This window comes from Amphiura filiformis, chromosome 20 (genome assembly GCF_039555335.1).
Source record: "Amphiura filiformis chromosome 20, Afil_fr2py, whole genome shotgun sequence".
Classification (NCBI taxonomy): Eukaryota; Metazoa; Echinodermata; class Ophiuroidea; order Amphilepidida; family Amphiuridae; genus Amphiura; species Amphiura filiformis.
Genome location: NC_092647.1, coordinates 60119213 through 60254534, shown reverse-complemented (window position 1 = coordinate 60254534; position 135322 = coordinate 60119213). Strand labels below are relative to the sequence as shown.

Genomic DNA, 135322 nt, shown 5'->3' with positions numbered 1-135322 from the left:
ACCAACCTAGTTACACCACTGTTTGAAATCATAACTGCTTATAAAGTGGCCACCAGTTTCAACACCTATGCAAGTTACGGACAATGATAAAACATCCTATATGTTCACTATGGATTCAAATTTATTAAACCAAGGTGTGGATTCTTATAGAAGAGACTTGGCTGAAGCTAAATATTATATCAGAATGTCTACCTTGCAATAAGATTTTGGCTCTAAACAGTTTTGGTATTATAAACATCTAATTGTGCACCTAGGCAGTTCTGAAACTGGGCTATTTCAGTTGAAATCCATACACCCCTGTATGGGAAGACATGATCTTAATCTTCCACACAGGAGATTAAGGTCATCTCTTCCATAGGGGGTATGGTTTTCAACCGGAATAGCCCAAGCACATAGGAGATTTTCCCCTGCCCAGCAATGAATTGTTGTGATGCGTCTGTCTTCAAAGCTGAAATCATTCTCTTGGAATCATTTTGTTCTCTTCATTCTGATTCAATTTATGATTTAGTTTAAGATATAGAGCAGCGGTTCCTAAACTGTGGGTTGTGTCACGGGACTTGCCGGAAAAAAATAAAAAAATCATCTCTGTGTATTAAATTACAGAGTACCATCCTATTGATCATGTAACCCCATTTTGACCCATTTTAGCATTGGTCCCGATAAAGTCATTCTGGCAGCCAGTCAGCGGAATGACTTGGAAATGTACCCCCATTGGAAATTAACAGCATTTGTATTATGCTGTGGGTCGCGCCAAATTTGGGTCAGAAGAAAAAAGTTTAGGAAACCCTGATATAAAGAATGTGCTCAGGATCAAAGATAATTCTTTTTGCTGTTCTTGTAGCAGAATTTAATCCCTCAATATTTCTTTATTTAAAAACTTGGTTCCCTTTGAGTTTTGGTCAAGAGTACAAGATCTATTTGTAGGTCCCTATAATTTCTATATACATATCAGGTTTTATAATTAATTTCCAGTTGCTTTCTAAAATCATAACAACATCTTGACATCTTTAAAAGAAATGTAAAAAAGTAATGTCAAAATTGAATTCAAGTGGTGCTTGTTTTTAGATATATAAATTGTAGCTTGTGTACATCAAAGAGGTTCAGTGTAGATTTAAATTATTTTGTTTGCAAATTGTTTTGTTCAGAATTCAGAATGAAGATTAAACATGTGATTTTCACAAAGTGTATGCATGGCTAGATTAAGTTCTTCGTTTAATGAAGCACGAAGGTTTTTTCTTTCTCAAATTTGAATAGCAGATGGTAGAATTTTGTGGGTTTAAATCTACAATCTTGGTGTGAAAATCGTTGTGACACTTGATGTTTTGAAGATCAAATTCCTGTGAATTGAACATGAGGTTGAAAATACATGATACGTTTCATAGCTCATGTTATATACTTGATAACTCCCCCTCCCTCCCTCCCCTGGAAACGATGTTGGAGCAAACATTAAGCGCAACCACCTTTCACTATTTTTCAGCATTCAACATTGATTAAGTGGAGCGGGGATGCGCAAAATAAACAAAGTATCCCAACATTTTCTCTCAAGATTGTAGCTTCAGACAACACTTTCTTTGCACATTTTGGTTATTGCATTTTTTCAGTACTGCATTTGTCATGTAATTTTCATTTCATAACAAATGTAAAGTGCCAATAGCATGTAAGAAAAAAAACGTACTATAACTTATAAAATGTAAATAAATATGTTATAGTGCAGTCTGTATTCCTATTACAGGGACCAAAACTTTCTTACAGCGATTTCAGATATGCATTGAAGGTGTATGCAGTTATTTTGCCAGCAAAATGGATTTTAATTTTGACATCCTTAAATGAAATCCACACCTTACATCTTTGCACGGGGAAGATGGGTTACTGTAGTGGTCTCTTCACATGCTTCTCACCACTGCAGCCAGGTTCAATTCCCTGTGTTTTCTACTGAGGAATGGGGTGCAGAGTGATGTGTAGTGTTATGGGAGTACTGTTTCAGCTAAACCTATGGTGCAGATCTGGTGCAAATTTATGACAATTTGACGCAAGCATATTTCTCTGGTAAGAGTGTACCAGTTCCACCTAAGAAACAACAACAATGGTTGATCGACCCACTGTTTTGCACCGGGGGTACTCAGATTTGGTTTGGGTAGGGGTGTGCCACTAAGAATTTGAAAGTAGACCCATCAATATACCAATTGTTAAAAAAATTTGGATCCATCAGCAAAATTAAACACAACTTTCTTAGTTTTTACAATTTTCCATCCAAATTTCAGGGAAAATTCAAACATTTTGGCTACAGTGAGTCAAAATTGGGCTATTATCAGGGGAAAATTTAGAACATTTTGAAAAAAGGACCCACCCATATACCAAAATTGGGCTAGAAAAGGGGTCATTGATTTACCAAAAGGCTGAAAATTCTACCCATGTTTGCGGCACGTCCCTGTTTGGTCATTTTTACCGACTACCCTCCCCCCTGCCCAGAACACGCCCAGAACCAGTGCTACATGCTGCCATAGACTCAGTAGAAACACATCCCTGGGAAAAACAAGTGGGTTGCAACCTGCTTGCCCTGCACTAACAGATAACTTCAAAGAAGGATGGTCCAATAGCCTCACTTTTTGCCCATAAAAACTGACAGTTTGGATATGTTTTATTTAAGTTTTGCAGACAAAAATATGTCCAATTGGGTTTGCTTTTGGATGACCATTTTAAATATTTACACAACATATTACAGGACTTTTCAGTCAAAATTGGAAAATTAGTATTGATCTTTGCACTTGGGAACAAGCAGTCTAAAGTCTTTTAATCAAAGTAATCATGGCAAGTGATGTTATCGGACCTTCCTCCTTTTAACAGATATCTTGTAGCTAGGAAATGATGAATAATAGGTACAAAATAATTGTGTGCTGAGTAAAAAATTACAGATTATTGTTAGGCAGAATCAGTTTGTCATATGTGTTAGTAAACATACAATTTCAGTTTCCTATGCCTTCTTGTAATAAGTGATTTATGTTTAGGAGTTTGTATTTGGAATTCAAAATGGTAAAAAATTCATTATGGTATTAATTCAATGCAGTGCGATTCATAAATGTGATGTGATCAAGCTAAAAGAGTCTGTCAAACAAAATCAAAATTTGATTTTCAATTCCATTACATGAGCCATTCTCAGAGCTATATTTTGCTTAAAACCCCATCATAGTCAGACTTCGGTTCCAGAGATATGGCCATTTTAGTGTTGCTCAGAACAATGAAAATAGTACAAATGAAATACAAATGAAATTAAATACTATTTTTGGCAACATCTCAAAATCAATATTCCCGACATCCAACTCATTTTGCTTGATCACTTCACAAATGTTCACAAATACATTTATAATTGCTCCCTCTATTATGTGCCTTATGCAGTTTATGAGACTGGGTTAAACAAAAGGAACAGTTGCAGGTTGTTAATTGTTTACTAATTAATGTTACTTAGGATTTCATTTATAAAACAATTGAGTGTAATGCAAGCATCCTAATGAGGGTGAATAGTGATACATGTATGAGTCGTGTCAAATTATCAACAACAAAAAAGTTATCAAGTTTAATTTATTCTTTGTAGCAAAATGGTGTAATACCGTAAACGTTCGCCTAACGGCGCACATGGGGTCCTTTGCCTTGGGATAAATTTCATGTACAAATAGAGCGCTTCCTCCCCTAAAAATCCCAACAAGTATTAAGGGCATGTGCCCTATTTGCTGGTGGGATTTTCATGGGAGGGCATTTCTAGTTTGTGTCTAAAATTGCAGTTATGTCAAGGGAGCCCATAGCGCCATTAGGCGAACGTTTACGGTAGTGCATCCTAATGAAGCAATAACACTTCACTGTGCCCAAGACAAAAAAATGATACAGTGGAAGCGATAACCGAATAGGGTGCAACTCTACTAGTCTTTTTACAAGACTGCCATACCCCAACCGTAAACCCTAACCCGAAACTCCATAAACGAGGACTGGACTTAAGTCTGGCAAGTTGCACCCTATTCGGTTATTGTACCCAGTAGAACGTCATTAACACAAAATTATCAGAGCCTCACATTTTTGTTCGTGTTAACTGGATTTTGTGTTATCAGGTCTTTACAATGTATAAAATATATGCTTGGGACTTGCAACAATATTGTATTGCACAGAAAAATTGATTTTGAATTATTTTGTTTTGAATTACATCCAAGGATTAGCATCTCGGGGGTACTCAAGTTAAGTTTTGGTAGGGGTGTGCCACTGTGAATTTAAAAGTGGACCCATCAATATACCAATTATTCAAGAAATTTGGACCCATCGATATACCAAAAGTTTGGCAGAATTTTACCCACATTATTGTCTTAGTTTTTACTAATTTTTCCTGAAATTTTGGTGAAATTTCAAAAAATTTGGCAAAATTGGGCTCATTGTGAAAAAAGGACCCATCCATATCCAAAATTGGCCTAGAAAAAGGGGTCATTGATATACCAAAAATCTTAAATTGCTACCCATGTTTGGGGCACATCCCTGTATGGTCATTTGACTCATTTGTACTAAGTACCCCCCTGAGGTAAGTTAGCATACATTTATTTGATTTGTGTCAAATATGTGACCTTTTTTCCATAAGGCCCAGATCATGTCAAAATTTTAGTTCTTGAGATTTAGCAATAGAAAATAACCTTAAATATGATGCCATGTTTTTGAATTTGTCTGAATGAGGATTAACAAAGAATATAAACAAGCAATAATTATTATTAAACAATCCTTCATTTCTTACATGCTTGTGTGATTTGGTGCTTAAATACTAGTAGTACTAGTAGCAAGCATATCATGGTGTCACAACCAAAAAGAATCAAAGCTGAATTTGACTGAAACTTGACAAATTTGTATGGTTTGTAAGGCATTTATCTCAAAATTATATCAAAAGAAGGTATTCTAATGTGTTACTGGTTTTGTAGGATAGGGTCACATAATTGTGTATATATTTCCCAATCTCACATTCCTGTAAATGGTTTGTTTCAACTATTATCCATTTCAAAACCTGTTATCTCCATCATTTACAAAAAGGTTAAACCTTATTGATGAGACAGGTGCTCTGTTCAATTCTGAGTGATTCTAATGCATCTACTTCTCTGCAATGGAATGGGTCCAATTAGTCTCCATTGCCGCCAGTTTGTCATTCCGCTCACTCCACACAAACAGTCCGCCAATGATGATGAACGACAAGCCCTTTTTGATTGGCCAAATCATTCCTACAACGTCATCGGTCAACTTTAAATCAGGCTTTCAATATCGGCTACTTAATTTTCATGAGTCGAGATCATCAGTGATGATAATCACATAGAGTGATTATATACCATAGAGCCTCCTATTCATGCGATTTTTAGCATCAAGTTTCCGGATCAAACTGATCTAGTCAAACGGAAAGTAATCATAAATGCCGTTATATGTTACAATTGACAGATGATTGGTGCAGGATAGTGAGTGGAATCTAATCTGAGGAAACTAGGGTCCAATATGGTATCATCATTAATTTCCAGTCAGGTTGTCAACTCTTACATCACAGTGGACACATTCCCTTCACTGGCTGAAGAGGATTACAAGTGAAGCAATGCAGCAAATAAAACTGAAATCTTTAGAGCTTATAGTCACTAAGGATTGAACATGTCACCTGTCTGAGGCTGTCTCATCAAACTAGTTCAATATCTCTTCAAACATAATAGAGGTGACATCTTAAAGAAGATAATAGATGAAACCCACGATAGATATAAATTTACTTTTCATTCTTCCAACTCTTATTATTATATTTTCCTCTTACTAAGTGCAGGGCATGATTTCTGATTATAATCATGGTTTGATATTTGTATATGCAAATGTATAGTACACCTCCTCACCTCATTGTACCCAAAATGAAAAATATTGTAAATTGCTGTAAACCTTTGAGGAGAGTTTACTTCCACGATGTTGATAAGGTGCAACTCACAATGTGTACGATGCGTACAGTGGTCAACTTAAGAATGCATGCGATAAGTACACATGCTACGCGTCACAGGTACTGTGTAAACATCAAGGAAGTTTTGTTTTTGTTTGGTTGTTGAAACAGACTGATTTTAGATATGCAGAATTTGGTATTTGGTATTAAGAAATTTAAAAACATATGTATTAGAATTATTGTCTTCAGTTTTTGCTTTCTTTTCTTTTTTGTCTTTACATAATGTTGTTACCTTATTTTGCTCTTTAATGAAATGTGCAATTGTAATGTATAAAATGTGTTAATGCTTAAAATGAAATAGTTTGCCTAATATGGCTACCTAATCCGACGAGTAGGACCTTTTTTTCTAACTATACACATTTCACACTATGATCACTATCTCACATGGCGCAAGAAAGACGAATCGCGAAAGTCCAGTGACCGCGCCGCCAAAAAAAAAAGGCGGTTAGTGGATTTTTGTGGTTAATCTTTCTTGAGCGATCAGAGTTATATAGTTGGTAACTAAGAAAAAAACAGGTCCTACTTGTCGGACTATGGCTACCTGCATACACCTATGTATCCAGATAACATAATTGATCAAAATGTTTTCTTTGTTGTTTTGTATGCGACCTGAAGGTTGTGTTGGTCCTTCCAGTCAAACTAAATTTGTTTCATCTTGGTATAGACCATTGGTATTATATGTGACCCATCTTTGTATGCTTAGATTGCATTAGACATGTTATCTGGAATGATTCAGTCAATGTAGGTAGCTTAATAGCTGACCATGGTAGGGATGGCGTGAGTGCAAGATCTCTCTGCTTAAAATGCCAGGAAAATACAAATGAAGAAGTGGAAAATGAGCCATGTTTTACCAAAACCAAGTGTTCAATAGCTCTACTTTGGTTCATCTCAAATTCAGTATTGATGATAAACATATATTTTGCTGGTCGCAATATCTAATCATGCAGGTAAAGATAATTGCGCAGAATGTACAGGCACGGGTACAAGGGTGGTTTGTCCGCATGCTTGTGGTGCACCCGGGGAAAAGCATTGATGTCACTACCAAACTTGAGGTGAAGTAAAGTATATCAATTTTCTGTGTTTGTTGCCATTCCCACCTCACCACACTATTTGGCTTCAGTATAGCCTAGATTAGAGTAGCCAAACATATGCTGTCATTCCATAAATTTGTATTAGGATGTAATCATTTGTTGTAATTGTAGAACTGCTCCTTCCTTTAGTTATCCTTCAACATATTTGAGGTATATTTCCTATAGTGCCTTTACTCTAGTACAGTCCGTGACATCCGTGAATATTTCATTGGCTGTAGCTTCAAATTGGGAACATTCGTCCCCCCCCCCCCCCTTGTATGAACCACAAGTGTGGAGTTTGTCTGAGTTTCCAACCATGAAGTTTCACACATACATCTTCTAACCGTGGTGTTTTTTACACACACACTCCTAGTACACAATCGACTTACTGTGGAGGTATTCATGTCACAAAGTGGAAGGTGTTATACCATACCCCATGGCTCAAAGACGCTGTTTTTTGAAGCATTATGGTTTCAATAAGGCTCCACAGTTGGTATGTATATAATATGCACACCTCCACAATTTGAATGCGGATGCAAACACACACACATTTTTAAAGATGTCGCATAAATATAGGGCACGGTGGCTCAGTGGTTACGGCCTTGGACTCATAATCTGAGAGCTTGCTTGATGTGCATGGGTTCGAGTCCCCGTCCCACCAGCGTGTTGTGCCCTTGGGCAAGGTGCTTTGCCTCGCTTGCCTCACCCCACCCAGGTGCAATGGGAAGCGGTTAGTGGTTGTCACAGTCGTTGTACTGATGAACCCTGCGCCAATTGTAGGCTGCAAACGTGATTCCAACATATTCTAATGACGGCGGAATAAATGTAAAGCGCGTTGAGGCTGTTTACGGCATTTTTTTTTTTATAAATGTGTACTGTGAAAACACTGCATCAGCACGTTAACATAACTGACTGCACTAGGGTAAAGTATTATAATAATGAAACATTTGTTTTTTCTTGATGCATATTGTAATATGAGTACAATAAGCTTGCATGTACACAGCAAAAATCAACAGCTCAGTGCCAGAAGTGGATAAGTGCAATATACTGAGTGTAAATGGCCAAATGTTCACAGGGCAGCTATTGCACTTACCCACTTCTGGCACTGAGCAGTCGAAATGTGTTTTTTGTACCCGGCACATTCAAAAGTCATGCAATAAATGTACAAACGTACTGAGGTTATTGGACTGTGTTCTGACAGATGTTAGAGATCCTAGGAGGATGGATATCTTCAGTAGATATGACCGTGTTGCACTCAAGTTTGTTTGGCGTACAATTGGCGAAAAAATAAGACTCGTAACATTTGTGTATTGATTATGAATGGTGTACGTGCAGTTAGACGCAGCATATATTGCTAGTTGCGTGATTGGTGCCCACATATGAATTTAAGCCAGCGTGTGTTGGGACTTTACTGATGTGCACAGTCAGTGTGAGTCATCCTATGGCACCGACCATGATGGGTGGGTGATGGGGGGCACAAGCCACTTGGCACTTTTTGGCAACTTTTCTATGGAATTTTCCAATCGATTGGCAGGGCACATGCCTCCTATGCCCCTATGATGCTACACCACTGCGTGCAGTAATAAATACCAAATAATTTTTGCCAATTATAAGCTGAATAAACTTCAACAATGATACAGGGTTGGCAATTGACGGGAAATACTAGTGGGTGTTATCATTTTAGAACACTCCCTGGCAGTAGTTGAGTGACTAAGATGTTTGAAGTCAGTTTTTAGTCAGTGGTATGTCCTTTGTGAATAGGGACATAATATGCTGTATTCAATAGAGGTTGGGCTTATAAATATGGCGGACTACTCAAATGCATTCCAACAAAAGCATGATTGCAATCTACCATGACAGTTCATCTCACACATATAACAAATGCACTACGATCAAATAAGTGCAAATAGGTTGATGACAACATTTGATTGAATGAATGGACTGCACTGCACCATGATTATGGTGAAGGACATCGGTTCAATCCTTTGTTTGGAGCCAATCAATAAAAGCATGCAGAGCCTCTATTCTGTCCCCCATTCACAAATGACATACCACTGCCAACACAGGTGTCTTCAAACAAAGATCAACTCAACATTTAGAACGTCTCAAAACTCCCAAGTTGCGACTTTACGCTGATTTTGTGGGAGCAGGTCACAAAATGTGATTTGAAATAGTTAACCCAATATATGTTGTAGATATACCAACTCCTGAAAAGTCAAGTGAGAAATATTTTGGTAAATTTGATGGATCATTTAATAGTTTTTTTCTATTTGTCAGTGCTATAATTGTATGTGAATCAAAAGTGGTGTTTATCAAAATGTTATAGAGATTTTATATTGTTATTAATCTTATTGATATGCAAAATAGGTATCTAGTTTTAACAAATATTGTGAAATATATTTGTACATAATTATTTATTGGGAGTTTTTGAAATTTCATGAAAGGTGTTAGTAAAGGTATTAAATACTAATAACTTAACAGATTGTATATATATATTTGTGTATTATTGATTTGTTTAAAGCCATATTGTAACATTTGCTGATGGAGAACGCCCTCAATATTTTAAAATTCTGTTTTTTACACGATTGTAATGTACTTCAGTAAACTAAGATACCCTGCAAAAATCAAGACTTTAGCTACTGTAGTTTTGTCAAAATCCGAAATTTTGAATAAACTGTCTTATCTTAATGAGACGGTTTATTATTACGATGGAAATGTTAGTTGAACGCGTATGCGATGCTCATAACACAGTATGTACCCCAGTATGTACATTACGTGCAGGGTGATCATACACACACATCAAAGGATCGTACTGTAGCACGACCAATGGAGTAACACAGCGACGGAGTAACACGCATTGGCGCTGGTACATGTAGTAAATTCTAATTTTCTTTGCGTGACCTCAGTTGTTTGGCTCAAAATTAAAAGTGGACATATCTGACAGAAATACCAATCTATTTTTATGGAAATGTTACAATATGGCTTTAAAGAGGAAGCCCCACCAGAGTAGTTCTTCTGGAGTGAACCAAACCTGCCTGGTAATCAAATTAATCAGTGACAAGGGTATCTCTGAATTTGACAGGTGCTAATTGAGGTTTTAATTTAATGTTATTGCATCAATTAGCACCTGTTAAATTCAGAGATAACCATGTCACTGATTAATTTGATAACCAGGCTGGTTTGGTTCACCCCAGAAGAACTGTTCTGATGGGGCTTCCACTTTAAGAGAAAATACATCTTATACTGCACGTCTGAGGTGGGCTACTATAATCATCTATCAGATATGCTATTTTCCTAACCAGCAGCCAATCTAATGGACACCTTGTAATGATGCCACTATTACTAGCAGTGGTACCAATCGCCAACATACCGGGGCAAAATTGGCCAAATTTGTGTGTTCATCTTCCTGTTTTAGGCCAAAATTATTCTTATTGTGGCACATTTCAGCATTAGTATTGCAAATTTATCTAGGTAAGTATCTTAGGTACATGTAGCGGGTCAGTTGGATGATTTTGCAATTTTACCCACCATGGACATTTTGTCTGGCTCACCAATGATAACTACAGACGAAGACAGTGCCCAAGCACCGATACATCAAGTTTAGACTAGTTGCATTTTTGCTGAATGGACTCCCATAGTAATATACAAATATTGACTGCTATGAGGGGCATGGTTAAAATTAATAGGCCCAAGGTGATCTCAAAATCCGCCTCGGGCATAGTCATGGTTTTGAGATCACCGCGGGCCTATAATTTTAACCATGTCCCGAATAAAAAGCAGTCAATATTTATTTTATATACGAAATCTTAAGATTCTTGTCATCTGTTTGGTTAAAAGCATCGATTTTGGGAAGAGAAATTAATAATTTCAATGCAAACGGCACAGATTTCAATCTGCGATTTCTGCATAATTATAGCGCGCGAAAACATTAACACATGCGTATGCCCGGGGAGTAGTTACTTTTGCGGGCATAGTCAAAACTATGCCTGTGCTTTTAATCAATCAGATGGCTGGAATCTTCAGGTGAGAGAATCATATGACAGTATTGACATCGATATAACATAACAGATACTTGTTTTTACTTGGAAGGTATTTTCTGAATCAAACTGGTCTCTAAGTCAACTCAAAGGATAAACTAAGAGAAGTCATAAGAATTCTGTGATGCATCTAGCGATTGATATTGTCAATGTTGGTAGTTTATGTATGCAGACATCTAAAGCAACCCACTCAGGCCTCTAGCAGGATTTATTTTGGGGTGTTCTGGGAATTAAAAAGTGTACCTTGAATTTCTTCTTCTTAAAAAAAAAGGCTGATTCCATTGTTCCCCCCCCCCCCCCCAAAGGGAACCGTTTGGTCAATTTTTCCTTCATAAATGAGCTGATTTTCAACATTGTTACAGAAAAAGTGGCTTTATTTTTGGATTTGCTGTGGCTTATCCTTCACCTTTTTAGCTATTTTAAATATTTTGTATGATTTGTGGGTATAACAGATAGTGGCTGTAAATATGATATCAAATATTACACATTCTACCTATCTAAATAAGTGGCCCACCCTGCCCTATGGCTCACATATAATCCAGAATCAAAGTGCATACACTTTTGCAATGTGACTGACAGTGACTCCCATTTTATGAAATTTATACCACAGGCAACCTCATATCAAAATTTTTATCATGCTGGTATGTCCCATCTTCTTTCAATATAGGTCACAGTAGTCTTGTGACCCCACGTTTTGAGCTCAAATGGGTTGTGACTCTGGTTTATTACCCTTAGTTGAGAACCTCTGGTGTCCACATTGGTTGTCAAAAGCAGGGATGTGATTTTTTCTGGACTTTTTGTAGCCAAAATTTACATGATTTTATTGATTTTCAGCCTGTTTTAGGGTATTATTTTGTAAATTAAATCTGATACTGGAACTAAAATTTGCAACTCACTTTGCTACGTTGCGTCCGAAAGCATCGGACTTCATCAGGCATCTGATTGATGATGTTGTGATGACGTCAGATGTTGTGTTTTAGGGTAGTTTTGCCCAATTTCACACGATTTTTCTGGATTTTTTTACTATTTTCAAGATATTTGACAAGCTTTGAATCACACTCCTGAAAAAGTCAAGCACCAAGAACTTCCAAAGATATTTCTTTTAGTGGGCAAAATTGTGAAAGAACTAGTTTTGATATAGACCAAAATTGGTGACAACATTTAAGGTAAATTTGTTCAGTTGATTAAACTTTCAAAACTGCACAAGTAACTCTCAAACTTCTATTATACTATGGTGGACATTCAAAACATACTGTAGTGTAAAACACTTCACAGCGAATTGGGAAGAAGTCATCTTTTTATGGCAATTTGAATGAACAAATTTGTATCATCTTGCTATGTAGACTAGGACCGTTTATATAAATGAACTATTTAGTGACAGTTTAGTGATTAAATGCGCTGCCGAATTTAGCGAAATTAAGTTGTTTTACAATATGTTAACATGGTTATTGCAGCAGGCAACACCATGATTCCATGCCTCATTGTGATAAATCCCCATGCAAAGTTTGTGCTCACCTTCTAGCTGTTAACCTGTGCTCAACTTTGCCCTGTTTCTCATGTGTAATTTAAAACCTGGTGACGTCAGGTGAAATGTAACTTTATGCTAGTGTATGCTTGGTTATGTGGAGTTGTGTTGAAAAGAGTTGTGAATTGGTGAGTTATAATATGTGATGTGATTTGTGACATTTATAATTTTTGAGTAAATGTTCATTTTGTAGTTGTGACTTCAACATTAAAAGTAGTGGGCAAAGAAAGATTATTATCTTTATAATGAAACACATTAGGTTTCACTACCTGGAGAAAATTGATCAAAAATTGAATTCCCTGCTGAGGTTTGTATCTGTCAATGAGTTGACCAGATCACAAGGATGTCATTATAGCTAGAGGCAGTATATAACACAAATTGGTCAATGAGTTACATAAAAATGACCTTGTGTGGTATTTGGTTTGCAGGAAGTGAGTTTTGCCTGAGGCAATTTGTTGTTAAATGTTGATCCCTCACTACAAGAGTTAACCATCGATTTGGTTGAAAAAGGAGGTGAGACATGATCAAAGCTCTCCAGGTAACAAAACGTAATGAAAAGAAGATAATGGGACATGTGAAGTGTTTTCACAGAATGCATCACAAAAATTAATCTTGTTGTCACCCTTAGCCCTTTAAGTTTGTTACATGTGTTTTGAACTCACCGTGTACATACTCATGTGTCTTGATTTTCAATTGCCTATCACATCAGGCTACCAGATAAACTGCAATAACCCCATTTGAAAAGCTGTTGATAAATATGGAGTTTCATTAGATTAGGGACTGACAAAAAATATTGTATTTGTTTTGGAAACAAATTTATTATTTTTAATTTCTACATGGCCTTTTACATTCTCTCTTTGGGGCCTATTATGTGATAGAGTGTGTGTGAGGGACCGGGGTGAGGGAGTGATTGAATGAACGGACTTAAAAATCTGTATGCTTGGACTTAGGTGCCTTACATTTCTATGTCATATAGAACCCGGGGGGGGGGGGGTCTTCAGAAAAAAAATTACGGGGATGAGCCACACAGACTTTCGGATGCTGACTTTCTCTATTCTTACTTTTTCCTGTTTTTGCCACCCATCAGTACACCAATTTTTCACAAAAAACACCCAAAAAGCACCCAAATTTGACATAATTGGTCACTTTTGTCCAAATGCACCTAATTGGGCGCATTGGTCTCCACTGAAAACCCACCCATCGATATACCAAAATTGCTGAAAAGGTACCCCAAAACCGTGGCACATCCCCGTATACCTTCAACAAGGGAGAACCCCCTCCGGGATATAGAATAACTCAAAAACATAGAGGTATTCAATTACATTGCACTATGAACTCCACAATATTTGTTGCAATACTAGTTTCAAAGTAGTAATAACTTTAAGTAAATGTCTGATACATTTCTTTTTTAAATTTGCATCTTTTGTGCTTCAAATTCTTGTATAAAACAGTATTGTACAGTGGGATAACTAGGACTGTTTTTTGGGAGGCAACTTTCAAGGGAGAAAATCAGTGGTAAAAAAATGGGCTAAAAATTACAAAAAAGGCCTAAAAATCTTAAATATCTGGGTGACCAGCATCTAACAGTGGTAAACTAGTGGTAGCAAGACTTCTCACAGGAGGCAGCACCCCCCTAGCTACACCCCTGATTGTGTCTTGTGTAAAGTAAATGTTCAGACATAAATTGTTTTGCCAGTATGATTGGAAAATGTCATGAAGTTATCCGGAAACAAATGCCAATTAAAAAGAAAAAGGAAAACTTATTAAAGCAAGTGCAAAAATAACCACATTTTACCACCAATGCCATCATTGTTTCCCGGTGTTAACTATTATGAATTGGTATAAAAATATAGCAACCAAAATAAACTCAGTTGATGAAATACTTTGTACCAGAATAAAATATGTATCTCAAACAGGAAGCGCTTGTTTATATAAAATCACAAAGTATTCATAACATTTCAATGGAATTGTTTTCTTTCCGATTGATCATTTCCATCCGGTAATTTGATATGTTTATGCAAATTTGGAAGTACATGATAAACAAGGCTAGCTAGGCATGATGGTATATCATATCAGGTATAGGAGCACTCAACCTTTATTTTATAGGTATAGGCCTGTATCTGGGGGGACTCACCTGCCCCCCCCCCCTCGAACAACTTTTGTTTGCTTGTTTGTTTGTTGTCTGTTTGACAACCAAAAATCTGCATGCACAATTTCAAAGGTAACATAAAATACACATTTCACAGTTGTGATACAAACTATGAATAACTTGTCTTGTTATTTATTAATTAAAAGGGCATTTCGTGATCCACAGCATCATCCCCCCACTTTTCTAAAAAAAAAGTTGAGATTTTTATATCATTGGAAACCTCTGGCTACATAATGTTTATGTACCAAACATTTCTTGCAGATTAATTCGTTTAGCAAAGATATCGTGAAATTTGAATTTTGTTCTGGTATACCAGAACGAAATTACAACACATTGTCTATGGAGCAGTGTAATACACACAATCTGTGCATCATTCGCAAACCCAAAATCAGAATCAACTGAAATTTTAGGAATAAGCTTTTTTCGTTGATATCTACTGAATAATTTCATAAAATGAGGATGCTAGGATCACGAAATACTCCTTTAACCATGTTAACAAGACAAGTAAGACAACAATTTTTAACTTCCTTATGGAGCTCAAAACCACATTTGTATGAAGTATTTAAAGCAACAAAATATTTCAAAATGCTAAAATATCGTTATCACTATATGGTATGCTAACGAGATCACAATAGATTGGAATATAGTAATATTATTCCATTTATAAACAACAGGGACCGGCACAGTGCCAGGTTCTTCCCCAATGTACGTAGACGGCTATGTAAATAAACAAAATATGGTCATTGAAATGTTCATCAATTATTGTATCTGTGGTTATTGGCAAATTATCAAGAGATGTATGTGATAGTGAATCAAATTAGTCTCCTACACAGCCAGTTTGTGTCGGTCTTAACGCTCGTCGTTCCTAACCAAACATGTATGTTTGTGATAGCCACATAAGACTGGCCCGAGACTAGAATCAAATGAACTTGTTTGTTGGGGTGTACCTTCCTGTGTATTCAGTGCTGAATCCTGGTATAATTAAAGACAGAGATAAATGTCTGATGTCACTGTCAATTACGATCCTTGATTGGTTTACACAGGTTAATAGCGCAGAAAAGGAATAGCAGCAAATGGCGAAAAATTACTTCTGTCATTGTTGACATGGTGCCTTCGCGAAAGAAAGTTTCCTACTATAAAGACCTAACTTTTGAGATGGTTTGCATGTTTGAAGGTGCAAAATTAACAACAAGGCGCCTTTGTATACCGCTGCGTTCAGCAAGTCATCATCACGACACTTGTAAACAAACCGTGTTTTCGAATTTGATTGACAGATGGCGCCAGGCGCGATAAAATCTTTTATCTCTGTCTTTAATTATATGATTTTTGGGAATTAGCCCAATTTTGTGAATTGTGTAATGTTGTAATGTGCTGCAACTTTTTTTTCAATTTTCAAGGTATGGTGTATAAGCACCGGCATGTCCGGATCCAGACTCCAGGATCTGTTCCTGGGGGGGCTCAAGAGTTATCGCGGGGCTTAATGGCTAATTGGGAGCACGGTGGCCGAGCGGAACGGGCTTCAACTCATAATCGGAAGGTTGCGGGTTCGAGCCCCAGCGACGCCATCGTGTTGTGCCCTTGAGTAAGGCACGCTATTTCGATTACTCCACTCCACCCAGGTGTATAAATGGGTACTGGCATTCTTAAAAGCTGGGAAGGTAACAGACTCGCTGTGGAGGAGGTGTAGCGATCCCCCTATAGCAACATTACATGGAGGAGTCTGGCCCAGTCGCCAATGAAAGAGAGATGGGCACTCCGATCACTGTTATACAGGATTGTCTCCTTTACCTTTACCTTTTAATGATTTTACATGATTTTTAACAAAGTGCGGGGGGGGGGGATTCAGCCAAAGCACCCCCTGGAATCACTGTGGTAATCTAGGGAGTTTGTCCCTCAAAATCTCGCATTAAAAAAAAATGGTATTCTTTCCTTTAATACTGTTGGAAAAGACCGAACTTAAACTACTAACATACAATACTAATTTTACATTGCAAGTAAAAAAAACCCTCATTCATGAAAATCCGCGGGTGAGAACCAAAACATTAATTTTATGTGGCCTATTAAGTTCAGCGGTATAGCCAGGATTTATTTTGGGGCGGATTTTGGAAAAGTGGACTTATTTTATCAAGAAAGCATAGAGAACCTAATTTTTCCATCAACACCGCTCGCAAAATGGACATTTGAGCTACGCCCCTGCCTGAGTGTGATTTTAGTTTTCATCTAATTAAACCTGAGAGCATATGATCTCTGTTAACCTGGGAGCAGGTCACTTAGATTAGGACCAAAGATTTCTTACCTTTCCCAGAATCCTTTGCAACATGATATGTAACCTTATTTCATCAAATGACACTCCTATTACTTCATACAGGTTCCCTTTGTTTTCATTTTGAGAATAGACTGGCTAAACATGTAATGATAGTCAAGAAATAAAACATATTCTGCAAGATCTGGATGTGCTCTGTTCATTGTGACATTTTGTGACCCATGTTCCTGGGCCCATGTTGCAATAGATAGCAAATCAGCACAGAAAATTGAAATGGGAGATATGCATTATGGGAATTATAATATATCTTCATTGGATTAGGACTTGGCCACCAGCAGACCTGGCCAGTCTACTTATAAAGAAAGTACAAAAATAGGATTATTTTCTTCAAGGAGCAGACCAACTTGGTGCCAAAATAATTTCTAGTATTGAAGTAATTACGATAACTGAATGTTTATCAGTTTAATACATCTGTGAGGGTACGTAATAAATAAAAGCGTAAACAATCCTAGGGGTACTACTAATGCTATAGTTATTGGGTAGGCAACCCTAAGCTTTTATTAAAATAATATAGGGCCTACAAAGTAGTAGACGCAAGCAGTGAATCATTATGGCAGGGACAGAGGATGATTTAAGCACTTCCCAGCAAGTCTTGCAGTTAGCACAGCTGTGTGAGTGAACATGACACCACTGCCCGCCCACTGCATACACACGTGCATGGTGAAATTTGAATTTTGACAGATATATTTACAATAAAAACACCTTCTAACGGTTGGTCGATTTCACATTTTATGTTATCTACAGAAGGTGTGAATTATCCTTCATGCATACATCACTTTAGATCTGAAATCGACCAAGTAATAATGACACACGGGCAATTCTAAAACAACATCTTTTGCACAGAGTTCAATGGGATTTGAAAAGTAAAGTGGGAGTTGAAACTCTTGTGATAACAGTTTTTCAGTGCATGATGGGGCTTCCTTAAATCATCCTCTGTGGCAGGGGCATGACCACAAGCCTGTAGCAAGAGCAGCCGAGGCAAAGCCTGTATAGTAGTGATAGTTTATGCCACAGATCATCAAAGTGGTAAAAAATCAAGTTTGTCCTCTCTTCAACCCCCCCGCAAAAAAAACTGCCACCCTTGATCCCCCTGTGCATTCCAATTTTTCAAAGTGCTAAACAACATAGGATGCATCAAGATTGATTTGATACCTGCAGACAATATTAACCTGATTAGATTGAGCTAGAAATATGTGACTCAAGTTTGCCACTCATATTTATTATTCATTTATATAAAGTGCTACTTCTGGTAATGAATATTTTAGATGCACAGTGTGTAAATGGTCTAGATTTCATCCTGATGCTTAGGGCAACTTATATATTATTTTATGTTTGTTAAAGTGTTTAAAAAATGTTTTTGGAAGGGGTGAGAAAAAGTTGTATAATCCTCTCCTCCTTGCCCCCTCCATGGCATGGCACAGATTATGGTAGGAGCACGGTGGCAGAGCGGAACGGGCTAGGACTCATAATCTGAAGGTTGCGGGTTCGAGCCCCGGCGGCGCCATCGTGTTGTGCCCTTGAGTAAGGCACTTTATCTCGATTACTCCTCTCCACCCAGGTGTGAAATGGGGAGCTGTTATGAATACTGTCCATTGAGCGCCGCCTAAAGGTATGAGCATGCCTTGGGCATTGTATGGCAGCTGACATATTCTAATGACGGCGGAATAAATGTAAAGCGCTTTGGTACATGTTCACATGTGAAAGGCGCTGTATAAATACCAACATTTTTAACATTTTAACATTTATGGTATTGGCAGCAGTTTCAAGCCATTGGAAAACTATTGCGACCAGCATGAGCTTGCATGCATGTAAGTACCGCCAACATGTGAGCAGTAGCGTAGCCAGGATTTTGGTGTGAGGAGGCAAAGTCAAATGGTCGTCCCCATTTGTCAATTTCTAGTGTCCCATATATAGTCATTTTAGACACTTTGCTCTTTGCCATTCCCATTTTATCCCCCGGTTTTATCCCTGAATAATTTCTGCACCCCGGCTATGCCACTGCATAGGAGAGGGGTAACAGCGTCCATGCCCCTTGGGCCTGGGCCTCATTAAATGAAAAATAAGGGCCTGAAATTTCATCTACTTCTGGGTCCAGACCATGTACCAGAGGAAGCAAAATTTCCACTTAACTAAATTAATTTACTGGGACAAATGCAAATTCATGGGCCAAAATTGTGACCAGGGCATAGGAAGGTGCATTGCAACTTTGGGAAAATTGTGTCCACACTGTGCACAGTACACAAGTAGTAAGTAAGTATCCTCTAATTAAATTTTGTGGTGTTCTGTGGGAATGGTAATGATGAGACTAATTATTACCTGCCTAATGTGTGTAACTTTGTTCTTATGAAAAACTATCAGTTTAACCAGACATATTACTATGCACAGTCTAGAACAACCACGAATGGTAATCCAAAATTAATTGAGATGACAATCCCGATGACAATGTTTTTATGTGAAATTACGATCACTTCATTTGGAATGAATGAGCATATGTGACTCCCGGGACGTGACTTCGGTCTTGCAATATTTAAATTGGAAGAATATACATAGCAACTGTGCTGTAATGTGATGTTTGTATCAACCCAGGGTTTCAAGTCTTAAAGCTATAATGTACAATCTTATCAAACCTGATTTTTTGGCATATTTCTAATGTTTATGCATGTCCCAACTTACACCTAAATGGAATTGGCCAAATTTGTTGTTTGTATATTATAGGTCCACAGAACAATTCTGACATAAAGTCATAATTATGACTTTATGTCTTGTATATATTGCCTTGTATAGCGCTATAGAACTCCATGTAAAACAACCAATTAAATAGCATGTGGGGTTTCTTTCACTTTCCCTTTTTAAAAGCTTAAAATGGACAGAAAGCCTTCCCGGCAGTTATTACTAATATTAATTCAGCATTTTGAGTAAAGAATAACAAAATTAAAATTTGACGGAAATCATACATTGTGACTTTACTTGTGGCACATCAAACCGTTTTTCTGTTGACATGTTATCATCTTATTTATTGGTCAAATATGAGTAGATTATGCAAAATTGAGGTGTGGGTGCAGTCATAACTTATTAAAACACTTCACTATTTTTTCGCTCTCCTGGAATGTTTTTGCTAGGACGACTAGCATCCTCAGCAGACAGTAATGGTGAAAACATTCCAGGTGAGCGAAAAAATAAGTGAAGTGTTGAAGTGAACTATTAATTATCATGAGAATGATTTTTCTCAATCTTTTCTTCTATCAGAATTTATTTTACCAAAGGTCTTCCAAAGGAGCTGGTCATCAAGGTCGCAACAACATCTCTTTTCTAGGGACTGGACAAATACCATCTAAGGGATATAAATAGAGGGTCCACAACTTATAAATTCCCCCCTAATACTTTTTAGAATAAGTCAAAAATATTTTCTGAAATGTAAAAGATATGTATAGCCCTATTTGTTTTTTACATGTGGACCAATTTATAGCGTCACACGTCATTGCGTTCAGTCACAATGGTTAATTGTGTAAGAAAAGAGACCGTTTTAAAAGTGGCACCTGAGTCCATAGCCTACTGTATTGTTTGAGACCTGACTCCTATGGACTCAGTTTAAAACGGTCCCTTTTTTTTTACATAATGAACCATTGTGATTTAATACAATGACGTGTGACGCTATAAATTGGCCCATATGTGTAAAACAAATACGGCTACCCATACCTTTTTACACAGTTGCATTTTGTCAAATATTTTTCGATTTATTTTAAAAAGTATTTAGGGGGAACTTATAAGTTGTGGACCCTATATCACAAACACAATAAAGACACATGCTACCAATTATTTTCATTTTGATTTCTTCTGATACATGTTTTATTTCATCATTCATTTTGGTGATCAATAAAGTAAGGGTGCTTTGGTCTACGCATTGGTCCTGCAACAAAAATTTAAATAAACATAACAGCAGTGTTTCTAGACCATAAACATAGCAGTGTTTCTAGACCATTACATAAATATAAGTGTTTCTATACCAAATGCTTGGTAATTTTTGTCAGTATCCGCACTCTGCATGCTACAAAATTGTATGTTATTATATAACACATTTGCATGCTGGGTAATCATGATTCACTTTTAAAGTTCTCATATGTGATGCGATCAAGCAAAATCAGTTGGAACTCGGAAATATTAAATTTTCAGTTTCTTATAGGATAGTGAAAAACATTTACAAAGCTGCATTTTGCAGAAAACCACATTGAAATTGAACAACCAGTTCCAAAGATATGAACAATTAAAGAGTTTCCAAAACAACAGGAAACTAAAGGAAATACTCCCTTTGTTTGGCTATATCTCAAAATCAATATTTCCGAGTTCCGACTGATTTTGCTTGATCGCATCACATATGATATAATAACCTCAAAGTATTGCTTTCAAAGTACAACTCAAAAGCAAAATTGTTGTGTTGTCATTTGTAAAGGGATGTACACAAATTTTAACGTACTAAATTGCAAAACATTTGTTTCGCATCATGATACAACACATTAATAAAAATGGTTAATTTCTATATTATCTGTATAAAACAGAAGTCAGATATACTATGAATACAAAATGCTTATTTTATTTGATCTTAAAAATACAAATATATTGCAGGCTCAATTTAACTTTAATAGTAGTCTGCATTAAAATCTTAAACTCACTCCTCTTTCAAGACAAAGTTCCTTTAACCTTGACATTTGAAGTTGAAGTTAACGTACATGTAGGTCATTGAACTGTGGCATTGTGAGTGAGACATTTTGTTTCATGGGGCTGAGTACAGAGATGATTTTTGCATGAAAATTTCCAGCAAAATCCTCTTTCAGGTTTCTTCAGTTTTCCATGTTTACAAAGAATTCACTGTTCAGGCCAGAGGTGGGTAAGTGCAATAGCTGCCATGTGTAGATGAGTACGATATAATATGTGTAAATTGCCCAATGTTCGCAGGGCAGCTATTGCACTTACCCGCTTCTCGTACTGAGCAGTCAAGATGAAAAACTTATTGACACAAAATAGACCATGTGTTCACATTCCATTGCTGCTCTATGTCATTTGTGTTCAAATTCCATTGCTGCTGTCATTTTTTATTAGAATCCTCCTCTTTGTGTATAACATTTGCCAAATTAGATCAAAATTGATTATTATTTCAGTTTATCTCAATGTCAGTTAAGTTTTGTGCTGAGGTTCTTTTGTGACAATATTTCGTATCAATAAGTTATATGAATGAGTGAAAATGACATGAAGCAGCTATGAATATGAGCACCTCTACTGCAACAGTGTTCAACTGCATGATACATCATGCAAGCAATCCCTGGCCCACTCAACACTTGAACCAGTAGTGGTTTTAAAATGACATCAAGCAGCTATGAATGAGAGCACCTCTACACAATGGTGTTCAACTGCATGATACATCATGCAAGCAATCCCAGGCCCACTCAACACTTGAACCAGTAGTGGTTTTAAAATGACATCAAGCAGCTATGAATGTGAGCACCTCTACTGCAACAGTGTTCAATTGCATGATATATCATGCAAGCAATCCCCCGACTCAACACTCACACCAGCAGTCATTCCACATGACCCGCTCCCATAACTTCTAGGGGAAACCCCCGATTTGTCCCTTTTGTAAGCATGGCCTAATTAAATGAGCTATTTTTATTCCAATGGGTTAATAATACATACATGTAGGCGAAATACCGGTACTTGTCCAACATAAATAAATAATAAAAACTTCTGCAGCATAACAAAATTTACTAAATAATGAAGGTAGTGAGTGGCTTAAACTGGGATATTGTCAAAAGGCCAAAATCTAAATTCAAATATTTTGTTTTTAAATAATTTTTGGCTAAATTGCTGAATTCGAGTGGCATCATCCATCCATCTTTTAAATCAAATTAAATCTACTTAATTTCCAGTCACATCCACAAAAAAGTGAAATGGAAGTGAGAAGGCCAATACGGTCCATCAGTTATTACACATGTACAGTTATTACAGTATACGTCACTTGTGGAACTTAATGGAAGACACAGCCTTGATCTTCCGCACAGTGTAGATTTCAAATGGAGTCACCCATTCAGGTAACCCTATTTGAAATTCACTCTCTTTGTGGAAGATAGAAAGGTCATGTCTTCCACAGGGGTTGTTAGGATTTCAACCAGAATAGCCCAATACCTCACCTTCTTAGACATTCAAAATTACAATATTTGTAATTTTTAATTGATGTTAATATGGAAATTAACTAGATTATTTTCCGCCCCCTTAGGGATGAAACCAAAACTTGACCGGCGGTTGACCACAGGTTCCGTCCGGTTTCCATACTATAGAACAATAAAAACCGGACAGAACTGGTGGTCAACCTCTGGTCGAGTTTTAATTTCATCCCTTAGATATTTCATTCTCAAAATCATAACCAATCCCCGGAACCAATCACATGCTCAAAACAATGGATGAATGCAAAAAGGTTGTTAATACTTTGCTATATTGTTATGCATAAATCTACAACATTCTTGCGTTCATAACTGTCAAAGTACTGTACTATAAGTAGCCATTTTCATGAGTAATTTTTTTGCACTTTGCTGAATTACTTTGAAAGTTTTTTAATTCACAATTTTAAGCATTTTCATAATTTTTGCATTTCTACTTTTCCTGCAGCTGTATTAAGTGCAAAAAAACAACATGAAAATGAATGTTCTGTGCAATTCCTACTTTTGCAGTAGTAGGACAGGGATGCACCTGGAATTCAACAATAACACAACTGGGCATGGTTATAACTGTTCAACTGTTCTACTCTGACTGAGCCTTAGACAAAGTCCAGAATGTACATGTATACTGAATCATACAAATGTAGCAACATAAACTTATTTACCTAGCAAGTGTTGCTTGGTATTAGCTAAGCTTCCAATTGATAAGGATGACACTTCTGAGAACATTAGCATAATTTGTATCACTATTATACAACCAGCACAGTAACATCAGGACACAAAATATTCTTGCATTCTAACTTATTACACACTCATGTTAGAATATTTACTGCACAAGTGAAGAGTCTTACAAAACTGCCAAAACCCTAACTGATATTTTTAATTTTTAGTTATTTATGCAATAATGCATTACTTTAAGTACAATGTAATAATTTACTTATTCCTGCTTTTGTCAGTATAACATTAAGTGCTCTTTTAGCATGTATTATTAATATTAGTTTGCGAAAAGTGAGTCTAGAATTCCAAAGGTCCTGGGTTCAAACAGTGCTCAAGAAATTTTACCATTCATTGGCTAATTCAAGGAAAAACTTGAAATCAGTTTTGATCATTTTGGTGAGGCAAACCCCATTTATGTCATCCCTTGCAAACCATAATTATTTATTTATGATCAAAATATTAAACAATTTCAGGCTGGTTGAGCTGAATAGTTGAATTCACTGCAATCTGCATGAAGATTAAATTTATGACTGCCTAGAAGCTGAATGGTCAGCTTATTGCTACATCATAACCACTGTCATTTCTGATTAAAATATATAATCAAAATTTAATTATATGCAATGCAAGGATGTTAATTAGAGCCCAAGGTTGGGCACTAATTAATTAAGCCTCAATCATTGTCTGCCAAATCATTTTTAGATTAGATGAGTAATGCAATAATAATATTTGCCCAATTTTATCATTTATATGATTATTTGTTTCACCCTGGGATACCAAATGAGACTATTTTCCCTAACCAAAATGACTCAATTTTGGCAGAAGTTTACAATAAATTGTTCAATGAGACCATACTAAAATTGTGCCATATCGTGTCGGAGTGAACACTGCTGGTAACATAAATACATTTTGGTAATAAAAATTAAATGCAAAAATATTTTGTGATAATTCTTTTCAGCTAGAACAATTCAAGCAAAATGTACTTAACAATTTAGAATAGATCACCATGATTTGTTTTCAATTTCAAATATGAAGATGACTGAGTTGAAAAATGTTTGGACACATCTTACAGATATCATTTACTATTTTCACATAATAAAAATAATCCTGAATTGATGACTCACTTCAGGTACTTGTATATCAATTCAGCAAAAAGAATCGCTAAAAAGTTAAAAAATTTATATCACAATACAAGTATGGCACCACCAATATCCACACTTCCAGGGGCTGAGTTCACTGATCTCCAAATGTAGATCACAACTGTAATTGCATTTGTATAACTTAGCCCTGGGAGATGAGGCTATGATGGCGCCATCTTGATTTAATAAGAACATATTGTATAAGTTAAATCAATTTCATATAGAAAGTACATTGTTATGTCAACTGTGTTAAACTATCATTTGTTATATATTTTCATATACACTTTATGTGATTCTTTCTTCTAAAATCACATTAAAAAATAAAATCACAGGCTTTGTGTTTGAACACATAATTTTCAAAAATAAGTACATTTTTTGTATAAAAATGTCACAAGCATATACACTTACATATAGTGTGAGTTGACAAAGTATGGTGACACTGGTAGTAAAGTAATTACAAAGATTTGTTTCAAATGGTACTTTATTCAGCTTTTTATTTAGTTTTAATGTCATTCAAAATTTAACCTGTATTGCTTGTGTCATTTTTGAGTTATAGAAAGAACCAATTCTAGCCTTATCATAATAAAAATTATTAACAATGAAATAGTAATGTAAGTTTTATCTTGGTGATAAAATTCTTTAGGTTTTAAACTCCAATCACTGATGCCACAGAAACTTTGTAATAAATTTCAGAGTCTAAGTGATACCAGTGTTATAATTAACAATGCATTGTGGGACAATTTTAATACAGTTGAACTCTGACCTATTAGGAAAATTGAATTTGTTTGTGCTCACAAAATATTATTTTAAATTGTTTACAGAACTACTAAAATTTAACAAAACCAAAAATATTGTAAGCCTAATTTTACAAATTAGCTATCTAAAATATTTGTAATGATAACATTATTACAATAGTTAATGAATAATTAATAACTAAAACAATTTTCCCAATAGGTCAGAGATCAACTGTACCGAATATCCCATGATGCATTTCGAATTTGAAATGCTGTTATCACTTAATTATAGATCAAATTCACAAAGATGCCTAAAACCACTTGAAGTCTCTGAATCCTTCATGTTGGAATATTCTACATAGAGATTTGACCCACAGAGTACTAACTATGCCATGTTTGGTGGATTCATCATAGTGTTATGCATAGTGCAATTCTGAGTTGGTATTCTTTGAGTTTAATCTCTTTGAAATTTTGAGACTTGTAATGATGAATATGAGCGTCTTTGTGAAAGCTGATTGATTTGATAGTCTTTCTCACAGTTTGATAAGATAATACAGTATTCAAAGTAAACTTAACCTATGGAAGCACAAGAGACTAGTGTACATTTGTATCGATTAAAAAAATGGATCAAGTAACATACATTTTCATGTTAAATTGATGACTCTGTGATACGCACCAATACATGACAATTAATATATATTGTATCATAATTGTGAATGAGTTGTATCAATGACGACATTTTACTACTACATATACAATGTATAATCAGTAGATGATTTCTTAGTTTTAAGTGCACAATCATTTTAATCAAAATAAACATTTATCACACAGGTTATAGATAGTTTTATAGTTTAAAACATTTGTCTTATTTTTACTTTATTTTAGATTTACCATCTACTGCATAGGCACAGGTTACCATGGTTACAACCAAAAATAAGACAGGATAATCAAGTGATCTGATAACAAGTGACCCACAAATCAACATTTTTCTTATCAAAAATATGTGTCACCAGTCTGGTCTTCAACCCCCCCCCCCCCAATTTTGAGGCCATTGACATTTATACACATAGGGTCCAAATAGAAAAGCGATTTATCATTAATTTTCATTCTTTTTGTTCCAATTTTACCCAAAAATAATATTGTGATGTGACATTCCCTTGCAACACCTGTTGCTATAACATTGGCTCAGTTGGTACAACTTCAGACTTTAAAACCTTTATATAGGTTCAATTCTGCCATGATTTTGACTCCTCGTGCTAGGGTGACACTTATTTTATCTAAATTTGGCTATAGTATTGTAGACCTACATTGTATATTACTGAAAGAAACCAACAAAAATATTTTGGGGTGATTTTTCTTCAAAATCCTCTAACAAACCAAATGAAGACTTTTAATGGCCAAGATCCTGAAAATAATTTCGTTTGTTCCGATCATTTTAACCTTTTTTGAAGAAAGACACTTGCTGGACATTGCTCTAAATAAGAATTCCAACGAATATTTAACACATAGGTCACTTACGCTATTATCGAATCCATACTGTATGACCTTAATACAAATGATATGAACTTTGACACTAAGGTTACGGTGCAGGCCACTGAAAGTACAAATGTGCCACGATCAAGGGAAATGAGTCGGATGTCGCTAATATTGATTTTGAGATATTGGCAAAGAAAGCGTTAAAATTCCTTTGTTTTATATTGTTTTCAGGGATTGATAAATTGATGTAACTTCGCAAAGAAAAGTCATATCAACATGGGGTTTTGAGTTTCTGAAAGCTCTACATGTCCTCTTTAGAAACACATGTAAAACTCATTTTCGACCAGGGTCGACATGTGACTCATTCCCCTTGATCATGTCACAAATATATACGATTGAGTGAGATAACATTTTGAATGTCAAAGTTAAAACTGGCAGTGCATGGAAGTTGATACATCATGTAACCATAGACCGTGAAGAGATAGACGGTCGTCATAGCTTCAAAGGATATGCTGCAGATGACCGTCCATATCTTCACGGTCTATGATGTAACATGTACACGGATAAAATAAATAATGTCATATTTTTTCTTAGAAAAGACTGTCCCATTTTATTATAAAAATGTTGATACTTTGTTTCAATTTCTACATTAGAACAAATATATTCAGTACGATGTTTATATTTGACTAAAATTGTAATAATTACTTTTCAGTCTTGTCCATACTATTAATTAAAAGGTATATATATAAATTATCAAATAATTCATTAGCTGATGCGATTGAACACCTCCAATATTCATCAGATACCTTTTATGATCGAACAGATAACTTGGCAGACAACTGCCCAGTCACTTGTGACAAGTTTATCACTTTTACCACCCATTTGTTCTTTAAAATCCTTCCCATCATTCCATTTTACCCAATTTGACATACCAGTCTTTGACTACAAATATCAACCTTTGATCATGCTTACAAATCAAATCATTTGGATTTACTCAAATCACTTTAATGCACTTAATGGATAAATATTGCAATAAATTCTACTAATCTCTTCAAGTTGTAATCACATTACATTTTTATAACAACTAGCAAATTCACTCTTGTTTTCATTGCCAATCAACGGTGTTGAATTTGGCAACCTTCTGCAAAAACAAGTCAAACTGTTAACTGCACAACATTCTTCACGCTAACCAACATTAACATTCTACCCGATAACATCAGCTTTTTTATTTCAGCTTGTATACAACATTTTATTCTCAAACTTGGTTTTCAAGCAAGAGATTCTTTTATGATAGCTTATTCCATAGTTTTACTTTGACATATGGTTTTGTGATGACTTAAATGACACATTGAAATATGCAAAAGACTGCGAATGTTCTGTCAGAGTTAAATATGAAAGAGGGCGCTATTATAAATGAACCTGTTACCTTTATCACCACAGCTGCTTCTTGCCCTGGTTCCCCTCAATGTGGAGGAACTGGTGGCGGACCCGTTGTGCTTTCTGATAATCGCAAGTATGTGGCCATAGGATCATAATCACCATGAATATGTGTGAAGTCTACGCTGGGTTTGGGCTGTTTATTCGTCAGCTTACTCCCCAAATTTGATGGAACAGTTCTGTGTCGCCTTGGTGGCGTCTTCATATTTTGAAGTTTGACATTTTCATATTTATCAAGCGTTCTTGCTTTTGGTAATTCTGAACTTACACTGGATGCATTCTGGTAATATTTGGGTTTGAGATCTCTCCGACAGTCTGGAGGGAATTCATAGTGAGTTTGTTCCTCCTCCTCCTCCTCATCATCATCCTCATCAACTTGTGATACATGTCTCTGTCTCGGTTTCCTATTGTGAACTCTTTCATCTAAAATTCTTTGCATAAGTTGTAATCTCATATGTTCTTTGTGTCTGAGATATGAAGCTATGTATTCTGTTGGGACATAGATTGTATCTTGGCTCAATTCATCTAATGATGAGTCAGCTTTCCTACCTAATTCCTTTGCGTTACATGTAATACTGTTTGTTAGATTTGAATTCAAGTCCCTATCACCATCTGTAAAATCTTTACAACTGTCTGATTGATTATTCACTCTTCTTTCATTCCAGCTGCTCTGCTGTTGCGATAATTCATCTTCTCGACTTTCAACAAAAACATCGTCGAAATCAGGACAAACCGGATTCCAAAATGCCCCCGAATGTTTATGCCAATCTTTCAAATTGCAAACCAGAGCGGCCGGGATGTAACCTAGTTCTTGTCTATTGTTGTATGCATACCACCAATTCTTGCTCTCTTTTTGTAACACTGTCAGGATGTCTCCCTTGTGAAAAGAGACAGCTTGGAGATCATCCTTAGCAACAAAATCTTCCATAGCGATGTACTCTCTGTCGTCGATGTGCAATGGAATGTAGTTATGGTTGACTTTTGATTTGGTAACAGCGGTTAACGGTGCAGTGGCCTTCACTGGTGTCTTGCGGAGAAGCGGTTCTTGGAGTGTGAGCCCTGAAATGAAGATGAAAGAAAACATAAGTCTACTGAACTTTAAAAAGTTTTTAGGACACAAAATGTTCTATCATTTTGACTAAGATTTATTTTAAGTGCTCTATTGATTAGGTAACTGGCATCCATCTTTGGTTCCTTGCTGTTCAGTTGGAAGTATCTTTCCGTTTTTCGCTGCTCTTTTTCAAGGCTTTTAATCCAATATTATTTCCGGTGTAATTTGAACAAACAAACAAACAAACAAACAATCAATCAATCAAAATTCTTACCTGACTCATCCAAAGGTGCTTGCCTATAACAATGTATCAAACTACACAAATCTCGTGCCTGAATATCACGTCCACGCTCCGCACTTCGATCTCGCCTTACATAAAACATAGATTCTACAGTTTCAATCAAGTAATGGTTGACATGCTTGCCAGTTGACACAGAGATTACAAAACAACCTGTGTTAAGAGAACAAATAGAAAAAATATGAATATTAATAAATGTAAATACAGATCTTTCATTTCAAAGACATTCTTTATTTAGCTATGTTTGGTTTGTGCATTGTGAAGAGTTTTCAATTGTTAGCAATAATATCCGGTTGGTCTTTGATTTTGAAATTGTCACGTACCTGGGCACTTAGATGTATTGATAACAAGCACATATTGTTGATTACTACTGCTAATTTTTGTGTGCTCAAAATTTCAAGTTTTGAAGACTCATACCAATTGTTTTAAATTCACTATTGGAATTCTGTTTAGAAGCACCGCTAAATATTGTTATCCTTTTTGAGACATAAGTACATGTATAAAAATGTGTACAACTGATATTTTTAAGCAGTTTTAGACACACAAAAATTGCAAGGAAAAATGAAAGCATTTTTGAACATTTTACATGCCCATTAAGACCGAAATCACACCACAAAAGTTGAATACCATGTCTAGGTTTATAGATCATAACATTCATAATGACATTATGATGACACAAAATAATCACCGCAAAAATTATCCATCAAATCAACAATGTTTCTTTTTAATAGATCTATCTACTCAGGCTACTATATAGACCATCAATGGTCTATGATATAATTAGTGTGTGTTAATTTTGAAGGTCAAAATACCTTGATGACCAATTAATTCGATGAAGCGTTGCCATTTCATCACGTTCACATCCCTGATCTTACACAACTTAGTGACACAGATTTGGACAAAAGTGCATGCATGCTGCATAGTGATGGTGTACCCGATAATGATAGGACTGGGAGGGACTGATCAAGGCTACTATATAATAATTATGTACATGCCTCAAAATTATCTGTGTAACTTATGTTGCAAAAGTGCTCTTCTGATCATTTTAAAACTTTTGAAAGGGAAAATATCAGAAGTGCAAAAAAAAACTTGATTTAAGACTAGGTGGTTTTGGAGCGCATCCAAATTTCACTGCTCAAGTTTTAAAAACTACACCAAGAATTTGGCACTTTGCATTGCAAGCATGCCAGTTCTATTGGTTGAAGTACTCGACCTCAATCATTTGAGCATTCAAAGTATTCACTTTGTGATTCAGTTCTGTACGTTCAAATTTTCATTATGATATCAAATTATGTGCCAAATGACTTTACAGAAGCAACAAGCTAGTTAACATTTACATGTAACTTACAATAGGCCTATAGCCTATTCTACAGGCCCGTCTGTACCAGATTTTGCATTTTGAGAGAATATTTTTTTAACTTTTTGCTAACATCATTTAAAATCTGCTATTATTGGATCAAAAAATTTTGATTTTGACTAGAAATTTCTGAAAAAAATTCGGAACAGATCTGCAAAAAAAAATCATTAAATTTTTGCCAAATTTTCAAGCTTTTGTTGATATTTAGGGTCATGTTAGCCTCCAGAAAAAAAAACGGACTGTAAAACAGGGTGTGTGTTTTTTGTCACCTTAGCAAATTGTATTTTCGGATAATCTTTGACACTCACCTCCCCTATTGCTACTTTGTCTAACTAGAAACAGCCCTTCTTTAGCTTGTGGCCCTTTGAGTAGTAAATCTTCTGCAACATTCCTCACCAGCAAACCATGGAACCATAGCGGGGTTTTGTCTTGGTGAGACGGTGATCTTCTTTGATTGTTGTCCTTGTTGTTGGGACTACTTGCTCCGTTTTGTCTTGTTCTGGAGCTGAACATTTTAGCTCTGAAAAATATAAAAAAACAAAGATGCTGTTAACATTTAAAGTGAAGAAAATGTTCAAATTATATATGAAAATAATGGTCACAAGTACAACAGATGAAATGCCGTCATGCTAGATGTACATAAGTTTGGTACAAATTCAAATAAAAGTTTAAATAAAGCTGCTTCAGCAGGCCCGTAACCAGGATTTTTTTCTTGGGGGGGGGGGTCTGATTTTGAAAAAGGGGACCTTTTTTTGAAAATTTGGACCTTTTCGGACTAGGGGGCAGATTTTGAAAAAGTGGACCTTTTTTGACCAAAAAGGCATAAAACCTTAACGCCCTATTTTGTAGCTCGCTATGCTCACAAATGGGACTTTTTGGGTAAAAGAAGGGGACGTTTTGGGCATTTTGGGATGGGGGGGCATCTTCCCCCAGCCCCCCTGGTTACGGGCCTGTGCTTCAGGAAATAGTCAAATCAGTTTTGAGCACAACTACAAGACTTTGTGAATACAGACTGTATCAAAATGATTGGTACAATGTCAGTTTTCAGTGATTATGGACAAAACTGCTTCATCAACATGCAACATGTTAGATGTGATCATAAAAGGTTATTAACTATAGATTCTGGCCATTGCAAAGGGACCCTACATGTATGTTACAAAATCATTTATTGTTCAATCAAATCCACATTAAATAATTTTTGATGCAAGTTCAAAAGTTCATCACTTCCGGACCAAATCAAAACTATCAGTTGTATTATGTAACTCAAGTATATAATCACTCCAGTATCTTGTTGATGATTGATCCACCGAATCACACCATAATAATGTCAACAAAACTGGTGAATTCAGCAGTCATAGGTGACAGTATCATAGTGTGTCATTGTAAATAAACGTCAGTGATAATCAACTCGTTAGGTCTATATACTGACTCTGATAACAAACTTATCACATTTAACTAAAATCAATAGTCAACAGCACGTCCCATACATTTGTACACACTTTTTAAGAGATGAGTATAATTAGTCATTGAAAAATGTTGAAAGTTGGTACCAGGTACGTTGCAACACTACTGGTATATATTACATGAATTTTATAACAAAATCCTTCTACAAATTCCATAATCACAATTTGAACTGATTGTGTCAGCCCAGACCCGTAACCAGGATTTATTGGGGGCTGACTTTGAAAAAGTTTGGACTTTTTGGACTGGGGCTGGATTTTGATAAAGTGGGTTTTTTCCAAAATTTGGACCTCTTTTGACCAAAAAGGCATAAAAAACCCGTATTTTTTCCCTCGCTACACTCACATATGGGACTTTTTGGGCCTTTGGTGATTTTTTTTTGGGGGGGGGGACAGGGCGTTCCACCGGTTACAGGCCTGTGTCAGCCAATTCTGACTACATAGGCCTTAACATCACAGACACATTACATGTACATAACTTCATACATCCATCTGCTCTCTCTTTCAATAATTAGTATGTGGTCATGTGGCAATTGGACAACTTCCTCTATATAGGCCTATTTATTGAAATTATCACACTTTGGTTTCAAAGTATAGGCCCTATCCCTTTGATGTTGCCTGTATTACCAGAGAACTCAGCAAATGCATTTTACTGGAAGTAAGCTGGCACATTTGGACTTAATCCTTTTTGCTTTTATTTTGCCGACACCTTTTATGTGCTTGCCAGCAACTGAAAGAAAACATATTCCACAATATTTTCTTTCAAATTATTTGTACAATTTTCATCTTAAATGTGCCTTTGTACCAGCATGCCATTTATCATGTGCATGACTGCCTCTAGGTTAGAACTTTCAGTTTTGAATACACATTTCAAAAGAAGTACATTTTGTAACTCCCCTGCAATATTTCTCAGTAAATAAATATTCTAATTCCCATTAAATTTCACAACAATAACCACAAAGAAATGGATACAATCCCACAGTTTAGAGAATTAGTAATACATCCTCAAATCTTTTCATAATTTCCCTTCTTCCTTTCCTACTTACAAAGCCACACAGAAGTTCCTGAGCATGTGATTGCAGATAATCATGATAAATAGAAAATTCTGATACCAAATTGCCCACATGGTCCAACCACACAAAAGCAGTTCCCATAGGATGGACAAAACAAATAAAGATTTATTCCACATCAGACAGATAATTGTGAGAAAATTATATCCACAAGAATAGCTAATTCTGCTGATTATAAGGTCAAACCATGGAAAGAGTACTTTCCATCTTCAAACTTCATACATGGTTTTTGTCAGGTATTACCACCGACCGCTATATCATATGTCCCCTTGGAAAACAATCCTTAAGAATTTAATATGCAAACCTATATTCAGAATAAAATAATTCTGCTCCAACAACCCCCCCCCCACATAATTTCCTAACAATAGTAACCGAAATGGTAACCTGATCTTTATTCCTTTTTATTTGAAACCAATCCTCTTACATCCCATGCAGTATGATTTTACACCTCTCTCACCGTAATAGACATGCTTTACATTTCCTAATCATTCTTTACGTACTATGCTAATGTTACATTATTGTTTTATAGAAGAAAATTGTACCCAAACGGTTCAGCACATCGCATCAAAGCTCCCATTGGGCGCCCTATTCCTTTTTTAAAGGAATTTTTATTAATACATGAGCTGTAAATAAAGTTAGACTGTGCTATGTCATTGGGGTGAGATGGGTGGGGTTATATGGGACCAAATAATCATGCCCCTCCTTGTACTTTTTTTTTAAATATTAAAGCTTGCCAAATTATTCATGAATTTCCCAATTTTCTGTCATATTTTTGTTAAATTGATTTACCACAAATATGGCATGGTTATATGGATATATTGAAGTGTGGATTCAAGCCACTAATATGCAATAACAAACATGGCATTATTCAGAGTTAATCCAGCATGAAATATGGTTCCCCTCATGAGAGGAAATGCAACCGACATTTGAATCAAAATTGTTTAATTGTAAATGAATAACTGATGAATTATTGCTTTTTTCTCTATTTTGAAACAACAAAAACTGTTGCCTGATCCCTGTCTGACCAATGGATTTGGTACATACATGTAGATCAAATTTTGCACAAAATCCTGCCATTTTCTTTTTTTTTGCCAGATTTAAGCCATATTTTGTTTTAAAAAAATGGCTTTACATCAATCATCATTGTACAATATATTAAACACGGACGTCAGACAACTGTTGTTTTTGCTGTTTTCTGCCAGAAAACTCTGTATCACTGTAAAATAAAGTACTGTACAATATTGTAGTCTTATATACTAAAAGTTTGAATAATGCCCCCATCCCATATATTTATTGTGGTAAAACCACACTGGTTACAACAATACCCAACAATCAGTATGGTGAAGTGACATTTCCAGGAAAGTACCATACACATTCATGCAAACATTTAAAAAGTTCATTCAAACATTTTAAAAGTTCATACAAACATACAGCAACGCTGTCTGTGACAAAAGCAACAATCTGACAAATCTGACTTTGTATTCCAAAAAATTTTGCAGTTGGTTTTCACAGTTCTCAAAATTTGCATAATATCGTGTTTCCTACAGGCTACAGTTCATGGTCCATCATGTCAAATCAAACAGACAATGACTGTCAGGAACTAATTGTGACAAATCATTAATTGTAGACCAAAAGGAACCAACAATTGCCATTCAATTCCAATCATGCATGTAATCACAACTGAATCTTCTGTTTTTCTAGGCCGGTCTATCTGGTGACAAAAAAGATCCCTGGATGTTGTCAACCATGAATCCTTGGGACCAGGTAAGGTTGAGTTCATGCCAAGGTGCAGCACCTGCAGCTAAAATAGAGCCCAATTTGTTACTTTAACCATTGCTAAATTTCTTGTGAATACTTTGATAGATTCTCCCCTACCAATACCAATTAGAGCCCACAAATACAGAAACAGATCTTTAACTTATGTGTCAGGGGCAGGTCCATGTTTTTTAAAGGGGCCCACTCATGAAAACATTTCTGGAGCTTTCAGCAAATGTAACTCTATTGGTTATTCTACATGTAGGTGAGCCTAAACCTTTCAATTTTTTGTTAGAAGAAGGGACAACCTTAACCCCTCCCCCAGATCTGCCCTTTATACATTGTGCACAAAGGAGCATTCAATGACAAACCTTTTTGACATAAATTTTGCAAAACAATTTTCAGTTTTAGATACTGGTACTTGTGTTTTTTGTATCCTGACACAGAAAGACACATTTTTAAGCCTTTTTTAATTTCACTTTTCCAGATTGATTTTTGTACTTCAAATCCCAACAGCTTCAGGGAGCTTTGCCCCTGAATACCTACCTTCCCCCCCCCCCCACCTCCAGGTAGCAATATTTATTCACTCCGGCACCAACCCTGTGGAACCAATAAACACCCAAAACCTATATTGTACCACAAAACATTTGAAAATCATCCCAATTGTGCTGAAAAACAACTTAATGGCAACCTTCCCTATTAGATCTGGCAACAACCTGTCAGTAAAGTTATTTCCTGTGTGCCAATTTAAACAATAGGGAAGGTTCTGACAGAAAAAAAGGTACCATAAGTCCAGTCCATCCTACATGAGTGAATTTCATTGCAGAACTTAAACCTGATACCGTTCAATAGTTCACAATAGATGCAGAGGAAATTGCATTGAAATTGTTACAACTATGGGGTGATTTGAACCTTTTGTGTGCTGCTGATTATTAGGAGCTTTATGTGTACACCTTCAGTAGCTACAATGTACTGTGCCCCACACCGTCACCCACCCAGTGCAGTCAATGCACCTTACCCCTCCCCAGTCAATTCAAAAATACAAGCATTCATTCATAGTTATGAATTCTAGGTGCTTTTCCCTTCCTTTAAGATCAAAATGACACTGCATGGAAATCTTTTTCCATTTTTTTGGCACAAATTTGCAGCATTTTGAATCACAGTACTTAGGAACTTGAAGAGAGTGCCATACATAAGCTACCAGTGTCCCATAAATCACACTTGGTGCCCATACATTACCCATCTCTGTCCACACAGAGGGCCAATATGAACACCTAAAACCTAAAACTCCCTTGAATTGTTTTTAACTTTCAAGATTAAATTTGTCTAAATGTTGATTGTTGTATACTGTACAGTGTAGTTGCCACACCTGGATTTGATTCTATTGAGGCCAGCGGCATGCATTGGGTAAAAATTGATTACACCAGGGCTGTACACTCATGCCTGAATAGAAGCTTTCAGGCTTGTCTTAACCTACAATATACCTTTGGCACGAGTACAAAAGTTACACAATAAGAAAGGGTTACTTTGACTTAAAATAGTAAAAAAACCAAAGATTTCAATAGTTTTCAGCCATTTGTGTAACTTTCAAAGGGAGAGATTGAACTTGAAGCCAATTTGACATAAGTATATAATACAACTGACAAGCTTATTGTCGGCTGAAAAGAAACAGCTCGGAACCGATGTATAACAGAAACAAAATCAGATGTGGAAAAGTTCAAAAGTTCCCACGTTTGGATCACCGAAATTGACATGTTTGAAAACAGGGAAACGTTCATTTATCATGCTCAATAGAAACAAGAGGGGAGAAATTTGGCGCGTTGATAATCTCGCTAGATTAGGAAGGTAAATGAAATGTATTTATAGATGGTCAGAGAACTTTAATAACTTTTCAATACGGCACTACTAATGATTTTGATTTTATGGAAAGTGATGAATAGGTTATATAAGTAATAAATTTTCAAGTCAAAATTGTCTTTTTCAAATTAGGAATAGTTCGGAAACTCTAATTGAAAATCAGCGAAACCGAGCAGCAAGGCCGAAGGTTCTTCGCCTCACTATATATAGATAGACTCAGCTGATAGTCATTCTCCTTGAGACCAGATAATGACCCATTTTTGGTTCTTTTCAGCCACTTTTTGGCAATTCAGGCATGAGATTGTTGTTTGTTGGATTTGGGAAAAAACAGAGTAAAAAAATGGAATTTACTCAATCCAGCGCAATAATGTGCAAAAAGCGGAAGATTTTAGTAACGTGCATGGGGGCTTTGAATTTTGTTACCCAACACTTTCATCAAAGGTCATTCTATACATGTACAAGCATATTGGAGTTAACAAACTGTGCCCTGACAGATGAGCATGTCCTAAGCTTTACATTTAACTAACTTGGCAGTATTTTCCTTTTTTTCTGGCTTTTATACCTCTTTTCTTTCCATTCTTTCACTAAAAGTTACAAATCTCACTCACACTCAAAAAGTAATTTTCTTATCACAAATGACATTTGGACTTCAACCAGGTGGCTAAGTTGCTTTCCTTTCTAACCATTTTTCTCACTTTTTCAAAAAGATACAATTTATTTTCAGATCCGATTTACCATGCTACAGGTTTGCTACTGATAAGCTATAGCCCGAAAGGCATGTCTGGCCAGAAACAATTCCTTCACAAAGCACCGAATCAATTAATTGGTAAAATTTGGTTGCGACACATTTTGAGGTCTAGTTTGAGGTCTAGTTCCATTTAAATTTACATTGTTTTGCTTTTTTTTTGTAAGAAAAGATTTAGTTTTTATTTTCCTGGTGAAGAATTGCCAATTTTTTATACACATGCAGGACAATTTGCAGGGGTGACTTTTTCAGGTGTAGCAGAGCCTGTGTAGTGGCAATTGCCCATGGGTGCGTGGGATATGCGGAATGGTTCAATGCTTTGAAAATTAGCGGGGGAAAATAAATTAGATCATGAAATTTTAGATTACAAAACAAGATATGTTGTGGTACCATTAAGTTGAAGTAACAAACACCTACATATTTTCTGCCAAAATATGTTCAAAATATTCATGGTGAATACATATTTTGTAGGTTTGCTGCATACTGTGGGGTATGTTTTTTGCACTTTTAAAATTACAAAACTTTTCTTATAATTTACGAAAGTTCTGGTGTACAAATCCAACAGTATTTCGGTATAATTTTTGATGTAATAAATGTCATGTAATAAATCATAAAATGCCATGCTGACAGCCATAATCACATGTCTGAATAAAACACATTTCCCATTTACTTTAAATTAATTAATTACCCAAAAGAGATTGATAAGTTTGTTTAAAATATATTTTCACCATTGTCTTTTTAAGTTTAGTGATTGATGATTTGTTGAAGTTTAATCAGGAATTTGATTGTTTTCTCAATACCTTTTGACCCAAGTTAGTAAATCACTCCGAGATCACAACAATCTCAACCCTGATACATTTGTACATTGATGTTCATATCACCTTTGAATATGCTGGGTACAAAAACTCATACTCCATAAGCTGAGGTCAAATTTTGAGACATGGTTGTGAATTGGAGGTTGATGAACTGTGCCATAGCAATGATGCCATTTTGGCTCATAATGGTAGGCTATCATTCCATCAAAATCAGATCTACGTACAGGGTCAGCTTGAGCTTGTTCAAACTCTGATTAACTATGATTATATTTTCCCAATTGTTAAAACTATTGAAACTAAAACTATTGTCCAAAACTTATGGTTTGAATAATTTTACATGCTACGTTCTATTCAACGCTTCAAGTCGGTACTCGGCAAACCGCTTTAGTTTTTCAACTTTTTTATCATGCACTTGTGCCTTTGGCATAGAATCAACTAAACCTCTCAGTCAGTTCATCTTGAATAGAGGTTCAATGGAGCTCACTGACCTGTGCTATTATTTCAGCAGAATATAAAGGTTACCAAATTTTACCAGGTCAATTTTTGCCACCATTTTGGAACAATTATTACTTAATTTGTTGGAATCTAGAAAAAATAATTGTATTAGTGACATGAGACTAAAAAGGTAGCCAAATTTTGCCAGGTCAATTTTACCACCAATTTGGAGAAATTTGAAATAAATACTTAATTTGTTGGAATTTAGCAAAATAATTGTTTCATTTAGGATATACATATATAGGAAAACAGGGGATTTTGCCAATTTTGCCAGATCAATTTTGCCATTCAGTTTCAAAATTTTTCAAAATTTTATAAATGTGTTGGAATCCAGAAAAAAAGCTAAATCGAGTACAAATAGTAATGAAAATAAAATGGTTGCCTAATTTTGTTGGCGATGCTTTTAAAAACTGAAATCTGAGCCAGGTTTTTACGAGCTTGGCGGTGAAAATTCTCATCGTGGATGTAGAAATTTTGTCCGCGGTTAGAGTTGAATTTTGTTCAACTTTTTCGCATATCGCAGCAGTGCATACTTGTGATTGGCTGCTGGAAGGTCGGCAGAATGACCATAAAAGGAGATGCTGACCCCAAATGTCTTTAAAACATCGCATCATCATGTGATGAAATTGAAATGTACATTTTAATTTCATCACACGATACTGCGATGTTTTAAAAGCATTGAATCGCGCTGTGATGTGGAGTCTGAATGGGACTTAAGATGGGAAATCTACACACTTACGTGGTCTGACTAAGTCTCTGTGTTACATTTGGCCTACAAGTGCACACATGTTCTACACTTGTTTTACATTCAATATCGTAATGTTACATGTCTCCCTATTGATCCAAGAGTTTAACCTGTTCATGTATCTAGGCCTCTAGCCCATTATTCTGCTCATATGCTATGTCAATAGGAATGCTCTTTTATAGAAAAAGCATATAGAATTTTCTCTTAAGTTCAAATAAAAACTTTTGTTGACTTGAATAACACAGATCTTTGAAAAGTTTAAAAGCTCTGTACACATGTGAGGTACTTGATGTTACCAAGAAAAATCAATCTTTTGAAAAACTACAAAATGATGCATGCATGGGGTGATTAGGATCATGGAAATAGTATGAGATCTATCAACTATTTCCATGTTGGGATCTAAAGGACAGTATTTCAATGTTTGGAAACCATGACAGATACGTAATTGAAAAACATAAATTTCATCAATTGCATTGTTCAATTCGTTCATGCTACTTTATGCACATACATGTACAGTAATACCAAAGATACTAAAAAATATTATATTTTTTTAGTATCTTTGGTCATACATACACATGAGAATATTAATTATTTTCCCCTCTGAAGTACATACATGTATCTCCACAACAATTTTTTTTTTTTTGTCATTTGATGTAGAATATTCATTCTGGAAACAAATCTCAGCAATCTTATAAATCCAAAATTTAATTTTATTATAATATTATCTTAAACAATACAATCTACTTCATTACTATTACATACATGTATGTTAACTTCATATCGCCACAGAAAGAGAAAAATACACCAAAATAATTTTGATAAGAAAATATTGTGTGTATACTCCTGTGTAAGTCTTTATCAGTGCCAAAACACATTGTTATGATGAATTAGGATGTAATCTGGTTATGACATCACAACACCACTCAAGTGAAGATCCTCTTCCTTCTTGATATCATTAATTAAAGCATCATTCAGTATCGGTAATTAAAGGAGGATTTTGTGATCCTAGCATCCTCTTTTTATGACATTTTTCAGTAGATATCCACGAAAAAAGCTAATTCACAAAATTTCAGTTGATTCCGATTTTGCGTTTGCGAGTTATGCATGATTATGTGTATTACACTGCTTCATAGGCCACTGTTGTAATTTCGTTCTGGTATACCAGAACGAAATTCAAATTTGGCAATATTTTTGCTAAACAAATTAATCTGCAAGAAATATTTGGTACATGTAGCCAGAGGTATCCAGTGGTATAAAAATCTCAACTTTTTTTGAGAAAAGTGGGGAATGAGGCTGTGGATCACGAAATGCCCTTTTATTTTATTTTTAAGACTAAGAATACATTGTATGTCTCTGGTGTCAGAAAAGCTTTTACACCAGGTTTTTCTTTTAAAGAGAATGATGAAAGGTACATGTATACTTAAAAATGTTTAAATGCCACATGCACATCATAGTTGAAAGCACAATCATTGCCAACCAATATGAATGACCAAAACATATTTCAAATTTATCTTAAATCTGTGATATTCATACACGTACAATGTATATGTATGAACTCATTTTGTTGTTGGATGTTGTACATTTTGTATAGTTCACTGCAGAGTAGATATTTAAATTTGGTTTCAAATGAAAGTTTGATTTGATGTACATAAAAACATTATGATAAAGTGCCTTTAGTTGTACAATGTAACAAGGCAAACTATATGTGTATAAATTATAGCCTACATGTACATGTATGTCACATAAAGGAAAGGCACAAAACAGTACATGTAGGCCTAAACCACAAACTTTACTCCTCTACTATGGATTTACAGAATCAACATTTATGGTAAAAGACCACCAAAATGGTATGTCTCTATGAAACAAGTTGGCATGGAATATACATGGCAACCCTAGGGGTCAAGTACATCTCTGTAAAAGTCAACCACAAACTGACATCATATTTATTCATTTATTGAAGCTCTCACCTAGTCCTCCAATTCCAAGCGCTGATTCTGGCTATTGACCAAGGAAAACCAAAACCTGGAGTGAAGTTGACAGTTTGGCAACCAACATGCTCACCAACTTTAAATTGTGTTTTGTTAACTACATGCACAGTAAATAAAATGTCATGGAGTTGTCAAATCCAACCACATATACTTTACCACCCCTATATCATCTATAATTGCATGCTTCACTCTTTGATGCCACCCCACTTTTTGAGAAATTTCTTATGTTTTTCCTTTCATCCAATGTTGCCGTGTATGTATTTTGAACACCCCGCAACCCATGTTGATGGCTGCCCCACATTTTTCAACTTTGCTACACTACAGCCCTGAAAACTGCAGTATAAAACTGCATTTAGCAAAACAAAATTATGGTAGGTCTACACCGGAAATAATTTAAACAAATAAGATGGCACAGATTATGTCAAGAAAATTTTGTCAACCACAGACCCCTACAAATGTATATCATCATCCATTGGTGATTATTATCAATGCATCAATTTACATCTAAAACAGCAGTGTAAAACTTGCTAATGTTATGATACTTGATAGCAGGTTTTAGACATACAACCCGTACATGGTACAAATGTATGGACCACTGAAGAAAAAGATGACAAAAAGATCCAAAACTTCATGTATAGAACAATAAATATTATGAATATACTTGTATCTAGATCACTTGACACATATTTCAATGGCAGCCCACAACAAAATATCTCAGTAGGAGGGAGAGTTGTTCAAGTTGTAGTGCATCATTTTACCTTGCTGAAGGGGACATCATGATACCACCATTACCACCACCACCTCTGCTGGGTTGACCTGCCCTAACAACACCATGATACTGTCTTGGTATTCGGCATAAACTACACGGACAAGCCATGGTCCAAAAACTTGCTTCTGACTTCACAATCAGTCAGTACTGTTATATTTCCTACTGTTATATTCCACTGGTATACATCCAAAATGTTGTAACATATCCAGCTCACATGATAAAGTGTGTAATGGAATGGAGCTACATCCTGCCTCTGTGATATTTCCAGCTTTATTATCATCCCAGCCACAGTTTTGAAGTTCCATGTGGTAAAATTACCAACTTATACCAGCAAGTTCTCTCTCAGCACATGTACACACAAACTTGGAAGTCTCATTAAAAAATCACGTCAGCTGGCTGCAGCTAGTCTAGTTGGATTTACTCTGTGTTTTGCTCGATCTTTCGCAAACTTTACAATACTGGCTTACAAACTCTTTTCTGGTTGGTTCGGTTTCAGTGCCCACTTTGCCCTACTGTTGGTGTTGGTATAGGTAGATAACACTATTGAATGCCCATGCACAGAAAACAGTACCAGAGTGGCCTTTACCCTGCTGTGACTGGATGTCAATCAAATCTAAGCTCCACCCACTGCTATATTGCAAATACTAGACACCAATTGACTGCTGAAATTGTTGATCATCAAAATGGAAAGTCGACCCCAGATTTGATCAATTTTTGAATTAATTTTTCTGATAAAAAATTGAAAAATAAGAAATTCACTGATATGTGATTGTATATCATATGATAAAAAATATGAAATTGTAAAATGTGGCAAAAATAGTAGTGTCTATAGTTTGTTTCCATTGAATTCATCTGGTTTAAGGTTAATAATACATCTTTGCCCTTGAGGTAAATGCACAATAAAGCATGCAAATATGCCACACTGTGTGACCTTATACAAGGACTATTTGCAGCATGATGAGGGCCATGATGGGTTAGCCTGTACTATGTTGTTTTTAACCTAACCTTAACCTTAAGACTTGCCTTAGACCTTAACCCTCTTACTAGTTTACTTTTAAACAAATATTCAATGTCAAAAATGATTTACTTAATCACAAAATCCACCAGGAAGTGTTTGGTCTCAGACATGACAGCAAATAGATAATAACTTCCACTTGTACCACATCAGTGAACATGTACATGTACTCCATGTAGGCTGCTCACCAACTGTACCCACAAGAGATTGGCACAATTTGATCACAGGAGGGCCTTCTAAAGACGTCAATCGTGCACTGCAATACTACTTTGTGAATTTATCAACTATAGTGTGTGACATAAGTTGGAAGGAAACCCCCGTAAGGTCAGATAGTAAATCGTCGGTACGTGTGTGCAGCAATTTGGCTTTGGTTTGTGCAAGACAGTGATTGGTCGAGTACTTGACGTAATAGAATACTTCCGACGAGCCTTGAAGCAAAGTTGCACGTCATACGTAATGAATGAGCAGACCGTTGGCTTACTTCCATGGCTAGCATGATAGCATCTTCCTTGATGTAGTACCAATAGTTTGATCATCCCTTTCTATATGCCAGTACTTCCTATGGCTCTTACATAACAACCATGATAACAATTAACAAAGGATGAGGCATAGATAGGGTCAGTTGTAATTTGAAAGAGGTGCTTTCAAGGAATTAGTCAAATCAACATGAAAGAAATAATGTTACTTGCTAAAAATTGGTCATCATGTATATAAATAAGATCATTTTCATCTTTATTTGGGGATGCACGTTTGTGTAAAACCGATGGAAATTGCATGTAATTGCAAACTATACAAAGCTATGAAATGCACTTCATAATTCTAATAAGTTAGTTGATATATTTTACAAATAACTGTGAAATTCAAAGTTCAGTGATTTATGTGAAGCTGTGGCTCCCAAAGACAGATTATGTCACAAATAAGAAATGGATAAGAAACATAATCTAAAGTTTAACTTCTGTATTCTAATAGCTTCTAATCAATGAAAGTATGATGCTAGTTTTAATGTGCTAATCAATGGAAAGCACGGCACTAGTTCTCTTGGTTCAAGAACACTTTGTGTACAAATTAATAGGGCATGCATTGGAGCAAACTGCAACTTTTGAATTTGCATATTCCTTGAGTTTCTGGATCATTATGTCTTTAATTCTTGAACGATTTCAAAGAATGAGGTCTTAAATTTGAGGTAAAAATGTGCAGCTATTGGCTGCTGGTTCCAATTATGACATATGTCTTTGTTTAGGATATACAGGGGGTGAACGTAACTGGTACCTTAATTCTTTTGCACACTGTATTTATATGTTAACCACCTTTCCACTGACAACCCATGTACCCCCATTAGCCTTTTTGAAGTATGGCGTAGACAAAAGGAGGGCAGTCTTCAATCTGCTGGGTAAAACCCGGCAAATTAAAAAGACTTTACCCACTTTGGGCAGCGTCATGGGAGACTAGTAATATGTGTCCGCCATATCTCGAAAAGGCTAATGCCCACCCCTCACCTATTACATGGGTACTCAGTCACGTAGTACAACATTCCAACATTGCAAATCACCTGGTTATAAGCTGTAATCCCTAATCCAATGCATCCTGTGATGAAGGTAAACTTCTTAATCAAGATTTAATCTGTATTTGGGATTCAACCCTCCTTTGCTCATCAGCCAATGACTAAGTATTAACCCTTTATCTTGGATGTTTTTCAAAAGCATGGGGTTGATGACACCTGTGGCATTGTAATATAACAAAAGGATTGAATATTTCCTTGGAAAAGTGGGGAGAAATCATGTGGGACCATTTAAAGTTGGATTTAAAGCCTTAATATACGATTTAGTCCAATTTGTGTTATTCTTTGCCAAATATTATGAAATATAAGACAACTGTCAAGAAAGTTTTCTGATCAATTAAGCCAAACTAATGAGGTAAAATGAAAGAAAACTCACTTATCTTAGCAGATGAACTGTGGTGTTAAAATCATTATGACTAATTCAAACTTGCTCTGTTAAAAATACATTGATTGAATTTAATGTTAAACATTACAAATATGCCAAAACATCAGGTTTGAAAAAAATTGACAACTCATTTTTATTGTACATTATGGCTTTAAGTTTAAGGGTAGATGAGGTATTGTTGGTCGAAGCAGACAAAAAAAGTTGATTTTCATTTTTAATATCTAAATCAATATATTAATTTTTATTATTGAAAAATAACACTTTCATGTTTTGCAAAATTTCATTCTATACAAATCATATAGGCCTACTCTGAAAACTTGCTTGATTTATTGTTGTGAATGAGTTATGTATGTTTTACAAAAGTGTTGTTGTTTCAGCCCTTTTTACAGCATAACTGAAGAACAACAGGACCTACAAAAGTATATAAGTTAGACATTTTACAGGTTTCTCTATTTTGTGGCATTTTCAAATTTCCGTGAGCAAACCCTGAATTCAGTGAATTTTTCTGTTTTTCCATATCGCAGAGAAATCATGGCTTTAATTGTTGCAATCAATACGGTAAAGCACTGAAGTTTTATACTGAGGAAATTCACCATGTTTTTTTTTTTGGGGGGTAATACTTAAACATGGGTCTCCATTGAAAATTAATTTTGTCCATAAATGTACACATTACTTCAACCATCTTCTCTGCTTCAACCATTGCTTGAACACTCAAATTTCTCAATTTGGTATTAAAAATATCATTAAACCGAAATTCTTAGATGGGTCACTATTTTAAGCATTTTTACCCTTGGGAATGGGCAAGGGTTTGGCAGCTCTATCTGCACCCCTCCCAGAAGTACCTTCCTAAATCTAAATAAAGACCCTTTATTTTTCATGCAAGCAAGCAAGCAAAGTGTTAATTTGAACTAGGCTAACAACCGGCCTTATTGATTGTAAGCACACAAGGTGACAAGATTAAGAGAAGCATGAATGAATAACAAAACTAGGATATCCCCTCTTGAGAAACACAATAAGCAGCCTTCCTTCATCCTTTGATTCAATCCAAGAAACACTAGAAATGCATCCACAGATAATAGCTGCCATAAGTAAAATACTCAAGTTCCATGGAGGAATTAGATATTATATCGTTGATATATTTACATGGGAGCTATTGTATTTCAGCATGGAGTATGAAGACAATACAATGATCCACACTCATTGATTAGAATAACCTTTTCAAGGCAAACTGTTTAAAAGAGTGAATAATACAATGTGGGTACCTCAAGGTTTTCACAATAACATGGGAGGTTATCTATTCTAAATTTGCAGTACTTTAATATTGGTGCATAATTTATAATGTAGGCCCTGTATATAATTAGAGATGGTAAAAATGTACCTGTTTGTGTTGTAGTCCTAGGCTATTTATGTAAATTGTTGGAGGAACAGGTCTATTTATAAGACTCAACATATTTCTTGGTCTACAAGCCTTGAAGCACCTACTGCAGCTACAGGAAACTGAGGGATAATGAGCCACCCCCTGCAACAGGCGAGTTCACTGGCAGGGCCAGAGCAGTTGAAAAAGGGGGAAACACATGATTTCTTTGAATCAAAGAAATAAAAGTATAGTTAATCAGGCTCTTGCACTATACTTCAAAATATCCTCAAAACCAACCATGCATTTTGCAGTAACATATTCCTACAATTTTAATGTTTGATCAAAAGCCAACTTAAAATCAAGTACCGTACTAGCCAGACAGGGTCTAATTCTGCATAAAAGCGGGCAACGTTATTTCTATAGATCTGCTGCGCATTCAAATTGCATTGTATTGCATCGTAATTTCATTTGTGTCTATGCTAATTATGTTTACACAACATGAACTCACGTGTTTTCAAGCAAATTCGCCGATAATAGGTGATCAAAAGCGATCGGAATGTTACAAAAGTACAGATCGCATTCAGCTTACTTCATATGAGATGATCTTGGGAAAAATACGGCATAATTTGTCTTGGTGTTTGCGGAATGCCATGCAGTAAAATATTAATATGTTGCGGCAATTCATGATTGACAACTAACAATCGGCGTGTTCTTCGTATCCTCCACTGTCAATTTCTTATCCACTCACTAATCCTCACAAAAGCTTTGTGTTGATTACGTAATGTGTGGAGGCAAATTGCAATAAGTACAATGAAATAATGAGTAGGGCGGTCTCGAGGTGGTTTCTTCTTCATCTTACGTAACAGTATTGTTCTCCAAATAAACCTGGAAGCATGTCGTTTGGAGCTCTAGCTGAAATACAGCAAGATAATGTAAGATAGTAAATGTAAACCTGTATTTTAGCTAGAGTATCTCGAGCTAGTACTAGCGATAAATCTGTGTCAATACCAAAATTTCAAATTCAGTGACTCAAAATACACACTTCATCCTTCTTTGCTTACAACCATGATCACGTTCTCTGTCTCAATTTCAAGTTCAATATGAGCCTCCAGGAACCTCAAGAAACCCTGCCCTTCCAATGACATGCCAAGTACAAGGACATCCCAAGGACAGTGCCTACCCACAAGCATTTTGGATATCCCAGCTGATACAAGTGGTGGGTGATATCATCATGATCATAGTTGACTTTATGGTTTCTGTGCATTAAAAAATTAAAGGTTGCAAGAAAGAACATTTTAGATACCTAAATACTTAGTATTTTGAAGTAGCTGTTCATTGTGGGACACCTTAGAAATAATTCAAGTCCAGACCCACACCACAAAAATAGGACCATAAGCTGCTTGTTGCATTGCAGAGGCTGCCATCCCCCTCCCCCCACCTTTTCAGTGGTATATGGGAGAAGTAAATAGGTCTATAATTATCCTATAGCTGAATAAATATGCAAAAATTAAGTAAAAATACTTGCATTGCATCTATGCATTTGACTATATGTATAAACATAAAAAGAGTCAAAACCAGACTGGAAGGTGTAGTTAATAGTACTATGTGTTGAAGGGAAAAATAAGGACCAACTCGGAGAATTCCACCATAGGGTATATCTTACCTAAAACATATCTGATTTGATCACAGATAATCTTAAACCCTTCATTTAATACTTCCTGTGAAACCAACATACTTTCTATGGCAGATAGAAAATGAGTGCTAAACTTTTAACAGGCTGTGCAGAGCAAAATGCATTTTTAAATACAATAACAGTTTACATACTAAGCGAATAATTATGTTTAACTTTAAAGAGACAAGAACTTTATGAATTTAAAGTTCAGAAAAGGTTTTCTACTTTTATAATCTACTTGTTCTGAAGAAAACACTGGATTATGTAAAGCTGTTTGATCATTGTCTGCATGATACAATAACTTGATTTTATGTATTTAATAAAAAAGATTTGTAATGTAATAAAATCCTTCCTCTAAGCATATTAAAATGTAATTAAAAGACAGGAAATCTCTATTCAAGGTCTTGGAATGACCATCATCTTGAAGTCAAAGTTCAAAATGATGCAAGTCCTTGATAATAATATGAACTCTGTAAGCTGGTTCTGTAAGGTTGAGGATCACAACAAAACATTTAATCCTCTAGAAACACCATCATAAAGGATAAAAAGGACATTGTCAACATCTAGAAACACTGGAGAATCATCAGTCAGTCTACCAACAGCATTACACCGCTGATAACACAGAATGGTTTCTCTGAAATATTTGGTTCAAAAAGTGAGTGTTGTTGACCAGTTTTAAAATTTACCTTTGATGTCTATTTCCAACATAAAAATCTCTTCATTCGCAAAATCTTTAATCTTTATTGCACAGATTACAAGCTTAAATTGTGGATCACCCACATTGTAATCAATTCAGTAACTTCCTCTACCTAAAATAAGGTGAAAATAAAAGTTTGTTTCCTGTAGGTAGCTGGACTCAGTACAAATGACCTTATGCTCTTCACTTTTTCAAACCATGCAAAAAAATTTTGGGTCAACAAATCACAACTTCCGTCGGCAAAAAATATTTCCGTCGGTACATTTACAAGTTGTGCCCCCTCGGTTCCAAAATCCTGGCTACGCCACTGCCTATTGCCATCTCCTGTATTAACCACAGACCTGTATTTAACTATACTAGTTGCATAATAATTTAATATGCCTTCAATCTCATCATACTAGCTAACTTTAAATCAACACTCATAGTGTGAAATCGGAAATCTTGAGAATACAAGTGCATCTGTTACCAGATGACTGTGAGAGCCTTCAATAAGAAATTAAGGATAAATACTATCTACAGACACTACACTTTCTCAGGGTAACAATCTTCCTCCCGGTGAACCGGAAAATAGGCCTAAGCATGTTCCAAATACTTTAAGTAAATATTACATCCTGGAAGAGGCAAAATGTGGTTCTTGTTTCGCTTTATTAGGGACAGTTCACAAACACTTGTAAAGGGGGGGGGGGCTGATGTAAATAAATTTTATCACAAAAAATTTTTCCAGGAAAATTTGTGGTCATTTTTTCAGGCCCCCCCTTAGGAGGGTCAAACATTTTCATGGCCCCCCTTTTTGCATCAGGCCCCCCTAACAAGTGTTTGTGAACGGTCCCTTATATAGCAGCTATTGGCTCCCCGGCCGCATATAGACCCTTAAATCTGGTCCTGAAGTGTATCCATTTAGCATGAGACAAGATTTTATGCAAACACTCTCAAGTTTCTACAATTCAGGAAATGTTGATGTTTGATGGTTGAATGGTATGGATTTAATTTAGACCTTGCAGAGCAGGAAAACACATCAAAATAAAAAACTAGTGCCCTTGATTCAACAGAAAATCTCTCAAAATGTTATTGTTAAATAATAGTCACATTCAGCTGTGGAAATACTATTACAGATTAGTTTAACTTTTATTACAATTAAACTTAAAATAAAACTTAGAAGTACACAAATTAAATCAACTTATGTACAAGCTATGAATTAACAGATATTAGACTTTACTTTGGGATAATAAATTAAAGTTTGTTCGGCTTATAGTTGGCAAAAATTGTTTAGTTTTTGTAACTGCGTACGTCAATGAAGTCCCAATGAGCATGCATCAGTCACGATACGCAACTAGCGTAAGTGCTGCATCCGATTGCATGCATCCCATTATTACACCATGTCATGAGTCTTCATTTTTTTGCCAATAATTAAGCCGAACTGGAAACTGAAAGTTGACTTGTTTGCCTAATTTGAAGTACAATAATGATGTTACCATGGTTACACACATCAACAACCCTTGACATCAGTTTCATTTTTACAAAGCCATAATGTGTGATTTGCTTCACAGCGATGCTCTCAATTTTACTCGGATTTCTACTTTTGGCATAATTATAATGCCCAGTGCTGTACTTAAATACCATGTAAAAGACTAAGCCTGAAGTGCTTTAATAACAGTAAAATTTAACTTTTTATTTTAAAACCGGGTTGACCCAGTTTTATTCAGAGTTCATCGATCGACTGCTTGCTAACATCTCCCGTGGATGTCAGCTTATGTGTACACACCTCAAGCGCGATGCTCCGTGCAGTATTACATGTTACGATCGGCGGGCATATAGCACATGCATTGTAGGCGCTGGAATGAAATTGCAATTTTCTTTGTTATACCTCATTTTTTTGGCTCGAAATTAAAAGGAGATAATGTGATCAGTGAAAACAAACATTTAAATAGGAATCTATTCTTTTTGCAAATCACACATTATTGCTTTAATGCATGCACACCCAACACTGATTATCAAGTTTAAATCAACTGATCATGACAGAACCTAATATCCGTGTCTAGGCCTGTATACCAATCCAATCAAGTTACTATTATTACGCTACAGGAACTGTTGGTATTGATACCATCCTTTTGGTTTTGATACCAATCTGGTGTGTGTACTTCATAGAATCAAGCAGGAAGGAAGGATACTGAGGTTTATGGTAGAAAGGATTCTTGAAATCTAAGAATAGACGCAGCTGTCTATTTATACCATCCAGAGTTGACAAAAACTTACGGTAGAAAGGATTCTTGAAATCTAAGAATAGAAGCAGCTGTCTATTTATACCATCCAGAGTTGCCAACAACTTACAGCCAGAATCACTTTCTCTGAACCATTGGTTTCTATGGGACAAGAAACTATCGAAAGTGTAGGAGCTAATGTCAAAAAAGTAGCCCACTGGCCATGGCGGTGCCACAGGTGGGGAGAAATGCCTCCCAGTCACCCCCCCCCCCCCCCGTAAAACCCAAAATTACTAAAATTTCATGCAAAATTAGTTGATTGTGCACCCCCCCTCCAAAAAAATAACTCTATCCTCTCCCAAAAAAAAATTCTTGGCACCGCCACTGACCATTGGTTTCTATGGGACAGGAAGTGATCATATATTAGTAGCAGTGGACATCTTCAACAGTAGCCCAATTATGTTACTAAATGGCAGGTTTGGAAACCCTGATACCACCACTTCCAGAACACTATATTTGGCTCACCACAAAGAGTACCAACTTCAGCATTGCGAAAGAGCTTATGGTAATCGATGACAGGAAATTCAACCTTTTATATGGATGATGATTTATCAATAGTATTCAATAATTGTTAAATCTTGATCAATTTAATATGACATGATAATCATTGGCCAGCATAATCAATCCCTGGGTAATCAATACAGTACTACCTTTTTCGGAAATTCCATGATATTTCATTCATTTAATCATGTGTTAATTGCATTTCCAAGCTTTTTCCAGTAACACTGACAACTGGAAATCCAGTTCCAGTCGTTTTCATAAAGCTAGCTTTTAAATCCAGACTTTTTTTTATTGAAAAGTTACTCCTCTATGGGTGTGCATTTCTTTTCTTGAATAGTCCATTTTTTCTGTTTTTTCCTCAAGAAGCAGTCTCACTTAGCTTCACTTGTTCCAAAAATGTTGATTTTCTTTCTTTAATAACCAGTGGCTGACTGGAAATGTTTTCAGGGGGAAGCAGGGGGGGGGATGTAAAGTGAATTTCAGGGGGAATCAACAAATTTTGTGGAAAGTTGTTGCAACAAGTTGATTTTACACCGCCCACATTTTTCTAATAGCCAGGAAGAACAAACCTATCGACATAATAAGATCAATACTGCACCCACCTTCCTCTGAGTCTGACATATTAAAACCAACACAGCAACTTCAAATAAAGTCTTTTCATTTACTGAGTCTTCCCCAGAGTCTACTTATCTCTCTAGATGGAAAAACATTAACTGAGCTTCACTGACGTGGTACCAGACTTGTGGTACCAGGCTCCACTACGTACGTACGTACGTACCAGTACATCATCCCAAACATGAATGGATATCCACCCACGTCTGATGAAATTTGACCCATTTATATTATAGCAAAAGCAATTCCCTACAAACCAATCATTCCCAACCGACAATGATCATTTTATCACTTTGTGGTGGGAAACAATTAGCCTAAATATTACAAAATGTATACCCCATAATTTTCTTTGATTTTATGGTTGTACTTTGATCATGAAAACCTTCGACTTCGAGGGTGGGCACTTCTGCCTCTGAGTATTTACTCCAGTATGACTTTGATTTTTACCTAGCTAGGCATGCTGGGGGGATTCCCAACTAGGGTTTGCAGGGGTCAGATACCTCCAAAACACCAACATGCCCCAGCTATGTTTGTGGTCTAAGACCACCATTTGCCTCTAGTGTTTATTTGTTTGTTTGTTTGTTTGTTTTTGACATCCTAAAGTGTCATTCACTGAAAATGACAATCTGACAAATATGCAGCCTTGTTCTACCCCTCGTTTTATTTGAAGCCTATACAATATTCACACTGACAAAATTAATATCACAAGGAAAGAAAACTGGAACACTAAAATAAGACTATGCCAGGGACAGACAGTGGCAGGCCATGGGGACCAGCTTCCCCCCTGAGAGAAATCTTGCCCCCTTCTTGCTCCCCTATGAGCTGCTGGCCACCCTAAAATGTAGCCATTTTTTTGTAAGCCATAGCCCCATTTTCAGCTCAGTTTTCCCCCATGAAAGTTCCATTGCCGCCCCTTTTATTCCCTCTGAAAACGCCACTCCAGAGGCAGATTTAAGGGTTGCAGAGCGGTGCCTGACTGTGTGTTTTCGCAGAGCAGCTCCTGACTTTGTGTGGGCGCCGAGCACTTGGCGGCGGGGTGGCCCAGCGCCCCTATTGATAATTCCTGGATCCGCCCCTACACTCTATACCACTGGGGACAGACGAATGTACAAACAAACGGAGACAGAAGGGATACACTCTGTCTGGTCACTTAAATCAGAGTAGATGTTAAAACATTTCCTACAACACAGTCATGCCTGTCCCCCTGCATGTCACCATACTATCTATATATACACTGCAAAACCAGTGTTTAGAAATCGAGGACAGATTGATGTTTAGAAAGTTAATGTCTAGTATTTAAAGGGGCATTTCGTGATCCACAGCCTCATCCCCCCACTTTTCCCAAAAAAGTTGAGATTTTTACACCACTGGATACCTCTGGCTACATTTATGTTTATGTACCAAATATTACTTGCAGATTAATTCGTTTAGCAAAAATATCGCCAAATTTGAATTTCGTTCTGGTGCACCAGAACGAAATTACAACACATTGTCTATGGAGCAGTGTAATACACATAATCATGCATAACTCGCAAACGCAAAATCGGAATCAACTGAAATTTTGGAAATAAGCTTTTTTCGTGGATATCTACTGAAAAATGTCATAAAAAGAGGATGCTAGGATCACGAAATCCTCCTTTAAACACTTCAATGTTTAGATCTTGAACATCTAAACATAATCATTATAATGAGATGTATGTTTGACTCTGAAAATAACTAACAACAGGAAAGATCCAAGCAAAATTTCCTGAAATCAGCAAATTTCCTGAAGATTCCCATCCCTGCAGTTCTTCAAGATCCCCTTTCTTGTTTGTTTTGAAGCATCATCTACTGTCTATGATCATACACACAGATACTAATCCAGTGGAGGTAAAGATATTAGCTGATTAATATCTTAATTTTACAGTTTGATTGAAAAATAAATCAGTACATACACCAAATTATAGTCTCAGAAGACAATAGATTATAATGAAGTCAATTATTATAATAAATTTACCAACAATTTTCATAGTTTGGTGTAAATGAAAAAAAAATCTGACCCAAAAATGGCCCAAAGTGATTCAAAATGTTCATGTAAAAGTGATACCAGTGTTGAATTGTGCAGTATGTAACATCAGAGGACTGGTTTATGAGATGGATGAGAAGTGGAAGTCTGCTTGACAACGCAATCAGCGGATGTATCGCTTCCTCTTTACTAGTCATCTCAGATATATGTCAAGGGCATACACCACTACCCACAGCCAGTTTTAATGCTCAGTATGCTAGCCATAGGCGGCAACATAAAGTGAGATATTTTCTCAAAATATCAAGAGCTATCTCAAGAACCACTGAATCAATAGTAGGCTTGTTTGTACTCATTTTAATGCATTTGTAATGCTGATTCCAAATATGGTCATAAAAATTACATTTCTGAAATTTTTGAATTTTTAAAACAAAATTTGATTCTTGTCGTCTGCAGCTGACAGCCTCCTAGAGAGGGTTATGCAGACTGCAGCATCTTACCCTTCAATCTGGTGAAATTATCAAAGTTAAAAAAAACCTTATAATTAAACTTTACCAAGAGATAATATGATGGTATTAAATACCCACATGCAAACATGGTTTCTAAAATTGTGAAATTTAAGTGCCACAAACATTCTTTAAGTTCATAATAAGTTCAAGTTCATTTGTGCCGATGTTTTGATAAAAATTTACAATTTGATCTGAAGAAGACACATAAATCAATGATTGGAATGACTTTGTTGATTTATGCCATAAGATAATTGCATGCCAACCTACATATGAAAGTAGACAGCATTTGTGGGACATACGGTAATTAATTTGCAATAATAAAATTCTACATTTTCAGTGTGATTTTTGGACTTCATGGGCCTAAAAGCAAATGCAAGGCCCATGCAAGGCACTTCAGTTTTTGGTTGATATTGTCCCACAATGCACCTATACCACCTTTCTTTCTATAAGTTAAAATATTGCAGTGGTGTGCACAAAGGGGGGACATGGCCCCCACTTTTGATGGTGATTTGGAAATTCGGGGAAAAAACATCAACATTTGCTCCTAATCAGACTCCATTCGGGGGGAACTGAACAACCTGCCCCCCCACTTCCAATGTGCTGCGCACGCCACTGAAATATTGTGAATACAATTAATAGTTTTGAAGCTATTGGCGTATTTGTAATGGATGTGCTACTTTTTGTGAACTACAAAGGATACATGTTCCCAATACAATACCATAAAGATATGTTTTTTTTGGGGGGGGGGGGGGCGATGCCTGGTTTCAAGCCTCTCCAAGTGACTTAAAAACTACATTGTAAAATATTTTCAGAACACTGGACCCTAAAACATCAAATAGATGTAGTTAGGCATCTTCTGCAATTTTATTTGAAACTGAGGTGTTTGGTGAAATTTAAGGTGTAACAAAATGTTACAGAAACATTCTAACATAATTTTATTTAAAAACAAAACATTTACAAAACATTTTGCTAAAATGTTTGCCCAAGCATTTTAAAAAACATAGGCCTATTCATGACCCTTATTTAGATAACCTGACATTTAAATGTTATTAAAATGTTTTTGAAGTATATTTTTGTGTTTGCTGGGAAATGATACAAAACATCAACCTTCTTCTTTCCCTCTTAATAAAAAGTATAGACAAAAAAAAAAAAAGACAAAAAAAGACAAAAATAGTAGGAAGAAAGAAAAAAAGAAAGATGTCCTTTGTAGTAAAACATATTTTCAAAATGAATATTTTGAAACCAAGAAAATTGTAATCAATTGTGAATGGATCAGGAGTTCATAACAAAAGTATCTCTTACTAAAACCGCTGAGAAATTATTTTCATTTTAAATTTACCAGTCAGAAACCAGCCACATACCTAATTTTTGCACTTGGATCCCCGGCATCTGTTAATCGCTTCACTAATTCAGCTTCGTAAATATCATTTTCATCATCTTCTTCTAAACTTCGATAATCCTGGTATTCTCGGTTCTGTCTCACACACATTGTCGCCACGTCCATTTTTGCTCAAATTTGATGCAAATTCCACCAAAAATGTTCCACCAATATCATAAAATTGCAGCATATGATCATTATATAAAATATTCCTTTTTCTTTTTTAATATTCCAAGTTATATCCTGAGGTAATAAAACGGTAGAAGTTGCTAAAATTCCATCACGTCATAATAATATACATCACAATTTGCGACAGAGTTGTGTGATGTATACTCTTTATGATCTTAACTGAAGTAGTGAGCATCCCATTACAACTAACTCAATGAATAGACGTGATCCCTCCCCAATGTTGTTCCTGTTATAGTCACGTCTTCAGTCTAGAGTACTATCACACAAACCTATTTACCTAGACCTAATCCAAGTCTTCAGTGGATGAAGTGGTCAAGGCAAGTTGAAGCCATTGATTGCGCTGTCTGACCATGGATTGGGTGACCTTAAATATTGATTTATAAAAGAGATGAACATTGAAGGGATTCTTCATTCAGAAATATTTTTATCTTATTGTGTCCTGGACAAATATTGAAATTTTTTGTAGAGAACAATACAAAAAGGTCATGCAAGGGTTTCTTTTCTAGCCAAACTTGTCATCAAGTGGTTTATATTAGCAGGTTGTTATTGCATTGTTTTACGCTATTTATTTTTGTTCACATTGTGGAAATAAAATATCAAGAGCTATTTATAGATATAGCAAATAAATTCAAACTTGTTTCAAATATTGATAATGAGGGTACATGTATAATAAAATATTGAATTTTTTGACAAGTTTCTACATATTTAAACACAACAAGATAAAAAATTGTAAATATAACTTGTGCAATTGTTATAATAAATTTATAATTCACATCAAAACCACTTTATTATGTATTTGCTCCTATTGTGAAAGATTTTGGTCAATTTGTGGCCCAAATATTAATGGAACGCTTTTTACAAAATTGTTCAATTTATCATTCCAAGAAGTAACAAAATCCCTCTTGTGTGTTTTTTAATGACATACATGTAGAACAAATGAAAAGCTTCCCTGAACATGCCAAAAGATTCTTGTGATTAAAAATACTACACCAATTCCAAGAATCACTTTAGTAGTAGTGCTCTTGTCTTATGTAGATTCCAATTAACACAATCTGAAACACAATCAGCTTAAATGAAGGCTAAGACTAATGAATGACTTCCTTAAAGCCTTAATGAATTACCGCTTATACTAAATACTAAAAGCATGGGATGGATAGCCAGCATGTGTGGCTACTGTGCGGATCTGGCCTGATTTCCGATCCATGTAATATCAGTTGACTGAAAATGTAATCAACAAAATATTAGACAATATAACACAGTTTTGAACAGGATGTTAGGACAAAACAATGGAAGACAACATAGCTAGGGGAACAGGGAAACAAAACAATGGAAGACAACATAGCTAGGGGAACAGGGAAACAAAACAATGGAAGACAACATAGGTCATAGCTATAGGGAACAGGGAAACAAAACAATGGAAGACAACATATCTAGCTGATTGTTATTACCAAAACAAATGTCACTACTTTAGTTTAAACTGAAGAAAATTATTTTGAAGAATATGAAGCAAAAATGTATTTTGGTTATCAGGATAAGAAGTAGTGTAATTATGTAAATGTCTTCTGTATATTCTTTAAAAACAAAATAACCATTGTGGATATCTTTCAATTCAGTCTAAATTGGCTAGATTAAAAAAATAATAATAAAAAAAAATAAAAAAAATAAATTGGCTTGATATTTCACAGGTAAAACTCAACAATATGATGATAAGTCTCCTAGTCCTATACCCATCTTAAGGAGCAGTGACACATATTCATTAATGCACCGCTGCACTTTTGGTGAACTCTAGGTAAATTATTATTTCAAGAAAATGAACCAGCTGAGCCAGGGATGACCATGACTATGAATCAGTAGGTAACCTCATCAGCATTATGGATATTGATCTCCCCTTCCCCTAAAATTATTCATTTTAAAAGCTATAATACCGAAGAAGTTGATTCCGTTTATATGAACTAAAATTAGAATATGAACATTCCCAATTGATTCAAAAACAATATAAAACAATATTCGAAATTGGATTATAATTTTTAGTTGTAACTTGGAATGACTTGCCGGCGATGCCTTCAAGCATGTCATCTAGCAAGTATTCCAATTGTCTTGCTCGCTAGTCAGTGAGCAGTGGGGCTTGTATAACTAGATATTTCCATGATTCAATTATTCATTGAATTTCTTGGAAAACGCACCATGCCTAGACGCCTGGTTGGGTTTTTGTTATTACACGGATTGCATAATTAAAAAGAATCAAGTTTGTCTACAGTACTTGTCTTGTCATCTGCATGTTGATTTAAAGGGTTTCCAGTGCTAACTATTTCAGTGTGCTGGTTTCTTTAAAATGACAATGATTAACTTTTACCGTATTTTTGTAATATTTTGCGGGGTTAAAATTATATTTCTTTCGTTTATTATTTCTACATGTACATATTTTGAATTATGTTTCAAGTGTAGTTATGTTATTGCTCATTTGCATGTATAACAAAAAAGTTGAAATTGTGAAAAAGAAAATTAACGTCACAAAACTAATTTAAGATATTTCAAAATGTCTATCTCTAACTTAATTGGCTATGGCCAATTTAAAACTAGATAGGGTCCTGCAGACTGGTGCCTACTAGCACTCAAAAATAATATGGTTGATGGATAGCTTCATTCCAACAAATGATCATGCAAACATACCATACAGTATTGTAAATGCTGAATTGTCATTTCAGGTTATGTATTCTGCAATAGTAAAAGACTTGGCCACAGTCCACCCAACGTGTTACTTTTAACCAATCATGAATGAGATATGACCTTTAGTTCACATCTTCCTTTATTCCACTTTATTATGATGCATGTCCCTGACAGGGTTACACACACTCAAAGCATATCTTTTGGTACTCCGTGATTTTGGTAGATTTTTATTGTAATTTATAGTCAATTTTTGTTTTCTGCTCCATAGAAACCAACTTTTAAAGGGGAAAAAATAGATTAGTTTTCAACTCTGTTCCACTGCTTGGTTACTTCTTCATCTCACAATTGTCACTGAAAAACGTTTGCTTTTTTCCTTCAAATTGGGCTGAAAATTGGTATCCTTGATTCCCCAAGTCTATGTCCTTGATACAACATTCCTTATAAAACCCTCAGTGACAATACTATTGTCAAATAATGTGCAAATAGGAAACCCATATTGTGAACATTAAATGCAGATATCAAGGATATTCTTGTCAATAGTAAACATTAAGGGAGTGATCACTATTTACACCAGGGAGAATGGAGGATTTTTTTTGGGGGGGATGCAAAAGTTTTTGATTGACTTGAGGGGTGACATGAATTTTTGGCCTTAATTGGAGGGGGAGACATGAAACTATACAAGGAATGGATGATTTAAGTGGGGATGTGAAATTGTTCCTTCGATATAAGGGGGGATGCAAATTTTTTAGGCGAACTATATGAAAATCCTCCGCCCCCTGGCGTAAATAGTGATCGCTCCCTAAATACAGTTATCAAGATATTCTTGTCAATAGTACTTCATGTTCAAATGGTCATAGAATTCTTGAGGATCAGCATGCTCAAGAATTATGCTTCCTAAGTTAATCCAAGTGTGTGTTCACACGATTCCATTGAAGACTGGAATCCTTGAGTTTCACAATGCCTGATGATATTAACTCTGGAATTATAAAGCTTACTGTGACCAGGGTTGTGACCCATCTAGTGGCCAGTGGCGTCGATTTCTTTTTGACATTGGGGCGGATGAGGTTTGAAAAATTGTCTTGAAGTATGATGAATACAGCACCTTTTGGCGACAGAATAAGTTTATGGTACAAATAAGCGTGAAGAGCGGGACAAATTTTGCTCTATTGAAGGTAAACTGATTAAATATGGTGTAAAAGTGGAACAAATTCGCACGAAGCGCAGAAAAACTTGCACTTTGGGGGCTAATATGGCCAAATATGAGGTAAATTTGGTCAAAACCCACATACAGGTGTCGACATTGAGGGGTATAATTGTATAGACCATCCCCCTGGCAAAATATGGGGGTGGTTATCCTCCCATCCCCCGGGATCTACGCCTATGCTAGCGGCACACCAATTGAGCCATATTATTATAATCAAACCCAGGTCATAGGTTAAGCTCAGCATTTGAGATTGCAAAATTTATCATTCACATGGTGATAGCATTCGAGAACCACTCGAGGATCACTCAGAGAAATAGTGAAATCCCCTAAATTACTGGGAAATGTTGATGATATTAAACAAGAATTGTCTTTAAAAAAGACAATGCCAAGAACATGTTTCATAATTTTGAACTTGACAACACTTGGAATAATCCCGGTGGGTTCAGTTTGTATTTAAAGGTAGGACGTATGACCGTTCCAGGATTTGAAAATGACCCCTATTTCACGGGGAATTGAGGACATTTGCAGCAATTTTACCCCCTATTTTGCGTGAAATCAAGAAAAATTTGCCCCCAAATACCTCCCCTATTTTTATCCTTTTGAGGACGCATTTTCATTTCACCCCCTTGTCACGAGGAATCGAGGACATTTTTCCTAAATAAATACCCCTATTTTTACCATTTCAAGGGCGCTTTTGAATTTGCCCCTATTTCACGGGAAATGAGGACAATAACTTGAAAACTGTAGCGGTAAAACGCAGATGAAAGTCCTAGAAATACACCCTATTTTTCATTTCAAGGACAATTTTGCTCCAAAACACCCCTAATTTGAACAATCGTGAACAATTTTGTCCTCAAAAATTCATGGACATTTCTTGAAAAGTACCCCTAATTGGAACCATCATGCGTACACATTGTCAGTGAATACTGAACCCACCCGGGGAATAATGGTAATTTTTTGTGTGTGAAATAATTCAATTTTCAAAATTGCCTCCTTTAGCTTTGGCCTGGTTGCATAATATAGATAGTATTATAGTGACAGATAGTGACAGGCATTAAAAGAAATTATTATAGAGTAAAATATACTCAGCATTTTGTGATAAAATATGGAAATTAGCTCAATTCCAAAAATAATTGTTATTGTGGAATGTGGACTGTGTTACAGAATTGAAATGTGATTTGTCACCTGATTAACATTCAAATTACATATTCCTCTTCTTTTTAATCAGTCTATTTATAAAATTAAATGTTAAACAGTTAAAAAACCTGACAGACAGATTCATTTGCAAGTGTCTTATTTAATTGCTATCATCCAATCAGAGATACTGTTGTCATAGCAACTTTTGATTTCTATCATTATAAACATTTAGATAATAAATAGCAATGATGCTAAGCCGTAGGAGTAACACATTTCCGTCCCCCTCCTCCAGATTTTACTAGGCCCATCAGATTAGCGTTTATTCGCAATTAAAAATTGCAAAACAAGGGAACGTTGTGGGAGTAAACCAATTATTTATCCCATGCATTTATTTCAACCATGTCTGCCTCCCACCTTTGTACTATAGTTTATTTACTCTTACTTGAGACAAGAGCTATTCGCTGGCTATGATGAGTGTTATCTTTAAATGTGATTTTGATACCCACATCTGCATGCAATAAGGGGAGCATGTATAATGGTGGCACCAGGATGTTTTACAGGGAAGGGGGGGGGGATTCAAAGTGAATCTAAGGGGTGCAAGTCAGACACAATTTGGCATTTTTTGCCCCAATTACTGGGATTTTGGAGAGTTTTTGTTCTGACTGGGGGAAAACGGGGAGGGCAGCATCCAAGCCCCTCCTACCGTGGCACCACCACTGGAAATTAGCTTAATTTAAGGACAAAACAAGCTCATACAAACAAACAAATACTGTTGCTTCTAACTGACAAATTACACATAAATGATTATTAATACCGAAATAAAGGTATATTACCAAGGCATGACCCCCTATGACCCTTCAAACGTCATAATAGTCGACGGCGTATTATCGTGAGAATATTCCAATCAGAGCATATTGATCGCGATATTGAACACTTTATTGTGATATTAATATCATTGTGTATACATTAAGCTTTATTCATGACACAGATTTACAAATGTTACAACACGGATTACAACACAGAAAATGGATTTTAGAAAACGGTAAACTTCGGACTCTAATTTAATGGGTTAATATAAAACCCACAGTGGAAGACATTGGCTTAATATAGATTTGACCAAGTTTAAGCCCAATCCAGCTGATAGGAAAGGCCTACTGTTTCACCCGTTGACCCCATATGACCTTTGACCCCGGATGACCTGTTGGATGACCTTTGACCTTGGATGACATTCCCCCATGTAAATATTGTATGGTACCTACAAAAATACAGTTGTGATCCAAACAGGAAGGTACATGGAAAGGGCACTAAATGACAAAAAGGAGCACAGGTGAAAATGAATTTTCTTCAAAAAGTTGAGTTAAAAAGAATATCTAAGCTGAATTGTTTAAAAGTGACCAAAAATAATGGGTCATTTTACCAAAAGGTATGGGGACACATTCCTTCTGCCCCCTTCCCGGAACCCCCAGGGTTGATGCCAATACCCTCAGGAAAAAACACATAAATTTGTCACCAAAGTCAGCAGCAACTTTAATATTATCTCAATGCTGGCTTCATCATAATATGTGTCAAATTTAATATTTGAGTTCTGGTCAGGTGAAAAATGACAGAGGGCCCGTAGATTCCAAACCCAAGGTGTGAATGGCCATGGGCATGCCGACTTATTTCCAGCACTGGTCAAAATCATTGCTGTGCCTTTAACAAGTGGGAGTACACAAATTAACACCGCCTCCCTTTCACTTTTGTTGAAAAGTTTATTGAACTGTGTCACCTCTCAGCAAAGAACGAAAACAGAAATGCTGTGCCAATCAAGCCCAAAGACTTGTACTAAGACTAACTCAGGTTATACAATCTAATTTTTAGAAAATACATTTTTTAATATCCTTTATAATTAATTATCGATATTAAAATAAAATACTAACATTATGACCAAACTCATACCCTATGCTTAAAATATTGAATGCTTAGACTTGTGCCAAGTCTTTGAATTTTGTGATTGCAATTGTAAGAAATTGTGCAAAAAGCTCATTTTCCTGAAGCTGCATCCCCTTGCTGCATGTATAAAGAATATAATGCTGGTCCAGAAATGCACAATGGGATTCCATACACCTCTAGCGGCAAACTGTTTCTATACCAAGTATAAATTATTGATGCGTTCACACTTCTGTGAAGGAATTCATGTCCTAACAACACTCTGCATCGGAAGCTTATACTGGCACAGATTCAAGCCTGTACCACCCAGTGACGACATAAAGATCGGCCGAACGGATTACGGCGGAAGTAAACATGGGTTTCATTGTAACAAAATTAATTTCACACTGTGGTGGTATCAGAATTTTTTGAGGGGGGATTGGGGGTGCATTAGCAAGCTAAGTGGATAATTTGGCATTCTTTCCACAAAAGAGTTTTGTTTTTTACTGTAGGTAACTGGAAAGGGGGGAAGCCTGTGATGGGTGGGGGGGGGGGTAAAGGAACTACACTGTATGTCCATACAAGCCCAAGGGGAAAATCAACATTATCACGTTTATAAACATGTTTTGAGGCTGTTGTGAAAAATTCTGCCGAATATCAAAATATTTCTCTGTGATAAATATATACCCTGTCATGATTTCTCAGAATTTTCTGTAAAAAATAACAAATAACCTATACTTGGTTGGTGCATCCTGTTATTAGTTATTATTATCACTATGGCCTCTTATATAATAGATAGATGTCAAGGACCTACAGTTCCAAATATATCTTACAATTCTTAAAATTTGGATTAAAATATATCCTACAAGTCAATTAATTGATAGACTCTCGGATAGACTTCACTGTAATAAGAATAGAAATGGAATTTTTCAATTTCCTGACAACTTAGGGTTTCTATAATTACAATGTTTGTTTGTCTTTCAGGAAATCTCAACATGCCAGGTTAAAAAGCCTTCATGATCATAGATAAATGTGTCCAGGTTGGAAGCACAGATTATAGAAAGGTACGTACTAGCAGGGAAGTATAACAAAATATACAAGGGCTGATTTCATCCTTCCCATTTTCATCTGAAAAGAGCAGTGTGCCCCTCCTGTCATCACTGAACAATGTTCCTTATAGTCTCTTCCCCAGACTTGGATCCACATATGTGACCCCTCAGCACAACTGAGCCCGGATGTCGCCAGTGCCACTATTGAGATATGCTCCATCGAACTTAACAATAAACAATAGGAAACAAAGGATTTATTGACTGTTTTATTGATTTTCACTACTTAAATGTCAAGTACTATAGACATGATATACATCATTTTAAAGCTAATTTTAAGCAGAATATTTTGGTTGAATATCTCAAAAATGATGATTGGCGACTTCAGGGCTCAGTTGTGCTGAGGGGTCACATATTTATAAACATCGTAAACTTTGTACACATCACCTGATATGACACTTTATGATTAGTAGAGTTGTACAAGTAGGGTAAAGTGATTCAGGGCACTTAGTGTGTCCTAAGATCAACCTTGAGATCTTACTCCTCACAAAATGTAGCTCGCATGACCCGGTCATTGGAAGTTTTCCATTTAAATGATTTCCTGTAGAACTTTGCGGACGTGATCAGCCATTGATGCGTTTTTTTACGCTGGGGGCTTGGCACCTTTTGCTTAAAGCTGATTGGACGGCAAGGTTTGTTTACATTACATAGCTGTGATAATTTACGATTCAGCTTTTTAATAATATCCGGCATGTGTTACGTACAGGGTGAGATAAAAGTTTGTGAAAATACAGCTCAATACTGTGCATTGGATATAAAGCCCAACTCCCAATCTAAATCATGCCTTTCCTTTTAGCCGCGATGATTTACAGATTTTAGGCCTATGGCTAATTTTGACAAAGCAAAACCTATTTGAAGTCTGGTTTTATGAGTATTGCTCTCATGGGGTAAACTGCCGGGGAGAGACTGTGTGGGGGACCAAAACTGAGCTAGTCATTTAGGCTATTCATTTATAGTCAGACTATGTCACGTCCTGTGAAACTGATAACTGCCAGCATCTGCAGGATACAGTGGCATAGCCAAGACGTTTTGAGGAGGGGGAAAGGGGAGGGGAGGCAACTTTAAAGGGGGGCACAATTGGACAAAAATGGCCAAAAATTAGCTAATACATGTAAATACAAAAAAGGCCTAAAAATCTTAAATATCAGCATCTCATAAGGGGCAAGACTTCTCAGGGGCAGCTTCCCCTTGCCCCAAAGCACCCGGGCTGTAGAAGTATAGCTCAGTGACAATTCAAAGTAGGAAATTGAAGATTTCGTAAATTTGACAGCTTAGGCCTACTTGCCTAAAAACTCAATGATTTACCCTGTCAAAAATTCAAATGAAAGTTCAACCATTTTATTGGAACATTGTAATTTCCCCTTTAACATTCACAACAGCCTGAGCATATTCAGTCATACTGATCTGAGCAGAATTCTTCATCAATTCTTGATCCAGGTGACATCAAATTTTTCGAAAAGATTTTCAGTATGAAAAAAAGTTGTATGATTCTGTAATTTGTAAGCAAGGAATTTTTAATATCACCCAGTATCCAGTGGTATCAGCATAGGAAGGATTAATAAGAGGCCTAATAATTAATCAAGGCCAAGACCCAAGAAAGTCATTTTCCTTTCAATTAGTGCAGAAAAAATTCACAAAAAGTCCACAAAAATTTGAGCAGTGGAAAAAAAAATATATAGGCCTACCCTGTATCCTGTATGTATATTTAGAGCATTCTGAGGGTCCAGTGAACCTCAGAAGTGACATAAAATGAACACAAGTTGTACTATTATTATCAGCAAGGATAGGATATCCTACATGTCCTACGGTGTGATGTCATTCCTTCCAACTGAGAGTATGGAACTCCCAAACTTTACAAGGGGGAAACACTCCATATCAATACAGGGGTATGGTGAGAAAGGGGACATTCCATCCACCAATCAAGAGTATGGGAATTTTTCCAGGGGGACTCCATGTCTACAATGGGAGATGGTGTAGAGAAAGGGACTCATTTGTCGTCATTCCATCCAATCGTGAGTGTGTGGGAACTTTTACAGAGGAATTAAGTCATTCAATATCTACACTACTTGGTGTGGTATGGAACTCATCTGTGGTCATTACATCCAATCAAGGGTGTGCGGGAACTATTGCATGGGGAACCACTCCATATCTATACTGAAAGGGGGGCAGAAGGAGGCATGTTCCCTGTGTCTGCCACTTTAGGGGAACCCCCTGAATTTCAGCACAAATATTCATTTGAAAGATCAATATTGAAGACCAAAATTCACTGAACTTCTGCCTAGCAGTAGTTCTACAAATTTTCGCGCACTCTGCGTGCAATTGTTTCAAGGATGGGGGCGCCATGATGTATCCTTGGCCCCGAGTGCCACAACCCCAAGCTACAGCACTGGTCCGCCGATTACGAGCTGATCAAAGTTTATAGGATGTTGTCAAACAAGACTATAAACCTACTTTTGACCACCCCCTCATATTTCTATCAGGCAAGAACCAGAAACGAGTGATTATAAAAATATATAAATTAAAATAAAATGAAAGCGTGCCAGAAATAAGAACGTCACCCCCATCTCTACCGTCCATTACTTTAACCCTCTGCAAGTGATTAACTTGTGCATTTTACATATTGATCCAACACTTACTCAAGTTCATTCCCCTACAAGGTAAACATGAACACCCCCATCTTTTTGTAAAGTGTGTTCCACTTCCCCTTGTTTATACGAGACTGAACTGAGCAAATAGATTCTGTACAAGTAGGTCTAAATAAAGACCATCCTCCATCTTTCCATCCATCCAGTCAACTCTTACCCCCCTCCCCGTCAGCCATTCAGCTGTCATGTCAACCTCCAATGTTGTACGTGTTAATCCGCCATCACCCCACTCTGTAATGAACGTGACTCGGTGCGGAAGTAGTTTTTTTTTATCCTGGCCAGCCCGGCAATAGCCCAAAAATGGTTTATAGATAGTATGACATAGATAGGTGACAATGACCTCACGGACAGATGTGCTGATGGCAGTGTTGCCACATAAGGTGCCTAATTACTAGTAGGCTAGACATTAAAGGATGGAGGTTGGTGTCAAATCTGTGTGGAAGTTGAGTGAATGGAGCGTTTGTCAATTTCTGGAACTAATACGGGCCAAGCATGTGAAAATGCGCACATTTTGAAGCTAAAATGCATGGTCAACTTATTCTAAACTAGAACAAATGGGCATGAAGCTTGCAAAAATGTGAAATTTTTAAAGCTAAAATGGTCTCAAGTATGAGTTGTTGCCAGACGGTTTGTTTAGTGACGAAGGAACACAAATCGGCTGGGACTGAGACTAGTAATAGTATGAGGTTAGTTTGGGGGATGATTGTTTGGACCATCCCCCCAGTATCATATCCCTGGTCACTTGGGGAGGGGATAAATCCCCTGGGAGCTACACTTATGTTAATTATACAATGTGAGCTTCAATTGAGCTACTTTTTAATGTATCAAGCACAGATTTATGTTAATTACTTCTTTTTTTGTGTGTGTGTGCAAATTCTTAAGGTTTCTGAATCTGAACAAACATGAATTAGGCCTAGTATTTTCAAATGGCCATTTTATTGTTTGATAATTAATTTAATTAAGTATTTTAATCAAGTTATAATCTGCCCATCAATTGGAATGTTTCTTTGCTATACGATATTCAAAAGTTTGGGTGCTTTGTCCACCGACTAGAAATTACCACTACTATAATATAGGCCACAATCTAGGAAAATATATGCTCAATAACCTTAACTCACCCAGGGTATTTTTACTATCGGAAGGGAAAGAAGAATCAAAAAAGGAGAGAAGATGAACAAAGAAGTCACTTGGTCCCCAGTGATTCAAATATTAGACCCCTGGTGTGCCAACCACAGGATCACTGTCCGGTAGCCACTGGGGGTTCACTGGCCCGGACAGCGATTCTGTGCGTATAAATGCCATCACGTGGGAAGCATGCACACGCAGTGATTTCCTTTTGATTTTGTTGGATACTGCCATGTTAGGGTTAAAGTAACAGCACTGCCTGTCACTGCTTTTCAGCGTACCGTCATGGCAACCCTTGCTGATGGAGTGACTGCTTGATGGATGGGATAGGAGGCAAGGCTAGCGGAACTATATGTCAAGCACTATAGTCTCACAACTTTTAATTTCACAAGTGTAAAAATCCCACTTTCTGGTTGTAAGAATTTTCTATCTTGGTGAATTTATTGGTTTTCTGTAGTACCACAGATCCTGACAAATGGAACCCTTGGTAGAAGTAATCGTTATTGTAGGCCTAATCTGAGTGCCTGAGTGGCAGGCTGCATGACAAATGTCAGGAGATCTTCACATTGTTACATTCTATCCAGATTGCACTGTTAACAAGGCGGTTCTCGAATCACAAGTCTCGCCTGCTTTTGCAACCGCCTGCTTTTGCGATTACTTTTGGTAGAGGTAAATGAATTTGGTGGTTCTCGGCTGAGCATGATTACCTGGCTGATGGTGACTGTACCCACCAAGTTTCATGCCCATCCTACAGTTTTTACTAATTTCACCTCAGATGACCCCTGGTGACCCTGAAATGACCTTTAAAAATTTGGCTCTAAATGTTGACTGTACTCACAAAGTTTCATGCCCATATGACAGTTTTTAGTAATTTGACAGGCGAGACAAAAATGAATGCACTTTTACAGAACTCGTAAAGGAAAATAACAGGGAAAATAACACAATTTTCACAAATTCTGTAAATTCACAGCCATTTTCCTCTTCTCAAACAATGAAAAACAAGATAGTCACCTGACCTCATCGCAGATCAAAAAGTATGAAACATGAATCAAGGAGTCAATTCTCATTTAATAGCCTAAATCAGTCAACGATACAGGCTATAACACCATGAATAAAGATGAGGGGGCACACAAACTTGACAGAGGATGATTTAAGCACTTCCCAGCAAGTCGTGCGGTTAACACAGCTGTGTGAGTGAACATGACACCACTGCCCGCCCACTGCATACACACGTGCATGGTTAAATTTGAATTTGGACAGATATATTTACAATAAAAACTCCTTCAAAAAGTTGGTCGATTTCACATTTTATGTTATCTACAGAAGGTGTGAATTATCCGTCATGCATACATCACTTTAGATCTGAAATCGACCAAGTAATAATGACACACGGGCAATTCTAAAACAACATCTTTTGCACAGAGTTCAATGGGATTTGAAAAGTAAAGTGGCAGTTGAAACTCTAGTGATAACACTTTTACAGTGCATGATGGGCCCGGATGATGGGGCTTCCTTAAATCATCCTCTGTAAACTTGACAAGATTTATGACCTAGTTGTACTTTGGCTACATCATCAAGGCCAGACAGTATCTAGTAACAAGCATTCTAGAAACAGTGATCAAGATCCCAGATAGGAATTGAAATATACAATTCTGAGTGAGTATCAGTTATTGGATCTGAAAAAGAGCCTTTTCTACTTCATACACACACAAGTTTTCGAGTTCTATATAGTATAAGCCATGATACTAATTTTGTCAAGTAATGCCAGCCGGGGAATCCCCCTCGTCACAAACCTTTCTCCCTAGCCTAACATAATATGTGGTGGTTATTTAGACTGATATTGACTCAATACTAAGGATATGCGTAAAAAGAAGAAATTACATGAGTTAATTAGCTTCATTTGTTTTGGTTTGTCAAACAATTAAGTGAGGTAGTAACCACACCGGAATAGACCACTTACAGAAATATGGCAGTTCACTAAAGACAATATGCGCAATTCATTTGTGGTTTGTTGACAAACTTCAATGCATACACCATGATGATTTATATGTTGGGAATTTTAAATATAACTTCAAGCTTCTCACTGCACAATTTCTCATAGTATATGGTAATAATTTTTTCAAATCTCTGTTATGAACTTGATGAAGTACTCTCAATGTTTCATGGGGTTTTCAGCATATTGTCAAGCATGAATGTTTCATGAATTATGCGAATACAATTGATTTGTGAAGTTTTCAAGCACAGAAATATTTTTCTTCCTTTACTAGTCCTTTAACCAAAATGAACAAATTTGTAAAAATTTCATGTTGAAAAAACATGGGTTCTCTCCAAAGTGTATTTAGTTGAGTGCTGCAAAAATATCATGCATTATAGTATTATCATTGTTGTAGCACCATTGTTGTAGAACATGTGATGAATCTTTTAAGATTCATTTAAAAATGTTTCATTTCACTCATACAAATTTTAAAAAGTCTTGTAAAATTTGCAATGAAATCAAGTAAAATTTTAGCATTTCATCAACATTTGTGACGTGTCATGTCAAAAGCAGACACTTTTGGACAGGATTGTGAATGGAGAAATGGTCAAAAATCTGCCAGGGGCGATTTTTCACAATTTTTGGGTTTGTTGCAAATTTGTGATATTATTAATGTTAAAAATATTGTCTGATAGTTTCAGACCGGAATATAACTGGCATCTTGTATTTTTTGAGACATTTTTTCAAGGTAATTCCCACCCTCAACATTGTCAATAATATTTTTAAAGGCCGATATCTCAATTTCCAACTTTATAATACCATAACTTATGAACAAAGAAATAGCTCAGCTGATATTACTTGCACCTACAGCTAATGAGGGAGGGGAGTGAAAATTCCCCAAACACAAAATCTATTTATTGTTTCTGCAGACATTATAACATTTTCAAAGAAAAGAAAGAGAATTTCTAACAAAAAGTTGTAAATTTGTGATGAATCAAATAGATTTTACAGTATTTTCTCCACAATCACACAAATTAATGTGCTACCCAATAATTTTCAAGACTTGCTCCAAGTCTAGTCATGGAGGTGTGCTGCAGTGGGTTCATTTCCTGAAGCAGGAACTCTATCCCGACACTGAGTCGTTGCCAGCGACAACGGTGAGCCCGGCCGGCCGACCGTGCTGTGTACATTGGGTAATTTGGTGCCGGTCTTTACTTCCTTCCTTCCATTTTTTTATTTTTATGAATTGGTGGAAAGAATCGCTTGATTGAAATTGAGTTATTAAGTGCTGTCAATATTGACATCCTATTTAGATATGAAAATAAACACCCCCACAAAAGAATCCTGTGTCCCAAAATAACTGATATACAAACCAAAATAAGGTTATAAAAACACATCAGAAAATATAAGTAAATTCACTACCAAATTCAAAAAAAACTTTGTACTTGGATATGCATGACATTTGAAAGTTATAGGTGAAAAATGTATGATTTCAACTTAAATTGTGACACAATCTGGTCCAAGGGGCCAAATTTGAAATTGATAGCCTAATGTTTTTTGACGGTAAATAATAATTATAGTAACTCAAATGTCAAATTGAGACTTTCAATAATTTTACACTTAGGCATTTTTGCACAAATAAGTTCTTTTACAAAGACCCAAAATAAATATGTTAAACCCTAATTTGGAAGAAAAGTCATTCTGCATGTAACATGAAACATATTGCCATTTAACACCTTCGGAGACCCTTCCCTGTTAGGATCACATTTGTAATTTGACCTATTATTGGGTTGTAACTGCATAATTATGGCTGTTATTTTATCTATGGTGTGCCTCATCTCAAGTGGAGAGTGGCAGATGCCAGTGGCGTAGCCAGTGGGTGGGCCAGGGGGGCCGGTGCCCCCCCCGCTCGCCATGGCCGTCGGTACATGTAAGGCCATCGGTACATGGAAGATGTTGGTGAAAAAAGAATTGGGTTAACAAAAGACTATTTTTTACCTCTAAGAGTGACCGAAAAAAGGGTAGAATTGTAAAAAAATTGTGTGTTTTTATGTTGGGACCGCATATTATCCTTCATTATCCAAACCGTGCGACAAATCACAACTTCTGTTGGCACATTTACAAGTTGTGCCCCCCGTTCCAAAATCCTGGCTACGCCACTGGCAGATGCAAATCAGTACGTTTACATGGTTGCGTCACCAGCGTACGGACAAATCTTCCTTCCACACATATGTATACGCCTCGCGGGATTAGGTTAGTATGCGCGATTCAAAATCTGCCACTGTGAAATCTAACAAGGCTTACTCTCAACTTGAGACAAGGCACACTACCAGTGGCAGCGCTATGGGGAGGGGGGCAAGGGGCTTCCCCAATATTTTTCTTGCCCCCCCAACTTTTGAGGCAAAAACCCAAAATCACGTAAATTTCCACTTTTTATGGCAATTTTGCATAAAATTTGCCAATTTTGCCTCCCCTAGAAATTCACTTTGTCCCCCAATACCCCCAAAAAAAAAATTCCTGGCGCTGCCACTGCACACTACCGAATCAGAATGAGCTTGCAAAACACTGAATTCATTCAATACCTGACTATAAACAAACCTTTAAATGGAGTCGTCTGCATGAACTCATCATTTTAATAAAACTTTGCATTTTATCAAAATAAACATGTTGTTGCAACTTTTGTAGTGATGAAGCATTTTTTTAAATAAGGACATTCTAAAAATAACCTGATCTAAAAAAAATCAATTAACCACCCCCACAGAATCTGTAAATGTCACTTCAACAGATTTTGTTGCTATAAATAATGCAAGATACATGTATGTTCATAATATCATGGAAGAAAGAGATGAGAAGGAACCACAACGACTTCGATCGGCCAAGTTTTAATCCGCTTATCTATCGCCGCATGAAAAGAAAAGCTATCAATGGTACTTACTTTCATGTATGATCCATTTACCATGATCGATGCTTGGCAAAATCATTACTGGAAAAATTTATAACAAACCCATCCACGAACAAACAAACGCTACCCAGAAGTAAGATTATGGAATTTCACTGATGCTCTGAACATGTATAGTAGCTTTGTTTTGGGATCTACAGTCAAACTGTTTTCTTGATCGTGTTGTGTAGAAAATGTCCTATAAAACATCGAAAAGGTAATCAAAATCGGCCGTTTTTTGCTGAGTTTCATCTTTAGCAAATAAGGTAAGATTTTGGTGACTTTTTCGATGAAAATAGATGTAAAATGTTCTTAAATAATGCACAATGTTCGGTTGAGTCCGGTACATAAAACCTGTTTAATTTAATAGTTTATATGTGTATAATCGTAACTAGCTAACTTCGTTTCAGTGCCAAAGACTGCCAACTCTGAGAAAAAAGTCATCAAAGTTCGGAAAAATTGGGCAAAATGGAAGAAAAAGATGTAGGCCATCAATGACCGATGATCACGTCACCAAAGAAAATCCTACAGGGTGCTTGCACGGAAGGTCATTAGTTCAAATCATCCTTCACACACGCTCCAGAAGACATGCAAATACATGGAGTACAATACCAATCACCTATTTAACGCGGGGTATTGATCAAAGTAAATCCTCATGAATAACAATGTCAACTAAATGTCGGTAAAGGGAGTGGACAAAGTGAATGCGTTCGTTGTGGTTCCTTCTTATCTCTTTCTTCCATGATAATATATACTATAATAAAAGAACTGTCATATCATACCATTTTCAAGTACTATAGGAAAATGTGGTGTCTACAGGAGATAGCAAATTGTACCATCTACCAAAATTAACAATTGAGCTATCTACACGCCATTTCATTTCAAGTTAGTAAAGACGTCAGTGCAAGTGTACTGAAGAAGAAAAAAAAACACTTTTGTATACAAAAAATTCGAGGGCTTAGAGCCAGAACCACCTATGTCCATTTGTTTTCTCAATTACATGTTACTCATTTCGGCAACAAATGGACGGTTGATTATGCCCTCCATAATAATTGCAAATGACTTTGGGGTATATGCATGGTCACTTCAACAGTTAGTTAGGCGCAAGTGACCATGCATATACCTAATAGTCACTTACATTTTTCTTATGGAGGCAGAGTTAACTCGTCCATTTGTTACGAAAATGAGTAACATGTAATTGAGAAAAAACAAATGGGCATAGGTGGTTAAACTCTAAGCCCTCGGTATATATCAGGGGGTATGGCAAGGGTGGACAGGGTGGGCCGAAGTCCATGGGCCCGAGGTTCAGGGGCCCGAGCAAAAGCGAAAATGAATGCGAGTTAATGAGAGGGCTGATAAAGAAGATTTTTAAAAGGGCCCCATATTGCTCCTTGTCCACGGCCCGAGCCTCTTGCTACACCTCTGGTATGTATGTGTATTATATGCTCAGTGGGACAAGATTTGATAATGATATCAGTGAAAAATATATGCCTACATCACTACAGTACAGACAACAGCATGTTAAATATAAATGTAGATATTTATATAGCGCTTTATGCCGTAAACAGCCTCAAAGCGCTTTACATTTATTCTGTCACCAGGGTCCATCAGTACAACAACTGTGACTACCCCTAACAGCTTCCCATTGCACCTGGGCGGGGTGAGGCAAGCGAGGCAAAGCGCCTTGCCCAAGGGCGCAACACGGTGGTGGGACGGGGAATCGAACCCACGCACGTCGAGCAAGCTCTCAGATTATGAGTCCAAGGCCGTAACCACTGAGCCACCGTGCCCTCATGTTGTGTTATCTACTGAAGTACAGAAAATATCATTATGCTATCTACTATGGCAAATTGAAGATAGCCAATTGTGCTATCTGCTGAAGATAACAAATTGTGCTATCTACTGAAGATAGAAAAAAGTGCTATCTACTGAAGATAACAAATTGCACTATCTACTGAGAAAAAAGTGCTATCTACTGAAGATAACAAATTGCACTATCTACTGAAGATAGAAAAAAGTGTTATCTACTGGAGGAAGAAAATTGCACTATCTACTGAATACAAGGATTGCACCATCTATGGAAGATAAGATACCACATGCTATCTACTGAAGATACTGAGCAAATGGTATGGTATATAAAACAAATATTGACTGCTGTATATTTGGGACACAGTTGAAATTATGGTCCCTTGATGATCTCAAAACCATGCTATAATCTTCAGCACAAGTGCCTTGGGTTAGAGAATGGTTTTGAGATCACCATGGTTTTAGATCATTGCGGGCTTATAATTTTAACCATCAATTGCATATACTATCCACTCCAGATAGCAAAATTTACTATCTACAGAAGATAGCAATTTGTGCTATCTACTGAAGATAGCAAATTGTGCTATCTACTGAATATAGCAATTGTACTATCTACGGAAGATCACATGCTATCTACTAAAGATAGTAAATGGTATGGTATAGAAAACAAATATTGACTGCTTTATTTTTGAGACACAGTTAAAATGATAGGCCCATGCTATAACCCACAGCAAACGTGCCTTGGGTTAGAAAATGGTTTTGAGCAGAAAATGGTTTTTAGATCATTACAGGCATATAATTTTAACCATACTCATTCAAAGCAGTCAATATTTGTATACTATCCACTCTAGATATCAAATTGTGATATCTATTGTGCTATCTACTGAAAATAACAAATTGTGCTATCTACTGAAGACAGCAAATTGTGTTATCTACTGAAGATAACAAATTGTGCTATCTACTGAAGACAGCAAATTGTGTTATCTACTGAAGATAACAAATTGTGCTATCTACTGAAGATAGCAAATTGTGCTATCTACTGAATATAGCAATTGTACTATCTACGGAAGATCACATGCTATCTACTAAAGATAGTAAATGGTATGGTATAGAAAACAAATATTGACTGCTTTATTTTTGAGACACAGTTAAAACTAGACTAAGCTGTGGTCTAACCCACGAACACAGCCGTGTTGTTACCCCTAATGACCTTTGACCCCAAAATATATGAAACCGGCCATAGACATTGGCTAATGTCAATGCATGGGTGCATGTGGCACCACTTTGCTATGTTACTTGTGGCAGAAGGGCATTTTGAAGGTTTTTCGTCTCAGACCGGAAGTGACCCCTTAATGACATTTGACCCCAAATAAAAAAATACCACATATGAATTGGGTACCCACAATTCATGTGTGAACATACCGATACTGTCCTATGTTTTTCTTAGCAAATAAACATTTTTGAAGGTTTTTCGTTTTATACGAAGTGACCCCTTAATGACCTTTGACCCCAAATCTGTGAGGACCCCATAGACACAGGGTAATAACAATTTATGTGTGCAAGTGGTGTCACTGTCCTACGTAATTTGTGGGAGAAGAAGCATTTTAAAGGTATTTCGTTTTATACGAAGTGGCCCCTTAATGACCTTTGACACTAAATAAAAAATACCACATATACACAGGGTAACAACAATTTATGTGTGAACATATTGTTACTGTCCTATGTTTTTCTTAGCAAATAAAAAAATTTGAAGTTTTTTCGTTTTATACCGGAAGTGACCCCTTAATGACCTTTGACCCCAAATCTGTGAGGACACCATAGACACTGGATAATAACAATGCATGTGTGCAAGTGGTGTCACTGTCCTATGTAATCTGTGAGAGAAGAAGCATTTTGAGTTGAAATCACGTTTTTGACCCCTATGACCCCTCGTGACCTTTGACCCCACGAGTTTCATATGACATGTAGGGGCATGGTCAATGATGGTTGTGACCAAGCTAGGTCAAAATCGGTGTAAGCATGTAAGTGCTAGAGCAAATGTAGTGGTCGCCAGAAAGAAGAAAGAAAGAAGAAAGAAGAACTAGACTTAGCTGTGGTCTAAGACCACGAACACAGCCGTGTTGTGACCCCTTATTGACCTTTGACCCCAAAATTTATGAAAACGCCCATAGACATTGGCTAATGTCAATGCATGGGTGCACGTGGCACCACTTTGCTATTATTTGTGGCAGAAGGGGCATGTTGAAGGTTTTTCGTCTCAGACCGGAAATGACCCGTTAATGATCTTTGACCCCAAATAAAAAAACACATATGAATTGGGTAACCACAATTCATGTGTGAACATACCGTTACTGTCCTACGTTTTTCTTAGCTAATACATTTTTTGAATGGATTTCGTTTTATACCGGAAGTGATCCCTTAATGACATTTGACCCCAAATCTGTGAGGACCCTATAGACACTGGGTAATAACAATGCATGTGTGCAAGTGGCGTCACTGTCCTACGTAATTTGTGGAAGAATAAGCATTTTGACGGTTTTTCGTTTTATACCGGAAGTGACCCCTTAATGACATTTGACCCCAGATTAAAAAATACCACATATGAATTGGGTACCCACAATTCATGTGTGAACATACCGTTACTGTCCTATGTTTTTCTTAGCAAATAAAAAAAATTGAAGGTTTTTCGTTTTATACCGGAAGTGACCCCTTAATGACCTTTGACCCCAAATCTGTGAGGACCCCATAGACACTGGGTAATAGCAATGCATGTGTGCAAGTGGGGTCACCGTCATACGTAATCTGTAGGAGAAGAAGCATTTTGAGTTGAAATCACGTTTTTGACCCCTATGACCCCAGCGTGACCTTTGACCCCACGAGTTTCATGTGACATGTAGGAGCATGGTCAATGATGGTTGTGACCAAGTTAGGTCGAAATCGGTGTAAGCATGTGAGTGCTAGAGCAAATGTAATGGTCGGCAGAAAGAAGAAGAAAGAAGAAGAAAGAACCTGTAAGAAAAAAGACACAGCCGTGACTAACGTCACGGCTGTGTAATGATAGGCCCATGCTATAACCCACAGCAAACGTGCCTTGGGTTAGAAAATGGTTTTGAGCAGAAAATGGTTTTTAGATCATTACAGGCATATCATTTTAACCATACTCATTCAAAGCAGTCAATATTTGTATACTATCCACTCTAGATATCAAATTGTGATATCTATTGTGCTATCTACTGAAAATAACAAATTGTGCTATCTACTGAAGACAGCAAATTGTGTTATCTACTGAAGATAACAAATTGTGCTATCTACTGAAGACAGCAAATTGTGTTATCTACTGAAGATAACAAATTGTGCTATCTACTGAAGACAGCAAATTGTGTTATCTACTGAAGATAACAAATTGTGCTATCTACTGAAAAGCAAATTGTGCTATCTACTGAAAAGCAAATTGTGCTATCTACTGAAGATAGCAAATTGTGCTATCTACTGAATATAGCAAATTGTGCTATCTACTGAAGATAGCAAATTGTGTTATCTACTGAATATAGCAAATTGTGTTATCTACTGAAGATAGCAAATTGTGCTATCTACTGAAGATAGCAAATTGTGTTATCTACTGAATATAGCAAATTGTGTTATCTACTGAAGATAGCAAATTGTGTTATCTACTGAATATAGCAAATTGTGTTATCTACTGAAGATAGCAAATTGTGCTATCTACTGAAGATAGCAAATTGTGTTATCTACTGAATATAGCAAATTGTGTTATCTACTGAAGACAGCAAATTGTGTTATCTACTGAAGATAGCAAATTGTGCTATCTACTGAAGATAGCAAATTGTGCTACCTACTGAAGATAGCAAATTGTGCTATCTACTGAAGATAGCAAATTGTGTTATCTACTGAAGACAGCAAATTGTGTTATCTACTGAAGATAACAAATTGTGTTATCTACTGAAGACAGCAAATTGTGCTATCTACTGAAGACAGCAAATTGTGTTATCTACTGAAGATAGCAATTGGTGTTATCTACTGAAGACAGCAAATTGTGCTATCTACTGAAGACAGTAAATTGTGTTATCTACTGAAGACAGCAAATTGTGTTATCTACTGAAGATAGCAATTTGTGTTATCTACTGAAGATAGCAATTTGTGATATAAAAATTATGTTATTTTATCTGTTGATTTTTGCTATTGTATCACCCATAAGAGCATATGTTGCTATCTGGATTGGATATTATATTATCAACTGAAGATAGCATATTTTATTTATCATCTATACTAAAAAGCATTGCTATCGACTGAAGCGCATATGTGTACGAGTACATCCATATCAAAACAATGCACAATGCAACATCAAGATACCACAACATCAAGATATTTTACCTCTGAGTTATCTATATACCAATTAAATAAACAACATCTTTGAAGATCCCATGTAAACACCACAACATCAAACAAATATTTTTTGTCTCAAAATCTTTAAAAAAAGTGATTAAGCAATTATAAATTTAGTAAAAACTGTAACATCAAGAAACATAACATTAATACGCTTTACGACGAATGTATTCCGTTAAAGAAATGTACTGGTAATAGAAGAAAAGAACCAATATCGCCATGGATTACGAAGGGATTGTTAAAAAGTATTAACAAAAAGAATAGGTTATATAAACAATACATTCAATCTCCAAACGACAAACAATTTCAAATATTCAAAACATATAAAAATAAGTTGCAAATGCTTATTCGAAAATCAAAACAAAAATACTTCTTTACCAAGTTTGAGCATGCTAAAAATAATATGAAGCAAACATGGAAAACAATTAATAATATTATTGGACGAGGAAAGAAACAATCTGCACAGAGCAAATTTAAAGCTGAAGATGGCAGTTCTATTACCAATCCTAAAGAAATATCAAATCAGTTCAATGAGTTTTCAGTAACGTAGGCCCTAAGCTTGCATCAAATATCCAAAACACAGGAAAGCAATATTTCGCTTATCTCAATGAAAACAAGACCAGTAATATGTATATGAAGCCTATTGTTGAATCCGATATTGTAAAAATAATTGATAAATTCGACATAAACAAAGGTGGAGGCCATGACAATATTGGCAATCTAATCATTAAAAAAGTGTGTAATGAAATTGCCAAACCTCTTAATATGATATTTAATTTGTCTATATCTACTGGGATTGTTCCTGATAAATTAAAAATAGCAAAAGTCATACCATTATACAAAAAGATGATGCGAGGCATTCTCAAACTATCGTCCAGTTTCTCTACTACCGTGTTTTTCAAAAATTCTTGAAAGGTTGGTTTTTAACAGATGTACGGATTACATTGACAATAAGCAAATCCTTAACCCCAAACAATTTGGCTTTCGGTCAAAACATTCCACCTTTATGGCTATAGAGCAAATGGTAGACAAAGTTACTGCAGCAGTTGAAAGAAACGAAACAACTATTGGAATATTTCTGGACTTATCAAAAGCCTTTGATACAATCGATCATAACATACTCTTACATAAATTAGAACACTATGGCTTTCGTGGTATTGTGTTAGAATGGTTCAGAAATTATCTAAGTAACAGAAAACAATATGTTTATTATAATTCTTATGAATCAGAATCACACGATATTATATGTGGTGTTCCACAAGGATCAATCCTGGGGCCACTTCTATTTATACTCTATGTTAATGATATAACTAATACATCTAAAGTACTCGAATTCGTCCTTTTTGCAGATGATACCACCATTTTATACTCCCATAAAAACGTAGAACGCCAGACAAACCTTGTTAATGAAGAGTTAAAGGAAGTAAGCAATTGGTTTAAAGCTAATAAATTGTCAATTAATGCTACCAAAACAAATTACATGATACTTGGCACACCCAAAATGACATCGATGAATCAAGACCTGCAAATCACACTAGATCACACGGCTTTAGAAAGAGTGCATCAAACTAAATTCCTTGGTGTACTAATAGACGAATGTCTCACTTGGAAATGTCACATAGATTGCGTATCTAGAACAATTTCAAGAAATGTCGGTGTCATGAATAAATTGAAACATTTTGTTCCAAGTCGTATTTTATTTACACTTTATTGTACGTTAATATTGCCTTATTTGAATTATGGAGTACTTTTATGGGGAAATACATGTAAAACTTACTTAAATAAAATTGTAAAAATTCAAAAATGGGCTATTAGAACGGTGGCAAACGTTCACTATAGAGACCACACAGTGCCATTGTTTGCTAATTATAACATATTAAAAGTTGAAGATATGTACACACTGGAATTAGGTACATTCATGTACAGGCACTCTATAAATGAGCTGCCCTGTTCATTTGATAATTATTTTACCAAACGTTCTGACATACATAACTACAAGACACGATATGTAAATGACCTAAATCTAACCAAAAATAAGAAAGTCTTTTCTGATCATGCTATACGTACAAGAGGTCCCATTCTTTGGAATTCTTTAGATAAAAATCTGAAAGCTTCAAACTCTGTTAAACATTTCCGTAATCAATTCAAAACAAAACTGATCTCTAAATATAATTAATCTTTTTCGTGAGCACCCCCCCCTTGTCTTTTGGTTATGTTATGTAATGTTGATTTATTTTGTTAATTTCATTTGATTTCAGGGAAAGGCTAACTTTCAGACCTTTTTGGTCTTCCAGCCTTTTCCTCCATATGTACCGTGTTTTTATATATTTTTTTTTGTAATGTCTTTGATTTTTATGGAAATAAAATATGAATGAATGAATGAATGAATGAATATTGACACTTCCAAGTTTGTGATACAATAAAAAAAAAAGCCAATTAAATAAACCACATCTTTGAACATGTTGAAGATCCAATGTGTGATGAAATAACAAACCATTCCATCAAACAATACACACAAATAAAGACACACTCATCAAGTCTTATATTCCTCAACTTCATCATCATTGTCGTCAAAAAACCACAATTGAATTCCGAGCCATCAATTTGCGATGATTTAGTGACTGTAACGGACACTGCGCTTCCGAAATGGATGCAAGAACGCATTGGGTTAGTAGATATATATTGTCCTCTTAATGCATGACGGAGGTATCTCAAATAGCTCCTTTATTTTATTTGAACTTTATATTAATATCAAGGCAGTGTAAAAATATATTTCTGATTCTGGTTTTAGCCTATCAGGAAGTTAAGGTCGGTCAGTCAACAAAGTATTAAATTTCACACAAAAAATATAACCACCGGTTTCATGTCTGTAATAAGCTTAAATTGATTAGTACCCGGTAGACATTATATTTTATTCAAGACAACAATTATGTCTTGATGATCACTGCTGTTTCCCACTGTTAAATAATTATTGTCATCAATAATTAATTTTCACATTTTCAAAATAGTACTTTATCAAACTATAAATTGACAGAAAACTGTACAATACAGAGCTGTATGCACTAAACTACAAGTGTAAATAATATTTTTAATCAAGAACCTCCAATTTTTTTTTTAGTCAGCCACATTTTAAACCATGCAGATTAGGATGCCAAGTCATGGGCTAGTGGTTCTTAATATATTTTCTGGCATGACTCAATACCCCTCAGTGGCGTACCCTGCCCTGGCTGCCCCTACTGGGAGGGTTGCAGAAAAGGTAAATTTTGCCACCCCCTTCACCAACAGCCCGAAAAGGTTGACCCAAAAAAAAAATGTTGATGGTTTGAAAAAGTGAAGAGAGAGAGAAAAAAAAAGGATTATAGACGCAAACTTTTTTCCATTACTTTCTCAATTTTTAAACCTTTTTCATAATTTTTTCGCCCCTTTTTCTTTCATAACTCTTTTCCCCCCCTCTTCTTCTTTGTTGTTACCCACTGCTTTTGCCCCAAAAAAACATGCATGCCCCTTGTCAATACCATTACATATAAAATAAGATTAATCTTTAGCTCCATACATGACAGCATAAAAATGATCTGTACCAATTATACACTCATTTCTCCATCACCTTGCAGCAGCCTAGTACAGATACATCCTTCTTGTTATCAGATGGCTTATATATAAATAGGGCACGGGAATAATGCATGTGACTGAGTATTATGTCAATTTATAATGCCGCTAACATCCGGTGAATCGGAAGTAAACACCCACGCATAACGCAAGAGAATCCCTCATCACCGTAGCTACAGCGTCGTCAGATGAAGTCGTCGACTTGGCAATCTTGGTTACTTGTGTTATTTCTTCTTGCTCAGGCTTGCACTATGGGTCTTATATATATATACAGAATATACACAGTGCTGAAGGGATGGAATATATATACACACACAGACATAGAGCAGACGTGTAGAATCTAACATTCAAAAAGAAATATTATGATTTAGCATTGACAATTTGTTGCCTCGCTTAATTGCTTATGCCAAATTAAAATTAACAAGGAAGTTAGTCATCGTTCTTCCTGACATGTCTGTACTTCATTTATAAAATGAAATTGAAACATTTCATGATCTATCAATATTTGCTTCCTCTTTTCATCTTTTGTTATAGTTAATATTTTTTAATGTGGGTAATTCATCTTCATCTGGCAAAGAAATGAATATTTTAGACTTTTAAGGCACTATAGTTATGCTGGTTGAATTATTGCGTCATTTCCTTTCTGAAAATGTGTACTTTTATACTTATCATCCTCACATTTACAAATACATAAATTTCATACATAAAAATCCAAATTTCTAAGACATCATCAAAATATAATTTTTGCATACATGCAATTATGAATAACCTGCATTCACTGTCCAAATTAATTGAAATTTTAGAAATCAGCTGATATCTATTGAAACATATCCTAAACCGAGGATGCTGAAATCACAAAATGCTCTTTTTAGCTTTTATGGTCATAACCTTGCAATTTTGTTTTTCAAAAGCAATTAGGCCAGTAAGTTATAATCATTATAGTGCATCTTCCTCCCACATAATTCCACATGTGTAAGAATTCTGTAATATAATCTGGAAAAGATCACGCCGACTTATTAATGTTTCATCATTAAATTGCAAAAGGTGGAAGGGATGTTTGAAATGTGGCCTGCTAAAGTTATGTTTGTAAAGCAGGGTGAGTAAAAAAAAGTGCAATAGTGAAAGGAATCCATTTTAATTTAAAAACCGAGTTGAACCTTTTAAGTTTTAAAACATTTGATAATTTATATATCCATTAGTGACCATGTGTGAAAAAATCAAGGAATTAGCATTTACCGTTTTGTTTTTATGACACATTTTATAGCGATACCCAATTTTAATGTTTGTCCAAGAGACATCTAAAATTTGAATGTCAGCCCACTCTGTGTAAGGTAGTGTAATGAAATGCGTGCAAATTGAAGTGGAATGAATTACAAAATATCCAGTAAGTTGGAAATATTGGGATTTGAAAAACTGAAATTGGAGTTAAGTGAGGTATGAAGGTAATGTTAAAAAGTTTGTTTGATCCGAAAAAAAGTAATCAAAATAACGCAAAAATCAACCTTCTTTAATTTAAAGTCAGTTTCAGAGCTGGTGCCTTTATCGTGTATTGTGTGCTCTCATTCAAAATACATGGTACCTTGTGGACAAATAATGAAATTGGGTATCACAGCAAAAGGACTCGTTAAAAAGCAAACAGTAGGGACATTTGCCAGTTTTACAAAACATCCTTACTTGTATGCTGCAGGCTGAGGGAACCATGGACATCATTAGTTATCAGTGGCGGATTTAGAGGGGGGCGCACCAGGCGCGCGCCCCCTCTATTTTTTGCAGATCGGCGCCTGACTCTGTGTATTTTTGCAGAGCGGCGCCTGACTTTGTGTGGGCGCCCAGCCGCGGCGGTCGCTCGGCGCCCCCCTCTATTGAAAATTCCTGGATCCGCCCCTGGTTATAACGGTTGCACTGATATTCTTGTGAGTTCATCCTCATTGGCAGCTCTTAATAAACACACCCCTAAACCCCTCCACACACACCCCACACACATTGAATGCATTATGCTATCTAATATAAACTAAATGAATTAACTTCATATAATTATATATATATGGTCAATTCCAGCGAAAGCGGGACAAAATTCTCTCTATGTTAACTTTCCACTTTAAAATGTCATTAATACAGGAAATCACGTTATTGATGGAGCATATCATGTCACGTCCCATATGCTCTCTTCATGCATATATGCCTTTACTAGCAAGTCATACCAGGGGACAAGTTATGATGGCTTAAATGAATTGGCGTTACCCACGAATTCAAAGATAAAGCACCATATATGTCATTGAATATCCTTCAATCAAAATGAAATTATTACCGTTAGAAAGACGTTTGCATGATCTCTCGTCATATGTAAAACGATTGAATTCCACCAAAGTTTGTGGACTCTAGAGGCCATTAAGTCAATTTGGCTAATAATTTTGTTACCCGCGTATCAAAAATAAAATGATCGTTCTGAAAATGTTAAGTGAATATGCCATAAATGACTATATCATGAAACAAAGTTTCGTTCTATAATTCTGAGGTCCAAGTGATTATTTTATGCAAATACGTTTTACCCATAAAATTCCATAAAATCAAATTTGACGTTACCCACGTATCAACTGTTACCCACGAGTCCAGCAAATATAATTGCCATAACTTAAATTAACATTTAATGACTTTGGACACTGAATTTAGTTTGACAAGCGCTTAAAATTGTAAATCGTAAAAATAAGTTCACCGCTTTAAAAAAAGAATCTACGACGGTTTAAACTTATGTTACCCACTTAATCCCGAATAGATGCTAACCTTGAAAAACAAGGAGATTGTTTATTTTAAGTTTAAATCAGCACATATTCAAGCCATGGGTATGCTATAATTTTTACAGTACAGTTTATGCACCTAAGAAACGCAAACCCCAAACGGTACTATAGTACTTATAGCTTTACCCATTTAATTCAAGGCGTTACCATTTAATCCAAGGATTTACTCAGTAAATTATATGTTTCTTATGCATCTTAACATTTTGAAAACATGCGAAATAGGTTCCAAAACAGTCCTGTTTAATAGCGTCCTCTTGAAGGTATACTGAAGCTGTATCATGAAGTTTTGATTGATTATCCTAAATTACCATTTTTTGGGTAAATGCAATTAGTTAGAGAAACGGGAATCATTGAAACACAATGGAGGAATAACCACATGATGGTTTCCAACCTTTACATACCTTCAAATATGTGTTACCCACGAACATTTTAGTTACCCACGAATCCCTACTTAAATTATAGTTAACAATGTATTGATAGTGTTTTAGTTCTTAGGAACTGTCAAACACGAGTTAATTCCGTTTTTTAAAGTTGCAAATCTTTTAAAAACTAGATTGTCTCAGCAGCAGGGGACATTAGGCTGTCATGTGCATCTAGGTGTAGAGGCTTATCCTCTTATTTCCACTTGAGCATTCTCAAGTACACTTAAAGTGTTTTGGTCTCCTGGTCAGTTCAGTTTTAATTTAGGGGTTGTTGTTATGTTGTTATAGCAACAAGCTCAGTTTTTTCTGTCCAGTCAGCTGTCACTTTAGTGGTGTGCAGCCATTCAGGTCTCCCGTCTTATTTTTTAATTCCTTTGTTATGTCCATAGTTCTCCTAGTGATGCACTTGCAATTGTTCCTTCGATCTTGAAAAAAAAAAAATCCCACCCACCCTCCCAAAAGCTGGAAGGGTGATTCAGTAACTAAATATGGTTAAAGATACTCCAATAAAATGGTATGTCCAATTATGCTGCTTTATGCTTAAAAATAGAGGCATTGTATGGAATTTCTTGAAATCTTGAAGAATATCATTAGTAGATTGTCTCCACTTTCTACTGCGTTTTATAGAAGGGGAATGAATGCTTTGTACGGAGTTTCTTCAAAACCTGAAGAATCTCGTAAGTAGATTGTCTCCACTTTCTACTGCGTTTTTATAGAGGGTGGTGGAGTTTCTTCAAAACCTGAAGAATCTCGTCAGTAGATTGTCTCCACTTTCTACCGCGCTTTTATAGAGGGTGGTGGAGTTTCTTGAAACCTGAAGAATCTCGTCAGTAGATTGTCTCCACTTTCTACCGCGCTTTTACGGTATTGAATGGTTTTATTGGGCTATTGAAAGCTTTGTATGGAGTTTCTTCAAAACCTGAAGAATCTCGTCAGTAGATTGTCTCCACTTTCTACCGCGCGTTTTATGGTATTGGTTGGTTTTATTGGGCTATTGATTGCTTTGCATGGAGTTTCTTCAAAACCTGAAGAATCTCGTCAGTAGATTGTCTCCACTTTCTACTGCGTTTTACGGTATTGAATGTGTTTATTGGGCTATTGAAAGCTTTGTATGGAGTTTCTTCAAAACCTGAAGAATCTCGTAAGTAGATTGTCTCCACTTTCTACTGCGCTTTTATAGAGGGTGGTGGAGTTTCTTCAAAACCTGAAGAATCTCGTCAGTAGATTGTCTCCACTTTCTACTGCGTTTTATAGTGGGCTATTGGTTGCCTTCATGCTTTCCTCCCTTTCTACTGCGGTTTTATACCAGGGTTATAAATGCTTTGTTGCTTATTTGGAGTATCTTTATTTACTTGGTTGTAAATACCAGTGGATTATATATCAGTAAATGGTTTAAGCATTGATGCCGATCTGCTGAATACAAAATGTTCGCTTGATAGTGTTGGCATTGTTTATTCTTTTGGAGATTTCTAATTATTTAATTGCAGTTAAAAATGCTGTTTTCCAATCCAATCCTCTGTTTGATCCAAAGATGTATCTGTTTAAGATATGCTTAAGATTTGCTTAAGATGAAATTTGGTTAAATGTGCTTCAGAAGTCAACTTTTGTTTGTCCAGCCTATATGGTTGGCTTGTACACATTTGTCCAATAATTCGTGTATTTATTGATTTATATGAAGATGATAAATAATTCCAAATGCTTGCTGCAATTAATCATCTCAATGTATATAATTTGTTTAATGGATATGAAATCTGTTATTATCTCAATATAGTATTAATTTCTATGAGATTGTGAAATTATTATAAATAAGCTTATGTGTATTAAATGGTCCTCATGATCGTGGGGGCAATGCGGAGTCTATTCTTTGCGTTGTTGTGCTTTCCTGCTGTCTCGAGACAATTGAATATTGCTGCATGAAAATATTGAATGATTTTACTAAAATAATAATATAAAACTGTTTGCTCTGTCTATTTGAATTTGGCAACTTCATTATTCTCACAAGTTTTATACCCAAAATGCCATAATGATCCATTCTAAATATTCCATGTAGTTTGTATTTTGATTAAAATTCATTTTAGTGCCATTGCAGCCTGAATTATTGACATACGGAAAAGCAATTTTTATTTTTATTTAAAAAAATTAATAGGAATTGCTATTTTCCAGACGCTGTTACCCACGAATCCATCCGAGATCCCTATCCTGCGACGAGATACAAATCTAACTTTATATTTATATGAAGCATTTATTCTAATCTTTCGAAATAATACAGTAATGTTAAATGACAGCCGCTTTGGAAAGAGTTCAAAGAATTGACACAATCGTAACTGTACACCTGGTTCTTTCTTAAAATTTGTAATAACCAAAATATTTCTTTGTAGATATATGTAATAAAATTTTATTTTACGTTCAAAGTCTTCACCGATTTCTAGTGTATATGAGTCACACATAAAATATTGAAAGATATTAAAGAAAGTGAAATTTTATGGCGTACAACAGGTGAAAAAAGCTTGAATTCGTGGGTAACATGCATATGCGCATTTAACACTTTATTTGGTCTAGCAAGAAAAGTTATTTTTCAATCCGATGGCACTTCCACACACTTAAAACTACGGGTCAAAAATGACCCAAACGGGTCATTTTTGACCCCAGCATAGTTATCAACTAAACACCATACCACTAACGGGGTCATTTTGACCCCATTGATCGGGGTCATTGCAATGACTACGTGTTTGGGTCAAATAGTAACCCCATTGGGGTCAAAATATTACCACATTTCGGGGTCAAATGAAATGACCCCTTCAAAAGGGTTGCCTTATTGGGTTACTTAATGACCTCATTTCGGGGTCAAATGAAATGACCCATTTGAAAGGGTTGTTTTATAGGGTTACTCAATAACCACATTTAGGGGTTGTTTGGATTTTTTAGTAGGCCTATGGTCATGCTGGTCCCACCAGGACATAAGTGTGTTTCTGCACAGAGAAAGCATTACATAAACAGCAAACTGCAAAATGCATCTGTGTATCACACTCACACACAGTCAGTCATCGCCTATGACAGTTCACGATTATAAGCTTACATGATATAAGCTTATAACAACTGCAGCCAAGACACCAGCCACGACAGCATGAAATTGAATGAATCTGCGTGCATAGACAAGGGTCTATGCATCCTTGCAGTCTCACTTTTCAACTAACTTTTCATATTCCATCATGCAGACAAGCACACACGACAATCCGCTGAGCTGCACAATCAGAACAAATATGGCGCTGATGTTACCACGTGAGCCGATGCACACCGTGTGTGCAAATAGTTCAAATGCAAGTCATTATAAAGTTGACAAATTGGGTAACTTCGGTCAAAAAATTAGTTTTATTTATTAATCAACAAACATTAATTGCAGCTCATGTTTAAACTCATTTATGAATTGAGATTTTCAAAGCGGAAGATTGAAAGTGATATCAATGCGCGACGGTATCGGCAAAATGACCACTATGTTTTTGACCACGTTCGTCGTGGCTAAAATGACCTCGTGAATGTGGTCAAATTAAAACAGTACAACCCCCTTGAAGGGTCAAAACAACCCCAAACGTGGTCAATTCAAAATGACCACGGAAAATATAACCCCATAGTTTTTAGTGTGCACCTGATGATTCACTAGATATGATCGTCTCATTTGATAAGTCTAGAATTGAAAAGGAAAACATTTTCAAAATGGCCCCCAGAGAGAATTTTGTCCCGCTTTGGCTGGAATTGACCATATACATCCGGAATCTTCATTAGCGATAGGTGCTTTAATTAACTCTTTATGTAATTGCTTTGATGCTTTGAGGTGACTTGGCTGTCTCAAGTCCTAGGGCATGTTGAGCATTTTGCATCTAGACCATTTTATATACAACAAGATCAAGATAAACCTATTATATTGTAGAATGTATGGGGTTTTTAATGAAATCAGTTTTGTTCAAACCCAATTTTTTGGCATGTAATATTTACACATGTGGCAACTTACACCCAACTGAAATCTGCAGAATTTGTTATGTTTTTTGTGAATGTGAATATTTGTTATGAATTACTGTTGTAATGATGACATTAAAACCTCCACAGAGCTCCATGTTAAATGGCCAATATAAACAGTTTCATTTTATCTCATTATTTGAACAGAAACCCTTCCCGATGGAATGAACAGAAAAACCTTCGTGACATTTATTACTAATATTATTTCATCATTTTTGTTACAGAAATACAATATTAAAATTGGATGGAAATGGTACATTATGGTTTTAATCTGTGGTTGTTTTTTGTTGCATCCATGGTGTTTGCATTTGTGCTATCTACTGAAGATAGCAAATTGTGCTATCTACTGAAGCTCTGTATTTTAAGTGAGTATTCTCAAATTGTGCAAGCAAAGAAAAACTCTGCAAATGCTGGTTTATAAGATCACTGGTGGCAGAAGCATTAAAATTGAGGGGATGAGCATATTTTGTGCCATTTTTGTTGGGAGCTTTTCGTGCAAAGTGTGAAAAAAATTTCAATTTCAGACTGCAGCCCAAACTGTGGTGAATTTCAGTATTTGATGTGCCATTATGCACGAAGTGCTGAAAAACAATTTTACATTATTTTGTCCCAAAACACATTGTTTTTTTGGGCCAAAAACATGTGTTTTTTGTATGCTGTGACAGCCCACAGACTTGTACTAAATTTCAGGTCATGCATTCTAATGTTTGGAAAACACAACCAATTATGATAATCATAAATATTAAATTTATGAGCAAACTCATAGCCTATATTCCAAATTTTGAATGCTTCGACTTGTACCAACCCTTGTATTTTGTAATTGCAATCATGCAAAATTGCATACATGTGTAAAAAATATTTTTTTAAAGTTTTTTGTGGCAAAACACTTGAAAACAGGACAATATTTTTTTAATTCTAAAATTATTGCTGTATTTTTCTGGAATGGGTAGTACTCCTACATCAAGACACCATATCTGCTCTATGATATATAATTACAGATACACCATTTCTAATTGGGCAGTCAGACATTTTGACTTGCTCCCATTAGCTAGCTGCCAATGATTTGTGCACACATCCGTCGCACATGGATCCGGTCGATCAAACCTTATGAATTTTTGTCTGCAATGCAATTAATACAAGTGCACAAATTGTCAAGTGGAGTTACGGCCAAGTGAAAAAAAAGTTGATTTTCATGCAGTCTTTTTGAGAAATAGAAATGAGGTGGTTTTTTTTGTTACATTGCAGAATTAACTGTGAAAATGCTAAAATAAAAACCACACGAAAATATCATTGGCATTTAAACTGTCTCTCAGATGAGCCGGGATATTGGACCTACTGGCTAAGATCAATTTGGTTGATACCCTGTGTTTTTTTCTACATGCAATGTCCACAGTCTAGAGTAAAATAATCCACGAGCAGACAAGAATCGTGTAACAGTTGAGAAAGGTGAGCTCTAGCTTCCCCAGTAATTCTTGGAAAAGGTTCATCCACACTTGATCGGAAACATGTTACGAAAATGTCACAAGTCTCAAGACTCTGCGCGGTAAACAAAATACTTAACACTCTGCTGACGGGAGCAGACTATGGAATACTTGTCAATTTGTATCACTGCTAAATTGTCCAAGCATTTACCTCTATACAAGGGAACAAACATGCCTAGTCTAGGCTTGGTGACATCCAAATTACACGTCAGTCTGCTTGGAATCAGCAGATACATATGGCTCAAAAAGTGTGAAAAATTATATGAGGTAAATGTACAGCAGTGTAACAACCATTTTTGGTTTAGACTTGCAGCATAATATAATGCTAATCAAATTGGGTCACTTTTTTTTTCTTGCTATGCGGAATTCTGTAACGTGCCACCTGAGCCTAGGATGACAGGCTTTTTGTTGCTAATGAATTGGTTTTAAACTTTTATTGTTTGTTTAAAAAGATATTACCATTTTTGACATGCTTGAAATATTGTTATAAAAGCAGAATTATATATATATATTATATTGTAAAGCAAACAGCCTGAGCTGTGTGACATCCCTATAAACACAAACATGTTTTTAAAACGTTATAAATCATGTTTTGGTTTTGATAAAACATTTTAATGAAATTTAATTTAAATAAGGGACCGTTCACAAACACTTGTAAGGGGGGCCTGATGCAAAAAAATTTTATCACGAAAATTTTTTCGGGGCCCCCCCTTTACAGACCTCGAAAATTTCAGGGCCCCGCTTTTTGACATGAAAATTATCGGTCAACCCCATAGAAAAGCATATAAACTCAATTTTCCCTGAAAAATTTGTGGTCATTTTTTTCAGGGCCCCCCCTTAGGAGGGTGAACAATTTTCAGGGCCCCCCCTTTTTGCATCAGGTCCCCCTTACAAGTGTTTGTGAATGGTCCCTAAGGGAGGTTAAAGGCTCAGTCACCCACCTTAGCACAGTATTTTTGTGGGACCTGAGAACCGTGACATATCAGACACACCAAATTGCATTCTGAATATGAGGAATGTCCTTCTGATATCAAATAGAATTTGTAATATACTCCAAATTTTATGACAATGATTAGAAATTGACATTTTGACATTTAACAGTCCATCCCAGCAAACACAAGCTGATGATGCAATATCATACCACACAAAAACACCAGTAGCATAGAAAAGGGGGTCAGCTACCTCCTGATGACATCTTGCTCCCTCACCTTGCTCACCCCTGATGCTGGCTGCCATAATATTTTAGATTTCTTGGCTTAAAAGTCTTTTTTTTTTGGCCCATTTTTGTCAAATTCCCCCTTGTCCCCTCTTTACCCCCACTCTGAAATATCCGGGCTACGCCACTGACATCCCATATATGTGTATGCACACACACCTACTGCACCACACACATATCAACTCCCCACATATGCATTATATGTAGAGGCACACAAGCAAACCTTGCACGCTATTCTTTCTGTCAATCAAAAGTGGACCATTTTAACGTTTCCAGCAATGTCGCTACAGTACAACATTATCACTGATTATCATTACACAAAACATTTGTCTTAGAATTTCTGGGTCACGCTTAAACACATTACTTCTGAAAGGGTTTCAATTTCAAATCATCTGATAAATAATACATTTTGTATTTTAAATCTCATTAAAAGAAGAAAATTATTTAAAATGATCTTGTGACACTCCCAAGCCACATGACTTTCCATGACCAAAAAGAAGTTGATGCAGTAAACTGATAAATGAATATCTTTGAATGCGGCTATCATAGAACGCTACATCTGCAGTAAGCAAATGTTTTCTGTGCCATAGATGCTACCTGTGTGATGATGATAGAAGTGTACAGGCAGACACTTTATCCGGTCAAAACAACAGGGATCACCGTAGACTTACAATAAAATGGAACTTGTCATGGCATGTAAATAACAAGTAGAGAATGCTCGCTTGATGGATATAAAAAGTGATAAAAATACAAATTTGGAAATACTATATAAAATGTTGGCCTGCAATGAAAAGTTCTCACTTGTTTAACAATTCCTGATTGTTTTTTTTTTATTGCAATTGGTTGAATACAATATTTAGTTGATTGTTTTTCAATTGAAAATGGTTAAATACAAAAAGTGTAACAAATTTAGCACAAACATACCTATTATGTAGTCTATATGTAACCCACGTCCCGAAAGCTTCCTATGTGGTCAAATGCATCATCACCTCCTGCATATTAGTTTATTGCTCCCAGTCTGAATCGCATCTACACCAGAAATGAGTTCAATCATTGAGAGCACCTTATATAATGAGCTGTACAGCCTTTGTCATCTCATCTGATTTGAACAAAACTTCCCTAAACATGTCATTTCCCCCACAAAATCCCCATAAATGCATTTAAATCTTTTAAAGAGACCCAATCTAGTTCTTTACACAGAATAACAGGTTTCTTTCATCAGAATTACATTTTAAAAAGTACATTTCTCATTTTACTTGTACTTTGAAAGCCTAGGAATTCCTGAAATGTTGTCAAAATTCTAGATTTCAAATTATGTGAAGTGTAAACCACCCCACTAACCACTGACCAAACAAGTTGCAACGGTGACCTGTTCTCATTTCTCAAAATGAATTATTGTATGCCACCCCCATATTAGCTGTAAGCCATATGATAGTGCGGTGATTTGTTTTCTGGGCAAAAGCTATAATGTACAATTTTCCGTGAATTTTTATTTTTTTTATTCTTTACCCAAAATGCTGAAATAATATTAGTAATAACTGCCGGGAAGAGTTTCTGTCCATTTTAAACCAAAATAACAAGGTGAAGTGAAAGAAACCACACTGTTTAACATGGAGTTAAAATGGAGTTCTATGGCGGATTTATAAAGTCATAATTATGACTTTATCTCATAATGCTCTGTTGACCTACAAATAAAACAAATTTGGCTGATTCCATTTAGGTGCAAGTTGGGTTATGCATGTGTAAACATTACAAATATCAAGTTTAAAAAAACCCCAACCAATTTCATATAAGATCGTACACTATTAAGCTACTTGCGGTTCCGCCATTATGCACTATGTGCGGGAGAGCCTCGAACTGGCAGCATACATGAATGGGAATTGAACTAGTCATAACGTTCTGTGTAAGGTTACATAATTCTTCCTTTCATGTATGCTGCCAGTTCGAGGCTCTCCCACATAGTGCATAATGGCGGAACTGCAATAGTAATAGCTTTAATTGGCTCAACCTCCATTATTTATCTATCAGTTGAAAAAGCAAACTGCTTCAAAGCATTTTATGTGTTATTTTATTATCATAAAAGCATTCTTCGTTAGGTATTTAATCTTCACCATTACTTTATACTATTTTTACTCTGCAAAAAAATGCCCTCAATGATTACTTGCACATAAAAGTTCTGTTTGCCTTATATGCAAATGAATTGTATCACACAGATTAAATAACCTTCTTTTCACTAGTATTAGTAACAATTTCCAATTTGATTTCAACTTTCCATTTTGGTAATAGGATATGCTTTAAAATTATTCGAAATTCTGATATACAATAGCATAATTGCAGTGACATGATTGAAACAAAGGGCCTTTCTGAGAAATATGGCATTACAAAGAGTTTAATTTTGCTAAAAGCAGATGTAAATTATACATTACTCTCATCTATCATAACACCTCTCTTTGCTGTTCGTGATCATACAGAGTAACACTACACGTTATGTGGTCAATTTAGGCAAAACATCAACAAAAGAAGATCTCGCTAAACAAAGTCACCTTTCTAAGAAAATGACTAGCGATATCTTGATGATCATCCATGGTCAACGTAATCATGGTAATATAGCTGGCTAATCTATGAAAGCTTAGGAATGGAGAAGAATATGAACTACTTGGAAATATGAAATGCTACTGTATGCTAATTACACCCGCAATGAGTGTACGCACTTTTGATTTATTACCATGATTACCCAGTAGCCTACGGTGGATGTATACGACAAAGTAACACTCCCACCATATAGATAGTACGCTCCTATAAAGTTCGCCATACCATATTGACAGATTTGGCCTCTCAAGAACCACTGAACCAAAACTAGGGATATTAGTACTTTTTATATTTATATTATTTTCAAGTAGATTCAAATAATTATGTGACACAATCTGATGGATTGAGACCAAAGTTGGCTTTAAGTAATTTAGGCAAAAATAGGGAGCAAAAAACAAAGAAAAACACAAGAAAATTGACATTCACAAAGTTCATAACTTTGACACCATGCATTCTAGAGATTTAGGGATTTCAGTATCAGTAAGCTTCTATGTACTGAGCACCAAGGCCCACATCTAAATTAAGCTGACCAGGGGACACTTTTCTTCAGAAACTGGCCCCTGGTCACTACACCCAAAAATTCAATTCCATAGCCATTAATGCATGATGAACTTATCTAAAACAAATATTTGCCCCTTGTTGATTAGCAATTGTAGGAATATCTTAAAAGAGAAGGATAAGGCGATGAAAAAAGAAACCAAAAAAATAACCACAATCTGTATAATTATAATTTGTAATTTGAGAAAATAAAAAAAAAAATTGTCCCTGGAATTTCTGAAATTTGGGTCGGCATTCATATCGTTATGAATACGGCAGAGTGACGAATCCGTAAAATCGCTGTTCTGAGTAAACGGCGTTTGAAAATATTGGTACCATTCCATCGGCCCTTCTAAAATATGAGAACATTCGTGAGCACTCATTTGAAATGTATATTATAGAAGTGAATGTACCCTCATTATTTGCAATATTCGCAAGTTCTGAAACAATCGATACTTTCCTCAAAACAGGTATTTACAGCTATTCGGCTTTATGCTAAATCCAAAAAGTGTCAACCGCTCGCAAAGAGATGTATATGGGGACGAATCCGCATTCAACTACGTGTAAACTATAGCACTCATCCTTGATTTGGGGATTTTATGTTAAAATTGCTGGTTGTCCTAAGGCTATAGCTCCTAAACTTGGTATATAAGTTATAATTAGTCATCCGTAATATTTAGTGAAAACTCCAGTTGAAATCAAGAATTTTTTAGAGTAGATATAACAATATTGGCCTATATTTTGTGTATAATTTTCTGTGATTTCCCAATTTTTGACGGCGCTCTGACATAATTACGCCATAGCGATATCATGGTGGGAATGTCTGCACTTATTTTGCTATCACTGGATAGAAGATACCTATAGCTACCCATTGGTATCAAAAATAACAGTATATGACATGTAATATAAAAAATTCCGAGTTTCCAGCTATACTATACAATTTATCAGCCTGTTTTGTACAGCTAAGTATACGATTCGTCTTTTGGTCAAATTCATTCATCGCACTTTGGCGCGATTCGTCCAAATCACAATTTCAATATCCACGTCGGGAAGTAAGCTTTATCATTAATTTTTGGTGGAAATGAAAGATCGCCTGATACATAATCACAAGCATACAGTAACTCATTTTGCTCAAAATGCTCGATTCGTCACTCTGCCGAATTCATAACGATATGTACAGAAAAATTTTGTCCCCAATTTGTTCAAAATCTGGGTCGTTCGGGCCTGTAGAACAGGGTTTTCGTTTTTTGTCGCCTAAGTCTTACAATGCATTTTTTTCATTTGAACAATTGACAAAAAGGAAGAAAAGAGTACCATGAGTAGTGGTAAAACTGTGAGGCTCCATTCCGTTGGATGTATAGCTGCAATATTAGTGTCTGTATGGACAACTGCTCCTAAATTGAGTGAAATGACAAATTGTACTCTTTTTATATAGTTCATTTTGGGTCATATGACTTGCTGAGCATGTTAGCACTGCTATTATATTCTTTACAGAAATGCAAAAACTAAATTTTTGATAATTTTTTGATTTTGCGAATCACTGATGATGGCATCTATACGGCCATGCAAGAGTATGATCAAAACAAAGGAACAAGAAATGAAGAGGATACTGTGGGTCAATGTCATCTAAAATTATTAGGATAATGAATTTGACACTTTACAAGTTGCTGCATGTTGGAAATATATCAATCATATAATCCCATAATGATACTACACAAAGCACAATCAATGAAATAAGATAACTAAATTTTTTTAAATGCCCCAAAACGGCCAAATTGGTCAATGTCTTATTGCGTTGTGGAGACCACCGCACAACCGTGCAAGTTCCAGCATGTCAGCAAGATCACGTTAAACATGATCCTTTTTATGTTATACAAATTACACAATCCTGCACACGTGGCATATATCAGGAATGGTTCATTTGATTGCTGGCATGAGTGCTAGACCATAATTATATTAATGACAAAACCACCGAGTAAACGTTTTGCTTCGTTTACCAAGGAAATATGGTCGTGGTGATTGCCGATCTTGAGCCAGGGCGAAGGACGACCAAATGTAATTTGATGAGATCTTCATCTTGCATGATATTATGAAATTATAGCCTGAACATTTTATTTGTTTAATATAGTCATTCCATATGATAATAGCCATCAATTCTAGAAAGATAATTGGATTTATTTTTTGAAGAAACTATTTCTTTCTTGTAAATCAATGTTGCGCAAGTATACAATCGATTTTCTGTACAAAATAGCCTTGTCTAGCTGCACCGCCAAATGATCAATAATTATATATAGGCTAATTTGATCACAATATCTAATGTCTATTTCATAAAACACTGCCAATAACTCCTTCTGTAAGCTAGGGCTGTATTAAGCATGGTAAGTGTAAACCACCTTCTCCCAGCGTGGACTACCAAAGTTAACCATACTTTCCAATTTCTACAGCAGAGAATTTACAAGTTAGACAGGGGACCGGGAGAGGGAAAGGCTCCGATTTCCAAATTGATATAAAAACTTCTGATTTTCACAACTGGGTGGTGATTCCCTACCTGCTGTACAAAAGTGGGACCCTTTTGTGTATATGTGGTATATGCATGGAACTAGAACAGATTCAAAATCTGCTTGTCTCTAAAAGTCATGGACAAACCACAAGAGAAATTAGTACAGCTATTAAAAATCCAACTTTCGTTCTGTAAATGAACAGATACTGAGTAAACCCACGGAATGTCCTTTGAAACCAACCATCCCAGTAGTAAGATACTGAGAGGATGAGTTAATTAGTCATATCCTCCAGTGTCTATTGACACAATACCATGGTAATAACATGTTGCATCCTTTTGCTTAACAACAGATATACATAACATATAGGATGAGTTTATTTGGATTCCGGTTTCTATGTGCAAGTATGCCTATCCCCCATGTTAAACTCATGCAAAAAATTGGACTGTTGGGTTGGACAGTTAGTTATAAAGTGCTGCTTGAATTGGTTGAATCTATGCTTGAAATTTAGGTTTGTCCATCATTTTGATAGAATTGTCCATTTCTACAATGATCATGACCAGTGTCAGCATCACTTTCTGTGCAGAGGTGTTTTTTCCAGGGGACAAAAATAAATCCTGAAATTGAACAGCAATAAAAGTGAAAAATATTAATAACACTAAAAATAAACCTTTTTATAAATTTTTAGTTGAATAGTCAATAAAGAGTGTAAGGTGTGGAACTAAACCATGTTAAAGCCTTAATGTACGATCCTATAATATGAAATTTGTTAATTTTTTTCAAACCTGATTTTTTTGCATATTTGTAATGTTTACACATGTCCTAACTTGCACCTAAATGGAATCAGCCAAATTTGTTGTCTATGTAGGTCAACAGAGCAAAGTTCAACATATTATCATAATTTAAAAAATTATGATAATATGTCCTCTCATAGAACTGCATGTTAAATGGCCAAAAAAACTAGTGGGGTTTCATTCACTTTACCTTGTTATTTCAACTTAAAATGGACAGCAATCCTTCCTGGCAGTTATTACTAATACTATTTCAACATTTTGAATAAAGAATAACAAAATTAAAATTTGACAGAAATCGTACATTAAGGCTTTAAATGACAAGTACACACCTCCACAATATCAGTAAGAAACTTTTAGCCATGCCATAGAGAATGTGCATAGACAGTAATCGGTAACTGTTTTAATCTTCAGGTATTTTCATCAAATCTTGCCTTGAAAGTCGGCTTACCCCTCTTATCCATGATTGCTTTTTATTATATGTCAACCATTTCCAAGATATTTGATATAGGGCAACTGTTTTTTTTCTCTACTCTTCCCTAGAAAAATCATTATAATACCAAATCTACACACCATGGAATTCACCATATCACGTCCAAGCTCACATTGGGCGCCCCATTCCTTTTTTAAAGGATTTTTTTTCTTACTCCATATCCTACTGAATGTACATCACCAAGACATTAAACATGAAAACTAATTACACACACTCATTCACACTCATGGCATTGAAATACGCATGTACACCATGTGTGTACTTGAATACCGGCAAAATGAAACAACCGGAATCGGAAGCGGAATTGAAGACGACGTACGTATGGATGTAATAAGGTAGATGCACTTTCAAGTTCAGTCAGAGCAATTATTGTATCAAGATATTGTAATCTCTTCTATGTTACAAGTTTATGGTAGCTTTACACTAAGACCAAGAAAAAAAATTGTGTTGCCCTCAAGTGGACAAATGGGAAATTTGGGTCGGTCAGTGGATAATGGTTTTTCCAATTGGGAAATTTGTCAATTTTGATTGCTGGATACTTTTTAGATAATCAATTTAAGACTAGTCTTTCAATAAAATATTAATTTAAAAAAAATAAAATTGCGGCCCTGATTTTTCAGGATTTGCAGTGGAGCACATAAATATCATAGTTGTCATTTTTAATATTAATAGTTTAGCATGATTTTAATTATTATTCTGTAAATAATGTTGACACAAAAAGTATGTACAAAAAAACCCCCACAAATTAATGTTATCTAAAACTTTCTGCGGTTATGGTGCATCGTCGTCCGATCACTGGTTGTCACCATAAACCACAACATTTTTACAAGACCAACTTGGTACCAGGTAGCATCATCAGGCCAAAAAAATATTATATATTTTTTTTTAAACCTTCAGTTCTTAAAAATCCCCTCAAATTTTAAATAATGCTTCTTCAATTAGGGGACAATTTTGACTGCTGGATACCTATTAGACATCAATTAAAGACTAGTCTTACAATAAAATATTAATTTAAATTAAAAAACATTGATTTTTTTTAACAAATCTGTAAAAATCATCATTCAGAAAAAAAATGCGACCCTGATTTTTCAGGATTTAGGGTCGGACAGTTGAGGGCAACACAACAAATTTTTTTTTTTGCCTCATCAAGGCACAATGAGCCAAAATGACATCATCTCCAATGCCACAGTTCATTCACCTTTATTCAACAATGGCAACTCAAACATTGACTTCAACTTGTAGGGTATGAGTTGTTGTACCCAACACAATGCTAAGTTCATTTTATGACTGTATAAATATATTGGAGTTGAAGAACTGTTTCCTGTCAGATGAGAATGTATGAGACAAGATTGGAGTAGAGAATTACTTGTGTGGGTGTATTTTGTCCTGTGTAATTAAACCAAGACTCATGGCAAATGGTTAACTTATAATGTCCCAATTGATGGAATGCTTTATTTTAAGGGTAGAACAGGAAAAAGACGGAGGAGTGTTTACAGAAATTCATGGAATAAATTTGGGAACAATGACGTAAGAAGAGAGGGAGGGGCAGACTACCCCTTCCCACCCATGTGGCAAATAGTATTCCTTGATGCAAATATTACCAAAATTCAAGTGCTCCTTTACATCAACTACAGCAGGGCCGTAGCAAGGTTAAAAAATGTGGGGCGGCCATCACAAATGTGGGGCGGCCAATTTACAAATATATGCCCAAATTGAAATAGAGATATAAAGAAAAAAAAAAATAAAAAAAAGTGGGAAATTGCTATCTACTGATGATAGCAGATTGCTATCTACTGAAGATAGCAGATTGCTATCTACTGAAGATTTGCTATCTACTGAAGATAGCAGATTGCTATCTACTGAAGATAGCAGATTGCTATCTACCGAAGATAGCAGATTGCTATCTACCGAAGATAGCAGATTGCTATCTACTGAAGATAGCAGATTGCTATATACTGAAGATATCCAGCATCCATCATCATCAATGTCACCATCGTCATCATAAACATCACCATCATCTTTGTTGTCAATTAATAAGACAATCTACAGATACAATCATTGTAGTATTCACAATTCAGTAGACAGCAAAATATACCAATTTATAACATACACCCCCCCCCCCACACACCCCCACCCACTTGATAAGTTTTTAACATAAAACTTCAAACACTTGTTACAAAATAAATAAAAACTATTTGTAAAAAAAAAATATGACATTAAATATAACTTACAATGGCACATCGATGTGGAACTGTTCCACCCACGGCATCCTATCCGCTAAAATCACAACTTTGGTATATCCATTGGTGACAAGCAAAAACTCAACGGTTCTATGCTAAAAAAATACATCACTTTTGTGTAGATTCACTACAACACAGTTACAGTTATATCTCTGTGTTTATCATCACTGTATGGCTATGCAAGATAGCATCCTTAACACTTGCAAGATATCATCCTTGCTAATACTGAAGTAACACCACATGTTTCCTCCACCACCATGCATCTTAGCTACCAAGCTGGTCTTATCATCCAGTATTGGTATGATACACTTTAACCGTTTGAGGACCACCATGGGTTCTAACACCAGGTTGCTAGATGCCATACAAACCAGTTTTCTCTAGCACTTTAAACATCTGATAGCACTGAGGGGGAAAATTAACAAGCCAATGGTTGGTGCATCCACGGCATCTATAGTGTGGACATGGAGGCATGGAATTCTCATGCTGTGGTGGCGTTTCAAGGCTGCATTCAAGTAATCAATATACAGAGGAAGAAAGGGATGCCCTACATGCATCAGTACCGCTAACGCTATGTGTACCAAGTAGCTCCAAGTCCCAACATGCTTAGTCTTGGCTTTTGGGGCTGGTTATAATACCCTACATGCATCAGTACCGCTAACGCTATGTGTACCAAGTAGCTCCAAGTCCCAACATGCTTAGTCTTGGCTTTTGGGGCTGGTTATAATACCCTACATGCATCAGTACCGCTAACGCTATGTGTACCAAGTAGCTCCAAGTCCCAACATGCTTAGTTTTGGCTCTTAGGACTGATGCCCTACAAGCATCAGTACCGCTAACGCTATGTGTACCACCAGCTGAGTAACTCCAAGTCCCAACATGCTTAGTCTTGGCTCTTGAGGCTGGTTATAATGCCCTACATGCATCAGTACTGCTATATTAATGCTATGTGTCCCAAGTAGCTTCAAGTCAAGTCCCAATATGCTTAGTCTTGGCTCCAGGTGCTGGTTATAATGCCCTACATGCATCTATACCGCTATGTTAACGCTATGTGCACAAAGTACCTCCAAGTCCCAATTTTCATAGCCTTTGCTCTTTGGGCTGCCCTATGCATCAGTTCAGTACATCTATGTGTACCAAGTAGCTCAACTCCAAGTCCCAACTTGCTTAATCTTAGCTCTTGTTGCTGGTTATGAATGCTCATGCATCAGTTCAGTACAGCTATGTAACACTGTGTGTACCAAGTAGTCCCAACTTGCTCAGCCAAAGACATTTATGCCATCAACTAAAAGCTATATTTAAAGACCACAAATTACTATCTACTGAAGATAACAGGTTGCTATCTACTGAAGATAGCAGATTACCATCTACTGATGATAGCAGATTGTTATCTACTGAAGATAGCAGATTGCTATCTACTGAAGATAGCAGATTGCTATCTACCAAAGATAGCAGATTACTATTTACTGAAGATAGCAGATTGCTATCTACTGAAGATAGCAGATTGCTATTTACTGAAGATAGCAGATTTCTATCTACTGAAGATAGCCATAAAATGTAATTAAATTTTTAACTTTTGTATTATTCTGTTACCACAATATTGAAAAATAAGTAATACAAAATAAAGGTATGTTTATGTTGGCAATAAAGCACAATATAAAGTGGTTAAAATAGCGAAAAACGAGTCGTATGTCAAATGAAAAATTTGACCGATAGTGTAGGGCTTCATTGCTCATTATTGATCTGTGTTCACTATGCATGACCTGTGCGTTCAGGCTTTAATAATTTGATAGGGTCCTTTTCACTAAAAAGGTTTCCATATGAGATTGCTATCTACTGAAGATAGCAGATTGCTATCTAAGCCTACTGAAGATAGCAGATTGCTGTCAACTGAAGATAGCAGATTGCAAGATACTGAATATAGCAGATTGCAAGATGATATGTTCATAATTTTTGATAAAAAGTGCATATTTTAAACACATATTGATAGAGTTGCAACTGCACAGAGTAGTCTAACCCAAACAAGACAAGTGTCATGAGTGTTGGGTTAGTCAGCATGCTGCATTGTATTATTATGAAGGTATTACACAGAACAAAGAGAAACATCACTACCTCCACCTCATCAACAGGTAGCAGCATAACCAGCCTTTTACTGTATATTTTGTGTCCTATTGTGGGGGGCAAAGCCAAATTTTCATCCCCATTTGTCAATTTTTGTCCCATTTTCAGTCATTTTAATACACTTAATTCTTTGTCATCTCCATTTTATCTCTGAAAATATTTAGGGGAGGGGGAGCATGTACCAGCTCCCCTGGCGTCCAGGATATTTTTCTTATGGGGGGCCTCAGCCCCTCTTTCAGATTTATGCGGGGGGTTTAAGGGCTAAAATCCTAATAATCCTAATTTTACATGATTTTTAACAAAGTGCGGGGAGGGGTGGGGGTTTCAGCACCCAAAGCCCCCTGGACACGCCACTGATCAACAGGTCATTTTAGCAAACATTTCAAGCTTATTCACTCACAATTAGCATTGATCAAAGTACCCTCAACCATTGCGCTTTGCACACATCAGAGAAAAAGCAGGTCTTCGCTAAAGACTACGACCATTTAGGTTGGTATTATGCACCGGATGTGTACAACTTAACCAAATCAAGTAGATGTTTCCAAATCTTGTTATAATTGCAATAACAAGAGGGAATATGGGAATAGCATTCATAACAAAATATCCATTTATATCAGGAGAGAAAAATTTAAAAACAATACTTGCGTTATTTTTACAATGTGTTGCATATTGATCAATATGCAATTCTGTTTTTGTAGAGTCAACATCAGGTGATTAAGAACTGGAAAGCACATCAAATAATGATATTGATATTTGGAGTAAATAAAGTGAAATTATTTGTCATATGCCTATATTTGATGGAATTTTAGGTATTTTGGGGACAAAAATGTATATCTTCAATACAAAAGGTAAAACTTTTCATATGATGGCCGGCTATTCACTTCAGTTACATACACTTTAATTAACATATCATTAGATTTATAAAGTTTACTTCGAGGACTGTTAAATGTCAAACATATAATTTTTTAATCATTTTTCATAAAATTTGTACTATCGCTATTTGTACTATCGCGAAAAAAAATCAACATTATTTGATATCATCAGGACATATTCCTTATATCTCATGTACTCACAGGTCCCACAAAAATACTGTGCAAATGTCTCTATCCGAGTCCTTAAAGCCATAATGTACGATCTTATAATATGAAATTGGTTATTTTTTTTCAAACCTGATTTTTTGCATATTTGTAATGTTTACACATGTCCCAACTTGCACCTAAATGGAATCGGCCAAATTTGTTGTCTTTGTAAGTCAACAGAGAAAAGTTCAACATATTATCATAATTTAAAAAATTATGATAATTTGTCCTCCCATAGAACTGCATGTTAAATGGCCAAAATAACCAGTGTGATTTCTTTCACTTTGGCTTGTTATTTCAACTTAAAATGGACAGCAACCCTTCTGGGCAGTTATTACTAATATTTTTTCAACATTTTGATTAAAGAATAACAAAATAAAAATTTGACGGAAATCGTACATTAAGGCTTTAATAAGACAGTTAAGCAGCCACGATAATAGGTGGGTTTTCATTTTACCTCATTATTTTCACCAGAAAACCTTCCTGACAGTTGTTAGTAATATAATAAAATATAATATCCTAATAATAAATAATAACAAAATCACATTTGACCAAAATTGTATATTATGGCCTTTATTTAAACTCAGGTTCTTATCAAATTTGCAAAATCTTCACACCTGAATTATATTGGAGTAGAGTACATAGCTTGAGCGCATTCCATGGTTGTCATCTTATAGCAAGGATATGTGAGTGTGATAATAACACTAGGCCAGATAATATGATACTTCCGGAATTATCCATCGCGCTCTATTATTGACTTGTCTGGATTCAAGGTTACCAAGCATTGACTATATTACTTGTGCTCTAATTAAAATAATCACTAAATTCATTTTTAGATGAACAAAAATATTCAAAATAAAATAGCAGTGTTTTTTGTATGGTGAATACAGATGGGAAGTAACCACTTCACAGGGAATATTTATTTATGGCCTGTATTTTATTTTTGAATATTATTTCTGTCAAGTATGAATCAACATGGTTATATATAGCCTCAGACATGAAATGTATTGTAACATGTAGGATGCTGTACAATTTATGAAACAACAATTTATGAAAAGGGCTTTATTTTTTCTCTTTTCCACTGTGCACACGCTTCGGTGCCAGTGCTTTTATTTTAAAAAAGAAAACAAAAGAACAATTGAGAAGAATCACAAAAATCATTAAAGATCACAAAGAATTACAAATGCAGCATTAATGACAAAGTGTTACTACTTTAAACTATACAATATATCAAGAATATTAATCAAAGAATCATGTTATCTGAAAACCAATCTTTACAAAGTAAACAGGATACAGGCATACCAAAAGAAATATTTAAAAATTGAACCTCCACTCTTTGAAATGGACAGAAAGTTTTCCCCTTTTTTTGGCAATAAAATACTCGGTCTGTCTGTTGTTTTTAATAAAAGCCTTACAACTCACAAAATTAGGTTTCTTTTTTTGAAATTTGCAAACATAAATAGAGTATTTTACACATTAAGTTAAGTATGTAATGAAATTATCTTTACAAATCCCAAAGATCATAATTATCAAAATTTGAAATGGAAAAAATCAATATCATGTTTATCTTGAATAATTTGAACAAAGTTATCCCAAATAGGTTTAGCATGATCACATTCACAAAAGATGTGAATAATTGATTTAGGAAATTTATTACAAAAACCACAAAGTGCTTTATTGTGGTATTTGGTATTTTACACTATTTTGGCCCATGATCGGGTGAATTTTGGTGAAAAGGGCTCCTTTCCTGTTTTCTGTACCTGTGCCCACCAGATTTTCTTATTCAGAGGGGCACTTTTTTTATTCATTTTTTTTTCAGGGGGCACTCTGCCCTCCCCTGGCTACTCTACTGCTCAATAGTCTTATTAGTTACACTGTTAATGTTAGATATGGTTTGAAAATGGGTGGAATAAAAAAAGGTTTTTTTACCTTGTTCAAGAAAAGTAGAATTTTTCAAAGCTGGGAGAATGGATAAATTTATTGCTTTTTATCTTTCAGACATACATATACATGTACACTAATGTTTAAAGAACTCTTGACATCACACTTTTATGGTATAAAAATGAACATAATTTTAAAGCTTCTTTTCTAATTTTTACAACTATTTCGAAATCTCAAAAAGTAAAATGTTCCTTGTTTTGATGGAATGTGTCACATGTAATAAACATGCTCCTATCGATAGCACATGTGATATTGCTACCAATGTGAACGTGACCTCAACTATCACTTTATTCATTCATTTGTCTCCTACTCTACTTCCGCCCAGAAGCACTCAATCTAATCAGCAAATAGCTAATGAGGCTAGCGATGGAGAGGAGAGGAGAGAGAGAGGAGAGGAGAGAGAGCGAGAGAGATATAAAGGGAGGGGGAGGAATGAGGGGAGAGAGGAAAGAGAGAAAGAGATAGAGTAAGGAAAGAGAGCAAGGTCTAGAATAGAGTGGCAAGTTTTCCGTGTCACAGAAAAACTGACAAATTCACAGAATTTAAGAAAAAAACGGAAAACACAGAAATTCACGGAAATTCCCTAAGAAAAATAAAAACGAATAAAAAATAATGAGATGTTAGGTTGAAATAATGAAAAAGAAGTCCGTCTTCAAAGATATCAGGCTTAAATCAACTAAAAAGATAATGGAAGCAACTTCTTTTTACCCCAAATGTGAACACGGAATTGAAATTAAATCACAGAATTTAGTATATAAAACCATGCACGGAAAATTGCGGAATTCAGTGTTTTAAATCACAGAAAACTTGCCACTCTAGTCTAGAACTACTTTATTTCAATTGATTACACCTTCAGAGGGGGCTGTATAAATGATGACACAGCTTGTAAAAAGTGTGATTTTCAAAGGGCATGCAGGAAAGATAATATTTGCAAAGTGTGAGTGAATGATGTTTGATGAGTTATCTCACTACGGAAAAGGGTCATCATATTTGTATGATACTTCCCAACAAATCATGATCACTTCACTGACATCCAAATGCATCAAACGTCTACCATGGTTTTTACCTTTATTTAAAATTGTTTTATACACGGGGGAGATTCTTAGTGGAAAGCTGGGCATGGAGATATGGAGGCAGTTAAGGCTTTAAGGTTTAGCTATGGGTCTCAAAATTCAGAAAATTGGTTTAGGGAAGGGATGCCTCCTAGGGATGGCTCCTGGGTGGTCGGTGTCGTAGGTGGGGGGGAGGGTAGTGAAAATGAAGGTATGGAGATGTGAAGCAGATTCAGGGTGCATTTTCAGCCAATTTGATTAGACTCTGCAGCTCTGGGTGCCATTGTCTGCCATAATGGTTTATTGATGGCCCTCAATTTCATGAAAATTTGGTTGATCAAGATGGGGGTGTTTTTTTCAAAGTTTTCTCGAAAAAAGTGCCAAATTTTTATTGTTTTTAGCAAAATTTGCAAAACATTTCCAAAAATTGTATAATTTCAGATCTGTTTTCGTCCAATTTGGTTTAAAGTCAGGTAGTTTTTCGAAGTCCCAGGCCCCCCCCCCCCCGCCCAGATCCTCACCCAATCAAGAATCACTATCCCTGGACTCTCTACATGTTTTTATCACCAATAATATCCTTATACTTAACCATAATATTAATAATCTGAATAATCAAATCTCTTGATACGTTTATGAGCTAGCCAAGTTCATTGATAGTTCATAATGAATTAGCTCGTTAACATGGCATGTTAACACAGGTGCGTTATCTGTCAAAGTACATATTAGCTCGTTAAGTTTGTTAGGCTTCTGATTACAGGTTAATTAAAACAAGTCAAGTTTTAATAGAGTTCAGGTGTGAAACTGTTCATTAGGCTGTAATAATGTTATTGTGTTGCCCAGAAGATATTATTTATTTTAATTTAGTGGAATTATGAAAGTGGGGCAGTCAGGTTTTTGTTAATTATTATGATTATTATTAATTTTGTCTATTTCCAACAAAAAAGTCAATTAAAAAAAAAAAAATTGTGGTGGCTATTATTGGTGCCAGTTATTTATTAATTTTTTCTGTAACAATTATTTAATTTTCAACATTTTTTGATACAAAATGGCTATGTACGGTTACTCTTTATTTTTGGTATATTTTAACTTTTCTTTAATATATTGATATAATTAACCAAACTAGGACAAACCATGTGCTTGGTTGCCTTTTTCTGACTACTAGACTAGCTGAGATTGTTTTATCATTTCAGAGTACATTTTAATCATTGTATTAGTGACCAATATATTAACATTAAATGTGATGCAACTGGGCCATACCGCTGATGAAATAAGCATGTTTTTTTTTGTTTTGTAATATTTCAGCAGATGGTACATTTTAGTATTATTTTGGTGTGATTTGAACTATTTTGAACAGTTTTACGGCTTCTTTTATTCGCAGAGCATTTTAAACAGCTGCACTGCATTATTATGGGTTAACAATGCTTTTAAATTTGCAGTTCTGATATTAAAGGAGTATTTTGTGATCCTAGCATCCCCCTAGGATCCCTCTTTTTGTGACATTTTTTAGTAGATATCCACAAAAAAGCTTATTCCTAAAATTTCAGTCAATTCCGATTTTGTGTTTGCGAGTTATGCATGATTATGTCATAAATTCTTGAAGAGATTTATCAAGATAGTTCGTACAGATTAGTAATATAAAATTTCTTGAAACATATCCAGTACTCACAAAGTTATGAACAATGAGGAGGGCGCCGCATTCAATCTAAGTCACGCCTATGACCACATCATCCAGAGCACATCTAGAAACACTCCATCTTCTAGAAACACCAGCAGTGCATCTGGAATCACTCATACGTGATCAAGAGACCACACCAGGTCTCGAAACGTCATAGCTCCATAAAAATGTGAGTACTGCATGTTTAAAGAAATTTTATATTGCTTAACCACTGTGTCATAATTTTGTTCTGGTGTACCAGATAAGAGAATGTACCGTATTGGTCCGAGTATAGTCCCACCCGTTTTTTATGTGAACATTTTTCACAATTGGGGGTGGGATTATACTCGGACTTTCAAAAAAAAATGCATTCAAATTCAATGCTTTTTGATATCATTAATAGAGTATGACATGAAGACAAATTATCAATTTTCATATTAAAAATACAAAGTATTTTGAAATTTTTTTTTTTTTTTTTTTTTATTTTTTAAAACAAAGGTTTATGAATTTTTTTTTTTTTTTCCAGGGACAGTTCACAAATATGTCGAAAAAAAAAAAAAACTTTTTTTTTTTTTTTTTTTTTTTTTTACAATTTCTAAAAAAAAAAAAAAAATGGGGGGTGGGATTATACTCGAACGTGGGACTATACTCGGACGAATACGGTAATTTAAATTTGATGATATTTTTGTTAAACAAATTAATCGGCAAGAAAGTTTACAATAGGTATAAAAATCTTTTTTGAGAATAGTGATGATGCTGTGGTTCACGAAATGCCTCTTTAAAATGTGTGAAAATAAAAACCTTGTGAAAAATTTCGAATACATTTATTTTTGCGATTGGGAGTGAAAGACACATTTTTTGGTGATTGTTACTTCAAGAATGTCCAGTTTTGCCCTATACTTGCAATCTGAACATATATTTGTGAGGTGTTAAATTTACGGATGTAACTCCATTAGCGAAATCAGCGAAAATAAAACAATCACGAAAGTTACCACTTATACAGTACATTAAACCATCATTTTGTAGTCTCATTGTTGGCAACTCTATTTTCTTCAATCTTAATGAAATGTGAGTCAGAAAGTAAACCTAATAGTTAGACTACTTCCGATTCATGCAGTCACTCTGCAATTTAATTCATCACGGATGTGAAGCAGGCTATTTATCTAAATGAAAATAGCCTCATGTCTATTACCTTCACCATGTTGCAAAATTGGGAAAAATGAAATATGCATCGACTAAATCATAATGGAAGAAATATAAATTGTTTATCAATGCCAAATAATTTTCCGTTGTATGATGTTGAACATATTGAACAGGATATTGAACACATACTTTGTACTTTTTTGAAGTTTTTCATAGCAGTAGCTATATGAATTTAATTCCTACATGATGGGTATGGCCAGATTCAAGTGATGGGCAAATATTGGTTAGCATGGAGTTACACATACATTTTGACCTTTTGTAACTTTTCCACCATTTTATGAGAAACTGACTTTTTTGAGAACATTCCTTTGAAATTGTAATGTAACCACTTCTCACAATATCACATCCAAAAATTGCAATTTCAAAAAAAGATTTCATAAATACCATGGCTTTCTGATAACTTTTTCATAATTTGTACTTTTTTCTGCAAAAATGAAACCAGACAGTAGCGGAAATTACCTTAAAATCTAAGCTATATCTCCGTCAGCTCAGCAAGCAATATGTTAAAGCATCCATTCATCCTTCCAACCATGATATTTCCTCACATACCTTCATTTCATCAGCTTCATTCAGAAAAAAATTCATTCTCTCATACCACTGCATACCCATTAAAACAAGACATTTCCGGTCCTCGTTGATGAGAGTCAATACTAGAAAACACAAATAGTTGTGCAAAGTGTTTCTAGATTTTAATTTTGAGAAAATGTTATATAATCTCATTCACTGCATTTTACAATTTGAAAAAGAAACCAAAAACAAACAAACATGGTGCTCTTTCTTTAAGATTTTGAATCAAATATTATTATTTTATTGTATCATATATAAAATGTAAAGTTAGATAATAGATACAACCAGTATACCATGTAAAATTACACAAATTGAGCACTAACAATTCAAGGAACACAATTTCAAACATACTCTCAAAATTTACTTACAAAATCATTAAAATGATGATGGCATTATAGACTTGTACAAGTCTTCCACAAATTCATTTCAAAAATTCCTCCAATTCATAATTTTCAATGTCTAGCCTCATAGCTTCTAACCTATCAAATTTGGAAACACATAATTACTTTCACAAAGAATCCTGTATATCCCTGTTGTTACTAATGCTTGCCCAAGTTATCCATGTTTTTAAAATTCAATAGTCAGGATTCACAAGTTTACAAAAGGCAGTGGCGTAGCATGGGTCATCACATTGGGGGGGCACTGGGTCTGATGGGGGGGGCACGGGTCTGATTGGGGGCACAAGCCATTTTTTGGCAATTTTCCTATGGGATTTTCTAATTTTGTGATTGATTGGGGTGGGGGCACGTGCCCCCTGTGCCCCTATTCTTGAGTGCTGCAACAAAAACAAATTTGGGTCAACAATTAACAATTTTAGTCTTTCAGTGGTACGATTTGGAACCCCTGGTACGGTGGTCCCAGTATGTCCCTGAACATACTGTATTTACTCTATTAGTCACCCCCTCTAATAAACACCCGGATAAACTCCCCAACATTTTTTTAAACTAAAATGTTTAAAAATGCTGAAATTTCCATGCTGTCTTGCATATTTAAATAAGTTCATGGCCCGTGGAAGGTTTATATATATTAGACTATAGTCATTGGTGTGTATTACGCGCCAACGTGCACATTTAAGCGCTCCCAATTTGGTGCACACTTTTGTTGAATTTGGGATTCTTCTTCTTCTCTTTGCTAAAAAAGTGGGGGGATGCCACCCCCAGCTTCCCATGAATTTAGCTTACCACGGTCCACGCGCGACTGGACACACTGTCAGCACGGTCAGTAATTGCCCAAAAATAGCATTGCAAACCCGGAACTGAACTGAAAGTCATGGATCCTATTTTCACAGTTCTTCATAATTTTCGGCATGATATTTAAGCTTACCTAACAAATTTTTTGGAAATTATCGTTGTGAAAGAGACACCCCCTTAACGAAAATAGAGTAAATATGGTACAATTTTTTTTCGCTTTACAATCAAGTAATATGTGCATTTTTACCTTTCTGATTAGAACGAAACAGCATTCCTTCACATACATCATGTCACTCTTTGCTGTCTCTCTATATCTTCCTTGTAATAGGCCTGTGATCAGTCCATCAAGAGCACAAAAAGTCCTAGACAAAAAAATAATAAGGGAAAAATATAAATTATCTGTTGTTTCCTTTTCCTTTGTATTCTTATGTACATTTGAAAAATAGCTGCAAATGTCAATAGTAACGAGGGGGCATTCATTTTTTTGCTTTTTCCATGTGATTTCTTGTGATTTCTATGTGATTTCTTTGTTTTGTTAATAAAAATAAGTTTTAGTGAGAAAAAAAAAAAAAAAAAAAAAAAAAAAAAAAAAAAAAAAAGCTGTACATATCCATACAAACTATACATACAGTCAGACACAATAAATAAGGTATAGCAGTTCATAAATCATGACCTTAAGTTATAGCGCATAGGCGTAGATCCAGGGGGGAGGGATGGGGATAAATCCCCCAATATTTTGCCAGGGGATGGATCTGCATCCGGGATCTGCATACAACCCCAGGATACAACCTAACAACTTGAGTCTGGAAAATGAGTTTTATTATGACAAAGAGAGAATGCATGGGAGCATATGTGTTTATATTCAATTTAATCATTCTTTTGAATTTTGGTATCATCTTGATTTCTCCATTATATTAAAAGTTGAATTCGTTCAATGCCACAGCTCACTATTCCACAAACAGCATCCAGACTGGCAACACATGTGTAAATTAAAACGGGTTTATTGCCCTCTACAAATGTCTAAAAGATACAAAAAACAACTTTGGTGATGAAAACGTGCTCATCCTGTCGTCAACTGGTAAGCTTCCGGTTATGTATATATCATCTAAGATTATGAGGCGATTACGATGATGAGTTTCTAGGCCACACAAGTAACCGAAGCCAGTAAGTGTAATATTTTACCAGGAAAGTACAGATCGGATGTTTGAAGTGATAACGCAAGTGATATTAATCATATAGATTCCAGCCATTCCTGGTTTGATGTATGGCAAGGTAGGTAGACTGATAGCGCAGCATCCAGGTCAGTTTCCCACTAGTTGTATCAAAGTTACTTCATAGTTCATACCCTATTAGAAGCTGATAAATTTCTGGCAGCTATGGTGCTAGCAATTGTCCATTTTTTAACAGAATGGGTTTTTAACAGAATTTTTCTGTTTTTGTCACAAAGCTTTAGGTTTTTAACTGGAAAAACAAATTTTATTAAAAATATGTATCCATAGAAATATTGACATTTTTAACAGTATGGATTCAAATTATTTACGCAACATGACAGATATTGATGTCAACACAACGGCAAAATCAGAGGAGTGAAGGGGCAAAGCAAGTCAGAAAAATTCAGGACAGAAAAATTAAACTTTCTCTCTTTCCTCTCTCTATGGGGCAAAAGTCTAAATGACACGACTTTTGCCATCTAGGAATGCAGAGGCTGGTTATGTGCCAGTGTTAACATAACACAGGGGTATAACACAGGTGGGGGGGGGGGGAGTCCCCTTGGGAAACTATTTTCAGGTGAAAATGGCATTACACTGCAGATTCTAAGATGTAAATAGGGAACATCATACAAATATGTCAAGAACCTGTCCAAAACAATTATGAGCATGACATCAGGTCATAAAAGAGCATAATATGAGCATATTATAATTTTCAACTTAAAGGGGCATTTCGTGATCCACAGCCTCATCCCCCCACTTTTCTCAAAAAAAGTTGAGATTTTTATATCACTGGAATCCTCTGGCTACATAATGTTTATGTACAAAATATTTCTTGCAGATTAATTCGTTTTGCAAAGATATCGTGAAATTTGAATTTCGTTCTGGTGCACCAGAACGAAATTACAACTCATTGTCTATGGAGCAGTGTAATACACATAATCATGCATAACTCGCAAACGCAAAATCGGAATCAACTGAAATTTTGGGAATAGGCTTTTTTCGTGGATATGTACTGAAAAATGTCATAAAAAGAGGATGCTAGGATCAAGAAATCCTCCTTTAAAGAAACAAACTACAACCAGTGTTGACCAAAAAAATATTGTCTCCACTTTTTGTCTCTTGTTCTAAGATGGGATGTTAAAGAGGAAGCCCCGTCAGAGAAGTTCTTCTGGGGTGAACCAAACCTGCCTGGTTATCAAATTAAGCAGTGACACGGTTATCTCTGAATTTGACAGGTGCCAATCGGTGATGTTTTAATGTTATTGCATCAATTAGTAACTTTGTCACTGATTAATTTGATAACCAGGCAGGTTTGCTTCACCCCAGAAGAACTGCTCTGACAGGGCTTCCTCTTTAACATCCCATCTTAGAACAAGAGACAAAAAGTTAAAACAATATTTTTTGGGTCAACACTGGTTGTAGTTTGTTTCTCTAACCCTAACCGCCTAAGGGCTTTTTGGCGACGGGAAGGGAAGAAGGAAGGAATAAAGAGAGAAAAGAAGGAAAGAAGTTGTTTGCTCTGGGTGGGATTCGAACCCGAGACCCCTCGCATGCCAGGCACTGGGTCGGCGACACTTTGCCACGGGTCTTGGGCTTCGCTGGCCAGCGAAACCATGCCTATATATCACTAAGGGCGATTGCGTCATCACACCACGTGGGATGCAAGCACGAACAGCGCATATATCAAGTAGTATTTTGTAGTATACCGTCCTGTTAGGGTTAAGGAAGCCTATATTGAGTTTCGATAGTGGTAACTCTAACCCTAACCGCCTAAGGGCTTTTTGGCGACAGGAAGGGAAAGAAGGAAGGAATAAAGAGAGAAAAGAAGGAAAGAAGTTGTTTGCTCTGGGTGTGATTCGAACCCGAGACCCCTCGCATGCTAGGCACTGGGTCGGCGACACTTTGCCACGGGTCTTTGGCTTCGCTGGCCAGCGAAACCATGCCTATATATCACTAAGGGCGATTGCGTCATCACACCATGTGGGATGCATGCACGAACAGCGCATATATCAAGTAGTATTTTGTAGTATACCGTCCTGTTAGGGTTAAGTTGAAAATTACCCTATAATATGCTCAAATTGAGCAAAATAGGTTATTTCCAATAATCATGATAATATTGATCATTCATTTTAATGGAACCAGAATATTTTCGGGGACCAAAAACCAACAACAACAGAACATTGTTAGCAAACCTTAGAGTTTGAGCATAAATAAAGGCTACTCTTTGTATTTGATACTTTTTCATCACTTGCCTAATTCACTCTTTACTTCCCTAAATCTAAATTTAGTCTTGATGTGTTTAAAAATCCAATAACAGCAGATAATGCATTTCAAATCATTTGGGAACAATGTTCTACCTGTTCTATGCTTTTTGTTCATTTATTTAACATTATCATGATTATAAAAATAATAAATGTAGTGTATTTTTGATCTATAGACAGGAAGCACTTATTCGATCAAACCATGCAATACAATTGCAGGATTAACCAGTAAATGCATCATACTAAATAACTCTCAGTTTATATATAGCATCCTCTTTACTTAGAACACTTTGCAATTTTCCGAATTTTTACAGAATAGAATATTGCAAAGAGTGTTAAAAATAAACTTCCTTACTTTTATTTCATTTTTACCATGTTTACAAGCCATATTAAAAGTTTTCATTGGAAAATTGCAAAGAGATATAAACAAAGTGGGTGTTATTATGTAAAACTGGATTTTAGTATGGTGTAAGCTTTACTAGACTGCCCTAGCACTGGCTTTTGAGCTGTACTCTCTGCGTTCGCTGTTCGCTCCGCTCGCTGTTCGAGAGGCGTCACAGTTTGAGAACGGGGCTAGTTCTAGACTGCCCTTCCTGCAATTGTTTTTCAGTTTCCCTGAATGCACACTTTCGAATATGAAGCACTTTTAGTTTAAATTTCACAATAATTGTGTAAAATGACCCCTTAATATTTCAAACACTTTCTTGCTTTAAAAGAATACAGTATAGTAGCACATGACTGTCTACTGACTGAAAAAATATAGGCACCCCACCCTGAAAATGACTGGTTAAAGCACTTCTTAGATTGAATAATGGTATTATTGATTTTATACTCATTTATAAAGGCAAAAGAGTAAAATCGGATTCAGACTCCGCATCGCGATGCTGCGATGTTTTTAAAACCGAAATCTGAGCTAGGTTTTTATGAGCTCGGAGGTGAAAATTTCCACCGCGCGATGAGAGTTGAATTTTGTTCAACTTTTTCGCATCGTGCTGCAATATCGCAGCCATGCACGCTTGTGATTGACTGCTTATCAAGGTCGGCAGAATGATCATAAAAGGAGATGCAGACCCCACATTTCATTGTGCGATGCTGCGATGTATTAATAGCATCGCAGCGGGCTACGATGTGGAGTCTGAATGGGACTTAAGAAGTAAGATTTAAAGTCCAGTCTATTGGTCTTTTGAATGCATAGACTCGTTCCAAGTCTGTAGATTTGATTGCTCCATCCAATTGAAAAAAAAGTGTAAGCTGTCAGCTGCTCTTTCTCTACTGATTAATATGAAATTTAACTTTCATTCACAATTATGTCTGAAAAATAAAGGGTTACTTTCTAGTGGTATTGCACAATTTCATATTCATATGCCGCCCGCGATTTTTGATCCGTCTTTCAGCAAATGTTCACATGGCAAATTGTGCAGTAGGAATTTGCCACAAGGGGATGCAAGCATCATCATCATCACCAACTTCAATAGTATTACACCACTCAGTTTTTTCATCATCATTACCGTCGGAAGTATAGAAGAGCACCGGATGTCGAGTCACATGACTAGACAGGAGTTTTTTTCCTTTTGCCAGGTGGCACATTCCCAATAGTTTTAGACGGATTTTATTTTTCACATCATGGTAATTTTCACTCAAATGTAGCCAAATGATGTCAAATAAAATCAAACTTGGTTTTCAGTATGGGTAACTACAATAAGTCAAGTTTTAAAGGCCTAATCAGTGATTTGCTCATCCGGAGGATCGTAAAAATCATCAAAATCCAGATTTTGGCACCTTAGTTAGAGTCATAGATGTGCTAACATAGCCTGCTATAAACCGAAAGCCGTGTATAAAAGACAAAATGAGACATTTTACATGAATCTGTATTTTCTATACTTAAGTTGAGAAATTAAGTACATACATGCATTTGAATGGGGCTTTAACTTTGTCAATACTGCTGTTTTCCATGTTATTTTGGCAATTGTTTTGTAGCAAAAATACCTAATGACAATTTTAATAACTAATCCTTCACTCGAATTCCATAGTGTATTTATTGCATCTCATGTTTTGATATAAAATTGGATTGATTGAGCCCATACTTATTGATCTGGCTTTGAGTTGGACCAACAAATACTGGGCATAAAGTAAAGCCAAGAATTTTCCGCGTTGCGGAAATTCCGCGAAAATCGCGGAATTCGGAGGTAAAGCGGAAAACGCATTTCTGAGAAAAAATAAAAAAATAATCAAAAATGACCTAGAAAAAGGAAAAAAATACAATTGAAAAGAAATAAATAAAATACTAAATGAAATGGGTCTTCAAAATTCATCAAAATAAAGTAAAATCCGTCATAAATTTACCGCATAACGCCCCATTGCAGCCATGATACCCAATTACCCATCCCAACTTTGCAAATCGCAATGATCGTCACAAGATTCTTGTGAAATTTTATTATGTCAGAAATGTGCTAAAATTACAAAGCGGAGAAAAGCGGAATTTAGCATTTGTAAAGCAGAAAATTCTTGGCTTTAGCATAAAGCATCCAATTTTATCATTAGGCTATATTATTTATGTTTTGGGTCCAATATTTTCACACACTTGAACTCATCAAAACATCATGTTTAAAAAGGTGAGGAAATTAAAAAATGTTTGTGATAAAGAAGTACAAATGTTTCTCGAAAAAATTGGTTTTTTTGTGTGCACTGCCACGAGCGTGTGTATCCAAAAGCTTGTAGAGTGGTGACACCAGGATAATTAGTTGGGAGCCTTTTGTGTCGCTATGATTTTTCAGACCTAATCATATAGGGGTAGCTCTGTCAGTCAAGATTAATAGGTAAATTTTCACGGGAATATTTTCTGGACACATGACCAATGCGTATCAATGTGAGTGTAACCTCGAGCCTGATCTCTGACCCCCGGCGGTGACCTCGCTATTCAAGTCTTAGTAATTTTGAATTGGAATAGTATTTTTGACCGCAATTTTGATAGAAATTTGTGCATTGCAAATTTATTAAATATTATGTGATCTTAATTTCTTCACAATATCATCAAAACGTAATTTCAAAAATATCTATCTACGGAAAAAAATATTTATCTATGGAAACTCTTACTATAATATTATTAACTTGCGACAAGTAACTTATTTTGTATCAAAGAAGGAATTCTTCCTATTCAAATACATTGGAAGAACACCCGCTGTGCTCGGGGTCACATTCCATAATGCTAATATGTCTGCGCCCATGGGTGTCACGTGTCCAGAAAATTTTCCCGTGAAAATTTACCTATTAATTCTGACTGTCTGTGCACAGTTACTACAGGAGACATGAAGTATATAATTTGGTTCACCTCAAGTTTGGTAGTGACGTACCGGTATGTGCGTATTTCACTCACCTCAGTATCGAATGCACACATACAGGTGGTTTGTCGGCATGCTTGTGGCGCAACCGCTAAAAACCATTGAAGTCACCAAATTAAGCCATCTTAATTAAATCCTGTGTCTCAAAGCTTGTGAGAAATTCAAAACCTAATGCGGGATGCGGTATTTTTTACTGTATTTTTTTTTATTTTAATTTTTTTATATGTCAGTACAGGATTTCGGACAAGCATTTTGTGCAAATAAAAAAGTCTCTGCTACAAACTATTATTTTTCTCTTTTATTTTTTTCGGGTCCAAAATTTGCGAAAAATTTATTTCTTGATTTTCAAAGACGACTACGCACACGATTTTACTAATGCGCGCCTAAATCCAAAAACCTGAAGATGCAAAACCCGTAATTTATACAATCCAATACACTACACATGTCGCCGCCGTATGAATGAAATGTATAAATCATAAATTCATATTATTTTTTAACTCATATATCAAACTCTTGATACTTCGGTACTATGCATTTTTCTGACAATTTATCCATGACTCATACATGAATCATAAGACAATTTAATTGCTGACCAATGCAATTTAATAGAATGTAATTAAATATTTATGTTACATGCAATTAGTATATTATCGAAAATATCCTCCATGAAGCATCATACAGTACATATGATAGAGCAGTATCATTGAATTACTTAGATGGATGTTCTAGACAGAAATGAGGCAGAGTATAGCGCTTCTTCTGAAGCCTGATGACCAATTATCCTCTCCAATTAAAATTTGCTCGAATTTTGTTGTCGTTCAAATTCATCAAAATTGTCCTAAAAAAGTCTTCCTTTGCCTATATTCTCCAAGTTAGATGCTATCCAGTGACATCATAGAGGCCAGTGGCGTAGCATCATTGGGGCACCGGGGCACATCCCCCAATCAATTTGAAAATCTAAAAACTCTCATATCAAATGCCCCCAGTCAGAACTGTTGCCCCCCGTAAAAACCCAAAATTACGAAAAATTTCCACTTTTTACAGCAATTTTGCGCAAAATTTGTTGATTTTGCCCCCTGAAATTCACTTTGCCCCCTCAATGCCCCCGAAAAAAATTCCTGGCACCGCCACTGCATATTATAATATTCAAAATTCCGTTTTTGTACAAAATTATATTGTACTTTACTAAACCAACATATTCCTGCAAAAAATCATGGTCATATGGTCATGGTCATAATTTTTTTGAAAATTGGTATATGCATGGGTTCACGTTCAAATTCCTAGTGGCATCTCCCTATCCAAACTAAGCTTGAATACCCCCCTTCCCAGTCATGGTTGTTTACTACAACTTTCATTCATTACCAAAATTGATTTCACTGTAGATTTAGTACCTAGATATGAAGAGAAGGTCAATGTAAGGACGTGCACTTATCTGTTTCCTAATCAGGGTCGACTCCAAGATGCACTTCTTGATGGTAATATTGATATGGTCTAACAGGAACCAATTGATTTAATGCATCAATGGTTTCATAACGCATCTGCCTGCTCTGGTAGAAAATCTTCTTGTAGAGTTTCAATCTTAAGCCTTTTGGGTTCTACTTTCATGTGTAAAGCATTATCATGAATTCGAAGGTTTTAAGGTTAGAGTTTGGTGTTAGGGTTAGGGTTAAGGTTAGTGTAAGGGATGTAAAACTTTTGTGATGCTTACAAGAAAGTAAGATCACCTTTTGACAGCATTTTGTTATATTTTTCTTGAAGTTTTGTGGTTAATAAGTTCAAACCAAGAGGTGCAATTCATTTCCACATTTATTATGATGGTGCCACAAACATTATTGAACTGGAGTGAAAAATCTGATTTCTTCTCGTTTTACTGCAATGTGTCAGCAATTGACACCCATAAAAGCATATCAGTGGTAATTATGCAATGTACAAACTGGATTGCAAAATGAGAAAGGGGCTGGATGAACACAATCTGTTTTAATGCTGGCACAATTTGATTATTTCATATCCTGCTATCTTCAGTAGATAGCTATGTCTAATACCAGTAGATAAAGCTAACACTTTTCACAACTGAACAAATTATAATCTTTCCCCTGAGTGACCATGCACACATAGATTTTAAAAAAGTAAACAAGCAAACAAAAAACGTTCACTCAGTTGGATTCAGCTACCCCGTCCCCATCAACATTTATGTACATGATCAGGTGAATGATTAAAACTTGTCAGGCGCGTAGCTAGGTGGCAAAAAAAATGGGGCGGCCAAAGTTACGATCCCGTAAAGTGGATTGAGCAAAGCGAATGGATCATCTCATGGTGTGGGGTCATTAGGGGCGTGCTTAAGGGCTCCTTGTGTGGTCTAGGAGGCAGCAACTCCACAAGTTGTTGGGTTAGGGCCACTTCTAGATGTCTAGGAAGCTGTCAGTGCTACCGGTCGGTATTATGTTAAAGAGGTATAAATGGTAATCTTAAAGAACAGTCTAAATAAAAGGCATATTTTTCACCATTCAATATCTATTTATCATTTTGGTTCCATTCTGTTGTGTAGTTAGAAAACAAAAAAAGAAAATTTCTGAAAATAACTTGTGGAAAAAAGCGGTGTGGACAAGGTCACCCTGCTTGCGATGCTCCTGAAACTTGAACATCCAATCGGAGTACTGTGTAATATTCTCATCAGTCTTTTCACTTTGTTCTTTTATGTACCTCAATGCATCTTCATCTTCATTGGATTACACGGCAACAGAACAAAATTGGTTCCATGATGCACATGATAATATATTCTCTCTCTCTGACTTTCGCTGTCCCTGTGTTTGTCAGTCTGTCTATCTCGCTCTTTCCCTCTCTCTTCATTCATTAAGGCCACAATGTAAAATCTTTAAAAATAAAATTGGTTAATTAACCTGATTTTTTGGTATATTTGCAATATGCACATAATTATGTTCCAACTGAATCAGCACAAATTCATTGTGTGTTTAGGACAGTAGAGCCATATTGAATGAATGCTGTGATTTATACTATGATTTTATTTCATCATTTTTGGTATTAAAGATTAACCAAATGATGGAAATCGTACTTTAATGCTTGGGTCGTGTTCAGATAGAGATAAAGAGATTTGATACATGACTGGTCCTGTTGACATGTTTATGCTTTGATGAGAGCATGACCTTAATTGGCATGTTTGATGTCATGGTTTGGGATGTCCTCCTCATACAATGAAGGTTATATATCTGGTCATCTAACAGCATTTCTGATTGGTTGATAACTTGAAATGCTCATTTCAATTGCCAATTATGTCTAGGCTTTGAAATTCTAATTAATACCCTCCTTGATTGGTTCAAAATTGGACAAAATGTTCATATCAGCCAATCGGCAGGTAGTTCTCATGGGGTTAACCTAATCAATGTCACTTTTTGTCAAGTTAATTCCTAAGTCATTGATCTTTTTAATATCATAGTGATTGTTGCACAATAACCTTCAGGTAAATACTGCATGTAATATCAATGCATCTTTATGCAATCAGGTATCACTAAATTATACCATAGGTAGATTTCTTTTCAAAATCAAATCTTTCTCTTACACACATGAGTCTACACATGAGCTATATGGCCTTATATGACCTAGGGTGCCAGTACACACTAGGTCATGAAGGTGACAGGTCTGAATATCAATAATGGGCCATACAATGCATTCCCTTGCAGTTGAAAGTAATTTTTATCACTATTAGTTGTCTTAAATTAGATCAGAATTCAGATCTAATTACCTGCCTGGAAATCCAACTTTAAAATATGCCTATAGGTCTACTATGTACTTGCAAACGAGCTTCCAGACTTGTAAGGGTTGGTGCAATAACTGTGTGTACCCTGGGAGCTCACGGCCCTTGGGTGGGAGAATTATAGGGGAGGCCAAAGGGGGTGGTGGCAAGCAGTTGTTGGCAAATCAAAAAGGAGGCAAGCAATTTTTGGCACAGACAGTTTGACATCATTTTGATATAGGCCTATTGCACTAGGTGCAAAACATGTTAGGAAATGTTCAAATTTTCAAATTTTTCTGCTCCCTGCACTCACACCACAACAATTTAAAGTAATACTGTAAAACGCTTTAATATCATGGCAACTTAATTTGGCGATTTGGCAAGAAGTCATCTTTTATAGCAATTTAAATTCATGAATTTGTACCCTCTTGCTATGTAAAACCATTATAAGTGCACTATTTACTTACTTACTGCTCCCTTAACCGGCTTGGTCGTCGGGGGCACCACTGATGACATCTTGGCAATCTCTCTCCATCTGTTCCTGTCTTCCACTGCCCTCTGTGAGGTGGCAAAGTTCAGACCAGTCCATTCTCTTATGTTGTCTTCCCATCTCTTTTTCTGTCTTCCTCTTTCTCGAACCATCCACTGTACCCTGTAGGATTGTCATTGCTAGAGGAGTGAGAGATTAGCCGTACCAATGTAGTTTACATTGCCTGACTGTTGTTAGTAGGTCATCGTAGGGACTAATAGCTTGCTTCACCCTGGTCCGCACCTCCTCGTTGGTCACATGGTCTTTACATGAGATGTTAAGGATCTAAAAAACACCTCAACTCCAGTGGTTGTATTCTCCTTTCCAAGTCGGCAGTCAGTGTCCACATTTCACAGGCATACAGGAAGATGGATATATGGGCGAGGGTGCGTATTTTTGATCCCAGTGAGATGTTCTTGTCATTCCATAATGGCTTTAATTTTGCAAAGGCACTGGTTGTTTGTGCAATCCTGGAAAGCACTTCAGGTTTTGACCCTTCATCAGATATAATCGCACCAAGATATTTGAAGCTGGTTACTAGCCTTTGCTCACTTATTTCCACTGCTTCATTGATTCCTGAAGGATTGTTGGTCATCAGCCTGGTCTTTTCTGCACTTATTTCCATTCCATACCTCTTTGATGTTTGATGGAGGTTATTGATCAGGGACTTGAGTTCTTTCTCACTGCCAGCTAAGCCATCTATAATATATAATGAACTATTTAGCGACAATTTAATTAAGCAATTGAAGTCGCTAGCAGCTGCTAGCGAAGTTTGTGAAATTAAATTGCAAGCAAAATTAAGTTGTTTTACAGTAACTTTAGGTGGCATGTGTAATTGGGGAGGAAGATTTTTTGGTATGGCCAAAGCCGGGAAACAAGCAATTTTGGGAGACCATGGGGGGAACAAACAATTGCTGCATAGGCTGGACAGCCCTTATTAAAGCGGACCTCAAAAATTATTTTTCAACCAAGCGGGCAACCAAGAGACAGTATGATAGTAGTGTAGGTTCCTCTCTTACACCATGTACACTGGGCTTCAGAGAATCACGGCAGTCCCTGCTTGCTCAGATTGACGCGAGGCCCCGTTTAATAACGAGCGACATATGCGGAGCTTTGCGTGTCCTTCTTTTTAAGGGCGCCGAATGGGCGATCTGCGTCGACCAACGTTTGGACGCATAATCGGCCAATCAGATTATTGGTCTGTTGCTATGATTTGTCAGACAATTGATTCAGCCAATCAGAACCCCACTGCTTGCTCTCAAAATGTAAACAACTGCAGTTCTTCTCTGACAAAAACTATACTATTTTCAATGGTCATCATCTCTGGGGACAGTATTTTAATCTTCTAACATAAATAAATGACTTCCTATTCCATTCACTGTTGACAGTCCTGAATGTTGTGACCATGGTCATATTAGCAGACAAGGTCACACCACTAAATGCTAGACAAGTCATGTCCTTAACATGACCTTATAAGGTTTACAACTAAAGGACAAAATCTTAAAATCCATATTACTTTATAAACCCATAATGCATTGCAACATTCCGATACTGTTAAAATCTGTGAAAGAATATTTATTTTGAAAATTTGCCAAAGAATATTAATTTTTTTACATTTTTTTCTCAAATTTATTACATTGTGTGTGAGATCATAAATAAACATGAAGACAGGGCAGGCCATATAGCAAGTGCCCCCCTGTAAAAAAATGAAAGAAAAAAGTGCACCTCTGACGAAAAATGAAAGAGAAAATCTGGTGGGCAAAGAAAAAGAAAAGGGGCAAGGAGCCCCTTTTCCACCAAAAGTCACCCCGATCATGGGCCAAAATAGTGTTAAATACAAAATGTTTGCAGGCTACGCACACACATCATCAAAATGAAGCCTTTTTTGAAAGCTCGAAGTCAAAGATGTACTGGTATATGTCTTATGATGCAACTGCAATTTTTTTTCATCTGTGCCCCTGAAATTTCATTTAAAAAAATTACCGAATAGGGTACAACTTGCTAGACTTGAGTCCAGTCCTCGTTTACGGAGTTTTAGGACTTAAGACTAGTAGAGTTGCACCCACCCTATTCGGCATTCGCTCCTTTCATTTTGCTCCCCTCCCTCCGACTAAGAAAGCTGGCTCCCGGGGGGGTTCTCAGTACAAATGACCATACGGGGACGTGCCGCAAATATGGGTAGCATTTTCAGCCTCTTGGTATATCAATGACCCCCTTTTCAAAGCCTATTTTGGTATATGAATGGGTCCTTTTTTCAAAAATTTCTCAATTTTTTCGGAAAATAGCCCATTTTTTCGTTAATTTAGCCAAAATTTTCCCAAAATTTTGGCAAAATTTGTAAAAACTAGGACAATTTGGGTTAAATTCGCCGAAAATTTTGACTTTTGGTATATCAATGGGTCCAAATTTCTTGAAAAATTGGTATATTTATGGGTCCACTTTCAAATTCTCAGCGGCACGTCCCTACCAAAACCGAACTTGAGTACCCCCCCTCCCCCCCGGGAGCTGGCTATGCTACTATGAACATGGTTTGTTTCTAATCTTTGCAACCATTTACACGCAATGCATGCTGGGAGTACTAATAGTGATTCCATAGCCTTGTGACAGAAATATCAATTGTTTGTGAATGGAGGAAGTCTGGTTGTGATTGTATTATGACATTATGAGTGATGGAATCAATAGCTATAAAAGAATAATTAATAGCTAGGCCTATGAACCATATTTGACCCATTGATGCCAACATGCATCAAATTTATAATCAAGTTATGAGGAATTTCTCAAACCTGTCTTGGGGTAAATTCATTTTCCCAGGCCCATAACCAGGATTGATTTTTTTTGGGGGGGGGGCTGATTTTGAAAAAGTGGACTTTTTTTCCCCCAAAATTTGGACCTTTTTTGACCAAAAAAATCAATTATATGTGATGTCAAAAATATCGGGTGGAAATATTTGATAGATTTTACGTCAACATACATTTGCTAGAAGTTAAAAAATGTTTGGAAATAGAATAGAAATAGATTCAATATTAAATAAATACTTGTTGCATCACAACGCTCGCAAATTGGTAAAAAAAGGTGACTTTTTGGGCACTTTGGGATGGGGACATCCGCCCCAGCCCCCTGGATACTGGCCTGCATATTTTCCCATAATATTCAATGTGGAATATTCGCAGCAATAGTATTCATTATCCAATCTGTTCAAATTCATTTTTATCTTCTAATGAATGTTTTTTGACAAAAGATCAATTATATGTGATGTCAAAATATATGGTGGAGATATTTGATAGATTTTACGTCAACATCAATGTCAATATATAACTCAACATACATTTGGTAGAAGCTAAAAATGATTGGAAAGAGAATAGAAATAGATTCAATAATAATAAATACTTGTTGCATTGCAAATATTCGGAGCGATTGCTGAATAGGGTGCAACTCTACTAGTCTCATTACAAGACTGCCCTACCCCAAATATATTAACCCCTAACCCTCAACTCTGTAAACGAGGACTGGACTCAAGTCTAGCAAGTTGTATTCAGGTCCTGATTCGGTAATTGTACCGACAATTGTACCGAATTCTTTGTTTCAAAACCCCTTACATCCACATCCACTTGCCCAATTTTGAGAACACGTCAAATAATCATAAAAAAGATCACTGATATAAGGGTTTTTTCAACAAAAGCAGTTTTTGGCAGGATGCTTGGGTAGAATGAGCAAAAACTGCATTTGCCCCCTCATGCCTCCCCCCGGTGGCGGCACAACTGTAAAATCGGAGCTAATATAAATAAGGGGATGATGGCAACTTTAAGGTCATCATAAGTCTACTAGTAATTTTCTGGCCTATTCCTCAGAATGGTCATAGGGCCTACCATGCATACAAAATACAGAAGACGACTGCTCCATGCTCCTGTCATCAACCTAATGATACCAAACACCATTGCACCTGCATTGCACCATGGAATAATTGATAGGAAGAGGCACTCCCTAATTAGCATGAGGCCGCATTCTTATTTAAATTAGCCATTGTGTTATAAATTCATATTCATGTTTACCGGTAGCACTTTACACCACCACGTAGGGTAAGCCATGAATAATTTAGTGTTGTAAAGTCAAATAAGCTTCATTCTTTCCAGTCTTGAACAAAATAGTAGGCGGAGGCGGGAATCGATCTCGGTACCTCTCGGTTGAAAGGCACAGCGTACGACCACTAAACCAAGTAGCTATCTGTTGTGAGACGTGTGATTTTAATCCTTGATATTGCTCAATGGAATAAATCGTGAAATTAAATCAATAATAAATGAAGCAGAGTTTTATTTAGGGCTCAAATTGGAGAAAGCTATACTAGAGAAAAGGGAAAATATTTGTCTTTGCTCTAAAGAAAATATTTAAGTTAGAAAATAATCAAATAAATTTAAATAAATATTTTGAAACAGAATGTTACGCCTCTATTGGGAAGAAATATTACAATAACTTGTCTATACTATTTATTATTTATTTATTATTAATTAATTAATTAATTAATTAATTAATTAATTAATTAATTAATTAATTTGTTTGTTTATTTATTTATTTATTTATTTATTTATTTATTTATTTATTTATTTTAATCACTAACATTTAAACTCACTTCATTACTCACTCACTTAAAATTAATCTCATTCTGATGACAAAACAACCCAATTAATTATATCATGAACAATATTATTTAAATTATTTAAATTTTGTAAATTTGACCAAATATTTTTATAAATGTCCCAGATAGATCAATTTGATTGTAGGTACATGCAGTAGAAAATAGTCTAAAGACAATATATGCCTATTATGGTGGGTATACTTTTGGAGCTACATTTTATCTCAGGTCGAAATATGGTGAAAAAATGAAATGTGTAAAAACGCGTTTGAAAATTAAAAATACGTTGTTTTTAAATTTTTTTATCCGATTTGCATAACTTTTAAAATTTTGTTTAATGTATTATCAAAAGTGCATTATGTTAATGTGTCTAATAATGAAAAACACATTGATATAATGATGATTTTTGATTTCTCTTGACACCTGTCTCACTTTAACTTCAAAATGGCAATTTATTGCTCGCATTTATTTCAGAAAATTTATTCATCCACCAATGCCAAGAAATCTACTGTCACCACTGTCTATTTTACCATAATGACAGATTCAGTAATCATCCATCTTACAAAATAATATTGTGTGAAATAATATATGGTCAGTAAATCAATCAACCAATCAACTCCCTCCTCTCAATCACTCTTGCATTCATTTATTTACCTGTTATACCTTCACACTTTATTCCAACAATCAATCATCAATCAATCAATCAATTCATCAATCAATCAATCCATACATCAACATATCAATCAGTCAATCTGTCAGTCATTTAGTCTCACGTCATCACAAGTCATAAAATTAAAATTGATCGACAACTTGATTGGTCGATCAGTTCATTGTTTGATGGTTTGATAAGTCTATTGATCGAAATTGACTATTATATAATTATTAATATTATTATTGTTTGATTGATTGATAACTTGAAGAATTGATTTATTGATTAATTCGTTGAGCCGGTGCAAGTGAGTACGTGAAATGTTTAAGAGCTGAGTTACTTCAATAGGCCTAAATTAAATAAACAAATAAATAAATAAATAAATAAATAAATAAATAAATAAATAAATAAATAAATAAATAAATAAATAAATAAATAAATAAATAAATTAATTAATTAATTAATTAATTAATTAATTAATTAAGTAATTAATTAAGTAATTAAGTAATTAATTAATTAAGTAACTAATTAATTCATACATTCATTCATTCATTAACTAATTAATTATTAGATAAATATATAAAAGTTGTGCAAGAAAAATCAATGCAATAGATGTCCCATTTCGTTTAGGGCTATCTATCTGTATATTTGTTTTGTTTTCATAAAATTGTTGTAGGCCTTGTTCTCTTTTGAAATCATTAGGGCTGTGCAATAATTATGAGCCCTGGGGAGGGTAAAATGGGGGGGGCAAGAATTTTTTGGTGAGCCGCAAGAGGGGGGGGACAAGCAATTTTGGCCAGCCGAGGGATGGGGGGAAGCGATGTTTGGCACACATCAATGGGGGTGCGTTTTAAATAAAACGCTCTGCTCTAAAAAGGCTTCGGAAAACAGTACGGAAACGCTTTAATATGCAAATTTTCCTGCTCGCTGCGCTCGCAACATAATAAGCCATACCGCATGATATCCGCAAATTGGGGGCTCATTATGGGTCCCCGTGGATAAAATTTCCAAACGGCGTGTCAAAAAATGCCCCCCACCGGCCTGCCAAAAATCGCTTATCTGCAAATAAAATTGTGACACCCCCACCCCTGGTTGAACATCCAAATTATTGGGATCCGATCCCACAAACCTTAAATTAAATAGATTCATCAGATTGGTGGATAGGCCCTCCTAGGCTTACAGTAAGAAACTTTTTTTTTAAACAAAACCGATTTTTTACTCATTATTGACCATAGGCCTATTAAACAGGCGAAGAATTTGGTTTTGTTCATAAGACAATTTGCATATTTTTAAGCGTTTCCGGACGCGTACTGTTATCCTAAGCCTTTTTAGAGCGTTTTATAGGCGTAGGCCTACCATGAATATGTGCAAAAAATCCCCCTTCGGCTCAGAATTATTTCACAGCTCTTGATAATCTCTGGGGATACTCTCCAAAATCATTCAATCATTCTTTTGATAGACCTAAACTCTTCTAGTAGGCCATAGATTTTAAATACTATGAGTAGGCCGTACACGTAATTCAGCAAGTGACATATCAGTGCAATGTACAAGTGCTATAAACGCCGTGCATCAGTGTGTCACTTCATTAATATTACTAACCGGCTCACACGCTGTAGTGTATAAATCAAAATTCAAAACACTCGGGTGATTATATAATCAGTGGCCTCAGCTCAGTTGAGGGCGTTTCAAAACAAACGAGGTCAGTGAAGGTCAGTGGTCTCAGCTCTTAGAGAGGACGCACTTTCAAGCTTGGTACTCGCATTGAACAGACAAAGTTTGCAAAACTGAATGGCGGCTTTATTTGTCAACCGTAATTAACATGATCAATGGGTCGAACATGAATATTCATAACCGATCGATAACTGGACTCATTTTCTACCAAGCAAACCAGCGGGATTTGTCATAGGTTTGCGTGCTTAATAGAATAACCGTGAATTTAGTGTCACCCCTGTGATTGCACTTCTCATCCGGCATGTCCTCCACGAGATGTCCTCCTGACAAAGTTTTCCCACGACATCCAATTTATTGATGGCGCTATTCAAGTTAACTTACAGGAGGATTCAGGTGTTGGATGGCTATGGCGGGTAACGAGGCTTGATTGAGTTTTTGTTTTTGTTTTTGGTTGATTTGTATGGCGCTTTCAACTACTGAGGTTATTTGCGCCAGTACTCACTCCTTTGTCAAGTTGCACCTGTATAACTCCATTCAGTCACAATACGTAGTTTTCTGCTTCACTGCATCCAAGTTATTTCTGTCTTCTTTATGCCACGCTCGTTGTATTTCCCCTGCTGTATATGCTCGTACAAACAATGTAGATTTTTCCTCTGTCTGCGTGGTAAAAACCAAACGGTGTCATGGAATAATTGGTAGGAAACGGCACTATCTCATTAGCATGAGCTGCACTGTTATTTAAATAGCGTATTGTTATTTAAATTTGGCCTCAGCTGGTATAGATGGCGCTAGTCATGGCATGCAGACGGAGCCTGTTCGAACCAGTGGAAGTGTACAGGCATGTTTAATTGATGCATAAATCACCGTTCTGTATATAGGTATAAACTGGTATATTTTGTACACGATTTCTTTATACAACAATGGGGTGATATTAAATGTATTAAGTTTATAAAATGTGACATTTACGTGCCTTTTTATTGTCTGTAGTGCAGAGCTCCGCCGACTGAAGCAGCTTGAAGCTATAGATGGTGCCAGCGTGGCCGTCCCTGGCTGCATATGTAGAATTCAATTCCAATAATATTAAATTATATCAGATTCATTTCAAGCAAACACCATTGGTCTGCTTTTGAAAAGAAATGTTAATTCCCAAAGATGTATAATCGAGTATCACAATGTCATTATATTAGCCTATGTCAAAACAGCCGTAGAGCTTAAAATGTTCAAGGACACTGGTTACGTAATTTCCACAACGGCGTTTGGTGATAGAAATATGAATAAGGGATGAAGTGGTCTTCATTTCTGATCGGTCAGATGTGGTGTAAAAGATTTTGACTTGAAATACTACTTGTATTTCATACCTTCTCGAATTTCCATCGCATTATTGACAGCAAGTCCTATTTTCGACATTGCTATTGTAAAAAGCCATTCCCTTCTCAAATTAGCAGACTTTCAATAAAAAACATATCTATGGTGCCTAATGGAAATACCAGTCCGCCATTACGGGTGCAGAGGTCAGTGGTCTCAGACCGTATAGCGGGCGCACTTTCAAGCTTGGTACTCGCATTGAACAGACAAAGTTCGCATACTGAATGGAGGCTTTATTTGTCAACCGTAATTAACATGATCAAGGGGTCGAGCAAGAATATTCATAACCGATCAATAACTGGACTCATTTTCTACCAAGCAAACCAGCGGGATTTGTCATTGCTTTGCGTGTTTAATAGAACAACCGTGAGTTTAGTGTCACCCCCTTGACGGTGTCTCTTCAGAGCCACACCAGGCTGAGTCAGCCGAGGAAGGGCTAAAACGTGGTCAAATTACTTTGCATGATCCTACGCTAGCTTGACTTCCTCGCATCCAAGCCTGTTCCCCAGAGCCCAAGTTAGCGTTATCCATCCGACACCACGTGGAGGTTTGGGTTGAGTTGCCCGCGAGCAATTACTTTGCCAGCTCTACGGACCTTGTCGGACGGCTTGATTGAGTTTCCTTTTCTTCATTTTTATAGCTACATGAGATTAGGGACCGTTCACAAACACTTGTTGGGGGCCTGATGCAAAGAGAATTGATCGCGAAATCTTTTAGGGGTCTCCCCTTTTCAGATCTCAAACATTTCAGGGCCCCCCATTTTGACATGAAAATTATGGGTCAATGAAGCCTAGGCCTAAACTCAATTTTCCCGGGAAAATCCATTTTTACTGAGTTGTTTAGCACCTGGTCAGTAAATAATCCTACAGGGATACAGTAGTTTAACTATGGTGTGAACATGGTGAAAAACCCATTTATTGCTTAGGCACGGATATTTAAAGCAAAGCACAGGTCCTTTGCGTGTATAGCGGAAAATTATAAATAAGATAAAATATTAATAAAATATTTGGAATTTTGTAACTAAAATACTAACTGCATTCTGCATTTTGTATTTATTCATTGATTTATTTAGGCCTATACCTATTTATTTATTTACCGACTTATTTATTTATAGGTAGATTAGCAATTAGCAATATTCCATGATTCATCGGTTTATTATTGATTGTTGACAACTTGAAAACTAGATTGATCGATTGATAGCCATTTCACATATATTCCTAGTTTATAAGCCCTATGGAACGTCTACTACAGTCATGGACAAAAGTTTGGAATATTTTTATTTTTGTATCAAGTGCAGTTTTCAATCATATTAGGAACATGTTTATTTGTTCCGGAGTAGCATGACCCAGTCATGCCTACAGTAGAATTCACCACGACCTTTGCAGGACTTAAACCCCATAAAAGCTATTAAACTAAGATAACACTCATTGAAAACGGCTCAACTGATTAAATCAGATCTTCTCTGGTTGTGCACACTATACATGTATCTGTTTTATCTGTGCGGTATCGCAATGAGCTGGTATTATAGTTTCAGTTGGGTAACTGATTATAAAGGAAACGCAAGGTAACAATGGTATGTGGCCTTTGTTCACGAAATGAGACAATGGTCTGCTTATTGTTAACCAGCATTCTTGAAAACGAGCAACATAATGATTGTTGACTTAACACGGTTTGGAAATAATTTCTTCATATTTTTTGGTGTTATCTGCCGTTTACATATCCTTCCTAAAAAAAAAAAGTGCGAATACTTCCAAACACCTAAATTAGCTAAAAATTTAGGACATGTTACAAAACTATATTTTCTAGAATTTCATAGAATACTTAAAATGTAGCTTGTACCGTTTTTTCCTTCAGAAGTGAGCGGTCCGTTACCAATATTTTCGGTCAAATCTCCATTCAATTAACACGGGGAGTTGGGTAGCTACGGAGCTAGCTATGCCTTGCTCTTACTCATATTTTACCAAAGTGCGACTATTTCTGAACATCTAACCTAGTTGTAATTTTAGGTCATGTTAGAGAAATATATTTGCTAGAAGTTTGAGAATACTTTAAATATTGGCCGGTTATTTTTCACACAGTGATGTTAACTAAGCAAATGCCTATGCTTCTATCATACACTATTTGTAAAGGTCGCGCGTCAATGGTGAGAGCACTGTGTATTGTGATAGGAAAACGGACAGTAACTGCAGGATGGTGCTCAGTTGAA

The 135322-nt window shown here is 35.9% G+C and overlaps 1 protein-coding gene across 2 annotated transcripts; it reads right to left on the bottom strand.

The window, feature by feature from the left end:
• Positions 1 to 28073: 28073 nt before the first annotated feature.
• Positions 28074 to 103253, bottom strand: LOC140142489 (uncharacterized). Of its 2 annotated transcripts, none has more exons than XM_072164474.1 (4): positions 102905 to 103253; positions 31799 to 32010; positions 30110 to 30286; positions 28074 to 29843 (listed from the first exon to the last, which is right to left on the bottom strand). In XM_072164474.1, the coding sequence occupies exons 1-4, from the start codon at positions 102940 to 102942 to the stop codon at positions 28810 to 28812; spliced, it is 1461 nt and encodes a 486-aa protein (XP_072020575.1). In that variant the 5' UTR covers positions 102943 to 103253; the 3' UTR covers positions 28074 to 28809. The 2 variants fall into 2 exon arrangements, with proteins under 2 accessions (XP_072020575.1, XP_072020574.1); XM_072164473.1 differs by lacking the exon at positions 102905 to 103253 and adding an exon at positions 43179 to 43738.
• Positions 103254 to 135322: the final 32069 nt, after the last annotated feature.

What these genes read in the sequence shown, in the direction of transcription:
- LOC140142489 (XM_072164473.1), bottom strand. Translation starts at nt 43,297, where the DNA reads ATGGCTTGTCCGTGTAGTTTATGCCGAATACCAAGACAGTATCATGGT. An exon ending in ATGATGTCCCCTTCAGCAAG is followed by an intron (nt 32,011 to 43,178) that starts GTAAAATGATGC and finishes TATATTTTTCAG; the next exon opens with AGCTAAAATGTTCAGCTCCA. An exon ending in AGCACCTTTGGATGAGTCAG is followed by an intron (nt 29,844 to 30,109) that starts GTAAGAATTTTG and finishes TCTTCATTTCAG; the next exon opens with GGCTCACACTCCAAGAACCG.